This window comes from Eucalyptus grandis, chromosome 9, assembly GCF_016545825.1.
Source record: "Eucalyptus grandis isolate ANBG69807.140 chromosome 9, ASM1654582v1, whole genome shotgun sequence".
In the NCBI taxonomy this organism is placed as follows: Eukaryota; Viridiplantae; Streptophyta; class Magnoliopsida; order Myrtales; family Myrtaceae; genus Eucalyptus; species Eucalyptus grandis.
This window is the reverse complement of record NC_052620.1, coordinates 33908318-34030787: the sequence shown is the minus strand read 5'-3', so window position 1 is coordinate 34030787 and position 122470 is coordinate 33908318. Positions and strand designations below refer to the sequence as shown.

At 40.0% G+C, this 122470-nt stretch overlaps 12 protein-coding genes, 1 long non-coding RNA gene, 2 other non-coding genes and 1 pseudogene across 21 annotated transcripts; 7 read left to right on the top strand and 9 right to left on the bottom strand.

Annotated features, from left to right (window-relative positions):
* Nucleotides 1–11564: 11564 nt before the first annotated feature.
* Nucleotides 11565–22509, bottom strand: LOC104419478. The gene is given in 8 exon segments (XM_039301970.1): nucleotides 11565–12101; nucleotides 12142–12147; nucleotides 13001–13505; nucleotides 13508–13672; nucleotides 14920–15106; nucleotides 21797–21930; nucleotides 22042–22184; nucleotides 22479–22509. Coding segments are annotated over 8 exon segments (1374 nt in total). The 5' UTR covers nucleotides 22492–22509; the 3' UTR covers nucleotides 11565–11880.
* Nucleotides 22510–22972: 463 nt separating this feature from the next.
* On the bottom strand, nucleotides 22973–26790 carry LOC104419477 (protein FLX-like 2). 3 transcript variants are annotated; one of them, XM_010031154.3, is made up of 5 exons: nucleotides 26565–26790; nucleotides 24705–25292; nucleotides 24049–24194; nucleotides 23877–23974; nucleotides 22973–23770 (listed from the first exon to the last, which is right to left on the bottom strand). In XM_010031154.3, exons 2-5 carry the CDS (start codon nucleotides 25265–25267, stop codon nucleotides 23267–23269), a joined length of 1311 nt encoding a protein of 436 aa, XP_010029456.1. In that variant the 5' UTR covers nucleotides 25268–25292; nucleotides 26565–26790; the 3' UTR covers nucleotides 22973–23266. The 3 variants fall into 3 exon arrangements, with proteins under 3 accessions (XP_010029456.1, XP_010029455.1, XP_010029457.1); XM_010031153.2 differs by having other exon boundaries at nucleotides 26548–26787; XM_010031155.2 differs by having other exon boundaries at nucleotides 23877–23971; nucleotides 26548–26785.
* A 3097-nt stretch (nucleotides 26791–29887) lies between these two features.
* Nucleotides 29888–34894, bottom strand: LOC104419476 (probable inactive ATP-dependent zinc metalloprotease FTSHI 3, chloroplastic). The gene is given in 6 exon segments (XM_010031152.3): nucleotides 29888–30551; nucleotides 30810–31037; nucleotides 31312–31612; nucleotides 31957–32280; nucleotides 33484–33993; nucleotides 33996–34894. Coding segments are annotated over 5 exon segments (1935 nt in total). The 5' UTR covers nucleotides 34593–34894; the 3' UTR covers nucleotides 29888–30551; nucleotides 30810–30834.
* A 907-nt stretch (nucleotides 34895–35801) lies between these two features.
* LOC104419475 (EVI5-like protein) lies at nucleotides 35802–41494 on the top strand. The gene is made up of 9 exons (XM_010031151.3): nucleotides 35802–36045; nucleotides 36687–36914; nucleotides 37010–37205; nucleotides 37622–37792; nucleotides 37871–37987; nucleotides 39720–39917; nucleotides 40008–40067; nucleotides 40144–40242; nucleotides 40693–41494. Exons 2-9 carry the CDS (start codon nucleotides 36772–36774, stop codon nucleotides 40804–40806), a joined length of 1098 nt encoding a protein of 365 aa, XP_010029453.1. The 5' UTR covers nucleotides 35802–36045; nucleotides 36687–36771; the 3' UTR covers nucleotides 40807–41494.
* A 734-nt stretch (nucleotides 41495–42228) lies between these two features.
* LOC104419473 (pentatricopeptide repeat-containing protein At5g38730) lies at nucleotides 42229–45027 on the top strand. Of its 3 annotated transcripts, XM_039301954.1 has the most exons (3): nucleotides 42229–44162; nucleotides 44245–44346; nucleotides 44505–45027. In XM_039301954.1, exon 1 carries the CDS (start codon nucleotides 42290–42292, stop codon nucleotides 44069–44071), a length of 1782 nt encoding a protein of 593 aa, XP_039157888.1. In that variant the 5' UTR covers nucleotides 42229–42289; the 3' UTR covers nucleotides 44072–44162; nucleotides 44245–44346; nucleotides 44505–45027. The 3 variants fall into 3 exon arrangements, with proteins under 3 accessions (XP_039157888.1, XP_039157889.1, XP_010029448.2); XM_039301955.1 differs by lacking the exon at nucleotides 44245–44346; XM_010031146.3 differs by having other exon boundaries at nucleotides 42229–44346.
* Nucleotides 45028–45116: 89 nt separating this feature from the next.
* Nucleotides 45117–51972, bottom strand: LOC104419474 (WD repeat-containing protein 43). 3 transcript variants are annotated; one of them, XM_039301956.1, is made up of 9 exons: nucleotides 51741–51972; nucleotides 50872–50930; nucleotides 50117–50263; nucleotides 48927–49040; nucleotides 46911–47149; nucleotides 46710–46792; nucleotides 46072–46186; nucleotides 45785–45859; nucleotides 45117–45701 (listed from the first exon to the last, which is right to left on the bottom strand). In XM_039301956.1, exons 2-9 carry the CDS (start codon nucleotides 50924–50926, stop codon nucleotides 45522–45524), a joined length of 1008 nt encoding a protein of 335 aa, XP_039157890.1. In that variant the 5' UTR covers nucleotides 50927–50930; nucleotides 51741–51972; the 3' UTR covers nucleotides 45117–45521. The 3 variants fall into 3 exon arrangements, with proteins under 3 accessions (XP_039157890.1, XP_039157892.1, XP_039157891.1); XM_039301958.1 differs by having other exon boundaries at nucleotides 46072–46183; XM_039301957.1 differs by having other exon boundaries at nucleotides 46911–47146.
* A 1269-nt stretch (nucleotides 51973–53241) lies between these two features.
* LOC104420707 lies at nucleotides 53242–60118 on the bottom strand. Its single transcript, XM_010032500.2, has 9 exons — nucleotides 59932–60118; nucleotides 59118–59176; nucleotides 58280–58420; nucleotides 56582–56731; nucleotides 56165–56317; nucleotides 55669–55818; nucleotides 55379–55476; nucleotides 54604–54814; nucleotides 53242–53671 (listed from the first exon to the last, which is right to left on the bottom strand). Exons 2-9 carry the CDS (start codon nucleotides 59170–59172, stop codon nucleotides 53586–53588), a joined length of 1044 nt encoding a protein of 347 aa, XP_010030802.2. The 5' UTR covers nucleotides 59173–59176; nucleotides 59932–60118; the 3' UTR covers nucleotides 53242–53585.
* Nucleotides 60119–63146: 3028 nt separating this feature from the next.
* Nucleotides 63147–63889, top strand: LOC120288173 (stress-induced protein KIN2-like). The gene is made up of 3 exons (XM_039301656.1): nucleotides 63147–63206; nucleotides 63609–63677; nucleotides 63815–63889. The coding sequence occupies exons 1-3, from the start codon at nucleotides 63147–63149 to the stop codon at nucleotides 63887–63889; spliced, it is 204 nt and encodes a 67-aa protein (XP_039157590.1).
* Nucleotides 63890–67125: 3236 nt separating this feature from the next.
* On the top strand, nucleotides 67126–69363 carry LOC104419471 (zinc finger protein CONSTANS-LIKE 2). The gene is made up of 2 exons (XM_010031144.3): nucleotides 67126–67981; nucleotides 68770–69363. The coding sequence occupies exons 1-2, from the start codon at nucleotides 67178–67180 to the stop codon at nucleotides 69127–69129; spliced, it is 1164 nt and encodes a 387-aa protein (XP_010029446.1). The 5' UTR covers nucleotides 67126–67177; the 3' UTR covers nucleotides 69130–69363.
* Nucleotides 69364–75249: 5886 nt separating this feature from the next.
* LOC120288649 lies at nucleotides 75250–75334 on the top strand. The gene has a single exon (XR_005546751.1). It is a non-coding gene; the product is annotated as a small nucleolar RNA R12 (small nucleolar RNA).
* A 142-nt stretch (nucleotides 75335–75476) lies between these two features.
* LOC120288628 lies at nucleotides 75477–75569 on the top strand. The gene has a single exon (XR_005546731.1). It is a non-coding gene; the product is annotated as a small nucleolar RNA SNORD24 (small nucleolar RNA).
* A 1400-nt stretch (nucleotides 75570–76969) lies between these two features.
* On the bottom strand, nucleotides 76970–80216 carry LOC104419470 (6-phosphogluconate dehydrogenase, decarboxylating 1). Its single transcript, XM_010031143.3, has 2 exons — nucleotides 79948–80216; nucleotides 76970–78711 (listed from the first exon to the last, which is right to left on the bottom strand). Exon 2 carries the CDS (start codon nucleotides 78702–78704, stop codon nucleotides 77241–77243), a length of 1464 nt encoding a protein of 487 aa, XP_010029445.2. The 5' UTR covers nucleotides 78705–78711; nucleotides 79948–80216; the 3' UTR covers nucleotides 76970–77240.
* Nucleotides 80217–85550: 5334 nt separating this feature from the next.
* LOC104419469 (probable galacturonosyltransferase 9) lies at nucleotides 85551–88410 on the bottom strand. The gene is made up of 3 exons (XM_010031142.3): nucleotides 87992–88410; nucleotides 86386–87618; nucleotides 85551–86109 (listed from the first exon to the last, which is right to left on the bottom strand). The coding sequence occupies exons 1-3, from the start codon at nucleotides 88145–88147 to the stop codon at nucleotides 85834–85836; spliced, it is 1665 nt and encodes a 554-aa protein (XP_010029444.1). The 5' UTR covers nucleotides 88148–88410; the 3' UTR covers nucleotides 85551–85833.
* A 3389-nt stretch (nucleotides 88411–91799) lies between these two features.
* Nucleotides 91800–94032, bottom strand: LOC104420706 (annotated as a pseudogene).
* A 1732-nt stretch (nucleotides 94033–95764) lies between these two features.
* LOC120288295 lies at nucleotides 95765–97123 on the top strand. Its single transcript, XR_005546632.1, has 2 exons — nucleotides 95765–95840; nucleotides 96745–97123. It is a non-coding gene; the product is annotated as an uncharacterized LOC120288295 (long non-coding RNA).
* A 2586-nt stretch (nucleotides 97124–99709) lies between these two features.
* LOC104419468 (basic leucine zipper 43) lies at nucleotides 99710–100615 on the bottom strand. The gene has a single exon (XM_010031140.3). The coding sequence runs from the start codon at nucleotides 100461–100463 to the stop codon at nucleotides 99909–99911; it is 555 nt and encodes a 184-aa protein (XP_010029442.1). The 5' UTR covers nucleotides 100464–100615; the 3' UTR covers nucleotides 99710–99908.
* Between the last annotated feature and the right edge of the window lie 21855 nt (nucleotides 100616–122470).

The following is a 122470-nucleotide window of genomic DNA, read 5'->3' as shown; positions in this document are numbered from 1 at the left end:
TGATTAATAACGTATAGATCTTCCTTCTCTCAAGAATCCTATTACATATTCATGGATACTCACACCATCCTTCCTTGAATCTACTCCTTTAAATTTAAAATCACCAATGATGTGAAATTATCTATTAGACGGTGAATGGGTAAGAGCAAGAAAGTAGATCACCGGATGATTGATGAAAGTTCAAAAGGTACTTGTTCTCTTAGATTTTTTTATCTCATTTTGCAAAATGTGAACAACTTGAAAAATGTTTTCAATGGATAATGTCTTGTATTGCTTAAAATAATTGATTAATAACAAATATTTTCATAATCAGTAATAATTTATATATAAATATTTTTGTGAGTAAGTTTTATTTATTTTTCGCTAAATAAATGGAGCTTTACGGGGATATTAAGTAAGTATAACTTAGACCAGTACAACTGGGATGGGCAACTTGATTACGACTTCATTGACTTTATTCGTTTTTGTTAAATTATGTCTCGAGTTTAAGCGTTTGCAAAACGCTATTCTTTTGGATAAAATTTATATTATTTGATCGTGGGACTACACGAAGGATTACAAAAGAGGAAATAATAGAATAAAAAAGAAAAAAAAAGGTAAAGCCTCTATTACTTGCAGCGTTCATCTTTGAAGAATGAAGATGATCGTGGGGTCGAGTGGGCACACGTATAAGAAGATACGAATTTCTTCTTCGGAAGCTAGCCAAAGGTTGTTATCCTAGCGGGGCCCAAAAGTCAAGACCTTGACTTAGGTACCGATACTCGAACTGAACCACATAAATTTTTGATATCTTTATTTTTCTCGTTTATTTCTCTGGCGATTTCGCATTTACGTAAATTGCAAGATTTTGTCGTTTTCGCGTATTATATTCCAACAATTGGTATTAGAGCTTGGTTGGGATCAGATTTCTTGATTGTGATTTGAAGCTTTTGCTTATCTGATTATTATTTGGAAATTCTATTATTGCAATTATGTCTAAGAGGAAATATGAAATTGAGAAGTTTAACGAGAGCAACAACTTTGTGTTATGGAGTATCAAGATGCAGGCATTATTGACAACACAAGGTTTGGCCAAGGCACTGGATGGTGAAGATGAGTTGCTATCATAATGAAAGCCTCTGAGATGATAGAGCTAATGGAAAGAGCAAATAGCACAATCCTGTTAAATTTGTCAAATGAGGTCTTAATAGAGGTTGCTAAGGAGAATGATGCCGCAACATTATAGGCAAAACTTCAAGCACTCTATGTGAAGAAATGTTTGAACAATCTCTTGTACATGTTGAAGAAGATGTTTCAATTTAGATATGCTGAAGGTATGTCTATCATAACCCACTTGGATGAATTTAATAAACTCATGATGGATTTGAAGAACGTTGGTAAGATACTTGATGATAAAGAACATGGCATGATGTTATTAACCTATTTACCATAGTCATGGGAGCACTTTACCGATTCATCGTTGCAAGGGCGTACTACAATTACCTCAGAAGAGATAAAGTCCGCCTTATTCTCTAAGGAGTGGCAGAGAAAGTTGCGAGATGATGGTCCGACGCAAAAAGTAGCGCAAGCACTAACTCTTCGGGGTACAGAACAACATCGAGAGCCTAGTAGCAGCAGAGGTAAAAGCATATCAAAATCACGTCATAAAAAGTCCAAGGGATGCATGAAGTGCTTTGAGTGTCATGAGGAAGGGCACATCAAGAGAGATTGTCCAAAGCGGAAAAATAAAGCTGATAGGTATAATGCCACAAGCAGTGTGGCAAACATTGCCGAGAGGAGCACTAATGATGCAGAAGTTGTTTTATGTGTGACTATTCTTTCGTTAGGAGACGAATGGGTGCTAGATTCGAGATGTTCTTATCATATGACGTCTCATAAGAACTGATTTACTACTTACGAGACTGCAAATGGTTATAGGGTTATTTTGGGAAATAATGCAGTCGGTAAGACTGTGGGGATAGAGACAATTCGGATGCATGATGGGGTGGTGCACACATTGACAGATGTGAGGAATGTACTAGAGCTCAAGAAGAACTTTATTTCTCTGGAGACACTCGAAGACATCGGGTATAAGTACACCGCTGAAGGTGAAGTACTGAAAATCTCTCGAGGTGCCATGACAATGATGAAAGGGAAGAAAGTGAATACTCTATATCATCTATTGGGAGAGACCGTGACCGGAACTGCTGTAGTTTCATCGGGTGAGTCAAACTCTAACTTGACTCAATTATGACATATGCGTTTAGGGCACATGAACGAGGCAAGTATTACAATGATGAGTGAAACGAGGTTGTTGAAGATTCAAAAGACAGGGAAGCCGAACTTATTTGAGCACTGCATCTTTGGGAAGCAGCACCGAGTTAAGTTTACTACAGCTATTCATTCGACCAAACGACCAGTTGAATATATTCATTCAGACGTCTGGGGCCCATCTTCGGTTCCTTCAAAAGGAGGTGCTTGATATATATTGACAATTATCGACGATTATTTGAGAAAGGTATGTGTATACTTTCTGAAGCACAAATATGATGTGTTCAATCAGTTCAAGAAATTTAAGGTATTGATTAAGAAGCAGTCAGATAAACAGATCAAGTGCCTAAGATTCAATAATGGCATGGAGTTCTGTGGTAAAGATTTTACCAAATTCTGCGAGAAAGAATGTATTGTGAGACACCGCACAGTACCTAGGACACCACAGCAAAATGGCATGGCAGAACGGAAGAACATAACTTTACTTGAGCGAGCTTGATGCATGCTTTCGCATACAGGACTTGGCAATGAATTTTGGGCCGAAGCGGTAAACATGGCATGTTACCTAGTTAATCGATCTCCATCATCTGCTATCGAGTGGAAGACTCTTGAGGAGATATGGTCAGGGAAACCTGTTGATTATTATGGATTACGTATATTCGAATGTCTTGTTTATGCTCATACGAGTGATGGTAAACTTAACCCGAGGGCAAAGAAGTGCATATTTCTAGGTTATGCACATGGGGTGAAAGGTTATCGGCTGTGGTGCACCGATCCTAGATCACCTGGTTTTCTAATCAGCAGAGATGTGTGATCTTCGACGAGACCGCAATGCTTCAACAGAAGGGTTCTGAGACACAACCAACAGAAAAGACGGATCATGGTGTCATTAGTGAGGTGACGCTTTAAGTGGAAACTCCAAAGATCTTGAAGGTAACAGAAGTTGAGACTGTAGATGAAGCCGCAGTTCCTGAAGTCGGTGATAGTCAATATCCAACAAAGTCACAACATACTATAGCCGCAGATAGATAGAAAAGGCAAATTAAATCACCGATACATTATGGTTATACAGATATTGCTTATGCATTGACTGTAAGTGATGAGGTGGAGATAGATAAGCCTTCGTCTTACTCTGAGGCGATGGCTAGTTCAAAGTCATCACAATGGCTAGGGGCTATGAGTGAAGAGATGGAATCACTCCATCGAAATCAGGCATGAGAGCTGGTCAAAGTACCAAAGAGCCAAAAGATTATCGAAAGTAAATGGGTCTTTAAATAGAAAGAGGTCATTCCCGATATCGAGGCAGCGAGTTATAAGGTGAGACTTGTGGCGAAAGAATATACATAGCGTGAGGGCATTGACTACAATGAAGTATTCTCTCATGTGGTAAGACATATTTCTATACGTGTTTTACTTGCCATAGTTGCTTCGCAGGGTCTCAAGTTAGAGCAAATAGATGTAAAAACTGTGTTTCTTCACGGTAAGTTGGAGGAGAAAATTTACATGAGGCAACCAGAGAGATTTGCTATTTCGAGTAAGGAAGATCATGTTTTTTTGTTGAAAAAATCTTTGTACGGGCTGAAACAGTCTCCTAGGTAGTGGTATAAATGTTTTGATGCTTTCATGGCTAGTCAATACTACACAAAAAGTCAGATGGATAGCTATGTTTACTTTAGAAGATTAGAAAATGATTCTTTGATTTATCTACTTTTATATGTTGATAATATACTAATAGCAACTAATAATATGTTTGATATTGATATGCTAAAGAAGTGATTAAATGCTGAATTTGATATGAAAGATTTAGGTGCTTTAAAGAAAATATTGGGTATGGAGATTTTGCGTCATAGGATTGCAAGAATTTTATGTCTATCTCAGAAAAAATATATTGAGAAAATTGTGACACGTTTTAATATATATCGGCAAAATCTATAAGTACACTTTTGGCGAAGCACTTTAAACTTTCAAATAAATTATCATCTCAAACTGAGGAGGAGGAGAAGCATATGTCTCGTGTTCCTTATTCCAGTGATGTGGGTAGTATTATATATGTCATGGTGTGCACTAGGCATGATATTTCACAAGCTGTAAGTGTGATTAGTCGCTACATGAAGCATCTTGGTAAAGCTCATTAGGAAGCTGTAAAGTGGATCCTCAGATATTTAAATGGGACAACAGACGTGGTTATAATGTACCAGAGGGACAACAATGACAATGAAACCACTAGTTTTGTGGATTCGGATCACGCCGGTGACTTGGATGATTATAGGTCTTTAGCAAAGTACGTGTTTACACTAGCGGATGGTGCAGTTAGTTGGAAAGCATCCTTACAAGATCACATTGCATTGTCTTAGACTGAGGCATAGTACATGGCACTAACCTTTGTAGCGAAGGAGGCAGTATGGTTACAAAGTTTGCTCTTTGACTTTGGTTTAGAATAGAAAAGTGTGGATATACACTGTGATAACCAAGGTGCAATATATTTGGCGTATAATCCAATTTATCACAACTGAACGAAGCATATTAACATTAGGTACCACTTCAAGATGTCTCAGCTAAGGATAATGTTATTGTCAAAAAGATTGCTGCAACAGATAACCCAGCATACATGATGACTAAGTCTATCTCTTTGGCGAAGCTCAAGCTCTGCTTAAACTCTATTGGCGTCTGTGGAGAGTAAGCGCCCGTCGAGGCGTTGGGAAAGCAGCATGGATGATGAATACTATAAATTGGCTTCAAAACATCGAGCCAAGATAGATAAATATTAAATTATGTCTCGAGTTTGAACGTTTGCAAAACTCAATTCACTTAGATAAAAATTTTATTATTTGATTGTGGGACTGCATGAAGGATTACAAAAGAGGAAATGATAGAATAAGGAAAAAAAAAAGGTAAAGCCTTTGTTACTTGCAGCGTTCATCTTTAAAGAATGAAGCTGATCGTGGGGCCCAGTGGGCACACGTATAAGAAGATACTGTTGGAGAAATCTTCCTGGAGTATTTTAAAGCTGACAAAACGTTTCCATCAGTCTAGTCTGAAGATTTGCAAACTCTATTATTTAAAATCGAAGACCTCGGTTGCCAGGACTCAAGACTCAAAGTCTATTCTCATTGACGAGTTTTTAATCCGTCGAAGAAGGGCTATTGAACTGGATGTTTCGTTAAGGATTTGACATTATCGACTGGAGAAGATCTCTTGGCTAGATATGACATAACGGAATCCTTTATTGATTCAAAATTGAGGATCCGATGATTGGCGAAGTATACTTGAAATGTTCTACTTATGGAAACCGAGATCCTGATTGTATGGGCGAGCAGGATTGATGGGCTATCGACATGTTCCTTAAATAGCTCGAATGATCTTCTTAATTGATTTTGTCCAACGGGAAGATTGGAAGAATTCCTTTAGTAAGTGCCAGTGGGTATGATGGCATAAAGGAGTATATAAGGAAGACGTTCTAGTTGTTCAAGTGTGTGCGCAATAGAAGAATTCCAAAGTCTGAAGCTCTTTGTTCTTAGTCAATTCATTTTCTGAGTGAAATCTTGTACGTAAAAGAGAGTTTATATTATTGAGAAACCTTGAGGAAGTGTGGTAGAGTATCTACACTGTGGAATCAAGGGAGAGCCTTGCTGTAACATCTCTTTTGTTCATAGTGAAATCCAGCCGGTGGGCTGTCAGTGCGGAAGAGTGGACGTAGGCTTGGAATAAGTCGAACCACTATAATTTATGTGTTCATTTTCTCTTCCCTACTCTCTGCTTTACTTTGATCATAATTCGCCTTGTTAACGAAAAGAGAACTTCATTTCTATTGTCTGCTTAGTATTGCTCTCTTATCTCAAGAAAATATTTTTTACACCTATTCACCCCCCTCTAGGTGCTTATACTAGCTATCTCATATACAAATTTCTTCTTCGGAAACTTGCTGAAGGTTGTTATCCTGGCGGGGTCCAAAAGTCAACACACACAATATTAAAGCAAGTGTAGTTCTCTGCATGTAAAGCCAACGTTGGTGGGCCCAAGTCAAAGTTTTCACCTTTGGGCACACATATATATCAGAACACGTCCTCTTTCTCATGCGAGCGGCAGAAACCCTACGAGAAGATAGGAGCCGCACAACGTCAAGCTGAAGAGAGCCGTGTGCTTTTTTGTTTTGAGCTTGAATGCGCGGTAATTTTATACCGTAAGTTTATGTCCAAGTGATTTGTTTATTTATAAATACTTTGGGTTTGAGGTTAAATCTAAATGTGGGAAATACTGGAGCGTGTGAGTGATTGTAAACTCTAATTCTCTTATTATAGTGGATTATTTGCTGCTGGCTTTTCCCATGAACGTAGGTACTGATACTCGGACCGAACCACATAAATTTCTGATGTCCTTATTTTTCTCATTTATTTCTCTTGCGATTTCGCATTGACGTAAATTGCAAGATCATGTCGTTTCCACGTATTATATTCCAACAGTCTTCTTGCGCAAGACTCATGTCTCGATTCGAAGATAACGTGCATGAGCAGTTGAAAAGCCCGAGAGCCACATAATTTCCTAGGTTTCGAGAGGGGCCTCTCACCATCTGAGGGTGGCACCATTCACATCGAAATAAATTAAAGTTAGGTTTAGGATAATTAATACAATAGAATAGGAGGATAGGTTGTGTACTACAAGCCTACATTTTTGCCCTTCGGTATGAGGTCATAAAGGATGCTAAATCCTGAAATCATTCACGACTATCTCAATTAACATGATTGTATCTTTTTGCGAGAACGAAAGTTCGGGTGTATGCTCACGCGAGCAGGAAAAATTGTCCAATTAGTCTGAAACATATTATATGAATGTCAATTCAGTCCTACATAGAGGTAAGCAAGACGGATCATCCAAATTGAGAACTACTCGGACCAAATTAAACCGATCAATTTTTGGCAATTCTAGAGATACCGGTCCAATTTTGGATTCCAAGTTGGGAATCGCACCAACCAAACCGGACTGATTATACTTTTTTAATCTTTTCTTTAATTCTTAAAGTAAACAAACTATCTCTAATCAGCCTCCAGTCTTTCCCTCTCGTGATGCATTGCTCGTCACTCTAGTCTTTCCCTTATGCCTTGCTCTTCACTCTTCGGTGTCTCGATTCTCGCTCGTCTGGCAGCTTATTCCACTCTAGCGGTCTCGCTCTTCACTCTTCGGTAAAGCTCTAAATCACCCCTTGTCAAATGTTGCCAAAAGTTTAGTTGTTTAGCTGTAAGTGCGGCGACCATATGTTTGTTTGTACATATGAATATTATGTGTCAGATCTCTTATTCACATGTCCCTTCATTACTAGAGCTTCCTATCGCAAGCATTCCTTATTCTTTTTGCACCCTTGAGGAAGAGGAGCACCAACACCTGTCTCATTGTTTGGTCATCTGATCGTTGCTAAGGGGTTGTTTGGTAACGTGCCAAACAGTACCCGATTCTGATTTTTTATTCTCGGGAGTAGTTTTGGAATAAAATCGCGTTTGGTAAAATTTTTGTTCCCGGGAACAGATTTGGAATGGAATCAAGAATAATAATGAAAAAAAAAAGTTAATTCTTGTTTCGGGAACAAATTTGAAAATCAAAACCAACACTTCTTCTTCTTCCCTTCCGCCATCCCGCGATCTTCGTCCACCATCGCCCACCGTCGTCCGCCAGTTCGGCGAGCTCACCGGAGGCCTGCTAGCCCAAGGCGAGGTCCGGCGAGGCCAAGCCTCGCGACGCCCAACCCCGCCGGTGGCCAAGCGGGCCTTGCCCAGCCCTAGCAAGGCCAGCCTAGCCACCAGCGAGGCTCAGTCGATGAGGGCCATCGACACTCCGATGAGGTCGCCGGGCGACCGGCCACAAGAAGAAGAAAAAGAAGAATAGGAGAAAATGGAAAAAAAGAAAAAAAATTATTTAAAAATTAAAAGAAATTGATTTGGAACAGAATCAATGAGCACGGTATCAAACGCAATTTTATTCCAAAATCAGAAATTTAGACAGTTACCAAATAGCTTAAAATGCTTAAAATCTGTTTTCGAGAATAAAATAAAAAAGAATAATTTCTAATTAGAATATATTCCCGAGAACAGAATCATTACCAAATGCGTCCTAAAAGACCGGTGGTCCAAGAAATTGGGAATCAGTCTAGTTCACGGTTCCTGAGTGGAATCGAAATAAACTAAGAACCAAGCACCCTTAGTCTTAAGCTTTTCCATTTTGACAATTGAGCCCTCAATTTTTACGCCAAATTTCAATGTAGTTCTTTTGGTTAATTTTCGTAGTACTAGCCATCCTATGCAGTATACCACAATGTCGATGATTTCTAGCAACAATTGACTGGAATAATCACATTAAAATTTCACACAAAGATTAGGGACTAAATTGTCAAAATTGAAAAATTTAAAATCAAATCAACATTCATACAATAAATTTTAGACCAATTAATTGATTTTCATGGCGCATGTGTATGCATATCTACCTTACGAAGCATCGGCGTGCCAACCACCATCCTATTTCTTGTAGTTATCGCAAATCGATCAGAGTCCCGGGCACGTCATTTGAAACCAGTGTCACCAATACAAGAAGCGGAGGGGACAAAGTAAGTTTGATAGTCCTTTTTTTTTTTTTTTTTTTTGATGTCGTTGTCGAAAGGTTGGCTAATGATTGGTAGGACCGTCACCATAAAATCTACAATTTTCCCTGTGCACCATGGTCCCCCCTCCTATGTAAGCTCCACCGGACTTATCATTATCGAATCACGACGCGGTAGATAAGAGACCCCTTTTCAGATAAACTATGATACACGGCTCTAGGAGGGAAGAAGGGACCGTGCGTGTAAATGTTCGCGAGAATACTCGATAAGGACTTCACGGTTAGATGTGGTAACGTTCTTAGACGCGCGCTTAAATCGAGCGTGGAAAACGGAGATTATATTCATTTTCAGAAGAGCTCCTATCATTAAATTCAGTCTTTGTTCTACGAATTTAAATGGCTAAACTTGACGGGAGCCTCTTACTGGCCCAAAAGGAAAACTTGATGGGCCAAATTGGTACTGAAAGTTGTCAGGCCTAGCATTCGAATCCGGAGGCCGTGGGAGGCATTGATGATTGTCATCAATCATCCTTCAAGTTTACCTACTACAGTACCAGAGTGAATATGATCTCGACCAAACATACGTAAGCCTTTAGCTAATACCCTAAAGTGTATACCATGATTTTTCTGTCTATCAATAATTGCATGCATTGCATGATGGATGTGAAGAAGTAGATCATTATCTCGGCAATAATGAGCCAAGCTAGTATTTGCAATGAATCACCCCGTTAAGTAGTCATGCATTACAATAGGAACTCTCAATTCTCTAGCAAATACAGCCCTGTTGATCATTTCTTCGCATGTACCTACAGTAGCATCGCCCATTGGTTATATACCTGATTCATAACTCGAAAGTTTCTCTTGCCCTTTGCTAACCGGGGCTAAAATTCCAGAAATTAGAAATGCCAAAATAAGAATAACACTTGATATTATTAGAAATGCTCAGAAAATATCATATTCGTAAAGTAAAAACATAGATGAACTCCTATGAGTGTGAATAAACCCATGTTTGAATTGAAATTGAAATACTGACACAAGTTCTTCTCTTCTGAATCAGATAGATTTATATCTAAAAGATGTTGACAATAAGTTCTTTTCCTCCGTTAGATGTGTTCCAGAAATGTGTGGCCGTAGGTCCACATCTCACAAAATGCATCTGATGTCCCAAAGATTAAGGCTATAGTTGGTAATCAGATTAAAATTGGAATGTAATAATTCTCATCCTATCCTATTTTTGGTTGATGTCATAAGATCAAATATAAAATATTACCCAATCAATCTTAAATATATTGTATGGATATTAATTTAATTCTAGACTTTTTGATTTTGTCAAATTTTTTAATAGAACTTTTCGGGAAATTTTTAATGTAGTCGGTACAAGAGATTTAAGATTCAATTTCCCCTAGCCGAATTTAAGAAAGATTTAGTATGGATAAAAATATCCCATGGAGGTAGAATAAAGGTAAATAGAGATTCCCTTTCTGAAAAACTCTACCTTCTTGATATCCTTCTCCTCCATAGCTTTGATTCGCGTTGAAACCTCATAAACATGTTCGGAAAATTTTCAATGTAGAAGAGGTTTAAGATTGATTGAACAATTTCCCCTAGCCGAATTTAAGAAAGATATAGTATGGATAAAAATATCCCATGAGGGTAGAATAAAGGTGAATAGAGATTTCTATGTCTTTTTTTGAAAAACTCTACCCTCTTGATCTCCTTCTTCTCCATAACTCCAATTCGCGTTGAAAGTTCATAAACCTTTTCGGGAAATTGTTAATATGGTTCGTACGAGAGGTTTAAAATTGATTGAACAATTTCCCCTTACCAAATTTTAAAAAGATATATATGGATAAAAATATCCCATGGGGTAGAATAAATCTGAATAGAGATTTTTATGTCCTTTTGTGGAAAACTCTACCTCTTGATCTCCTTCTCCTCCATAGCTCTGATTTGCGTCGAAACTTCACAACTCCCCTGCAACTCTCTAGTTAACATCGAAGTTTCACATGAGGAGCAAGAGAGTCAAATCTCATTCTCCTCCATAAGTCTCAGAATCATGTTGAAGTATCACAAGAGAGTCTACTTTTCAAAATCACGAAGGTGAATAATTATACTTTCTCTTTTATACAAGACTTGGCATTCTTTAACTAATACATCTCATTTATACCATTTTAACCCATTAATTTATCGTTGTAGTCAATTCAGTAGGCTTTGGAATGCTGCAATGAGCTCCTTTGTTGTTTAAGGTTTTGATTGTACAATAATCATGAATTGATTATTGGAGGTTGTCTCCATTTGTGTTTCCAATTTTTTTTAGGGAAAACTATCAAAAAAAAATTAAATATATTGCACCTGTGCTAATTCAACCCTAAACATTTCAATCGTGCCAATCAGGTTCTAAATTTTTTTCACATTTTCACAACTGAGTCCATCCGACCAATTGTAGCTGGAAATCATTGATATAGATGCCAATCGTCTTACGTAGCATGACCTATACTGACATAGTCACAATTGAGTCCATCCAACCAATTGTGGCTGGAAATCACTAATTATTGGAGGTTGTCTCCATTTATGTTTATTTCCGTTGTAGTTTGTTAGAAAGGAAAAGAAAAGGAAACAGATGCTTCTTATTTCTTTGCCCTCCTTCCAGCATGCCCTTGGACAAAGATAGACGTATACTAAGGTACTGAAAGGTGCTCTGCCATTTCGGAACTTTGGCTCCTCAACTTAGTATCAGCAAATGGTATTAAACATTTCCAAAATTCAACAGCATTGTGTTCTAACGTTCCATGCATGCAACAGTAGTGTGACCTGATTTATTCTCCCGCATTAAACATCTACGAAAAAACTCATTCTCTAACCTCATATTCATTATTACTAATAGATAAGCCTTGACATACTAGCACCCATCCTTCATTTCCTTCTTTTTTCTTTTCCTTTTGGAGCAGCAAAAATATGTCCTGTAAAATGACCCCAAGGAACCGACGGTACTCTCATTACGGACCAAAAAATGTGAAACATGTACCTATGGAGGAGCGTCAATAACTGTCAAATGAATATGCAGAAACTGGACAAAGTAAGACAGTTAGAATGTACCTCAGCTCTGGAACTCATTCTCCCTTGATCAGTCACAACATAGACTTCGCTAGTTGATTGGTCATGCGGAATGGTCTGGGAGTATATTTTTTGCTGTGACCCAGAAGAATCTTCCACCTTTGTGATGCTAACAAAACTCGTCTTACACAGGGGACAAGTTGAAGTCTTTTTTCCTTGAAGACTGCAAACACGGTTTCGCTAAATTGTGATCACTTTCAACTCAAAACAAGGAGCACAGTGTTAGCAAAATAAGAGTCCAGAAAGTAGAATATGACACTTTCAAGATGCAGCTTAAGCAGCTTAAGCTAGTTCAAAACTTCCATCAGAAAAAGGGCAATATGGCTTGTTCCCGAGATAAGCAACAAATAGCTCGTTTTAGAAACTTCTATCGAAAGGTTCAGCTTGTTCTGTCACTCAAATATACAAAATTTAGATTTGCAAGTGACATTTGACTAGTTAATACCGTTGAGTAACAAACAAGTAGTTTAAGAGAGATGGAAAATATGATCAGTTGTACTTCGACAAGTATTGAAAGATAGAAGGCCAGGTGTAATGCAGCATCCTAGTGCCAACTGGTTGCAAATGTATTCTACCGAGCTTCACAGTCGACATAGAATTATTTCCAACCGATGCATGCTTATCCAATGACAGTACCTGGTAAAGAAAACTGAAGAGGTATCGAAACAACTGTTTTCCACCAAAGCTTACAGGGTACAAACTAGAAGGACCTGACATATATAACACTAAGTGCAAAGACATATATACAAACTCTTTCTTTACTAATTAATTCCAGAAGGAAAAGACGGTGAAAAGTTTCACACTTGCCATGTGAATGCTAATTATATAAAAAGATATCTATATAAACGATCTAGGCCTGTATTTAGAGTTTCCCTGGGGTTGGTAAGGCAAAATGGGGCCACCCCAGCCGAATGCGTGCTCTACCTCGGGCCAGCAACATGCGCATGTACTATCAGAAAGAACTTTGTCACACTAGCGGATGTTCAGGAGCCAATACAATTTTTAGGGCAATCACTATTTTGGGAAATGCACAAAAATGAAACCAAAAGAACACGTACCATATGGTCATACCAATTCCGAATGCACGAATAACAAAATCTATGTCCACATGGTAGTATCCCTCTGGTTGAGCTGTACTCCGTCCAACATATAACGCATGATAACTCCACTGATGATGATAAACTGTTAACATAATCAGTCTGCCCCACATCATCGATCTCAATACTTGACTTCTCTGCATTTGGTTCATCTTTTGAAACTCTTTCTAGGGAATCCGGTAAATCATTTCGAATTGAATCCTCAGGAGAAGGCTGGTGATCGTGATTACAATCTTCAATCTCATCAACATCTTCAATAATTCCATTTATTGCTCCCTCACGCCCATAGGGTCCATTTTGGGTCCCTCCCTTTCTGGTACTGACAAACTTACCATTCAACTGTTCAGATGGAGATGTTATGTCCCCGTATTTGTCATCACCACCAACCACATAGCATTCCTGGTCCGAATCTGAGGCATTTAACTTCAAAGTCTCTCTTTTAGCATTCCTTTTTACCATATTTCTACCCCTTTTAGAAGATTCAACATAAGAAGAATCTCCATGCCACTGAATGACTTCATTTCTCTTCTCCCAAAACACATAGATGGACTAAGATGTGACTCTTCATGCGGGGTAATGAGTCTTTTTCCTCTCCACAACCTTCTAGATGACCGATTCAGCTCTGGACACTTCACAACATAGAAGAGGTACAAGCTCATTAGTGGCAATCTGACTTCAGCAGAATAAGCATCTTTCATTATATCAAAGAGAAGAGTGAAAGAAAAATCTATGGAGAAAAACCATTAAGACTAACTTTAAAACCTGGCCCTGATTTCAGAAGACTTAGACAAAATTCATCTCATGCTGCTGAAATATTGCACCTTTGGAGTATGTAGTAGTATACAAGAAAAATCATTTTACTAGATGTGCCCAATGCTTAGTTTGATTTTGATGATTGGAAACAAAACAAACTGAAAAAGAGGACAAGTTAAAAAGAAATTATGCTCAAATACTTAACATAAGCTTTTTATACAAAAACAAAGCACTTATCTAAGTAAACCTTGGTAGTGAGAATTTTGCAATTCAGCGTGAAAACAATTAGGTATTTGTGTTTTGAAAATCCAAAAGGAAATGTTATCAAGGATGGGTTCCACTATGCTATGCTGTCTCCTAGATCTACTTGTGTCTTGAGGGAGAGACTTGTGGCTTCTTTGTACAAGATATAAAGCGTCTCCATCAATACAGTGAAACTTAATCTCCATAATTCTGACAACATGAAATTTTACTGCTTGGGTGTTTCTATTTGTACATTTCATGTGTGCGTCAATCGAAGTATTCAGAATGCAATACAAGGGATAGAACAAAAGTATACAAATCTAGTGAGTCATGAAAACAAGAATGGCCGCAAACAGATGAGTTTGATTTAAAATCATTACTTTTAAAGTATATTAGCTACTACAGATAACAATTAATTTGTCGCAGAACATCCTTTTCTCAACCAAGTGCAAAATTCATGAGCATCAGCATGTCCGTCTGAGTAGCCAAGTCTTATATGAGCATAAGTTATGACACCAGCATAACACAGACAGATCAGGATTCTGTGTACTGGCTATTAAAATGGTCACTGCAAGAGCCTTTTATACAGTACACATAGGATACATCACACATATATTATACAGATCATTGTCAAAGAAACTGAAAGCTAAAGCATAATGCTAAACAGGAGCAAAAGAGATGAAATCATCAGCCCCTTTATGACAGTCAATGAACAATACGAGTCAATCTGATGAACTAGGTGGTAAAGCACACGAAATGCAGAAACCAAGGGCAAAGCCAAGTCATTCACAACAGAATTATGGAAAAGTATATGAAAACTGCAGGACATGATGAACTGGAGAAGCAAAAGATGAGATTAAAAATGCAGCCTGGGCCATACCTCCTTCAACAAATGAGAGTCAGTCCAAATATCACTTCTATTATCTTTAAAAGCTGAATCAGCTATTTGTCTCGTTGATGCACTAGCAAAGTTCGACCGATCAGAAAGTACTTTATGCTTCTTCCTTGTGATGTATGGCTTAGAATTCACTGGGACTGGCAACAGCAATGATCCCACTTCCTCCCCACTGCATAAAATTCATCAGCATCATCACATTGTAATTTAACAACAATAACATGATTAGCAAATAGCATAGATGACGATTTTTCTGAAACAATTTGGAAGAAAACAATGACTTCTACAGACAATAAAACAAAGGTGCCAAGGAATACATTATTTCCATCACTACTAACTAACACGGAAAAAAAAAAAAAAAGAAACAGAATAGATGGATGGCAGAGCCACTATGACTATTTGAGCAAACTTGCAGAATTTCCTCTTTTTGTAAACATGGGGCAAACTCAAGCCAATAATTCTTTTACCACCTCATAAGCATTATACACAGAGAAATCAGTGTCAAATAGTCTCAAGTGAAATCAAATAGCTTCTATCGTGTTCAAGTTTCCATATCATGCAAAATAATTGATACAAGATATTAATTTTGCTGTCAGACCGTCATCTCATAACTATGCTTGTGAGTTTCACAGACAAGTTGCAACAAACACCAACACCTAGCTGAAACTGTTGTGTACGTAAGTGCGTTTCATGCATTTAAACCACTCCCTCTGTCCAGTCCAGATTCCATTGGGATACCTGGACCCAACATTGTTATGCCACATTATCTATAGCAGACTTGATTCTAAAAAGCAGACTTTTCCTGAATCAAGTACATGAAGAATGTCCTATATTAACTACCTGATGGAAAACTAGTCAAGAAAAAGAAGCAGCCAAACTAACCAAAAACTCCCTGAATGTTTTGGGAAAATAAAGTCCTCATTTGAAAAGGGCATAGTTCCATCTAGGGCATGTATTTTCCTTCAAGCAGAGGCCATGCTAGCCAGCAGCTAAAGCTTTCTTAAGGAGAAGCCCGAATTTTTCAATTAAGGAAATCTCCTTTTTTGTAATGTTCAGAAGAGGACACATTTAATGACCACGACAGCGTGCAACGAGGAATCTTTGAGCCTAATTGACTGTGACAGGATGGTTCTAAGGTAACATTCAGACCAATCTAATAACAAATCAAAATGAAAGGAAAATTCTAGACCGCATCCCAAATTCTCGTGTATACTGAAGAAGTTTATGCGCAAAGAAGAAATTGGGATGAAGAATCTGTAGAGAGATCTTGAGATGAAAGACTTCTTTTTTTATTCTGTTTTCATTGTATTACATTCAATCGAGAGTTAGCCTTTTATATACAAGGACTATCTCTGAAATCTGTTTTTACAGGTATTGAATCGTTGAAGAAAATTTAACTAACTCGAAGCAAAAACTGACTAACTTCCGTAAGCGAATTACACTAGACTAAGCGACGAGACTAGCCAAGACTTGCAGCACTATACGAGTGTTCGAAACAGGTTCTCTTCTCATTCTTCTCAAAGCAGCATGTACATACTCTACTTCCTCTTCTTCATATGTTTTCTCTTTATTGCTCTTGTATATCTTGCTTCCCCTGTTCTTTGCTTCCCCTGTTCTTCCTGGTATCAGTGATAGCATCAGTTGCGGAGCTTCTGTTCTTCTTGCTTTTCTTAACGGCCCCCCCAAATTGGGAATGGGTGAGAAACCGATTCCTAATTTGATTCGTAGCTGATAATGTGTAATACGAGATAGAGGTTTTGTGAATATATCAGTAAGTTGATAGTTACTTGGAGCATATTTCACTTGTAGGGACCCTGATGAGACTTTTTCCCTAACAAAATGAAAGTCTATCTCAATGTGTTTGGTGCGAGCATGAAGGATAGGATTGATAGTGAGAGAAATGGCTGATTTGTTGTCACAAAAGAGCTGTGTTGGACGAGTCAATGAGCATCCTATATCACGTAAGACAAAGTTGATCCAGGTAAGTTCAACCGATGTAGAAGCAAGAGCACGATACTCAGCTTCTGTAGAGGATCGACAGACTGTGGATTGTTTCTTTGCTGCCCAAGATATGAGATTGGAGCCAAGGTATGTACAAAAACCTGTTGTTGATCTTCTTGTTTCAACACATCCTGCCCAATTTGCATCTGAGAACCCATACAGATGGAGAGAGCTTCGAGAGTGAATAAAGACTCCAAGGCTTATAGTGCCTTTGACATATCTTAAAACTCTCTTGAGTTTATGTAAGTCTGCAACAGTGGGTTTCTGTAATTTCTGACACAGTTGATTTGTGGCATATGCAATGTCAGGTCTTGTTAAAGTCAGATACTGAAAGCCACCACTAAGCTTCGATACTCAGCAGGATTGGAGAGTGGAGCAGAGTCATTTATCAGAACAGTTGGTTTTAGTGCTATAGGAGTAGTAATTGGTTTGCACTCAAGCATATGAGCTCGAGTAAGAAGATCTCTAGCATATTTAGTCTGGCAAAGAAATAGATGATCATAAGTATTTTTGATTTCAATGCCAAGAAAGTAGTGTAGAGGACCAAGATCTTTCATATAGAATTGAAGACTTAGAGAATGGATGAGGTTGGAAAGTAAGTGAGAGGAGCTTCCAGTCAGGATAATGTCATCAACATATAGTAGTAGAAGAATAGTGTATGTATCATTATGATAGATGAACAAGGATGGGTCAGTTGAGCTGCAAAAGAACCCATATTCAAGCAGAAAGTTGCTGAACTTGTCAAACCAGGCTCGAGGAGCTTGTCGAAGTCCATAGAGAGACTTCCTGAGTAGACATACATGATGAGGTTTCTTGAGATCTTGAAAACCAGGAGGCTGCTCCATGTAAACTATCTCATTCAATGTACCATGTAAGAATGTATTTTTGACATCTAGTTGATGGATTGGCCAGTGTTTCGTCATGGCAACAGATAGAACTATACGAATTGTAGCATGTTTGATGACTGGACTAAATGTTTCTGTAAAGTCAATGCCCTCTTCTTGATGAAATCCTTTAGCAACCAGTCGAGCCTTAAGTCTATCAAGACTACCATCAGCTGCAAGCTTTGTTTTAAATACCCACTTACAGCCAATGACATTCATTTGATCAGTTCGAGGAATTAATTCCCAAGTTTTGTTCTGATAAAGTGCATCCATCTCTTATGTCATTGCCTTATACCAGCCTTTATGTGCTAAGGCTGATTTGATTGTTTTTGGTTCAATAGGTACTTCATATATAGCAAGACATGCATACCGAGGATTGGTCTTGATAATGCCAGACTTAGACCTAGTCTGCATAGGGTGAGTAGGTAATGTACCTTGTGAATCTGTCTGATTATTTGAAGTGTGTTGTTCCATATTTGGTTCATCTGATGTCTCAGTTATGGAAACAGGTACTTCAACTTGTTGTGGACTATCCTGAGTAGTGGTGGATACTTGATTCATAGTAATTTCAGCTGGTGAGACAGAAACTGCTTGCTCTGTGCATTCAGGTGAGATTACTCCATTTGTTTGATTAGCTGTGGCTTCTTGTTCCCAATCTGTATACTGAGGAGTTGAATGTTTTATGTGATTTGTAGTGGAGGAAGCTAGGAACTGCTCTTCTTCTGTCCACAATTTATACAAGTGTGTGTAGGAAGGATAAATTGTTGCTAATTTCTGAGAGAATGGGAAAAAATTTTCATCAAACACTACATGCCGACTAATGTAGACATGACCAGTAGTAGGGAGAAGGCATCGATATCCCTTATAGTGATCACTGTATCCAAGAAAGACACAAGTTGGTGACCGTGGATCAAGCTTATTCTGTGCATATGGTCGAAGACAGGGATAGCAAGCACAGCCAAAAGTTCTGAGATGGTCATATCTTGGTTTATGCTGATATAATTTGCTGAAGGGAGACTGCATATGTAATTTTTGAGTAGGAAGAATGTTAACAATATAGTTGGCTATTACAAATGCATCTACCCAAAATTTTAATGGAATTTTTGCATGATATAGTATAGCTAGACCAAGTTCAACTATATGTCGATGCTTCCTTTCAGGTATCCCATTCTGCTCAGGTGTATATGGATAGGAGATATGTTGTTGAATACCACAGTTCTGTAAGTGAGTTCTGAATTTTTGGCTAATAAACTTTCCTCCACCATCACACTGAAAGATCTTGATCTTACAGTTATGCCGATTTTCTACTAACTTTTGAAACATGAGAAAGATACTATAGAAATTTGACTTCAGCTCTAATGGGTATATCCAACTGAACCGAGAGAAATTGTCAACAAAAATGACATAGTACTTGAAACTCTGAAAAGATTTAACTGGAGAAGGTCCCCAGATATCACAGTGAATCTGTTCTAGAGGTTTTGTAGCTGTAGAACTTGATAATGGAAAATGTAGAGCAGTACTCTTAGCTATTTGGCAACTTCTACATACAGACTGTGGTTCTTTGTTATACTGAATCAAATTTTGATCCCTCAAATGCTTCAAGATATTCTGATTTGTATGAGCCAGTCGTTGATGCCAGATACTCTCTGCAACAATTCTCTGTCTTTGTGTGAAATAGACTTCTGCAGCATGAGGGTCTACTCTGTACAACCCTCTAACATTCCTTCCTAGCTTCATGGTTGTGTTGGTTGTGCTGTCCTTGAGGTACACACTAGTTTTGTCAAAAATAAAGGAACAGGGATAATCATCAGTGAATTTTGACACTGATAGAAGATTTTTCTTAATCTCAGGAACAATCAGCACATCATTTAGAGGCAAGGCAGTAATTGCAGTATTCAGTATTGCATTACCAATGTATTTGATAGGTAAACACAAACCATTGCCTATCATAACTGTATCAACATTGTTATTTTTAGAAAGATTATGAAGTATACCAGCATTAGAGGTAATATGGGTTGTTGCTCCAGTGTCTGGATACCATTCTTGATCATTTGCCTCCTCGATATGTAGTGCTACTAGTGCTGTTGGTATATCCTCGGCTTGATAGGAGTTATCAAACCGATACCAGCAATGTAAGGCATCATGACCAAGCCTCTTACAGATTTGACACTAAGTCGAGTGTGTTCTGCTGGTTTCTCCACTTGTACCTTTTTGTGAAGAGTTGAATTTGGTGCAGGATATGACCTAATATTAGAATACCTTTGTGCTGATACATTGTATGGTCTAAATCCTTGAATAGAACCCAAGCCAGAGGAGGTATTGATTTGTTTGAATTGCTGATTTTCTTGTTCATAGTTTGAGTTATTATTTCTGTAACTCATATTTCTTCCAAGATAACCAAAGTTCCTATATCTGTCATTATATGTTCTTCCTCTTCCATAATCTCTTCCTCCACGATTATTTACTCTTGATCCTCTAAGAATAGTATTTTGTTGTATATATTCTCCGTCAGCCTCTTCTTCGTGTATAGCTTCAGTTTTCCTCTGACCATAGTAAGCTAGGTTAGGTTTGAACTGATTTAAAGAATAATTCTGTAACCTGGCTTCGAATCTTTCTAAGTGTGAGATTACTTCATCATATTCTGGTTGGGGCTTCAAGCAATAGATTGTAGTTTTAAAACTTTCATACTTAGATCCCAGGCCTTCCAGAATTCCAAATAGTTTTGTGATTTCATCAACTGGTTTCCCTATGGCATTCAATTGATCACATATTGACTTGTACTCCCTGAGATATGCTAATAATGTTTGTTCACGTTTCTGGCAAACCTACAGTTTTCCTCTTAACTTGAACTCCTTAGCTACTGATTTTTGTGTGAACCGATTTAACAGAGTTTGCCAAACTTCATAAGCAGTGTTTAAACCAATTATCAAGCTGAGTATATTTTCTGATACTACACCACTAATCCAAGAAGATACAAGCTGATCTGTTTTTATCCAATCATTATAATCAGGATTAGGGATCTCAGAAATTTGACCTCCTTCTTCAACATGTACTGTCTTTGCAGGTGGTGAAATTTCCCCATTCACAAAACTGAATAGATCTTGGCTTCTTAAGAATCTATAGAATTGAGCTTGCCACAGGAGGAAATTATCCTCAGCTAATTTGATGGTAACGAAATTCGAGATATTAACATGAATAGGAAATGGATATCTTAAACTTCTTGCTGCCATTCTATTCTTCCTGATCTCTTATCAACTCTAGTTGCAGACACAAATTCTACTGATTTGTAGTATGCTGCAACAAGAATATTGCTGATGAAGATTTAGATGTGGATGAAAAATACCAACTCACAGATCTTGTTGGAAGATATAGATATCTTCAGAGATCAAAGAAGCTTCGAATCTAACTTCGATCTGGTGTAGATCTCACTATTTTGTACAGCATCAAGATGATTTCTTCAGGATGCAGCTGCTCTGATACCATGAAGAAGTTTATGCGCAAAGAAGAAATTGGGATGAAGAATCTGTAGAGAGATCTTGAGATGAAAGACTTTTTTTTTTATTCTTTTTTCATTGTATTACATTCAATCGAGAGTTAGCCTTTTATATACAAGGACTATATCTGAAATATGTTTTTACAGGTATTGAATCAGTTGAAGAAAATTTAACTAACTGAAGCAAAAACTGACTAACTTCCAGAACTGAATTACACTAGACTAACTGCCAAGACTAGCCAAGACTTGCAGCACTATACAGAGTGTTCGAAACAGGTTCTCTTCTCATTCTTCTCAGCAGCATGTACATACTCTACTTCCTCTTCTTCATATGTTTTCTCTTTATTGCTCTTGTATATCTTGCTTCCCCTGTTCTTTGCTTCCCCTGTTCTTCCTGGTATCAGTGATAGCATCAGTTGCGGAGCTTCTGTTCTTCTTGCTTTTCTTAACATATACATCAGCTAAATTGACTACGGATACACACCATTCCCATGTATAGGGATGTTCCGGAACACGCTTTCCTTGCTTTACGCACTCTTCCACCCACCGGTGATTGACCACATGCGTCTTAAACTTCCTGGCAAGATCATATTTTTGCCCTTCAAATCTTCTGCAAACCTGTATTTCAACACCCAGAGCAAACCACAAGACCAAATTATAAGTCAGTCCATGACTTCACGCCACGCTATCGCGACCGGAATTCCACCGCATCCAGCCACCAAAACTGACCAAATGCGTGGTCGAGCTCGACATGGCTCCGACATAGCTAGCTCCCAACGAAGGAATCAGCTTAATAAGATCGAAGCGCTCCGCACCATGGTACCCACTCACCGAAGCCACGACGGACTCCATGCCTCGGACCGGACCGGCAACTGAGACAAATCAAAGCGAGGAAAAACAACATCAATGGAAATGCTATAACACGGACAAGACGATTCAGGAGCATCGCAACTCCCCTCGAAGCCCTATCATTAGCATCTACCGAAGAACGACTCCATTCACACTCGATTCTACTCCCCACACGCGCTACCGAACGTCGCGAAATCGGATCCAAGACGCAGACGATCTAGAAGGAGACAGTTCTCGAGAACGAGAAAGCACGAGCGCAAAACCCTAGAAGCGAAGCGATCGACGGGAGGCACGCGTTAGGAACGAATCTGGAGAACCTTCGTGCGCCATGGGAAATATTAACCGTAATTTTTTATTAGGTTAGAAAATATAGTTACGCCTTATTTGATTGGCTTATAATGACAGCTTGTTAATTTCATTCCTATTGATATTCGAGCGATGCGCAATTACAAGGTCGTATGATCACTAGGACTCTTAGCCTTAGGACCCGACTCTTCCGATTGCTAATGAAGCACGGTCCAAGTTGTTCTTCCCATGAAAGCATTAGAACTCAAGACCTGCTCACCAGATTGATCTCGCCACGATAGTGACGATCGCATGAACAGCAACCCGTTTTGAAACACAGCGTACATTGGATGCAATGGTCTCGAAATGCCTAACGATCTCGTCACTGGCACGTGATGAAGGACCAGTATACTCCCAACCCTTGCGCATTGAAGGGCTCGGTTTGATCCACAGCGCGAATTAACGAGAGAAGCTATCCTTTTCGCTCGTATGAACATCTATGAAAGAGCTCCAAAAGAACACGAGCGAAACAAAATCGACATCTTCATTTTTCCCCTTGGATGCGAGTCGGACCGGGGACGTCGGTTTTCACAAAAGAACCTCTCGTTCCATAACCAGGAATACATCCTCCCATCCTGATGGGAACCAAATCGAATCTCTCTAGCCTAGGGTCTTTCGCAGGCTAACTAAAAGTAGTGCCCACTTCATTTCACTGACATGCTCTAGGAAGGAGATTCATATTCCAGGCAAGAGCCCTACACAAATTTTGATCCTATCACCAAGGTCATATAGGCCACCACCAGGTCGCAATGTTTCGAGCCTATTTCCAAGCCAGGTTTCCACCTCGAGGCAGTGCATCATAAGTACCGCCGCCAGGGCGAGATGGTGGGGTTGAGGATGCATAGGGGGGCACAGTGCTTGCCAGAGGGACTTGTCCGTGCTGCTGTCCAGCGGTGCCTCTGGATTGGACATCATATGGCAGTGGACCGTTGGATGCATCATAAGAAGGTCCGCTCTGCATCTCATGGCCGGGTGCCTTGTACAAATTATTGTAATTTCCTCTCTGCATATCGAAACCAGCTCCTCTCTGTGCATCATAACCGAGGCCACCTTTCTGTGGATCATAAATGGGGCCTCGATATGGATTGTAACTGGGTACCCTCTCAGCGCCATAACCAGCGGCAGTTGCATCATAGTTAAGCCTTGGAGGAGCGGGCCTAGGTGGAGCTCCAGGATATGCGGGAGCTCCAGCAGGCGGAATGGAAGTGGTAGGAGGATTAACCCCAGCATTACCACCCGCATTTGGAGGAGGAGGTCCACTGGCCTGTGTACAAAAGCAAAAAGGGAAGTGAACCAATGCAGTCAATTCAACATAAACAAGAATGTTGCAATCAAGGGAGATTTTGGAGGAGCAAATTGATGTATTTTACCTGAGGAACACCATGACCATCTCCATGTGCAGTTTGCGCAGAAGAGTTTCCAGTCACCTCACTTCCAGCATTTACAGTGGGGCCACCCTGTGGTCCTACTAAATCATGATCACACGTAAATATTTTACAAAACAATGGTAAAAGAAGTAATCAAGGTTGCCAAAGGTGATACCAGCTCTTCCTTCAACATTAGCAGCATTTGAAAGCTCAGCTCGTAGTTTTTCAACTTCAGCGGCCATGGTAACATAATTCTTCTCCATCACCTGAAGTTGCTGAAGGTGATCATCAAATAATCTCTTCTCATAATCATAAGTGACCCTGAAAAATCAAGACAAAAAGGGATGGCGAAAGGACCATCATAGATGAAGTCGATGAGCCAGAAAAATTAGAAGATCAAGCCAAATCATAGATCACCACAAGAAAGAATGGTCAATTTCACCTTTCCCAGAATGGTTTATTGAAGAAAACCTTATCCCAATCAGAACTTACATGGAGAAATCGTGAAACTAGGGGAAAATAAAACAATTTCATAACAGGCTATACTGAGTTTTCCGACCTAAAATTCAGGTTCACTTAAGAAAAGAATGGCTTTTTGTATTGCAGAACCCGCCAAATTAACAATAACTAGTCCTCGGTTACCCAAAAAAAAAAAAAAATTAACAATACCTCACCCAGCCACCTTCTATGATTCAGCTTAAGGGTGAAACACTAAAAAAAAGCACTCTCCAAGAAATAAAACTTGTAAACATATCAAATTTGTCAGTCTATAAACTAAACTTTATCTAGAATTGCACATGTATGAACCTAAAAAAAACCACTAGTAAGTACCTGCAATGATGGTAGTCCTTCCTGAGGCCCTCAAGTTCAGACATAAGAGAAGGAAGCTGTTGCACATCAGCATGGGCCCTTTGAAGATCTTGAGTCAACTGTTGCACTTTAGCAAAAAGTTCCTGCCTTGTGACAATCAACTTCTGAGCATCAGCTCGAGCCTTCTGCAATTCCAACTTAAGAGGTTCTGCTGCTTGGATATCAGCCTCCATCTTAGCAATCTTATCCATAAGGCTCTTCATCTGCTGTTCTCTCTCAGACTTCACAGCTCCAACTTGAGCATGTAAAATCTGCAACTCATGTTGCGCAGCAGCAAGTTCCTGTCTCAATGCCCCATGTGTATTAGCAAGCCTCTGGTTCTCTGTAGCAAGTCTCTGCATCTCCCCATGCTGTGCAGCAAGCTTTTGCTCCAAAACTTCTGGGGGGGGAGGCAACATATCTGCAGCAGAAAAGGAACCTGGTGGACGACGTAGTCCTGGCACAAATGACTCAGTGTGCAACAAGCCAGGGCCTGGCATAGGACGTCTTAAATGAGGAAGTGGAATGCGGCTTTTGCTTTCCATTTCTTGAACAGATTGTTATGATTCCCTGTAAAGAAAAGTATAGCACCGAGAAGATATAACAGGGGCACGTCATGTAAAAAGGCAGCTACGCTAATGAGAGACCAATAATCCCCTCCAGCTCTTATAAATTGGACAACTTAAGCAATATATGAAAAAAAGACTGAAGAATACCTCCTCACTTGAGGACCCACACGACACAATCTGAGCCAAGTGAAGCATTCAAAAGATGGACGAATAAGAAGAAAGGAAACTTAAGCATCCACAGAAACCACAGGAATGAAACAGGCACAGCAAGTATCGGAGAAAAAAAAAATTATGGCCCAAAAATGCACTTATAGGTTGGCAGTTCGAGCATAGGTACATTCAGAAAGCAATCAACACAGGAGTAATTTGCAGTTGTCGCAGATATATCTGTTTGCTGGTTGTTCGTAGAAAAACTATCTATCGCTCTTACATGAAAAATCTGATAACATATGCATAAAACTCCTTGGTTTGGAGATAACTAAATATATAATATAGATTGTCAAACAAGGGTCGCGACAAATAGAGCAACTTAAAGTATCAACTAAACAACGACAGAGAAACAATCTCACCATAGATTCTTAACTCTTGGAAGGATAAAACCAATGTTATAATTGTGGACATTATTCATTAAACGGAAATCTTGAATCCAAATCATACTAGAGATGTCAACACTCGGAAATGCATATAGATCCAGATTTATCCATTTGCTTGAACACTTCCCATCCTAAGTCAAGCCCACAAATTTTCCAGACTTCTCTCCCAGTTTCCATTACTCAAGCAGTTCTAATTACAAACAGAAATTACCCTGAGGCCTCAACTCATCGAAAGCAAGCTTACAACGACCAAACACCTACATGACACCAAATATAACACCTCAACGCCAAATTCCCATGAATCAAATCCCAGTAAGAACACAATCCAGCAAATGCTAAAGTTCTATTCCAATTACCCGCACCGCCCACCGCACCACAGCTTACTCATAATTTCCAGAAACTCGCCAAGATCATCACTCTGCGCAACCAGCGTGATTACCCAGTACAACAGAATCGAGCAATTAAAAGGGGTAAAAGGGAATTTGCCCATTCGTCGCGTGTGCATTCTAATCAAAGAAAAGATGAATAAATCAAGTCAATCACACAAAAGAACCCACAGAAACCGACGACCCACGACACACATCAAGACCATGTCCGAATTTCACGAGCGAAACACGATAAAGAAACGAACTTGGCATCTCGACCTCGTTAACTAGGCCTTACCAGAACGAAAGAGATACCTCGACAGGATCCGAAGGGAAAGTCTCTTGGACTGAGAAGGAGGGAACTACTGATGCTCAAGAAAAAAACGAAAATTGAAGAGGAAGAACCGTCTTCTCTCTCCTCTCTCTTCGCTTCGTTAAAAATGCGGTTTTTATTCCTACTCGCGGATGCCCCATTTCAAAGTCCGGTCTTTCTCCTCCTCCTTCTTCTTTTTCTCGAAATTATAGATACATTAAAAAGACTAATTTTACATAATTTGTGTATGTTTGTTTGGCTGAGGTGAAAAACATTTTCCTTGTTCTCCAAAAAATATGACTAACCCTCGGCACTTTAAGCCGAGACTCTAGAGCTAGGGCACAAGGATCTTAACACTTTTATGTTTGGAGACCCGGGCTTCTCGACGACTAAGCTCAAGTCCACAAAAGTTGGGCTCAAATGCTCATTAATTATGCCTAAGGGTGCGTTTGTTTACATTTTCGTTTAAAAATTGTTGCGAACGTAAATAAAAAAAGTGTTTCTGTTCGGGAACAATTTTTAAACAAAACAACGTGTTTGGTAAAACTTGTTAGAATAAAAAATAAACAGAAACATGTTTGGTAAATTTGGATAATTTTTTTATTTCTTTTATTTTTTCTATTTTTTCTTATTTTTCCTTTTTTTCTTTTTCATTTTTTTCTTCTTTTGGCCGGTCGCCGGCCAAGGCCTTGGCGGCCGGCCGAGGGAGCTCGCCGGCGAGGCCGAGCTCGCCCGCCGGCGCGGCGAGGTGCGGCCTCGCCGGCCACCGCCAGCTACGCCGACTCTCCCAGATCCGGCGAGGCCGAAGCTCGCCGGCGGCCGGGCGAGCTCGGCCTCGCCGGATCGGGCGAGATCGAGCTCGCCAGGCCGGCGCGAGCTCGGCCTCGCCTTGATCCGGCGAGGCGCGGCCTCACCGGCCACCGCGTGCGAGGCCGAGGCTCGCCGGCCGGGCAAGGTCGGCCTCCGGGGCCGGCGAGCCTTGCCGTGGCCGGGCGAGGCCGCCGCCCTCGTCGGCCGGTCGGGCCATGGCGAGGCGGCGACCGGCCAAAAGAAAAAGAACAAGAAAATAAGAGAAAAAAAGAAAAAAAATAAGTGTTTCTCAAAAGTGTTTGAAACAAGAAACACAAAATTTGTGTTTCTTGTTTGTTTGTTTCTTTTTTGTTCTCCCGGGAACAAAGAACAAAAAGGAACAGAAACACGTCCAAACGCGGACGCGTTTACATTCCTTTTTGTTTCCAAAAACAAAAAAACAGAAAAAGTGTTTAAAAACAAAAAAAGAAATACAACCAAACGCAGCCTAAATAAACTTGGATTTTTAATTTTTGTTTAGGAGTAAGGGACCAAACAACATTTTATTTATAAAGACATTCAACATTTAGAAAAATGTTGAAATGTCAATACTAATCTCTATCATAATTGAGGTTTAATCTTCTTGAAACTAGATTTCACCTCAAAGCCCTTAGAGAATGCTCGTCAAACATTTCAAATTTTCCTCAAGCTTTCGAAATAATTGATGTCAATTTTTTCCATTCGATTTTTTAGCTTAAAATTAAATTTTCTTTATTTATCTTAAACATTGCTGTCAATATTTATATTAAAAAGGTCATTGACATTTCTTTTTCAATTTTAAACCAATTAAAAATTTAAAAGCTCATATTAACACTCAAATGAACTTTTCCAAATGTATTTTTATCAAACATCTTTTTTCTTCTTAATGCAAAGTTTACCAAATAAGTTAAACCGTTTTGCATTTCCCAAAACAATCCTAAACCAAATCCATCTTAAGTTCTTGGTACCTATGCTTAAATTCCCATCAATTGGGCTTGAGAAACCTCAACTCTCGCGCTCGACACCCTGGTAGTCTTTAGCAATCGGGCTCAAGTATTGATAGACCAACTTTTGAGTGGAAAATTTCTTTTTAGTGCCGTGGGTTATTGCAATGCATTGAACTTAAAACCATAAACCAACTCTTGAGTAATGAGATTTCTCAACACAAATACTACAAATAATCTTATTGTATTCAAACTCCCTGTTGGTTCTAACCAATAAGCTCCCTTACCTGGATTTGGAAGCAAACAAATTTGATCAGAAAATTTATGCAAGTCCAGGGACTTGATTAAACAAATTAAAATTTCTAAGGACCATTAGAATAAATACACAAATAATTTAATATGCAAACATGTGTAGCTCTCATATCATGTGAATGGTGCATGTCTTTTCAGAAAAAAAAAATGCAAGTTTTCCTTTCCAAACGATGCAAAATTATTTCTAATCCATATACAGATTTCAACTAAATAGTAGAAACTATTGTCATTTTCCAGAAAAATAATTTCAAGAAATGGAGAAATTTTCACGAAATAAATGGAGCACAAATACGATATAATTTACATGTCACAGCAAATACTTGTTTTTTCCCTTATATATAACTCTAAAATCGTTAAACACTAAAATCCTTAACACCAGTTATAGATATTGATTTTATGCACAAATTTATACGGTATTCAAAACTTTCAACTTAATTAATCTCCAAAATGCACATAAATTCCTGCATTCACATGTATCCAATAATGCTCCATTCAATTTTAGCTTGAGCTAATCCAAAACACAACTCTATATGAGAGATCCAATGATGTGAACGTGGAATTTGTTGAAATAAATGAACTAAATGCCTTTTGCTTTTCGACTACTAACTCCGATATAATTTGTGCATCGGTTCCAAAAATCGCTCCATTTATCTATTGACAAATAAATTATATTTTTTCTGTAAAATACTAATCTTGCTTTTGGCCAAGTAAGGTCTCCTTTAGTTGACGGTAGGAGGAGCCAGTATGTTTTGAGGTGCATTTATTTCACTGAAAAAATTCATAATAAGCGAAAATGTTTCTCATAAATTTTTATGTCTAATGAAAATATTTAATTTTCCTCCTGGCTAAAAAGGGGAAGTCATTTTTCCCTGACCTAATTTATTGTTTTCAACCTATGAAAAATGTTTTCCTTTATCCAGAAAGTTTAAACATAATTTCCTAAAAATAGTTTTCCTTCTAATAAACTAACCATTAACGTTCATTCATTTTCAAGTTAGAAAGCGAACTCTAAAAGACTTTCCCGATCAATGAGGTTATTGAAAATTTTGAAGTGCTCTTGGGATCCGACATTCTGTTATTCTATTCAACTAAAAACAATATAGTACTTCAGAATTTGCAACGCTTGATATAAGATGATATGAACACATGTATCATGCTTCGAATTTTCCTGGAAATACGTTCCAAAGATTTCTGCATGATTAAAAAAAAAGAAACTCACGGGACGGAACACGTCCGAAACCTCCAGTTACAAAGCAAAGCATAATATCATGAAATTAAAGGGTGTTTCGAAGCTACAGGTTACAAAGCTACAACAAAGAGAAAAGGTTGTAAGATGGTTTTATGATTTTTTCAATGAAAATTGTGTCACAATGGGAGCGAAGTCCCAACTCTATCCAAACTGATGGAGGTGCCATATCATGAGCATGTCAAGTGCTCAACCAAACTCCAAAACTACTAACAAATTTGAGAAACACCCTGACCACTAAGGACCATTCCTCACGGAGTCCGTCCGATGCTATCCTCAGATATTGAAGGAAAGTTTGACATCACGTAAGTAAGTAGAGCTCGACAGCAGATGGATCTGGAGCACGTAATTTGTTGCACAAAGCTTTCATGATCAACATCATAGACCATTTTCTCACAATTGTGGTGTAAGACTAGCAGGAGATTTAACGCACATAAGATCATTCGAACAGCAGTTGGTGCACAATTGTAAGATGAATTCCCAACTGCCAGCGCTTAAGTTTGCATCCTCAGATCATCTTCATCAGTCCCTCTTGGAGGGGCGCATTTTCCCCCATGGAACAGCCTGCTTAGAGGAGGAAAGGGGTCATCTTTCTTGCAGTCTCTTCCTCCAATACATGATACTAGGGTCCAAGGAACTCAGTGCAATGGCTTCTGTGTCTGTTCACGATGGATGCAATAAAAGAGGATCACAACAGATTTCTGCACAATGAAACGGTAGTCGCAAGACAAAAAAGACATTCCATATTTGCAGGTGTGATCCAGGTAAAAGAAATTGTGGACAATAGTGTTTTTCTGATATTTATGTACAAGGTTCTGGACAAAAGTTGTAAGAGATTATGTATGCTGAATTAAGGAGAGAATCCCATTTACGCTACATACTAAATTACATAGACAAAAAAAAGAAAAAGAAAGTACCTAAATGGACCAAGGCTACCCATTTTTATCCGCTTAGAGTTTGATAACCCATGGGGCCTTGAAGTCCATCTTCTCTTGTGTCATTCCTTCCCATTATGGATGGAATCCAAGGAAACAATTTTCCTAGCTCCTTGCTGATTGTATTTGGCCTTAGTTGCTGATCATTGATACCATATTTAGCTCTTTCAACTGCTTCCATAATATCCTCCCTTAACACCGTTTCACCACCTGCAAATTTCCAGAAAGAACCATATATCCCTATTCATCAGCTCAGTGTTCTTACTTCATTAGAGGAGAGAAACCGCAATAGATGAAGAGAAAAAAAGGGATTTCAAATAGGTAAAAGCAGTTTTCATTAATGAAATCACATAATCAATATGCTGAGCCAAGTTACTCAACTTTCAATGTCCTTTCTTCAGTTTTTGTTTGCCAAAATGTTTTCAAAATGATTCTTCATCTGGTTATAAGCAATAGCAAGGCATAGCAATTTTTTTCAACGCACCTCTACGAGCAGCTAGCAGAGCTGCTTCATTCACAATATTTGCAAGATCAGCGCCCACAAATCCCGGGGTAAGAGAAGCTACTAGATCACATATAATCTCAATGTCTTCATCAAGAGGAACTCCTCTCAGATGTACACCCAAAATTCTTCTCCTTCCTTCCTCATCCGGCTCTCCCACAAGAACTTTTCTCGAGAAGCGACCAGGACGGCAGAGAGCGGGGTCTAATGCTTCAGGTCTGTTGGTTGCTGCAAGAACAATCACTTTTGTGTCCGACTCAAATCCATCCATTTCTGTCAGCAGCTACAGATATAAAAGATCTTTAGAATCCAGTTAAAACTAAGGAAGCAGTAAAACTAAATATACTTCTATGTATTGAATATTTGCACGATGAAAATTCTGCCATTCAATAGGCCAATGGAAGACTGATAATATTAAACAAGAGTAGCAAAAGTTCAGCACTACAGGGTCTCTTGTCATTTTCCAAAGTATTGCATGACTAATCACCTCCACCAGTGTAAGCTTGACTTTAGAAGTCAGCCTCATATAACTGACCAGACAGCATTATTACTACCCTTAACTTCTCCGGTGTTAATTGCAAATTTAGATAACTGAAGATAATCTGAAAAGTTCTATAGCTAAGTTACCTGGTTTAATGTTTGGTCGCGTTCATCATTGAAGCTTCTACCACGCTTTCCGCCAACAGCATCCAGTTCATCGATAAATATTATCGATGGGGAACATTTTCTCGCAGCAGTAAACAAGTCTCTGATGCGAGCTGCTCCTCTTCCAACAAACAACTCCACAAACTCACTCGCAGAAACAGTGAAAAAGGGTACTCCGGCTTCTCCCGCAACTGCACGGGCCAGCAATGTCTTCCCAGTTCCAGGAGGACCCACCAGCAGTACCCCTCCAGGCAACTTAGCCCCTAGCTTTTTATAGTTAATTGCTCCTTGAAGGCAGGAGACTATCTACATATTGGACAGATGAGACACAACATAAGTTTGATACAAACAAGATTCCACATGTAGCGAAAGACAGCCACATTTAAGTAGCGCATGCGAAAAGCAGTGAGACTGATATGTCTGGAAAGTTTAAGGTCTGACCAGCATTTCATATATAAAAGCTTCAAGTAAATGAGCTACTATACCACTTTGGGCAAAATGACAAAAGCTTTCCCAGAAGGTGTAGTAGTCAAACCAACATGGATTACCAGAAAAGACATGGAAAAGGACTAGCCTTCAATTCCATCCCTTTAAAAGACAACAAACCACACACAACATTAAGGCAACCAAACTTCTATGAGCTCCAAGCCCAACTCCGTTGAGAAAATCCAAGGAGCCAAAATGAGATCTATAGGTTCCATTTCATCATAACTTTAGAGTGCTCATTACCCAAAGACATGGCTTTGAGTTCCAAATGATGGTCAGTATGAATGATTATCAAGCTTCAAAGAGAAAGGAACCATAAGAAAGTCATTACATCTTTCACCGGTTTGAGATAGACCCCAAGTTACAAGCCTATGAGAATACAAACTTGGAGTAATGTCCATAATTATGGACATTATGGACATAAGTATGGCATAAGTTCCCCTCAATGAAATTGACCTCCCGCATTCTGGATCACAGTAATAAAGAGCACTCTGGATATATCAAGATTAACATAAGCTAGATACCCAAGTTGTGTAATTAAGCAAGTCTATGCTAACTTTCTGATCCCAGACATCAACAACGTATAGCTGAAGATGGACTGGTCAATCAAATTGTCATATTTTAATTGCCACTCATTAACTTAACATTAGCTACTTTTCTCAGGAACAAACTGTCGTGAAGTCCTTTAGAAGAGAGCCATCACGTCAATGGCTCTCCACCAATGCTATCCATTTGGGATAAGCCACTAAATCTTGTGTTTAGGAACATAATTAAATTAACTGAACATTTCTGAAGCGTACATTGTACAGTTGTAGAACAAATGAAACCTTGTGATTGTGTTTTCCTGTGCAATATATTGTGAAATGAAGGGTTTCTCACAGCCATCAAGGGCATTCTATTCTGTGATTGGTTTATGAGCAGGCGAAAACAATGACATGACGCCATAAGTAAGTTGGACAAATATCCAATTCTAAGCGAAATCAAAAATCAATAATACTACATGTCCTAGAGAGCACAGCTTACCTCCATAAGCTCAACCTTAGCAGCATCAACACCCTCGACATCATCAAAGTTGACTGTCTGACTATTAGGCTGCCTCTTTTTTGCAGGGCTATTAGCAGCAGAAAGTTGTCGATAGAGAAGCCACATCAATGGAGTCAAAGGAATCCACAATGATATTATAGTTATCAAGGTACTCCTGACGGACATCAACACTGACTGAGGGGCTGAGCTATAAATTGTTCCTTTTTCTCTCATCAAATTTAGAAGAAACTTTTCATCATGATCAATCTTCCGAGTGGCATATTGCCACTGTGGCATAGCAGCACGTGCTCTCAAAAATTTCTTAGGCATGCTTGCACTGATCATCCTTCCAGCTGGAACAACATCATTCTTTTCAGTTATATCAACTGCAGTTCCAATTGGAGAATTACTCTCCATCAACTTTTCCTCTGGAATTTTATCATTTACCTGACTTCCTGAGCTCGCGTTGTAATATATCCGACGAGACCCTTCTTCGAGCAAAACCTTAGTGTAACATTGCCATCTTGAAGGCTCATAATCAAGTCTGAGTAAGGAACAAGTTTTGGAGATGGCAAAGCTGTCACTTTCAGAAAAATATAACAAAGACCCAATGCTACAGAAACTGAAGCTGAAAGAGTCACTCTCTTCAAATTCTTTCTCAAGAACACCCCCAAATCATTCAACATGGACATAGCCGAGACCCTCTTAAATCTCGAGGCCAACAACCAAAATCTCGGGCGCAATCTCAGCGAGAATTTCCTCCTAATACCTCTTCTTCCTTTCCTCACATAACCCCGCTCAATATCACTAAATCCATCGCTCCCGGGCTCAATTCTACTTCTACAGGACAATCCAGGGGGCCACTTAGAACCGCCATGAAACCTTAAAGGCCGAATCCAATCATGTCTAGAGAGCTTTTGCATCGAGTTAGCATTACACGACGACCCACGTTCGAATTTGCGCAAAGTTTGGAACTTCACCAGAGGAAACAGAGCAAGGCCACCGCCAAGACTCCGATGCCCACAAGAACCGGCCTTTCCGACCCGAACGCCCAGGAGCTCTCGAGACTTGAAGAACCCATTATTGCAAATGACAGAAAGACAAGCCATGTCCGAGCGCGCTAAGAGCGTCTACCTACGCATCGCTTCCAATACTGCAAATTTACCAAAGCGGAAGAACAAGAACTGTGGCTTAAAAGATGGGTCCTTGAAAGTGGGAGATAATGGCGGGTGCTTTGGGGGATTGCCGAGAGGATCGAATCTTGAAATCACCTCGTTCGAGGGAAAATCAAGAACAAGCAAGGAGGCGCGGGACTTCCTCTCGTGCTGTGCGAGGCCGGCTCCGTGACTCGCCCGGGGGTAGCAAGAGGATAAGAAACGGCGGAGCGTTTTGCGGATGCATTGCGCGTGTGGCGGGGGTGGTAAATCCAAATGCATGCACCTTAAATGTATCTAAACTATTTAATCTATGTTTCAAAGAAAAACGCACGAATTTATTTTTGTGGGAGTAATTCAAATGCGAAATTATTTGCAATCAATAGCCTGCTAGATCAAACATGTCATGAGCTTAATCTAAGCACACAAATTTAATTTTTAAGTAGTCGGCCAATTTATTTGGACACACTTTTTCTCTTTATAAAATTAGGATGAGGAGAGATGATCTCATGTTAAAGCTTATAATATATAATAAGCAAATGTTAGAAATACTAATATTCTATGTATATACGTGTGCGGTGCCTATAAATCCCCATTATGATACTCTCTAGCTCAATCCCCAATTACTCTACTAATAGGGTTGTATGCCTATCGACTAATGTTAAATTAGAAAAGTAATTATTTGAGTTGTTGAACTCATTTGAATAATTCACAATAACTTATCAAGTCATTTAGTATATGAATTTCAATTTTATGGAACATCATCATTTCTTTATTGGAACAAGTAACTCATCTCATTGACATTATGTTCAAAAGAAATGGAAGATGGTCAAAAAGTAGGACTTGTGCACTCATTGCATCGCTTAGGGAGAAAGGTAGCACACATGTCCCGTGAATGATGTCGCCGATTCAAAATGCCATATTATCAATTTAAGACAACCTGTGAAATAGTAAGGCTAATTATATAGAAAGGACGATGCCAGGCATAGTAAGACATGTCTACTCATTACATTGCTGGAGAAGAATTAGTCCTTCATCAATTTGCTTAAAGGACTAAATTGGAAGATCACATGAAAATAAAGAGCCCAAAACGGAATAAGCCGCAAATAGCGCGCGGGAGAAATATATAAAAGAAGACCCCATTTCCGGGCCGAATTTGTTATAACGAGCCGATCGCCGTTTGTTGCATCTGCAAACAGAAACGAAAGCGAAAGCGAAAGCGGAAGCGGAGGAAGCTTACCATTTCGGAAGAAGCTGTCTTCGCGTGACACTGTTCGACGCTTCCTTAGCTGTTCATCCCCGTCTCGCCCTTCCTCAGACGATCCGACCCGGCACTGAGTTCGACGATCCGATTCGCCGACCGCAACTCGCGGCGCCTCTCGAGGGGCGGAGGATCTCCGGCACCCGGGTTTGTTTTTCCTCAAAAATCGTCGAGCTTTTTCGTGTTTGATTCGCTGATTCGCCTTTGATTTTTTGCGGGCGATGGTTTTGAGGTCTTGTTTTGAGTCTGATACGATGAAAGAGATCGTTTTTTTACTTGGGTTTTGTCTTTTTTTCTTCTGGGTTGTGATTGTTTTGTCTATGGCGGGTTTGTATTTGGGGTGACGATTGGCGGGTCGTTTGTGCTGGCATTGATACGCGCTTCTGTCTCTGTTATGGCGTGAACTGATGGGACTTTCTCTCTGAATATTGCTGTTGACTCTGGGTTTGTCTTGTCGGCCTGGACTCTGAGGACTTGCTGGTGTTCTTGACTCCGGCTTCTGTAAGTTGTGTTCGGTGTTAGTGGCGTTTTTGAGCTTTTGCAGCTACTGGTGATCTGCACCTAGTCCTCCATTTTTCACATTGCATTAGATGGGGTTCTGATGCTGTAATTAGTTTGATGCTTTGATGATGGTATCTTGGTTTGATGAGTCTGAAATTGGGGTCCACTTTTCTCGTCCAGTTTGTCGACTTGCAGGGCTGGGAGGCCCTTTTTCTATCTTTGTGATGATATGTTGGTCAATCTTTTGTCTTGCTTTACCCATAAGATTTTGCGTTTTTGGTTCCCAGGTCATGAGAGATGACCATGTCGGAGAAGCAGATTAGTCCAGGGCATGTCATTTAACACGCTGGAGCTTCGCTTTTAACATTTGAGATGGAAAAGAAACGCATAGACGATTATGAAGTGGGGCCACTACCTTCACCGAGACCGTTGGACAGATTTGGTTTTGTCAAGCAGGATGTGAATAGCTCTCCTGAAGGTGTAAACAGGGGGAAGTCAAGGGATGAGTTAGAAAGGTATGGTTTTCATTCCATTCAACTGGTTTGACAGATTATTTAATAAAAAGCAGTGTGATCACGAGAATTTGCCAAATGAATTTCTCTATTCTCAGGGAGGAAAGAAAGGTTAGGAAATGGAGGAAGATGATTGGGGTTGGAGGTAGCGATTGGAAACATTATGTTAGGAGGAAGCCTCATGTGGTTAAAAGACGTATAAGGAAAGGAATTCCAGACTGTTTGAGGGGTCTGGTCTGGCAGCTGATATCTGGAAGTCGTGATCTTTTGCTGATGAACCCTGGGGTTTATGAGGTGATCATTCTTCTGTACTTGTTTCTACTATAATAATACCCAAGGGTATATGTATTCTTTTATGGAACTCAAGCATTTTCATGCTAAATAAACCATGAGTCTGCTAAATTTCTGTTGAATTCTTAAGCATGTCATGGATTACTAAGCAATGCATCATTCCAAAATTTTAATGCATACATTGGGAAACAGAAGGAGGGAGGGAGGCCTAATGGAATTTTAATGACATACAGCAAGCCTGCAGTTTAAAGATATCAAGTTCCTGAAAAATGGCAAATATAGTCCTTTTCCAGAAGAAGTTCATTTTTTTTTTTTTTTTTTTAACTTGTGAATTTCTTATATTCATGACTAATTAATACAATCTCCACCCTACATCAAGCAAGGCTACTGTCATGCTGATGCAATCGTATATTTTGCAGCAATTGGTGATATATGAGACATCAGCTTCAGAGCTGGACATAATTCGCGATATTTCTAGAACCTTTCCTTCCCATGTTTTCTTTAAACAGAGACACGGACCAGGTCAGAGGTCCCTGTATAATGTTCTGAAGGCATATTCTGTCTATGATAGAGACGTTGGATATGTTCAGGTATGAATTTTTGTTGTATGAGTATATTGCTCGTTTTGTTTTGCTTTCAAGTGGTCAACATTATTAGTTGAAATGCAGGGCATGGGCTTTGTAGCTGGGCTGTTGCTTCTCTATATGAGTGAAGAAGATGCATTTTGGTTATTGGTGGCATTACTGAAAGGAGCCGTTCATTCTCCAATGGAAGGCTTGTATATGGTACTTCTTTGTTGCTTGAGATGCCCACTTTAGCATATTTATCATAGAATGTGCCAGCTTTCATTTTGTCTTACCGCTACTTTTTATCCTATTTAGAACTAAGCAGAATCTGAAAGCAGCTGTTGCCTATCTTAGACAATGAACCACAGCTATATGGTTGAAGCATAACCACTCTGTGTAGCTTTGTCTAGCTGTGTGATCATTTCCTTTCTCTGGACAAGTGCACCGAGGATCTACTTAATGATTAATGGTCACAATCCAAAAGCAACCCCTCCTTCCGCTCCTACTTTTGATTTTCCTTTCCTGTGCTTGTAATGTTTCAAATCACAGTCTCTCCTGTTCTCCTGCACAAGCCTGTGAGCTGGTATGTTGGCATTGTGCAAACAATAGGCATGCACTTTGCTCAAACATACAATAAGCATGCACTTGGCAAAGCGATACACAAGTTTGCCCCTTAAACACAAAAGGAAAGTTGGACAATTCAGTAACTTTAGTATTCCTGTCTCTCATATTATAAACTTTGGGTCCTACCTGCCTAGGAAGCAAGGACACTCTCTAGGGGCCTCCTTGTCAATGTCGGACGTGTGTCTGACACGCAATTGACACATGGTCAATAGGTCTTAGACATTCGACAGGTGGTTAGTGCTCCGGTGATGCCAGCAACACGCGAGTCCAGCATCCCTATACGCCATTTCAACATGCTCGGGGTCAATTTTAAATATTTTCAATAAATTATGGGTCAAAATGTAAATCTATCAAAAATATATATAGGTAAGTCATATACCCAGCCCCCTCAAACTTAATATACCCAGCCAGCCCCTAAAAAACCTAACCGTGAAGAAGAAACTCACTGCTAATATAAAAATATACATTTAATATACAACGTATCCCAACGTGTTGGAATTCTCTATTTTTTTGAGAATGATGTGTTGGCATGTCATGTCGTCTGTCGTGTGTTAGTGTCAGTGCTACTTAGCTACTTGCAAATTTAAGTAGCAGTTTTGAAGCCCATAAAATTACCCATAACTTCAACTAGGCCCTGCAAGGCTGGAATGCTATATGGAAGGCAACTCCTAAAATAAAGGAAACATCTATTTTTTTAAGTACAAAATAAACAAAAATGGTTAAGTCCAACCCTTCAACATGGATGTGGAGGTGGCTACATAGTATTTGTGTGGCATTATGCTCTATGTTGTAGGAAATTGAACACCTCATCCTTTGGTCAGCAATATATTCCTCTCTATTCTTTGTGTGGATTGTTGGTTTTTCTTAGCATATGCTTGCTTTCTTGTCTTTATTCTCATCAAACTAGTTTTCTTAGATAGGCTGTACCGCTGACTGTCAGAAGCAGTCAGAAGCAGCTGTAAGCAGCCGTCTCTTAGGGGACATGAGGTTGTCAATTGAGATTCTAAGAACAAATTATTAGGAGTTTTTTTCTCTGGCTTATTTCATCATTCTAATGTAAAGAAGGTAATATATTACTTCTGCATGGTTTAGATCTAATGCATTCCTCATTCATATCTTTAGTTTGCTGCTTCTTTCTAGTTTTGATAGAACATCACAAGGAGAATGTTTAATGACTAGTTAAATTGCCCATTCTCTTGTGGCCCCCGGAAAAAAGAAGAATTGCCTATTTTCCCATTGTTGGTCCAGGCTTTGATATCCTGACTAGGATGAAGAAAATTTCAGTACTCTCAGTCTCTGAGAACTACTCTTTTGATACCATTGCTAGGAGGGACTGCCATTGGTTCAACAGTATCTTTTTCAGTTTGATCAATTGGTGAAAGGACACTTGCCAAAGCTGGGAGAGCATTTTAGTGATGAAATGATAAATCCCAGTATGTATGCAAGTCAATGGTTCATCACAGTATTTGCATACTCTTTCCCATTTCACCTGGCTCTTCGAATTTGGGATGTATTTCTCTTTGAGGTTGGTAGTTGCCAGGATTAACATTATTTCCTCTTTGAAAGCACCATTATGTTGTTTGAATTCTTAGACAATTGTGTTTTTTTTTAACAGGGTGTCAAAATTGTCTTCAAAGTCGGTTTGGCTTTGTTAAAGTATTGTCATGACGAATTGGTCAGTATCTAAGCACATACCTCCCTCACTGCTGTTAGTTTCTGCATACTGATGAGGAAAATTTCTTGTTTGTCAGGTCAAATTACCATTCGAGAAACTCATTCATGCTTTGCGTAATTTCCCTGAGCATGCGATGGATCCAGATACATTATTACCGATGGCTTATTCAATCAAGGTTTTGACTTGCCAAAGCTCGTTGTTTTTTCTGGTCATGTCAACTTTTGCGGTCGCAAATTTCATTCAAAAAAAAAAAAAAAAAAAAAGATGCTTGTTACTAAGCAACACTGCAGGATCCTTTTGCTTCAGTAATCATCATTGCCTGACCATTTGGTCTTGTGCCTCTCTTATTAAGAGAGAGTTAAATCTGAGGGGCAAGATATCAAATTCTTTTAAATAAACGGTTCTTCAGTTTCGTTCTTAATGAAAATCTTAATCTTCAATATGACATGAAATGGAGATTATTGATCTTGTTTGCTTTTATGTTGACATGATCAAGTTCAAGACTTTTTCCCAATAAATGCTTCAAGAGTTGTATGGTTTTGTTGGCTGGGACCTCAAGTGCTACATAGATGTTTGTGATTACTCTTGTTCCGCCTCTTTTTTATAGATCTTTGTGGATGATCAGGTAGCAAAACGCTTGGAAGAACTGAAGGAGGAGCATGAGAAGAGGAATGGAAAAGCACTTAAATCTGCTGACAGTACTGCTAAACAGAACCACAGCGAAGGTGTCTCCTCATAGATAGACAAGGCAGAACTTGCTCATTCACGTGGAAGAGATTCTCTTTGTTCTACCTTTCCTGGGCAATGATGTCACAGGAATTCCAAATATGACCCAACCCTGCTGCTCGATGTACATAGTTCCATTCTTGGATCAAGGTGAAGTTTGGCATTGAAAATTGTGTCACATTCCCTCAATAAAAGCTCATTGCAAAGAAGCTTTCTTGGAGCGGGAACAAGACGGGTGTCATGCAGTTCAGATGTTTGCTGATGTTCTCCCAACTTTACACAAGAAGCTCTCACAGTGATTCACGTCACTTCATGCCCATCTCACGTCTCCTAGAGCTCGTGCTATGTTTGAGGCAATTGTAACCCAAGAGTTACAAAATTTTGTCAATCTTGTGGCTTAGGTTTCTTTTTTGGCCCTCAGCTTCAGCTTCAGTGTGATCTGCAAGGGGTACGACGGTTGCTTGCTCCTGTGTGCTCGTTGCTTGGTGTGGCTAGATGGTCTGTTATTCGCCGATATCATCTGAGGGATTTACTCGTCTGTGTGTATTTTCTTGCTTCTGTAGCTTGTCGTAACTGTGTGATTTCTTCTGGGATTGCTACTCTGTACACATTGGTGCTAGCAAAGATAGAGGGGTGTATTGACCACTGGTCTATCTCTTGACATCTTTGAAATATGTATATATTTTTCAGCACTACATGCCCATGGATGCAAGCATCCGATAAAATTATCTGGTAATTTGTTCATCATATGACGTGGCTCATGAAAACGTATTTAAGACTGGAAGTATGAGAAAGGTGTTTAACGTTTAATTAAAAAGAAAAAAAAAAAAAAAAGAAGAAGCAGGAAACGCAATTCGGTTGATTCGATTCAATTTCCGGGCTATTGGACAATTCGATTTGGTTGTAAGGTTCCAAAACAGAAGTTAATTAGTTTAGTTCGGTTTGACATCAAGGTGAAATTACGTCCATACTCTTAATAGGTAATCGCAACCTGTCCTCTTCACATAAATAAAAGGGAAATTGCATCTCTTTGATTTTAGACGGAATGTACATAGTGAAATTGCAGATTATGTTCTACCCCACATCTTGCCTGAATCAAGTTACATGAATTGCAGATTAACAAGACCTTAGGATAGACAAGGGAATACCAAAATCGATGGTTTTACATAAGTTTTTTCTTTAAAAAGCTTCTTTGTTCAATATAGTTCATGGATTTTTAGTATATTTTCAATATAATCCTTGAACTGAGTGAAAATGTTCAATGTTGACTTTTTATTAATTCAATATTAGGAGAACATTGAATATTTTTGTATAATTTAACAACTAAATCGAACATGTATCAAAAAGTCTAAAAACTATACTAAAACAGATTAAAATTTTAGGAAAAGATTTATTTAGGATAATCACATGATCGCTGCTGCTGCTGGCTTTTCGTTGCTGCGGCCAGCGGTCTCTCTCTCTCTCACTTTCTCTCTCTGATTCATCTTCCTGCAGAAATGGCGGGCTCAGTTTCTTTCAACTTGGAAACCCATCATCTCGCCCAAAGCATTTGCGGGCTCATAGTCAAAGGTCAATGGAACTATCCCTTCCACTCCAAGTTCTCTTCGGTCCTCACCTCCTCTGTCGTCCATCAAGTCCTCCTTAACTTCTCCCTCCGCGGTCCCAATCCTTCCCATCTCCTGGCGTTCTTCAAGAACGTGGAGTCGATGCCCAGGTACAAGCACTCCCTGCAGTCCTCGTGGACCATGATCCACATCCTCACCAGGCACGGGCACTTCAAGAGCGCCCAGGACCTGCTCGAGAAAATCGCTCTGAGAGACTTCTTGTCTTCCCCGTCGGTTTTGGGCGCTCTGGCGAGGGCCCACGATGACCCGGATGCGAATTCGCAGGTTTTCAGCTGGCTGGTGATATTTTACGCGAATTCCAGGATGACCCAGGATGCGGTCCAGGTGTTCGAGCACATGAGGGTGTGCGGGCTTAAGCCGCATTTGCCTGCCTGCACTGTGATGCTGAGTTCTTTGGCGAAGGAAAGGTTGACTGATATGGTGTGGAAATTATACAAGAAAATGGTTAGGCTCGGGGTCGTTCCGAATATTCATATATATAACGTGCTGATTCATGCTTGTTGCAAGTCTGCAGATGCGGAGAAGGCGGAAAATATATTGATTGAGATGGAGTCTAAATGTGTCCATCCTGACCTTTTCACGTTCAATACGTTGATAGCGTTGTACTGCAAGAAGGGCATGCATTATGAAGCTCTGTGTGTTCAAGATCGAATGGAAAGAGGAGGAGTTAGTCCTGATATTGTAACCTATAACTCTCTTATATATGGACTTTGTAGGGAAGGCAGGATGAGAGAGGCTGTAAGGCTTTTTAGGGAGATCAAAGGCGTTACGCCTAATCATGTGACGTATACCACCTTAATTGATGGGTATTGCAGAATAAATGACCTTGAAGAGGCTTTAAGGTTGCGAGAGGTGATGGTGGCCAAAGGTCTGTATCACGGCGTTGCAACGTACAATTCGATCCTGCGTAAGTTATGTGAAGAAGGTAGAATGAGGGATGCCAACAAGCTATTGAATGAGATGAGCGAGCAGAAAGTAGAACCTGATAATATTACGTGCAACACTTTGATTAATGCATACTGCAAGATAAGGGATACGAGGTCTGCACTGAAAGTGAGGAATAGGATGCTCGAGGCTGGACTGAAGTTGGACCAATTCACGTACAAGGCACTGATTCATGGTTTCTGCAAGGTTCAAGACATGCATAACGCAAAAGATTTCCTCATCAGCATGCTTAATGCTGGATTTTCTCCCAGCTACTGCACTTATTCCTGGCTCATAGATGGCTACTGCGACTTAAATGAGGAAGAGGTTATACTGGGCCTCCCAGATGAACTTGCTAAGAAAGGTCTTTGTATCGATGTTTCTCTGTACAGGGCGCTAATAAGGAGGTTCTGTAAAAGAGAGAGGATTGATTATGCTGAAAGAGTCTTTTCAATAATGAAAGAGAAGGGTATGTTGGGAGATAGTGTCATATATAGTAGTCTAGCCTATGCCTACATGAAAGCAGGGAACACCGCAGCCTCGTCGGCCATGTTGGATGACATGTATCAGAGGAGGTTAATGATAACTTTAAAAATCTATAGAAGCTTGAATGCTTCCTGTGTCGGTGATGAAAACATCTTAAGGTTCTTTTGGAACGAGGTGGTCAACAGAGGCCTAATGTCAAAAAGCAGTTTGAAGGATATTCAACATCCCGATTGGCATTCATGAAGGTGTTCAACAGAGGCCTAATGTCAAAAAGCAGTTTGAAGGATATTCAACATCCTGATTGGCATTCATGAAGTAAGAGCATTGACTCTTGGTAAGCTCATTATTTTTAGCTCCACAATATGAGTTACTCAACCCATTAGTGAGTTGTTTAATGAAGCTCCAAACCTCTATAGAAAAGAAAAGGTCCAGTGCAGGTTTTCTGTGAGCTGTCATTTTAGCTTTGAGGTTGCGTGAATGCCACAGCCCAGTCAAGTGCGCATTGCTGTCTCCTCAAGGTGTAGTATTTCTACTTGATGCTTTTCTGGCGCACTGGCTTTTGTTTTTCATTGCTTATAGCGAAGACTGCAGTTAGCAATACTATTTCATTACTTAGTTTTACTGCCAACCGTGAACTATATCAATTGAGTTGATTTAAAGCTATACATTGTTACAGTTACTCGCCACATACGAGCAGCACCAATGAGTTGGACATAGCTTGGGGCATCATCTTGACCCCCTAGGCACAGATCACTGCCACGCTAAGGTTCCTCGGGAGTTTTCTAAAGCCACGATGCTGGTGTCTTCGGGTCCTCTATTTCACAAGCAACCAAAGATAAGACCAATGAGACAAGGACCAGTCCGGCAGCTATCTCTTGGCAATGGCCAGTGCTGCCGTGCAGTAGGCCTTGCAGGCAGCAAAGCGTATGAAGAGAATGGCTCGTGGTGCTCAGGAAACTATGAAGCACGCTTGGAATTGCTGCCAATGCCAACTAGGATGATGTGAGAATGTTATAGCAAATGATCTGCATATAAATACTAAGGGCTGTATACGGTTGCTGCCAAGTCTGTCGTATTTTACTTTGAATGAGGTGTTTTTAGGTCCTAACATGGAAGTTTAAAATCATCTCTGGTACTTGCCAGAGGCGACATTCTACATGTATGCCTTAATTGATTTCAAAAGAAATACGATTCCTCCCTCTCTTTTCCACCCTAATTCCCCATGTTGCAGCAAACTAGAGAAAAGAAAGAGCTGGAGGATGGATCATACACGAGTGGAAAGAGTGAATTCATCTCGAACAACACTCGAAGCCTCTGTCAAGAGAAAATGAAGACATCAACTGGAAAAGGAAGGAAAAAACAGCTATCTCTGAGCATTTCTTGGTATAGAGTGCACATAGCAAAAAGACAACAAAAATGATCAGATCAAAACTTGAAGGAATAAGTCACTTGACATGCTGCGCTAATCTCTGCAGTATTCTAGTCGTCATAGCCTGAGTTCTCCAGCATTTTTGCCATGTCTAGATCCATGTTAGTAGCACATCTCCTGTGACATAACCACCTGCGTCTGAAGAAGAATTTCATCCTTGTGGCAATTGCACTCTGACTTGACCAGTATCAAATTCCATAGATGACATATACACTTCTTCTACCACATCCCTATGAACCTCATTCTTAGGGCTTGTCAGTCAACTTAGTCGCTCATTTCATCGGCATCACTATCTTCTTCGAATACTACGTCAGATGTCTCCTCCTCAGGGCTATCATGGTTGATGTCCATTATTGCATCTTCTGATTCCTCTTCTTCACTGTCATGGTCCTCATAAATCACTGGCTTCACTGGAGCATCTTCCTCCTCTTTCTCATCGATTACCTGCCAAAAGAAGCATAGACAGGGGGTCAGTTGACAATCCAAACTTTAGGACAAATCCTAACTCTGCATTTAGTTATACTTACTCCTGCGTAAAGGACATCCAGAGAGACAGATAGTTGAAGAGCTGGTCTGAAGGTCATCACTCTTGATTCAATGAGCTGCAAATGACCACAAGCAAATCAGAAATCCAAATAAAGGAAAGTCATGTCACGAAATTGGACAAATCTTCCAACAAAACCTTGAGATTTGGTAAAATTTATGCATAACAGTACTAGTAAAAGAGATATTGGAGGGAAAAACGTTCTGTTGAAGCTTATATACATTTGCACGTAGAAATTTCTTAACATGGTAACCAGTCACCATTTCAGACCTGATACAGAGAATTCAAGGCAACCAGCGAAGCTTCCTGTGACATTATTCCACTAGCGTGCTGAAGTAGTAGTCTTCTCAGCCATGGAAGAGCACATGCAAGCACAGCACCCCTGCTGCAACAAAGCAAAACAATATCCATGGAGCAGTATTTTCAACAGATTCTATTTTACAGCCAAGAGAAAGGCACCCATAGAACAGTATAGTGCTCTAAAATCATTCAAATTAGTGATGGCATAATCTGAAGCAGAACTTTAAAGTGGGATCGCATACAAAGGCTGCCCAGCATTTAGCTTGAGCTCAAAGAGATCATGCATTGAAATCACGTGAAACTCTGCAAGAGTATCTAGACATTTATGGGCCAATCCTACACACTATGACAATGGAGGACAAAAGATATCCTGCTATATAAGTTGAATATCCTCATTATAAAATATATATATTATATTATGTTTTACTGACAAAAAAACAATTGACATTAAGAAAGAGGAATAAGGTAGCTTTCGGCTGTAGAAGGTAATAACTGTAACATGTATAAACAGAAGGACAGTTCTTAACTTCAATGTTAGCAAGTATTTGAGCTCCCTTGGTCAACGGCTGTTTTCCTCAAATTAGAGAGAGAGAGAGAGAGAGAGTCACCTGGACTCAACTATGGATATGAGGAATTGCAGAAGCTTAAGAACATCAGAAGGGTTCAAAAGAGACATCGAATTAGCTATAACCTGCCAGTACAAATGAGTTTGACATGATTACCTTATGCATAAATGATCTATTATTACTTCTCCACAAAAGTATCAATTAAAATTATCCAGAAGCATGAAGATAAGGTTAGAAGAAAACCTTCTCGTCTTGTGTATATAAGCAATCTAAGAGGAGGGCACGATCATCAGCATGCAATGCTTGCTTGAGCAAAACATTAACAGAGTCAGCGCGAGGCTGGGCAAGAGGGGAGGGCTCTTGCTTTTCATGGCTCATGTTTATTCCACCATCTACCAAATTTAATTTTTCAAGCTTTTCCCCCATGGTTGGCTCGTTCAAATCATCCTCCACAACCCCATCACCAGTCTCACCATTACCTGCTAGGAAAGCCAAACTATGTTTTCATAATGATGTGGCGGTGCTGCTCTACACATTGTACATGCATTCTTCTCCATGCACTGGAAAGAACAGCATACACTCTGACAACAACCTTGAAAAGCATGGCCTAAAAAGGTACAACGCTGGGGCATAGTGATATAGACACACTGCTGCAGTACAAAGAAACCATAGACAACACGAACCAGAAACAATCTAGACATACAATCTACGCACATGAAAAAAAGTGACCCTTAAGCAATGCTATATATACTTCAGTTTACTGGAAGTAGAAGGAGGAGGAGAATGAGAAGAAGGATGCCATCCACACATGAACAAATTGACAGCGTCCTGCATCTCTCCTTTTTGGCAATTTGACTAGTGCACCTAATAGGAACATGAAAATTGCTACATGCATGCATCTCCTTTTTGTTGTTAAATTACTCTCAAGCATAAATATGTGATTTGCATGATGCAGATACAAAATAACAGCAACAAGAATATATGATGCGACTGAAAGCAGAAACATAATACAGTACAAAGGCAGGTGGAATGTAAATTGTAACCACCTTTCCTTGTGGTGGCCTTACGGCTTGATTTCATCCTCTACGAGAAATGCTAACTTTCACAGGACATAACAAAATGAAGAATTAACTAAACCATAAACTTTTATAATCGTTATCATTCTAGATGTTCTAATCTTACAATGATAATAGGTTTACCATCCTTCTTCGAACAAACCTTGTCTTGAATCTTGAACACTAGATTCCAACCTTTTCCTTATACCTAACTTTGAAATTGCTAAGGCAACCAACATATCTTCACTGTTGTAATCAATCTTGTATTCAACTATCATCCAGACAATTATAGTCTTTATCTCTTGAGACAAGGTTTGTCATAAAAGTTAATGCAGCTGAAATTAATGTTAAATCGTGTCAAGAGCGGTCCTTTCATGACCACTGGAACATAAAACATCTCGACAAGCATTCTCACAACTCAAAATTCAGTTGATCCTTCATCCTTAACCATTCTTAGGTGTAACAAAAAAGACTACTTTTTGCAAGTTTCTAGATTCTCTACAGTGTGAATACAAAAGAAGGGAGAGTTCTTAGCCTTTTGAAGTACCTGAATAGAAAATTCAGAAAAACATCTCATATTTTCAGTCTCATCCCAAGTCATAGATGGACATGACAATGCTTCATGCTTGGTTTATTAGGAAGAGCATGCAAAATTAATCATTTCCCTTATTGAAGAGAAGGTAGATATATGACTCAAAGCTCTCCAAACAAAATTTGGGATCAAACTTAAGGAACTATTATGCTTTTGCAGTAACACATTATTTATTGTATTTTCTTGGTGATGTTCTTCCTTGAACTTTTGAATGTTAGATTATTGTGATTTCTCCTTTCTATTAGAGAAGTTTATAAAATCCCATTTTGCCTTTACTTTGGTCGAGATGTTTCAATCATAACAAATGACAAGCCCTATGCCTTCCTCATAATAGTAGTTTCAATTTACTCCTTACAAAGATTCCTTAGTAGCAGTTCACTAATATATCACATAAATTTGATCCTTTCAACTAGGCCATGCGTGCATGACACAAATACACATGCATGCGCACATGCAACCACCCACCCACCCACCACACACAAAACAAATGCACACACAAACATCCATGCGAACACACCCTCCAACACGCACACACACAGGGACAGAAAACATGCATTGAAACTGAATAGTATGCAGCACTTAATTAGCATAAGTTATGATTCCATTTCTTACTCTTCATTGCCTCCTGATCAGTTTCATCATTCTTTCTCAATTGCTGATCGCCCTCTTCTGACAAGTTTTGGTTCCCTTTCTTCCTCTTCTTCTTGTTAGCCTTCTTAGGTGTGCCTGCGACATGTTAAGGCAAGTATCAAAGGGGTGATATTTATAAAATTTAAATCCCACTAGTGAGATCATATGTTACCAGTATCCGAACCAGCTCGTATTATATATTCTGCTATAAGGAGCAGCTCAAAAAATTGTAGGACCAGTCAGACCAGTAGACTTCACATAAGTCTCATGTCCTCTACCAAATTAAGTGTATTTCCCCATATATAGCAAGCCCATGAAGTGTCTTTTTTACGCTCAAATTTATTTTTAAACTAAAAAGGTATTTTCCTAGCATCAAAAGCCCAGTGTTCACCCCTACCACTGTTGAAGTAAACATGAGCAAGAATGATAAGCAATCATCATAGAGACCACAATCCATGCATGAAGCCATAATGAGAAGGACATCGAACACAACTCAACCATCAGAATTTGCACCATTGCCATCACCAACAACAACCATAGCATCAACTCAACAAACCCCAGCAAAACCTTACTCTAAAGATCTCAATTTTCATAACATTGTGCCAGCAATTTCCTGGAAAACATGCACATACTGTCCCCAGCACATGCATCTTATTTAGTCTCAAGTCAGTTGTTCAGAATTGCTTCAATTGGTTCTTTTTGCATAGAGGAGGCTTTCAGTATAGATTCAAGGTTCGTGATGATTATGTGTATTAATTGCAAGCAAAATGCAATCAATTTTACTTTGGTCTTCAACCCATGATGGTATATTCAGTCAAAAGTCTTTCACAGAGGTGTCAAAAAATACGCACAAGAGAGTTTTGCCATATTGCAGAACCAAAGTGACGAGTTTAACATCATAATTGGAAAACAATGCCAGCTTTTCTAGCTTAATTTAGCACTTAGCAGGAAACCAAGATCATAGATCTATGATGTGATCCACCATATAATCCTCCAAGACACTGCAATTCTAATTAAAACTCCAGCTTTTACAACTTCTGTTACAAGTCAACTTCCATTGCAGGCACCGACTAACACAGTATCAGAATCTTACAGTTATAAGATATATAACACCAAAATACACACACACATACACCAGCTAGTATTAGCTAACATAAGGTACAACTACATACTACTGATTCCTTGAGAATGGTCATCCACGGTAGAAGTATGATCAACCTCGCTTCTGTCAGGTGCACTGCTCGTTTCCAGTAATTGGTTTCCTTCATCCCTTGATTGGTGATCCTTCCGGTTTTTCTTGTCACGTCTCTTTGACTTCCCTACATTGTGGGAAATGCTACAAACAATGAGAACTTGGTAACAAGTAAAGTCAATAGCCAAAGTTCACTTCTACAGAGAGCGCATGCTTGTGAGTCCAGTACCAATAGGCTTTTGAATTTGCTAATGTGTATTCTATCTACAACTGAGTAAAATCATGACATTCGGTAAGAACAGTAAATTACTCACACAGAGAGGCAAAGCCAAATTCAAAAGAAAATTAAATACTAGGTAGCCAAGTGCAAGGCAGATAATTGCCGAAAGCATGGTGTACCCTTGATTAGTGCTTTCCCATTCTGACCCTCTAGACTTCCCATGGCAGTAACGAAACAGGAGGTAAGAATACCATATGCTTGCGAAAAGAATTCAGGCTATTGACGCAACAAATGGTTCACTAATACCATGCTCAGCCTCCCATTGAACCCACTATAGTTTTTGCCCACTACATCCTTTTCTCTATTTTTCCCTTCTTACCAGATGATCTGATTTTTTCCATTCATTCACTGCCCTAACCAACCTACTATCAGGGAAAGCAAGAGGAAGGAGGAAATAGACAAAACAATCATGCTACTCCTAAGCCATCTGACCTGCCATGATTGAAAAAATTTACCTTTCTTCTCTCCATGCTCTTCCATTATGCTTCCAACTTCCACTTGATCTGACATTGTTCTACAAGCATAAAAAACCGAAAAAAATTGAGTCCATCAGACAAATGCCACAAAGAATTCTATGCATGATATATCACTTGTAGCAACAGTTTCACATTTCATTGACATTAACATGTAAGGGGATGGCATGCACATGCTCAAAAACCAAGCTTATTGACCAGGTTTACCAAGCATGACTGCTAATTGGGAAAAGGACAAAGGATATGGCACTGAACTACGACAAAGCTTGGGTTAACAAGATCGGTCACTTAAATCAAATACGGGAAACGAGAACCCACAGTTTCAGGTCAAATCACTAGTCATATAACAAGATGAGGACCTCAAAAGCATTGCCAAAGGAACATTCTCATACACAAATTACATACTCCCAACCAAAATCAGCACCTGCAAATCTATTCTGATACGACGCATACTCACTAACTAATCCGAAGCATAATGAATTTAAAATGCTACTTGCGTATATCAAAAAATTGGTAACACGGGTTCGGAAGGTAAAAAGGAACAGGCCCCCTACAGAGCAAACTCCCCCGCTTGCAGTTCATCATATTGAGTGAACCAGGATCACTCATGCACTTGAGATTATCTAAAGTGGGATTCTCATGCTCAGGCATTTGCATCGCCTTCTCTTTTCCATTAAAGAACACAAATTTTTTGGCAAATGGGACAGCAAGAAGTGCTCGCGACAGAAGACTAAAGTAACGTAGGATGGTCAGATAATCACAAACAAAGTCCTCAGCATTCATCAATTGGTAGCAACTAAGATTACTAACCCCAGAGAGAGAGAGAGAGAGAGAGAGAGAGAGAGTCGAACCAGAGGCGCGAGTGGTTGCCAACGAACTTAGCCGCCGAGGGCGTGCGGCGTGCGGCGGAGAGCGAGCGGCGGCGTGGGTTGTTGCGGAGAGGAGAGGCGTGCGGGTGCGGTGGTCGAACCTCGAGGCTTGAAGGCGCGAGGCCGGCGGCGGCGGCGGCGGCGGCGGCGAGCCGGGTGGCGGAAGGGAGAGGAAGGGAGAGGGAGAGACGAGAGGCGGGGTGAGGGAACAAACAACCTTTTCTTTCCCTAGCCTCTCTATTTGTCCGACCAAAGTTCATTTATATTAAACTCTATTTTACTTTTACCTTCCTGAAAAACGCTCGTTTTAATTATTTTTAACGTTGGACTGAAAAATTTGGAGTAGAAACAGCTACAATATATTTTTAACGTTGGACTGAAAAATATCGAGCACTTGATTTAATTATTTATTTTAATATATTAAATGTGTTTTTAGAAATTATAAGATTTTTCTTACAAAACGAAAATTATAAATCTATTCATGAACCGATAGGCCCTTATAGCTACTTTTGAGCGTTTCTCCAATCTCATGACTATGGAAATTGGAAGGACAAAAGTCAGGTTCGGATCCAGATTGATTTCAATATTCTATTGTTGAATCTCGATCATCCGACTCTGAAAAATCTATATTTTTCAAAGCGTCCAAGAGTTTTCACTTGCTTTGGGTATAATTGAGTTTTCATTTCGAGAACTAGTTGAGTCCGTTTGGAACTGAGGTGTGCTAATGGGCCAGCACGGGCCGAGCATGGCAGGCCCGCCAAAATAGTGGGCCGTCCAAAGTACGGCCCGTTCGACCCAGCACCGGTCGCGTGCCATGCTGGCCTGTCTAAGCTGACGGGGTTGCTCTTGCTGGCACGGTCCGCTACAGATGGGTCGTGCCGGCACAGCTCGTAGCGACCCGGAGGAACCGTGCCGTGGCCCATTGCCACCCCTATCTGGAGCTGCTAGATAATCAGGTTCCCCTTGACGGCGCCGGAGTTTCTGGCCGCATGAATCACGCGTCCTGAGCCATGCTTTTCTCGGTTAACTACTCGCAAGGCCACTTCGAGGCTTTATCACGCGGCCCCGGAAGACAGTTCAGAGGCATGCTGGCAGAACTTTCAATTCTTTCCGAGTTGCCGACGTACCGAGAGCTTAGCAGAGGACTGAAGGATGGATCTAACCGCGCCTTCAACTGCCGATAGGTATGACAAAGCCCCATCAGGTCGCTCCATAAGGCCGAGGACTAGGTCGACACAGCAGGATCTGCAATACAATGCATTTCCTCGTTCACTCATCCTGTGAAGCTCCCCCAATGGGGACGTGAGAAGTTGGTAGTCCAACACTGGACATCACAGAGCATGCCATCTTTTTCGAGCCGAAATGGCGGGCGACGCGAAATGGCGCGGACCGTCGCCTACAGTTTACTTAAATGAGTTGCAGGAACCATGATGCATTGTTTATTGAACCGGCGTCCTCGACTTTTCAGAGAACCGACTTCTCGTTCACATAGTAATAATGCTGTTTTCTTGTTCCAATGCTCTACTGAAAGAAAATATACTGAATACATTTCATTTCAACGGGAGATTTCCACCCTTGGAAATCCTTCGATGAAGAACTCCAAGATCTATCCATGTAATTATGTATGCGAACGGTGAAATGGTCCTAAAAACAAATAAATAGACTGGAACAATGAGATTGGGGCTTCGGCCGCGGTGGGCCTTTTCTAATTTCTCTTCAAGAAGAGAACAAAAATTGTGGTGGCGACTTAAATTAGCCAATTGAAAGTTGCCAGGGTTTTTAAAGAGAGCAGTCGGGGTTTGCTAGGACACGAGTCCTCCAGCGGTTTCAGTAAGGTCGGAACTTCCTGGCAGCTCTCAACTGCTGTATACGCTTTCTATCTTGCTCAAATTTACTCCGCAACATCATTATCTCTGCACCAAAAGAAAATTACAAGAAATAGTTAACAATAACCTCATCACCAGGAAAATCCTAACATATTCAATGCACAGATTGCTCATTCAGCAGGAAACTGTAGGTCACAAATGGTCCCCATTAATTCTTGAGAGGTGATGATGCTTCGTCTATGCAAACTAAAACCAGTAGCCGAGTGTCAAATAAAAATAGACTGCATCGACATTTGTGTCCCAAATCAACATCAACCCAATCAGATCGTCAACGTGTTTACAGCAACATCAGAAAGAAATCTCTCTTTTTGTATGTGCTAAGCTATTTGCTGTTCTTCCTCCTCACAAAAGAAACCATCTACTGAACAATGAAATAAAGAAATGAACATGCTGGAAGAACATGGAAACTTTGTGAACGCCACCAAAGTAGACAATGGCAGTCAATGAAGGTTATACAGTCGTAAACATCATGAAGGCTTAAAACCAGGATAAGAGAAGCGCACACACTAGGGCAAACAGAAGAACAGACAGGCTATACAAGCTCAAATGCATGTCATGCATGATGCGCCTGAAGATAGCTACAGACAGAAAAGATATGCAAATAGACATGCATAGGCGCACATTTATATATGGCCCATGGTATGCAGCTCCATACAGCTAGGCAGATATTTCGAATCTTCAATAACACAACCAAAAAGTGGGTAGATTTCTGTTTGATGGGTCAGATCTGGGCAAAATATTGAAATGTCACACGCTCGATCATCCCAATTCAGAATTTAGCAGATAGTACTATCTCAGCAAGTTATTGCATCGTGAAAGGTATCCTCGGTGTACACTGTGTTCAGCATGATAGAAGTGTGGAGAAGGTCGTACTATTGTCTTAGCAACAAGTTTGACTCTTACCCAAGAAGTAGTCTCTAAAAAGAACGAGATAAAGCTACAAGAGAAATTTATCATACCATTCCTCTGTGCTTCTCTTCTCTGAAATCGGTAAAAATCTGACCCAACTTCCTTGCGCTTCTTCTTAGCCAGCTTGTCCTCCAAAGCAGCCTGGGAAACAGAGCCAACAACAATTCCGCTTTCACTATCTGTGGTTTTCTTCCTTCCTTTGTGATGGGTTACCACAGTCCATCCTCCCTCTGCAACACGGGCTTCTCTTTCTTTTCTTTCCTGTGGAGCAAGAAAGATAACTGTGAATACAAGTGGGCCTAACTATTTAAAACTGCCAACAAACTGAAAGAAATAAATTAAAAGCTCAAGCATAGGTGGATAGACAGTGATGATAATTCTTCATTTGGCTCAGTACAAACACCAACCAACATGTATTTGAAGCACATATCACTAATACAAGAATGAACGCAAAAACATTTAGCTCTTGCAAAACAGGGAAAACATCCACACTGAACCAGCAAAAACCAGTAAACTCACGTTGCTGACAAGAAGGCACTTGATCATTTCATTCACCCATGCCATGTCAAAACCGGCCCTTTAGGTTTAAACTATATTGAGATTACAAAATCAGTGAACCTAGTTATCCTGCTGGGCAAGCATATCTTTGAGATGACAGGGAGGAACTTAAATTGAGAACACAATTTAATTCATGAAACATCGCACCATAATAGGATATGCTGTCACTTTACAGAAATAGGTGCATGACCTTTATCAACGTCAGACAATACTTAAGGACACTCGAAAAACCAAATAATAAGTAAAGAATCAATAGATCTGTAATACCTGTTCCAGTTTCGTCTCGTGAGTGGTTATAAAATCATCAATTCTTTGTTGCAATATCTCTATTCCTGGTCTTTTCTGATAGTATTCCGCCAACCACTCTGCACGTCAAATTTCAATGAGGAAGGCCAAACAACGTGGCTCAATGCAATCGGTAAAATTTCACTATGATTGCTCCAAGAAGCCGACATTGATAAGATTAAAACAATTTCTCAACACATATAGCAAGACTCTCCAAATGCATCTTGGCAATGAAAGAAAATGGCTAGCAAAGCAAAAGTTAAATTTCATACTCTTCATTCCTTTGGATTCGTCCTCATCCCCAGAAGAAATTTGATGAACATCATCCAGATCAGGTTCAGAGTTCTTATCCACTACTTGGTCAATATCTCTTGGGGACTGTAGGGGCTTCCCTTTCTTTCTCCTAGCTTTCTTAGACTTACCTACAGCGTGGGAAGAACAATAAATCACTGCTCACAGAAAAAAGAGTTGTCGTCAACAACCACTATTGCATCTGTCAGGCAAAACAACTACTTTGCAAGCCTCTAGTTATACTCCCAAGGTAAAGAATAGGATTCAGCTACTACCAGAAAGCCTCAGAGCCATCACAATATCCTTTTCAAGAGCATCTTGACAATGACTCTTAGCCTTGAGTTATATTCCCAGGGTAAAAATAGGATTCAGCTACTACCAGATAACCTCAGAGCATCACAATATCTTTTTCAAGAGCATCTTGACAATGACTCTTACATACCCCTCATAACCATAGGCAAATGTCTAATTCCTTACTTTTTCTTACTTCAGAAGTATCTCCATTCCCTGAGGAGGAGCCAGGATAAACCTCCCCAGTATCAGGATTGTCATTCTTTTTTCTTAATAGGCCACGTTCTTCTGGAAAGTCGTGATCCTTCCTCTTCTTTCTCCTAACCTTCTGAGCCTTATCTGGTACAAAGGTGAAACAAGAAATACCAGTAAATGATATAATTTGATCCACAATTAACATTTATCTGCAAGCCATATCTATGTTAATTCACAATATGTGTGTCTGCTTCCAAGTAGAATCATCAGGTAACTCCTTTATTACGTACTATCATTTTTCCTATTACCAGATAGTCTCAAAGCCATGATGATATCTTGTTTCGCAGGACATGTTGAAATGAACTGTCTGTAGCACTAATAAGCATAAGCAAGCATCAAAGTTTTTACTTGTCATTCCTTCAGAAGCATCCTCAATCCCCAATGACATATGATGAACCTCTCCTTGATCAGGTTCATCATATTTTGTCGATAGGTGGTCATCTTCTGACAAGTCATGATTCTTCTTCTTCTTCTTCCTCTTGACCTTCTTCAAATTACCTGCATCATGGGTAAGCCGAATAACAATGAGAACAAATGCTTTTTAAAAGAAGTAAATGTGAAACTTCGCAACCTGCATGGCAAAGTGCCCTCAGAACATGATTATTCATAGTCATCAAACTTCAATCAACAGCAGTGAGATAATAGAATCTTAGGGTACATACCAACTGCATGACCCGGATAAAAAGAGGAGACAAATTGTGGAACCAATCAAATCATTAGACTTCCAATGAGTCTTTTACCCCTTTCCATATAAATATATTCATAGCCTCAAGCCCATCCCAATGGGTAAATCACTTTCTGGATCAAATTATAGAGAAAACAATGAACTATAAAGGAAAATTCTTTTTGCATTAAAAAAAAAATATTACTATAATCTAAAGATAGATCTAGCTGCTTGGAAGACCCTCAAACACAGCTCAACAATCAGAGTTCGTTGAATCATAAAGAATAACCACAGTACTGATCAAACTAAATCCTAGACTACCTCACTGCGCTCTCAATGTCTATTTTTTACTTATATGGGGAATGAATTCTTTCCGGAAGAGCACATGGAAATTGTGGGACCAGTCAGGTCATTAGACTTTGGATGAGTCTCTTGTCCTCTTCCAAATTAAGAATATTTTCCCATTTGGCAAGCCCAGGAGTATCACTTTCTCAATCAAATTTATGATAACTCTAAATGACATTTTCCTAGCATCAAAATTTCTGTATTAACCCCTACCCTTAAAGTAATTATGGGGCAAGATTGATAAGAAATCCATCATAGAGACCACCATCCACACACAAATCCATTATGTGAAGAACTATTACACAACTCAGCTATCGGAATTTGCACCATTATCCTCCTCAAGAATAACCACAGCTTTGACCCAACAAACAGCTCCAATAACTTAATGTACTCTCAATTCAACATCTTGTTTTGCAGAATGTTGGGCAATATTTCCAGGTGAGCATGCACTAAGCGCCTCCACTACTCTGGTTCTTCAACTTTCATGTATGTTATATGTTCGCCTCAATTTCAGGTGTTCAGCAATGCTTCATTTGGTTTGTTTCATTTAGGTGGCTTTCAGGATATGGATTTATGCTTCATGATCATGTATATTAATCACAAGCAAAATAAAGTCATGTTTATTTTCTTTTTCCAACCCGCTGGTCATATATTCAGTCAAAAGCGTTGTGTACATGAGTCAAAAAGCATGCACAAGTGAGGGTAGCCATATTGCAGATCCAGAAAATGATTTTTTATCCTAATAAAAATTATGCCACAATCCCAGTTTTTCTAGCTTAATTTAGCATTTAGCATGATCATAGATCTATGATGTGATCCACCATTTAATCCTCAGAGACACTGCAATTTAACTAAAAACTCCAGCCTCTACAACTTCTGTTACCAGTCAATTTCCATTGGAATCATCGACAAGCAAACAATATCAGACATTTATTGCCAATAACAAACTGTCTAACACCAGAATCTCATCTTGGAAAAATCTTGATGAAACATGAAAAATTAATATTGGCCAGTATTAACTATTTTAAGGTACATACTTCCTTCAGAATGGTCATCCACAATAGAAGTATGATGAAGCTCGTTACTGTCAGGTCCACCGTTTGTTTCCAGTATTTGGTTTCCTGTATCCCTTGAATTGCCATCCTTCCTTTTTTTCCTGATAGATCCCTTTGATTTACCTACATTGTCGGAGATGCAACAAATAATGAAAACTTGTAGCAAATAAGGTCAATAGCCAATGTTCACTTCCACAGAAAGCAGGTACTTGCAATTCTAGTAGCATTGTGCATTTCAATATGCTACTCAGATTTTTCATAAAAGTATCTCAATATGCCACTCTAGTTACAACTGAGCATAATCATAATGATCATTTAGCACAATAAGATACTCACACAAAGAGGCAAGGTCAAACTCAAGAGAAAAGTAAATGCCAGGTAGCCGAGTGCAAGGGAAATAATTGCTGAAAGCATCATGGCAGGTTTACCCTTCATTAGAGCTCTCTAATTCTAACCCCCTAGACTTTCCATTGCAGGAACAGAACAAGAGCCAAAAAAACACCATACACTCAGCGAAAAGAAATTCGAGGCTAATGAAGAAGGACATTAAACTGGAGTCTGATGAATCCAAATGCAAACTATTGAAGCAACGCTTGGTCCACGAATACCATGCTCAGCCTCCCATCGATCCCATTGAATTTTTTGCCCAGTAGATCATTTTTCTCTATCTTTTCCCTTCTTCCCAAACAATCCCATTCTTTCCATTCTTTTACCACCTTAACCAACCTAGTATCTGGGACAGCAAAGGCAAGGAGAAGAAAGACAAGATAATCATGCTAACTACTACACCATTCGACCTGCCAAGAATGAAAATCTTTACCTTTCTTCTCTCCTTGCTTTTTCAATATGCTTCCCACTTTCACTTGATCTGACATTGCTCTATGAACATCAAAAACCAAAAACATTGAGTCCATCAGACAATGCTATCAATACTCAATCATATGTGTAATACACCACTTGCAGCAATAGTTTCACATTTCGGGGACATTAGCACGTTGGGAGATGGCGTGCACATGCTTAAAAACCAAGGCATTTTGACCAGGTGCACCAAGCAGCATGGCCGAAAAGGGACAAAGGACAGAGAATATGTGACTGAACTACGACAAAGCTTGGTTTGATGAGGCAGGAGGAGTACTCAGGAAGGTGACAAGAGAACCGGCTGCTTCCAGGCAAATCACCAATGACTTCAAAAGCATTGCCAGAGGAGCATCCTCATACGCAAAATACACACTTCAAGCAAAACTAGCGCACATGAATTCGTTATGACCTTGTCTCTTCGTTTAAATAATCTGACGAAGAACGAATTTAACGTAATTCGCCCACATCAAAAATTGGCGACACAGTCTCAGCAAGAACTTCCTTCGACCACGAGGCAAGTTCTCTGCATAATTATCACTATAATGTCAACTAAACCAGGAACTCTCTGCAATGAACGTTAAGCGACGGAACCGCCGATAAAAGCAAACCGCTTCTCGAGCTTAGTTTAAGTTCGATTCTCATGCTCAGCAAAGAAAGGTGCTCTTCCAAGAATAGTCACAGCCCACGATCACGTACAAGTCCTCATCATCATTCAGTACTTGCAAGCCACGAAATTTACAGCTGAGAGAGAGAGAGAGAGAGAGAGAGCGACGAACCTGTAAGGCGCGAGTGGCTGCGGAGGGCCGTAGCAGCTGAGGAAGCGCGGTGGCGAGCGAACGGCGACGCGGGCGGCGGTTCCCGAGAGGAGGGGTATGGAAGATGCGGTGGAGGAGGAGGCGGCGGCGGCGGCGGCGGTGGTTGCAGAGAGAGAGAGCGGGGCGGGCCGAGCGAAAAGGAACGACCTTTAGGAACCCGTTTTCTTTCCCTAGTCCTGTGTAAATGTCCCGACAATAAAAAGAAAAAAAGAGAAAAAGTAAAATCGGGGGAGATTGTTCTCGTCATTTTATCCCAAAATGAGAATACAATGTCTACGGATCTATCCCGTCTATACTCGTAATCCCATGATTTTCAGTAAAATTTTCGTCTCGAGAAATTTTATAGACTTTCTTTTTTTTCAACAAGGCCGGCGTGAGAAAAAAAAAAGAATAAAAAATCCTTAAAAAATTTATCAAAAAATTTACAAAAATTGTCTACTTGGCGTCGGCCATGTCATGTAAGACGTCCGGCATCTATGTTAATGATTTCTAATCAAAGTTGGTTAGAATGACTTAATTGATGAATCATCTAAAAGTTTATGACTAAATTCGTATGATTGAAATTACATTAAGTTTAATATCTTGTTAAACAACTTCTCTATGTCTTTATAAGTCAATTCATCACAGCACGTGAGTATATCATATTGTATTCATATAACATTCTTCTGATTTCTAATAAAAGTAAATTATCAGAATGATATGTGTAAAAGGTGTTGCCCTTTAAATGGTCCCGGTTTATTGGCCAAAAAGAAAAATAATAGTCCTAGTTTCTTAACCAAGCTATTCTCAATTAACCTACTATACAAGTTATGTAAATTCATGACAACACCAATTTTGAATACCAATGACAACCAGAATGTCTAGCAACTCAGTTTGATATTTTTCCGAAACTAGACTTTGCATGCACACTATGCTTGTGCCCAACTATTACCAGGCTTATTTTATGTGAATTTTTTTCTATCATTCATTAATTTGAGTATCTTAACCTCAGTTTAACGTTAAGATGTTTTTAGTAAAAAAAAACCCAATTATCTATGCAATTATATTTTTCAAGCTTTTTTTTTTCTTTTTTTAATTTGCCCTTGGAACTAGAACGGCATAAACCAGGGGAGCACTAGCGTGGAGCCCACTCCCATGGCACTCCACTTTAGTCGCGCAATAGGGGCGTGGAGCGATAGGGGCGTGGGTTTCGAACCCCTCCTCTCCCGGATGAGGGGCAGGGCGTGAACCAGCGCATCGACCGTGGGTGGGTTTTCAAGCTTTTCTTTCTAAGTGATAAGAAAAAGACAATAAGAGGTGGAGATGATTCGGAGAGTTGACGAGGGGATGTTTTCATGACGCAGTCCATGGTGTGGCGTCAGTAGGTTCGATGAAAAAGATTTCTACATGTCTGAGACTCGATGTTTTTTCTTGCTTTTCTGATATGTCAGTATAGAACAGATAGATTCTTATATATGCATGTTGATTTTTGCTCTCTTTAGTGAAGACTTGTAAGTAGCAATGGTATCTTTGATCTCTTTTTATGGTATTGGAGTGGGACAGATGATTCATGGCTTGAGCCATTCTTGCTTTGTTAGGTGCTTGCAAGGCCAATAGCCAATCCCGAGCTTATCCGCCATGTCCAGAGGCATGCCAGCCACTCCGCCTCCCCCGCCTTTTCTTTCGTCAGGTTCGACAAATAGCAGATGTGAGCTTCGCTAATGAACTCTGCAGGGGACCGAACGATCTCTAATCGCGCCTTGAACTCTTGAAAGGTGCCGAGGACGCAGTGCATGACCGTGCCATCTTTCCAATGTTTCTCGTTTCAGTAGCTCGCATAGAATTAGCAAGGTCGCTTTCGTATCCTAATGCTTATGTAAGTGTACGGTACATGCAACTGAAAGATAAAGTATGATAGTCACATCCCACTTCAGCTGCAGAAGTTCCTTCTGATTTTCTGTATGCATTTTGATCAGCCTCAAGGACTTCTCTAGCATGTGCCATTTGAGATTCATTAGTAATCTTGGACGCACATTGAAATACAACAAACAGAAGCAAATGAGGGAGGAGGATAAAGCTGAAACAATGTACAATTTACAAAGTTCCTCATACCAAAGACAAGTTCTGTTCTTACCCAAGAATGGAACTAAGCTACGAGAGAAATTTAGCATCCCGTTCCTTTGCGCTTCTCTTCTCTGAACTCGGTATAAATTCCAACACATCTTCCTCTCACTTCTCTTTCTTTCCTTCCTGCGGAGCAAGAATAATACGAGCGGAGCTAACCAAAATCTGCCGACAAACTGAAAGAGATAGCTGAAAAGCTCAAGCTTAGGTGGATAGAGAGTGATGATAATTCTTCACTCATCTCGGGCCAAACCCCAAACCACACATACAAGAATGAATGCACAATCATATTCAAGTCCACAGCAGAAATGGACAACGTCCTCGCTGAACCAGCAAAAACCAGTAAAACATGGCGATAACCTCGTGTTGCTGACAAGAAGGCACATGATGATTTCGTTCACTAGTGCCATTTTAAACCTGGCTCCTGAGGTTTGGACTATGTTCGTTATTCATGAACCCAAATCAGAGAACCTAGTAATCCTCTTATACTGTGGATGCTCTTTAACTCACGAAACATTGTACTCCACAGGGACAGTTGCATGTCAATTATCTTCACTAATTAGATTAAGGGTTTGTCCATTTTGTTATATCTATCTATGACGTCGATAGATCTTAACATAATATAAACACGTTTCAAGGTATTTTTGGGGCAAAAGTTTGATGTTGATATTTTCATGGCTTGTGTTTTCCATGCGGTAGAGACTTTGGAATGAAGAGCTTTCATTGATAGCGAAATGCAAATTATGGCTACAAGCAGAGTGATTTGTATTGACAGGAGCTGAACAAATGCACAGATTCAACTGAATTTTCTCCTTCCAAAGCATGAGTTTCTGGTTCCTCGACAGGCCCGAGTCAAAAGGCAAACATGTTTCCTCATCACAAGCACGAGGCGCCATGTGGCGCTCCTAGGTGCGAGCTCTTGGCTCTTTGACCTGGTACTGCCATTTACACATGTCGAGATTTGAGACTAGATCCAAGAGCTATATAATGCTCAAGCAAAATGCAAAGAGTCACAAAAGTATCTTTCTAATCGTAACATTTCTCGTTTCAGTCTCGGTAAATCATCCAAAACAATGGCAGACAATTCTCACAACATGAGCTTCCAAGCTGGTGCGGCCAAGGGACAAACTCAGGTCTGGCCTTTTTTGCTTAATCAGTCATTCCTCTATAGTTTTGATCACCTCAGACATACTGATTCTTTGTTTAAGCAAGGTAATTATTCATGTGATTAGGGAATTAAGCATAAGGTTCAGAAAATTGGAGTGTCTATTCATCAACATAAGTTCTCTCCGAGACAGATCAAGAGTTATCATTCAAGCTAGATAGATCGCTCCTTGAAAATAAATTTTGATTTTGCACGTCAACTGTGCTACATTGAATAAACAGCACTGATGCTTGATGGAATCTCCTGACACTTATGATGCACATGCTGAGGGACATTACTCCTACGACCTTTGAAGAGTTTGCTGGCAAATTGATTGTCTTCTTTGATTAGTCATACCCCGACGTTGAGCTTAAATCTATCTGTAAATCAGGAAAAGGGCGGCCAAATGATGGACTCAGTCTCTAATGCTGCTCAATCTGCTAAGGACACGGTGCAACAGGTAATTATTTTTCCACTGATTTCTCACCGAATAAGAGAGCAAGCCTTAATCTCGGTCCCTGAAGATGTAGTTACTCTAATAGCTGATTTAGTCCCTATTTGAAGGATAATTTCTTGGACTCTCTTTAACATCTGCAGGCTGGTCAGACGGTGATGGCCAAGGCACAGGGTGCAGCAGATGCAGTCAAGAATGCAACAGGCATGAACAAATGAAGCTAAAAGGAAAATGGATTTTGTTTTTCCTGTTTCTTTTTTCCCCCCAATTTTGCATCTAGAATAAGAATTTGGCATTTTTCCAAGGAATTTCGGTCTTGTCCTTTCAAGAGCATTATCTTTACATGCTCCTTAGTCCTTGTTTAAGGGCTTAATTAGGGAGGGCTTTGTGTTTTTCGTTTTTTGTCTTCTTTGATATGGGGAAAGACTATGTTCATGGGGATTCCACCTCATGATATTCTAAATCAATGAAGGTTTTATCAGAGTATATGCCCATCTTCTGGAGATAAACATGCGAGTGGTTTCAGTCTTACTTTGTCCATTTTGAGCTAGCAGGCCCATAGAATCATTTCAACCACAATTGCCTCTACAGCCATGATGACAACCAATGTGTTCTTCTATTATAGAAAAACTTATAATTTGAAAAGATTGGCCTCTGCACCATTAAAAGGAGATTAAAGCCGCTTGTGGAAAATTTTCTTCCGCTACCTAGTGTCTTGATTTTCTTTCAAGGTTGTCCATGAGCCTAAAATATAGTTGAGGATCTTGAAGTTGTCTCTGATTGATGTAATTGACATTCTTCTAGACTTTGAGATTTGTCTGTTTTATTCAAGAGTTTGCCATAGCAGTGGAGACAAAGTAGTCAGCTGGTCCCATGCCTGTCTTACATTCTGGCAAATCGCCATTGGAGCCTAAACTCATCAACTTACACGTCAATGACCAAAACTTGACCAAGTAAAACTCTGAATTGATAAGATTGCACGATAGAATTCGAGCACAATCGAGGGTCGATCTTGCCTTTGGCCGCATTCTTGATATCCGATGTGCTAACTATCGGGATTACCTGTTATCATAGAGTAAATTATCGAAGACACAAGAGACTACGGTGATGGAGTTCTATATTTTATGTTTAAAAAATTGTGGTTCTTTATAATCTTTGGCCAGAAACAAGAGGGCCGTAGTGAGCATCTACGTTTATTCTCTCTTAACTTCAGCATCGGAAGGGCATAATTCTAATTCTCTTTCTCTAACTCATATATTTGGAGAGCAACGTACGACTGACTCGGAACAAAAGCAGATAAATCCTCAGCGAGAGCCTGCTGATTTTCTCTGTGAAACGGTAGCCACTACATGCTTATCCCGAAAAATGGCTCCTCATTGGCAACAAGAGAAAAGGACCGAAAAAGAAAATGCTTGTCTTAACTTCTGCATCAACCATGGTGGCATCTCGCAGCAGCAATCAATGTGATTTTAGTGGGCAAAGAGAGAGGGCGAGAAAATGACAAGGGTTGAAAAGAAACCCTAGTTTTTTCTTGGACCCCATGCAGCGTTTCATCCAATAATGACTCGTGGGTGGGGAATAATCAGCTCCGACAAAAGCCACTGTGATTATTGCAAGTTGAGAGGAGGGAGAGTGCTCTCTTGGTTAGGGCTAAAACACCACGGCACATCATCGACATGGCCCTTTCACAAGACCCAGAGGCCACCCAGCAGGAAGGGAGAGATCAGGTCCTCTTGCTCCTCAGTGTCGTCGAACTTGTGGTGGTGGTTCATCCTCATCTCTTTCCTCCTTCTGTCTAGGCGCTTTCCTATTGGAGGGACGGAATTGCCAACCCCCAACTGGGTGGGATCTCCCTTCCAACTCAGCTTTTCTTTCTTTTTGGTGGCCACAGCTGGTTCCACGTCAAGCACCTCCTGGAGTGACAAGGAAATGCCACCGGAAAATCAAGATTGCTGTTTTAGGTTCACTTTTTTCCTGAGCTAAGTGGGTCGCATTTCAAGAAACAGTAGAAGTTACGTTCTCCAGGGAAACTCGAAAGGATAAAAATTAAGAAACGGAAGCTCCATGAGAACGATGGGGGTCAGCATCACTCCTATTGTATTATGCTCTCATTATCTCTGGCCTACTTGAGAAGTGATCTGGGATTCGCTATTAGTGAAAACAATCGCAGGCTAACTAAGATCTTTTATGCTAATCATATGGAGAAATATCCCTCTTAAGGGAAGCATATGAGTTTTTTCTTAGGATGACTACGCTTATTCAAAACCTATCATACACGTCATGCCAATAATACCCACTTGTTGTTCCTTTACTCAGGATCCTCGATAGCCAATACTAATTGGCAAGAACCTTGAGTAACAAGCTGAGGTTATACATATGCCTATCATTCATTTACTAGACTCCATTGCAAGCACACATGATGCACATTTATATCAGCAATCAGCAATCATATTTCCGAAAATTGTCTCTCAGAGAAAAAGAGAGAGAGAGTACAATAGTATGTCATAGCCAAAAGAAAAATTAGCAACAAGATCTCGAGGTATTGTTGAAAGGTAGGGCAATAATTCAAGAATTCCATTGTAATTAATGTGTCTAGACAAACATCTAAGAAAAAAAAGTGAAAGAAAAGAGCTATATAGTTAATAATATTTATACATGTTGGAAGATAAACTTGAGTTAGAGGTTTATGACCTCCTAGATTGATTAAACAGACCAAATAGTAGCAATCAGGGCACTTCTTAAATCTACTAATATATTGTTCAAACATGACTTTTAACGTATTTTGATTAGAAATGAGTGTTCAAAGAAAACTAATCATGCATATATTTTGTTGCCCAATCACCATAGGGTGGAAAAAAGGCTAACTACTCAACAAATGCTAAAATTTACGGCTACACGTGGCCACAGTTGCAGTACAATTCATCTCAAGGAAGGACTAAAACTGCAAAGAGAAGAAGACTACATAGGAAAAAGGAAAACAAAGAAGCCTTGAAGTAAAGAGGAGCATAACTCACTCAACTGAGTGTGTTCGCCAATGTGGCAAAGAAAAAGCCTCTAAGATCCTCACAAATGGCCACGTGGACTCACACGGCACCCTATACAAGTACTACTACTACTACAGGACTATGCCAGAAGGAGAAGTGTTAGCGTGAGTACCACGTGCGCACGCAGAATCTAAGCCTAGCAAAAACTATGCTGAGTCAAGCAGCTCCCCCACCCATGAAGATAGTACTGTAATGTGACTCTTGACAGCGAAACCAAACAGTACTCCAAGAGAAAAGCCAAAGCAGCAAAAATGGGGCCCGCAGCAAGAACCTCTGACTCGACCTGGACCCACCAAGAACAACAGCCAGCCACAAAATAACGTAAAGACTTTTTGCGGCCACTAACTCCTCGACAAGTGGCACTGCTTGGATTCCCTTCATCTTGCCTTCACTTAACCCCCACCCTCCCTCACACTGCATTCACTTCAAACACTCCCCAGTTTCAGAGTTTCATTGAGAAATATGTTGAAGGAAGACACGAGTGGCAGCGGCGGCAGCAGCGGCAGCGGCAGCGGTGGTAATAGCTGGGCACGTGTGTGTGACACTTGCCGCTCGGCAGCATGCACCGTGTACTGCCGTGCCGACTTGGCTTACCTATGCTCCAGCTGTGACGCTCGTATTCACGCAGCCAACCGTGTGGCCTCGCGCCATGAGCGCGTGTGGGTGTGCGAAGCGTGCGAGCGCGCCCCGGCTGCCTTCCTCTGCAAGGCTGATGCAGCATCACTGTGCACCGCCTGCGATGCAGACATACACTCAGCCAACCCGCTTGCGCGCCGCCATCATCGGGTCCCCATCTTGCCAATCTCCGGGTGCCTTCATGGCCCCCTTGCCGGCAACGTTGGTGGGCCTGTGATGGGCCACGCAGCGGATACTGAGGAAGGCTTTTTAGCCCCGGAGGACGAAGAAGCCATTGATGAGGAGGACGACGATGAAGCAGCTTCATGGTTGCTGATAAATCCGGTCAAGAGCAACAACAGCCATACAAATGGATTCATCTTTGGTGGTGAGGTTGAGGACTACCTGGACCTTGTGGAGTACAATTCTGGCGCCGAGAATCAATACGTTGATCAGTATAACCAACATCAGCAGCAGCAGCAGCAGCAGCAGCAGCAGCAGCAACATTATGGTGTTTCTAGGAAGAATTATGGAGGTGATAGTGTTGTGCCCATTCAGCATAGTGACTGTCAACGACACAATTTTCAGTTGAATTTGGACTATGAACCCTCCAAAGCTGCCAACAGCTACACCAGATCGCTTAGCCACACTGTAAGCCTTTTCCTGCTAATTCATATCAAATGCACAGAAATAAGCATCATGAACCATCTCATCCATTACTGGGTCCTAGGAGCTTCACACAGCAGTTAATTAACACTATTCCTTATGTTAATTACTGGATTCTTGGCAATTCAATCCTAGTATCCTCATTTTATAAAGGATATACCCTTTCAAGTGGTATTCAACTAAAAGTTCTCTTTTTATTCCCTTTGTAAAGAGAAAAGAGCAGTAAAGTTCTGTTTTTTATTGCCTTTGTAAAGAGAAAAGAGCAAAAGAGCACGAAAAGTGTTCTTTTTATTCCCTTTGTAAAGAGAAAAGAGCACTAAAGTTCTTGTTTTATTGCCTTTGTAAAGAGAAAAGATCGAAGCTGCTATCCACAGAATCTGCACCTTCTACTACATGCACAAAAGTATGCATACCCATTAGACAGGCATGCGGAGGAATCACAAGTACGATAGAGGCACTAGTATCCTCGATACACGTAATAGCCTTTTATGAGTAGTGAATTCATTGAGACATTTTCACCTATTGAAGCTCGTGTATGTGTTCAACAAGACGAGAAAATCATTCAGAAATATCTCAACTAATTCACAAGTACAAGGAAAAATCTCAGCAGCAGACGTGATGCAACAATTCTAAGCCATGCTTTTCCATGCTTTTGTTCATATAGAATTCAACTTTTCAAGTTTAACAAAGTGTCATAGTTCATTTTTACATGATCATCTCCTTAAGTCATTCCACATATTACTGTATGTTAATTTCTGTGAGAATGCTTGTAGGTTTCTATTTCATCCATGGATGTGGGCATCGTACCGGAATCAACTCCAACTGACATCTCAATCTCCCATCCAAGGCCTCCAAAAGGAACAATTGACCTTTTCTCGGGACCTCCTATTCAGATGCCATCCCAACTTTCACCAATGGACAGGGAAGCTAGGGTCTTGAGGTACAGAGAAAAGAAGAAGACGAGGAAATTTGAGAAGACAATTAGGTATGCCTCAAGGAAGGCATATGCAGAAACCAGGCCTCGGATCAAGGGACGTTTTGCCAAGAGAACAGACGTTGATATCGAAGTCGACCAGATGTTCTCAGCAACACTAATGACAGAAAATGCATATGGCATCGTCCCATCATTCTAGATTCAGTGGGAAATGAGTATCAGACTATCAGATTGGAGTTGTAACAGCTAGTAGTGAAGATCTTTTGCTTATACTGTATCTTTCTTGATCTATTACGTATAATTGATATAAATGCTGGGTGATTCTGTTAATTCACTTGTAACAGTTTAATGTCTATATTATGCAACTCCATATTGTAAATGTGTTCTACGCTTATATTGTTCTAAAAATCCAAGTGCTTTCTTTGATCTCTAATTGAACTTTCTTCAATTAGCTGTAACCGTGGTTTTTTAACGACAAAATGCAACAACAAACAACATTCACATCCACAGATTGCAAGAGCAAGATGTTTAAAGTCAATAAAGATTACAGGGATGGAAATAATTATCTTACATAAAGGATGACTAGAGGAAATATATACGAGATAGAAGTTATAAATATCTCACATGCCTACTGAAGTATTGAGCCCCACAGACTCTTCTGTCTATGCAATAGCTTTATGGTATTCTCCTGCTTTATTCGAGTCTCTGTTGCAGCATCCTTTTTGTACCTACGAGAAGGATTCTCTCACTAGAGTGTGAACTCACTAGTAGCTGTCAAATATACACTTCTAGAATAGACTTCCAAGATACAACATGATGCTGCAAGAGCTGAGAGATAGTCAAGCCTGCAGGCGAAGGCAAATAACTATTTTCATCGTGTTCTAGGAGATGATCTTAAGCCCTACAAGAATATCACTGAAATGAGTATGAATTAGGTTAGTCCATTTAACAATCTTAAGCCATACAAGGATGAATGACCTTTGATTAAGTAAAAGCCATTTCCAAGACTTCTCTAAGAACCCTTGAAGCAGGGAGTGACAATGAGAAAAGCACACAACTCTTACTGCATCGACTCTAGGGTGTTCAGAACACCCCACCACCCAAAGGAGGAAGATTCTTAACATGTGATATTCATACCTAGAGGCAGAAATTTATTGCTGATTTGAGTAGATCAGAATCGTCAAATTAAGCTTCTCTAGAAGCTCCACCTTATGAAATGAGGAATCTTCACTCTGCTTTCCATACCAGCTGCAATGGTGTGAATATATCATTAATTCTGTAATTGGATGACAGAGGTTGTAGAATATCCCCCAGAAGAGAGCCTCTTTTAATGAAGTACAGATGTACAATCTTCATGTTAGAATATTTATACATTAAATTATGTCTTCATCTAACAATTTAAGTTTTTAGAATAGTTGGCAATGATCCCATAAAATCTCACATTCTGTCATTCCCTCTCATGCTTAGTTTGGTTCGTTTTTGTTAAAAAGTCCAATCCAAAAGCTTAAACTGATAGGTGGAGAGAGACCACATGAATATAAAAAGCATTTAGGACCCGTTATCAAGTGGGACAATACTTCAATTATTATTATTAGTTTTTTTTGCCTAGCATTGAACATGGAAATATTTCACTGGGAGTGGCAGTGAAATTTGACTAATGAGGGGTGGATGCACATTTACTAAAAGAGTAGTACTGACTTCGATACTATGTTAGAAAGTTTAATAAAGACGAAGATTAATATTTATATATTCTAATACCGCATCCTGCACACTAGCTCAAATGGATACCTCTGCATATTACGGTTTGTCGTTATGAAACTTCAATGTTCAAATTATCCTGCTTCAGTAGTGCTTTTGCTAGTCATTCTTCAGCATGTTCCTGTTTCTTGATTGACTGAAATGAGTAGGAATATCTTATAGGGACCAAAGGCTGCAGCTTAGAGTATAGCTTGCCACACTAGATTCGAAAGGTTAATCTTAGTATTGGTTCTACAATCTACATACAGCAAAGGCCAAAGATATCATTTCATCAGATATATCCTAGAAGTTGGAAGATGCAGACTAGAACATTTGACTATTGAATAGTTTTTCTACTAAGTGGGATGCTTATAAAAAATCATAGACGCTCATGGCACTGGAGATATTGGTAAATCATATGGACGCTCAAATCACCTACGTAACCTGAGGCTCATGCAAAATCTTTTCTTCGACTTGTGCCAAGAGAATTTTCTGCACTATCAAAAGCAGTATATTCTGATTCGAAGGGACTTAAGCTGAAAAAGGAGTGGCACTATTTCTCGTCATCGATGAAAATTGTGAACAAAAGAAAAGATAATGTCAGATTCAAAAGGAAGTAATGGTACAAAACTTTTCGGAGGCTACTACTTCACGGCTGTAACACTTGATGCCTTTTGTATGCTCTGAGTATCATCCATTTCTGCGCTTTTTCCCTTTGAAGATCTGGTTCTCAAAAGACCTTAGAAAATCCATATCTGCGTTTCCATTTGTCAGCTGCAGGTGGTGCATTTCTCTCCATTCAATAGATCTTGAAAATAAAGTTCCATATCAAGTTACAGGTTCAGCAGCGACCACAGCGCATACAACTTTAATGGAGAGTGCCAAAATGGTCCACAAAATTCCTCATCTCGGTGCACTTTTCATATGAAATGCCTACTTTCTGTTCAAAATCGTCCACCTGTCTAGATATGAAGTAAAACCTCGACCACAAGATGCTTTATACTCAGCATCACCTGTAAAGGTACTTCATCTTGGGTTATAACCGTAAAAACATCAGCAAAAGATGCTCTGTCATAATGGAAGAGGGAAGGTACCTATAAATCAAAACGCCTTTTGCATTACGAATTCCCAAAAGGTGGCACCGTATTTGAAGCTACAAACATGGATTGATTACAATTTCAGTCCTATGCAATAATATGAAAATAGCATTCGCAAACTACCAGACTGGCTTGTGGAGCAGGGTGCCTCTTGATAGCATCGGTGCTGTAAACTCCTTCGACAGAGTAGAACAGTGGAAAATGAGCTGAAGAGACTAAAAATCAGTAGGATAAAAGTGATAATGATCTCGCCAGTCAAAGGGCCAATGGACCCTTTTGCATCTTGTATAGGCAGTTTATAGCTTTATGGAGCTTTGCTGCTTTTATTGCAACAGTGCATCTATCTTTGCGCTATAATGAAAAAAAAAATGCTTTCCCACTGTATTATGGATTGACTAGGCCCACTTTATCCTGCATTAGTGTACAGATAGAGACTGAACAAAGCCCACGTCTGCCAGGGAAAGAAGAAAATTGAAGCGCAATACCGCTTTCTAACATAACAAAGGTACTTATCAGAATTATTAAGAGTTCGTAAAGCATCAATCTCCACAACAGTTATGAATTAACATTTCCACCATTTCCAAGAGCTTAACTCTAAGAAGAATCTGACCAAAAAAACAACTCTAAGAAGAAACTTATAAGACTTTAATATACACACTTCCAATCGAAGTTTTTCTGCACACAACTGTTCTATCAAGCATGATGGTCTGCTGTTTCTGGGCAATCACTATCCTGCCTCATGAAAGTAAAGATATCAGCCAACTGCTAATACATTTACCACTTCAGCCTAAAAAGGTGAATCCAATATCATCTAATTCTTTGTTCAGGTCACTCTGTAAAAACCATTGGTGTTCAAGGGTGCAGCCTTTAATACTGACTCAATATGCTCTTGGGACAGCTGCTTCCACAAATGGATTCGAATATAGCACAGATAAAGCGATATCGCATAATTGGCATCACATCATAAGTCGAGCTCCATCCAAAGCCTCTCCTTCTCCCTGTGTTAGGAACTGTCTCCACACCTTAAACATATAAGAGTGCTTGAAGTTTGTAGAAAAAGCACACTGCACTCTTGTCCATGTAAAATAGCAGGGACAAGAAAAGCTAGAAATTACATTTGCAAGCAAAGAAAGGCTGAGACTGCTTCAGAAGCTTTATTAGTGCCACCAGGACTTAGGAAGTTTTGAATCCCAGTCCTCAATTGCCTCGCCTGACAAAAAGAGGAAAAAGAAACAAAAACGTTAAAAGCTTCCCTCTCTAACGATCCATGAGCGTGTAAAATTTTTGAAGTTTCTTAGAACTAGTTTCTTTATTTCAGCCATGCCCTTCAACAGGTGAAAATAGCAGTGCGTGTTGATTCAGTAATTGTTGCACCATAGCTCCCATCCCATGCTTGATCAGAGAAGAGGCCATGAGCGAACTGTGATTAAGATTCACAAGTTCTGTCTCTGCAGGAGAAGAATAAAATATATGGAAGAATATGTAGATGCAAGCGATAAGATTTGCTCAGCCTAAGATCTGAGCACAGCAAAACTTGACACACAATAAAAGGAAAAATTGTTACGCTGGTAGTTTCTCCTAAAGATGTCGATTTTGTTGGTTGTTCTTAACATAATTTTGATGCTTTCAGAAACTTTGACAAAATATTGGCATCGCTGCATTACTATGCTTACAAATAGCTACTCTCTGTTTCACATACATCTTCAAATAAAAGTCTTCCCACAGTAGGCCAGATAATTCTCCTGAGACTTTTTGATGATATCCCGTAAGTTCTTTGGTTGTTCGTGAGACTGTATTCATTGATTTCCTTCAATATATTTTGACAAAAGTCGTTATAGCTTCATTGCCTATGCTTAGAACTAGTAGAGAACTGCTTCATAGTACATCTTCATGTCCAAACCTATGCAGAGTCTACCTAGTTTTATCCTGATTTTCCAGAATGTCGGGTCTCATGGTTAAGATGACTAATGATCGAAGCTGAAAGCAGTAGCAATCCACCGCTAGATCAGAAACCAGTTCTATGAGCTCTTTCAAATCATGGGTAAGCACGCTCCTTCACAAAGTTTTTACATTTTTAATGATTCACAAGGAAGGAAAGATTCCCCAGATCGGAAGAAAATTCCTTGGGGTGCTTATTAGTCGAATAACCAATTGCCTTAGGATTCTAATAGGAATGCATCCAGTCTCAAAACTTATGGGCCGGTGGACTCATTTGATGAGAACAAGATGCATGTACCTTTTCTCAACTCACATTCAACCAATACATTATCATCACCAGCATATAAACATACTCTTGCAAACTGTCATGGAACTCATAGCAAAGATTAAATACAGGTAGCTAGGGCATACAATTGTACAGCGATGCCCATCAAAGAAACCATGAAGAATCAATCCTACTCTAGCCAAGAGTTGGCTTTAGTGTTCAAACAGCACTAACCAAGACCAACTACTTGTTTGACAAGACAGCGCCACTTTCTAGCTAGCAACGGCATCATGACCATCGATCATGCGTGTACTAGTTAAATTGCAAAATGCCCCAAAATCGACACTCCTACCTAGTCTAATTCCAAGGTATGCTCTTCTCCATTGGGGCCAAAAAAAAACTACAAAACATGATAATCGACAGCGCAAGGCAATGGCCAGTAAAGTTCAGTCCAATCCAGTCTAATTACTCTAGCAACAAGCACAAGCCTAATTCAAAGTGCTCTTATGGAGAGAACACAATGAATCTCCACACACTAGAATCAAACTCTAGTCAATCAAATCAGCCTCTTCGTAGAGTGAGCATTCATAAATTTGACACAAATTCATACCCCAAATTTTTCTTTTCATCTTTAGAAACAGTCATTGCTAAAAAAACCCCAGAACTGCTCACGCGAAGGCCCACCTGACGAAGGCCGAACAATCGCGGGCCCATCAAGGTTCCGGATCGGGCCCTGATCGGATCCAGTCCGGCCCGGCGGCCGAAACCCTAGCCGGAACCTCCTCCTTCGTGCGCCCCCCTCTCCATTATAAAACCCCTCCACCACATATTTTCTCCCATCACAGTCACCATCTCCGTCGCCTTCGCCTCCGCCATCGGCACTGCTCGCTCTCGATTCTCTCTCTTCAGTCTCTCTCTCTCTCTCTCTCTTGCAAAGATCATCTCTTTTTCTTCTCTTTTCGTTTCTTCCGATTCGTTTGTCAATTGCCATCTCTCCGGAAAGCCTAATATTGCAATTCCTTGATCTCGGTTACACTGGTGGGTCAACGAATCTATCGTTAGGCGACAGTGACGCCACGAGATGCGTGTACACATTCCTTACACGCATCGTCTGCCTTTAGCTCCGATCATCTTCCGTCAAGATAGGATTTTTCGGTGACAAGGCAGATAAATTCCCTTCCGTTCCCATTGATTTTTGCATTGGGTTTTTGGTTTCTTTTTCCCCATCGAAAAACGTTTCTTTTCTTTTTTTCAACGAGGAGGTTCGGTCTCTTCCTGCGCGATGATGGATGATGATAAGAATCATTCGGATTCCCAATGATTTCTTGTTTAACATGATATCAAACAACCAGCTACTTCTGACACATCGTGCGATTTCGATCTCCTCCATGTTTCGTGTTCTTGTTCTTGTCCGTAGGTTTTTGCAGATCAATTTGCAGTTTTAAAAAAAAATCAATTTTTTTTTTCTTTTTTGGCGTTTGATTGAATTGGGTCTGATGAAAATGGAGCGGCTGGTGATGTGAGAAGGAAGATATTTGCTACTCTTGAATGGGTTTTCATGACCCGTCTGATGACTCCATATCCACCAAGATCTCTGAGGCCTCCATTTTCGAAATTTCGATAAATAATGAAAAAGAAGTTATATTTGATTTTATTTATACATTTTGATCTTTGTGTTTGATAAAAAGTTAGATTACTAGAGCAATAAATTTTGGAAATATACATTTTGATCTTTGTGTTTGATAAAAAGTTAGATTACTAGAGCAATAAATTTTGGAAAAATATAATAAAGGTTAATACTCCTGAAAAAGATTTTGTTGCTTCCAGAGCTCGTTCGGAAACCCATTTTTATTTTTTGTTCCTTTTTGGGTTCTGTAATTTTGATTATTATTAGGTTATGGAATTTCTTGGTTAACCGAAAAGAAAAAAAAAGTTAATAAAAAGAAACCCAATTTGAGTTCGAAAAATAGATTTCCAAATGCAACTTATTTTGGGTATAAGAAAACCTAAAATCACTATAAACCCGAAGTACTAATAATCACACCATTGAAAGATCATAAACTAGGTAAGAACGAATGGTTAATTTTTTCTCTCGGAGTCGAGCTTAGGGTTCCCTGACATTATATGGACCACATTCAGAATAAAGATTATTAAGCTGTTAACGATAGAAAGATCCAGATCCGGAATTCGGATAGGCGTCCCCCTAACCCAAAATTTGAGAATTCCCGATTGGGGTCCAATTGGATTAGAAACCCACTTTTTTTCGTCTATCATGGGTAATGAAATGTATCCCGTTCGATCATGGATGATAGGGATGATTAATTCCTCACAACCTAACCATACAGGTCGATTCCCACTTTGTGATACTAAGAACTGGGTAGCCCAGTACTGAAATTGGACCGGTGCGTTAGGTCGGTTCTGGGATAGGTCACGGATTCCTTCTATTCCCTACTGATGGGAGTCTTCATCATGAAAATAAAAAAAAAAATTGATTTTCTAATTAAGATTTGCTTTAGAAGAAAAAAAGAAAAAATTAAGAAATTTTGATCGGTTCGATTTCTAATATAGAATTGGGAACCGGACTGACTCCTTGGAGAAGCACCCAAAATTTATCAGTTTGAGAATCTCAGGTTGGGGACCAGGATGGACACCCTTAATGCTTGGGTTGGACGGCAACTGTGTTCTCGAGTTCCTTCTACTCTCGAGATAAGCTTTACTCCATAGTCTCGTACTTTTAAGGGTTGACCTCGGCAGTCAAGCAAATAATCATCAGCTCCATACTAGATCCCAGAATGATGAACACATTACTAGCTCCCCGAACTTGTTGGACCAAGGATACTGAGGTGCAAAACCTCCACAAATGACAGCTCTATTGCACACCTTATCAAGAACCTCAGTCTCTACAATGCTCTATTCCAAGGAAAAGAAGTGGAATTGCCAAGTAAAGGATAAAATTTCTTCAAAGAAACACCGTATCTTTGATATGCACGATTGGAAGATTATTCAAAAGATACAGTAGCAGTAAAAGAGTCCAATAATATAGGTAACATTGATTAATATCTCAATCGCAGAAGCAGCACTGTCCGAAAACAAAAATAAACAAAACATCCTATGCTTAATTTCGACAGTTGAAAGCAAGTTCAATCAATTTATTCAAGTATTACAGTGAAAAGACGATGGAAAATAAACGAGCCCTGAAAATAGCATATCCTCGGGAGCAGTTATTGGCAAAAGCAAGAGCGCCCGCATACACGGCGCAACGGAAAGGGAGGCTTATATCTTTGATTGCTTGGCAATTTTGAACCATTCTGTATGGAAAGATCCCTCCATGTCGACCCTTTCATATGTGTGAGCACCGAAATAATCACGTTGAGCCTGGACGAGATTGGCCGGCACTCTTGACCTCCTGTAAGTATCGAAGTAAGCAAGACTGGAGGACATGCCCGGGACGCTGATGCCTGAGTTGATAGCGAGGCAGACCACTCTGCGCCAAGCAGCTTGCCGATCGATGATCTCCTTAGCGAACTCTGGATCGACAAGAAGATTTGCAAGATCTGCGTTCCTGTCGTAGGCTTGCTTAATCCTGTCCAGGAAAATGGCTCGAATAATGCATCCCCCCTTCCAAATCCTAGCCAGCTCACCCAAAGTCAGGTCCCATCCCTTCTCGACACTCTTGGCGCGTATCAAATTCATTCCCTGGGCATAACTGCAAATCTTCGATGCATAGAGAGCCTGCCTCACATCGTCAATCAGTTTCTTCTTATCAACTTCTTGATCTGCCAGAATATCACCAAAACCGCCCGATTTGAATACTTCAGCAGCTTTGACCCTTTCCTCCTTTAACCCACTGAGGAACCGTGAATCTAATGAAGACGCAATTGTGGGAGCTGCGACTGACAAATCAGCAGCTTGTTGAACTGTCCATTTACCTGTTCCCTTCATGCCAGTCTTGTCCAAAACCTTATCAACCAAATATCCCTCACCCTTATCATCCTTAATTCCAAATATATCAGCAGTGATTTCAATCAAAAAGCTCAGAAGCTCCCCCTTGTTCCATTCTGAGAAGACATCTTTCAGCTCCTCGTTTGATAACTTCCCGACAGATCTCAGCACATCATATGCCTCCGAGATGAGCTGCATATCACCATACTCGATACCATTATGAACCATCTTGACGAAATTACCAGATCCACCTTTTCCGATATATGTCACACATGGTCCACTGTCTACTTGAGCTGCCACCTTGACGAGAATATCTTCAATGTACTTGTAGGCATCAAAAGATCCTCCGGGCATCAGAGAGGGTCCATTTCTGGCACCCTCTTCACCACCAGAAACTCCCATCCCAAGGTAGAGCAAACCCAACTCTGCCATAGCCTTCTCTCTCCTCTCAGTATTCTCATACCACTCGTTGCCACCATCAATTATGCAATCACCCTTCTCCATGTGTGCAGAAAGTGTCTTAATGGTTTGATCTACAGGTGCCCCAGCCTTAACAAGCATAATGATGACTCGAGGTTTTTGAACTGAGTTAACAAAAGATTTGGGATCATGGAAGCCATATACGGGGAGGTTTCCTTCCACCTTAGCTCTCTCAACTGTCTCATCAACCTTTGAGGTTGTGCGATTGTAGACAGAGATGGGAAAGCCTTTCTCAGCAATATTGAGAGCTAGGTTTTGGCCCATAACAGCAAGGCCAGCGAGGCCAATTCTGGTGGGTTGCGAAGGGGTGGCCATTTTTTTACTGCATAAAACAAAATAATGTAAGAAAATTTACAGTTAATCTCAAGAGAAAGCTAAGACATAATAACTCATTTCACCAGATCTGCTTCCTGCTCAGATTATAATGGATGAAAGTATAATAGGCCGTGCATGCAAGAAATCATTGGTTGCCATGATGAGAATGGCCACACAAGGGTTGTTTTATGCTTCCTGTATCACCAAGGTAACCAGTCGGTCTGTCATGCAGGTGGAAGTGAATACAAAATGGGATCACTAGCCTCTACTAATAATAAGTCCTTGAGTCCTCCATTAGAACCATTGTTCAAATGGTTCAAATTTAAAAAATGTGAAGAGAAAATCACATTTTAATCTATGCTAATAGAATAAGAAGCATCTTTTACATTTCATGTGGCAAAGCAAAGGTAGGAGTCCTATGATAAAATAAAAAAATAGAATTAGAATGTGTATGTGTATGTGAGTGTGCGTGGACCCAATCTATTGGATGAGTAGATGATTTCAAGAAGCTCTAGCCCGATTAGAACATGCGACTACTTCATGGCAGGTGTGGATGTCAAAGGACTAGGGGGAACTTATGGAGGTCCACCCTACCAGTGCCGAAAGACGAATGTCGTCTGTTGTCCCAGTAGGGTTTTCAAAAAATCAACGTCTTATTTAGACTACAAAGAATCTAGACTAGACATCTCTACCAATCGCAAGTGAAAACACTCATTCTCATCAGACAGGCCTAAAAATCAATGAAGCAAAGAAAGAATATGCGGAATGAAGCAAAGAAAGAGAAGGACGACATAGCAAATCATGAAAATTTTCCGCAGGACAAGAATCAGAAAATCCCCATATTCGTGGCAGAACAGAGAGAAATCAGAGGTACGGAAATCGACACACGCCTCAAATCACAAGCGACGGATCATCATCAAACTCTGTCTAAAAGCTGATCAAATCCCCATAACAGCCAAACCCAGATCACAAATCCTAAACCACGACAGACCTCCTCGGTCCAGCGGCCATCGTCGAAACCAGCTATCAAGAACCCAATTTTACCATCAAGACCGCCAGAATCGACCGACCCAGATAAACAAATCGCAGCACAAACGCCAATCACCCACACGGATCGCTACAAAACCCAAACTTCGAACCCATCAAACCCGAAGAACCAAGCTCGCCACGATCACCGATCTCCCTCTCCCTAAGATCGGATTATAGGGGGCGAAAGGAAAGGGAAGGGAAGAGAGGGCCGAACCTGAGAAATGCCGGTTCGTTCTTGGTCTCGGGGAATCGAGGAGCGGATCGGGGGAGCCGAGTGGACGCAGACCCGCGGGAAAGAAAAGGGGCAAGTCCGAGATCTGGGTTTGGAAGAGGAGGGAGGGGAGAAAGGTAGGAGTTGAAATTCGGGAGGGCAAGAAATGGTGGCGGCCAACAGCTCCCAACTACTCCCAACGCAATGACACGAACTGGGGACACGAACAGGAACGCGAGTACGAGCACGGAGGCGACCCTTTCGGCGGGGGCATAAAAGAAGACGATCGCGGATGCGGGCAAGTCAAATTTGGTCACCACCTTCCGGTAGGTACGCGCCTCCGCAGAAGAAAAAAAGGAGCAAATAGAATAGAATAAAAAATAAATTAAAGAGAGACCACCGCCTGCAGTGGCCGCGACGGCTAAGGCTTGGTACCCCATCCATAGGGAAAGGGTTCGAGACTCCGCATCCGCGTTACTTTCTGCAAAATGCGCGATTCACATGCATGGGGTGGGTTTGTGGTGATAGCAATCCATCGCGTTAAGCACAAAGGTTTCTTAGTCACCAAAAAAAAATAATAATAAATAAATAAAAAGGAGAGAGAGAGATTGGTGGTGGGATTTTTTTTTTTTTTTAACAGATGGTGGTGGGATTTGGGGATGGGATATTCTCGTGCTGAAAAACCACCAACCCGCCGTCGTAAAAATAATAATAAATGCACCGCGAAACGTGCGTGTAAAAGGTTAACAGGGGTCAACATATTTCCTAGGTAAATTTTGAGAATCGAATTGGTGAGAACGTTCACGCTCTCGAGATATATAGGATGAATTTCAAATTTTAAAACATGAAGAATATATTTTTTTTTTTTTTGAACAGATGGTCGCTCCTAAGATTTAAAGCAATTTCAAAATTAGAAATTGCTTTGATGGGATGGAATTTCAGTGTTGAGTAAATTGGAATTACTCCAATTTAAAAATTTAGTAGAATTTGCCTAGACAAGTAAAATGTGTTTTCTATTCTATTTTTAAAAATAATTTGATTATATATGGATCTTTTTTATTCTATTCCCGAAAATAATTTTTAGGCATTTTAAAGTATTTGGTAATTATTCATAATTTCTATTTTTGAAATAAAATTACGTTTAATATCATCCTCAAAATTTATAATTCAAACAATTTTCTTTTAATTTTTAAAATAAGTTTATTACTTTTTTTCTTCGTTTCTTTTTTCTTTTCTCTCTTTTTCTTTAAGCTTTGGTCAGTTGGTGGCCTTGGGATGATTGATGATTAGCTAGACGAGGGCCAACGACCTTGCCGACCCTCGACAAGTTTGCGCCTCGTCACCAAAGCCTCGCACGACCAAGTAAGGCTCACTAGTGGCCGGAGGAGGCCCAGGCAAGGCTCAGCAATGGAAGAAGAAGAGAGAAAAAGTGAAAAAAGAAATTTAGGTTGACTTAATTCTATAATTGTTTTCTTTTCGGGAACAAATAAGCATTTTTTTTAAATTTTTGATTCTATTCTAAATCTATCATCGGAAATAAAAAATTTACCAAATTGATTTTTATTCCAAATCTATTCCTAGAAATTAAAGAATAAAATCAACTACTATTTGGCAAGTTGTTAAACGCAGCAGCCATAACGAAAAATTTAGAAGGTATAGTTATGAGGTGACCTATACAATGAGGATGCTACTTTTGGTCAATTAAGATTATGATTATGGGATGACTATATGATGATATCATTGGTGATTTATATTCGTTTGACTCGACATTTATTTTTTCTCTTAGGTGTTGCCCTGCCCATACTATGTATGGTGGAGAAAGGAGGGTAGGTGAGACGCAGGCGCGGCCAAATATTTAAGACTTTCTTTCTCATTACTTTCCCATTGGCCGGATAATATAGACTTTCTGCATCCACCGTGACAATTTTCCCCTCCTTTTTTAGGTCAAATGGGATTTTTATAAATGAGATGCTGTTGAGACCAGCTCTTTTGCACATTTACTGTAAAGTCCAATTTATGAGAATTTTTAAAGGTATCGATAGGGGCACTCAACCCAAATAAAATGAGAAAAATAAATAATTATTTTATAAAAAAAAAAAAAAAAAAGAAGGACTTTGCTAACATAAGATTACCGCGAAAAACCTCAAAATAATTTTTAATTAATTATTTACTTTTCTGTGGCTCAAGTATTATTGTCACAATGAAATAATAGCATTTATTCAAAAAGAAAGGAACGGAGATGTTTTTCCAAATCGGGCTGCGAGGCGGGCGGGTCCCTGCCGATTAATTGGAGGTAGGTCCTCCCAAAGGTCAAAAGCCAAAGGAAAGTGCAATTTGCCCACGTAAGTGTGACGCCAATGCTTACGTGAGAGAGAACATGACAAGCTTTTGGAGCGGGGCTAAAATCAACGCCGAAGATAGCATGAAACGCACCGTTTTAAGTTGTCTGCACAGACCAAACTACCCTCATTCTCGGGTTTTCCCAGCTTGATGAGGAAAATGACACACGGTCTCTTAGACGTTGGCTCACTGTGCGATGCTCTCATTCTGCTACAGCGGCGTACATAAGTTATGGCAGCTTCCTCCAAGAAGATCGACCTCTTCCAACATCGACATATTGACGTTTGTTATCGCCTCGCTCGAAACTGTCCTGAATAACTGCTTTTGACTGAATTGAAGGAGTCCCTTTTCTTTTCAAGACTGTCGTTCCTACAAACGGTTAAGCCAACCACCTCTTAAAGGAATCTATCTTTGTTATTAGGCTCAGGTTCGAAACCAGGAACCATAGAAAGATGCGCTTACAAAGAGAATGACGTAGCACTCCGGCCCTGAGGCTATTTTGCTAAGTTCCTTAGGATGCGTATGGCAACGTTTTTATTCCGAAGAACTATTTCTTTTCAGGATTTTTTTTTTATTTCTACTCCGGAAACAATTTCTGAGTAAAACCCACCCCATTAGCGGTTGCGTGGTTTGCGCTCAATCCCTCTACCGAAAGGAAGTGAGTTCAAATCTCGGTGGTCGCTTGTGCGACTCATCCGTGGTTCGGGGGAGGTGCGTCTCCTTGGGTCACCCCGAGTTTACGCGCGCCACCTAGCATTTATATGAGCCGTTCCCGGGTCACAAAAAAATAAATAATAATTTCTGAGTAAAATAAGGTATTTGGTAATTATACAAAATTTTTATTCTTGGAATAGAAAAAGAATAGAAATGTGTTTGGTAAAAAATTAATTTTTTTTGTATTTATTTGTTTTTTCTTCTTACTCACGAATTGTTAATCGCCACCCGCTACCGCATGATCTCCGCATGATGGCTACATGACCGTCACACAACCATCAACCCGCCGACCATCGCCGCAGGATTGCCGCCCACAACCCACCAGCCACGAGAGGGGGTGGTGGCCGGTGAGCTATGGGTAGCAATCTTACGGCGGTGGTTGGCGGTGATGGTCGGCAATCATGCGATGGTAGGCAACGGTTGGCGATGACAGCTACTAACAAACGGTGGTAGTCGTTGGCCGGGTGGGCTATGAGCGCGGAACCGTCGTCGGCGGTTGATTGCCAACAATGGCCATGAGGGGCGAGGAGTTGTGGCCGATAGTTGGCGGGCGATCGGCGGTGACCACAATAAGGAAGAAGAACAAAAGAAAATTAGAAAAAAAAAAAACTTATTTCTATAAATTATTCCTAGGAATAAGAAGTTACTTTTTTTTTCTTATTTCTGTTCCAAATCTATTTGCCATACCCACTTTTCTATTTCTTAATAGAAAAATAAGTTGGCGTTACCAAATAATATATATTTTTTTTCGGGAAGCAAAAGAACAGAAATTGGGAGAAATAGAAACATTACCATACATGCCCTTAGAGTTCCTAGACCCTGCTACTGGTAAAGATTCCGCGAATTCCCTGTTGTGTACTGAGATAACTTATAATATGGTTCCAGTAAGTGTTGGAAGCCATGTACGTTTGTCTTCTCTTTCCATCAACAAAACTTGGTGAGGCTTGATTACTGAATTCTGAGTGGGCTGGGTCGTCCTGAAAGGTTGACTCAAGCCCAGATCTAAAAGTCGCCCACGGCCCGACTTTCAGGTAGAACAAATAAAGCAAATTGTCGATTATTATGATGAAACACGTTTCATATTATACTGCGCCAATAAATATTTTCATTCTTACCTTATTTTAATATTTCTTCACTAATCAATTAATAAGGAAAATTGTCGATTATTATTTAGCAAGGGAAAAATTCGATGACATCAACTTATAATAATTAATTAAACATATTGTTGTTTTTTTTGCTTTCTCATTCACAAACACGGGTGTGCAATTTAGATCATATGTCTCTACAGATTATCATTATATGCAAACTTTTCTTAATCACAATATGCTCGACCTGAAATTTATGGTGATATTATTTTCAGATTTCAAGACAATGACACCAAGCTTTTCATCACCTATTTTTTAGTTAAATGGGACCATGCACCTCCGTTCCCATCCCGCACCATGTAGTTTCTGGAGGGGCTAGCCATTGAACGAAAAGCACGAGTAAAGCTTACCGGGTCGACCGTAATTTTTACTACGTTTCCGCATGCTTGAACTTTTTGTACGAGTTTTCACAAAAATGTGTATGTGATTTCGATGGAATCTCGACGGCAAGAGTATCTTGGAGGACCACACGGAAACCATGCCTTCTGTGTCCGTATGGAAAGCCGGAGCACGTGATGTCCTTTTCTGCGTGATAGGACAAAGGCCTAAAATCGGAAGACCCTTTTGGATTGCGGGCCTCTGCTTTTAAGTAGCTTAGCCTTCAAGAGAATGTATTGCGATATAACCATGTTCACGAGACTCGCAAAGTACAGAGAATCAGTTTCATTTCCGAACGCATATCTTGGTCCCCCATGCTAAAGAGATCGAGCAATAATTGAAAACATATAGACCTGTCCACGACTCATCAGTCCTCCATCGTCACCAGTCATTCCACGGCCAAAAACTTCACATTCCAGGAAAAAGGACCCACCGAAAAACCAAAAAAACCGCAATGCAATCTTGCCGGCACACTTATTACCATATCCAACGGATGGCCTCTTACATTTTCATGTACGTGGGTACCGTGAAAGCAAGCACAAGAGTCGCTCGACTCCCCCAGATGCCTCGCAGCTTCGCAAAGCATGAATTTGAATCAATGTTTGCAGTAATTTCGCAAAAGAATGATGAACTTCCTTGAGAAAAAATGAGCTAAATGTATATATCTCCCTTGCGATATTCTGTTTTTAGGAATGGCTATTTTCAAGCTGAAATACTAAATATCCATGTCGAACGGTATGGAAAACCCTTAAAAAATTACTTACGAACAAAGAATAAAATGGCTCATAAGCCTTCTCTTTTCAGGTCCATTCTATAAAAAATTAGTGCTGATCGCAATGTTTGACAGGGCTACCTATCAAATTTCTTTTGACAAGCTTCGAATTAGTAACACCAGACATTATAAATGCAAAAGCATTTCTTGGTACATCAAAGCACAGTTCTCGTGTTTCCACGGATCCAACCATCCTAATGACAGGCTTCTCATCATAAAAAAAAAAAATGACAAATCAAACATAATGGTGTCCATGATGAAGCGAGAAACTGAGATCGAGTCAATATGTAAGAACGCCTTAATCAGATAAACAAGTTCAGCAGGTACATTGAGCAATCAAGCTGATTATACTTTGATGGAATTCCTGGGAAAAGAATTTAAAACAAATCTAAAAAAAAAGATTTGACTCCATGATTTAAAGAATGGATCATATCACTGAGCTTTGCTCACAGGGTTACAACTATTGGCTCCAAAACTTTTGAAATGGGCAAATCATAATGAACAAGTATTTTACCTCATGTGATAGGGCATAGTTCTTTCTCAAAGGCCAAAATTGCACATTTGGACGAACTCCATGTCATTGTCGACATACTTGGTCCAGAGGTTTTTATATTGGTTCAAAGCAACATCTAGCCAAGGTTTCATATTTCCACTGTAGTGTATAACTGCCGCATGGTTAATCTCATCCATGCTAATGCTTGGATTATACCCAAGCCCAAGAACATGCCAAGACTTGTCCAATGATTTTGTTGACGAGTAGAAGGTGATCAGGCCAGGTGGAAGGGTGCCTGATTTCCATAATGTCTGATCTCCATTCTGTCAAGAAACGTCATACCAAAACAGTCAATGAATGACTTTAGATGCCACCTTCTAGCATTGGTTAGTAAAAGTATAATGAGAGAGAGAGATTGTGAGCAAATAATTAGGTTCCAGCTTTTGAAAGGACCATGGGTCTTAGCACCACGAGATGATTATAATCTACTCTCAAACAGTGGTTAAACATGCATTCCAATTTTGAGTCACGACAGTGCGTATTAATCCAAAATATTTGGGAGTACACATGCATTGTAACCTGACTCAATTTACACTTACCAAGTTCTGCCAATAGTGGTACTCTTCTGTGCATTTCTCACGCCTCCAGGCATCAAGATCGAATAAGTTCATTCCGTAAGCCCAGGCACAGGCCTTCGGATTAAATCTTTCTTTGATGAGTGGGTGCGAGAAATTCAAGTACTGTGAATAGCGGTGAAAAGACCCAAAGCAGGTCTCGACAGCTCCATTCACCTTCCCCGCCATGTCAATATTCCACAGCCCGGTCAAGTCCTTCTGAACCACAACATCATCATCCAAATACAAAATCTTGTGCAGCTTAGGGTACATCTCCGGCAAATAAAACCGAAGATGGTTCAGCATGGACAACTCGCCAGGGTTCCTTGACTTGACACTGCTGATATCCTTATTAGCATTTTCAGCCTCGTTTGGAAGATCAGGTTTCTGGAGTTTAGCAGACTCCAACTGCCTCAACAACGGTACATACGACGAGTTCAAGAATGAGAAATCTTCCACTGCCTTCACCTCGACATGCGCACCCCCTTGGACAGGCCTCATCCTGAACCACACCTTCATCGCCGCAACAAGCATCCTATTTGTCACAATATGGAAAACATGCTTCCATGGCTCCTCTGCATTCTTCACAACCGAATTCACCACCACCGACACAGCAATCACATTATCAGAAGCTATTGCATAATGATACAAGCTTGGATCTTCAAACTCAGATTCTGGCTCTTCATCTCTGTACTTTTCTGGATGAGCGATCCTCTCCCCCACCAGCCTCATAGCCAAGCAGTGCAAACTCTTCGGTATCGACTTTGCTGCAATCGAACTTGCGATAACCCCATTCTTCTTGGCTTTGATAAGCAGGTCATGAACAGCAAAGATAGTATCCTTTAACTTCTGTATCTTCATCTGATTATCGTAATTCTCCTTCGCCTCTGCAATCATCAACCTTGCGAACTTCACTCTATCTTTAACCTCCTTCTCAAACTGCCTCAACACATCCTCATCCACCGCACCTTCCGGTTCAAACAGGGACGCCCGGTAATTCGGCTTCATCGGGAGATCAGAGAAGTTCTTGGCCAGATCATCAAACATCCTCAATTGCCTAGAAATCTCGAGCTTGAGCTTTCTAGCATACGCAGCATAAGCATTCACGAGCGTAACGTGGTCGTTGGCTTGCTTATAAATCAAATCTACCCTCGTCTTCAGCGGGTCAGAGTTCAGTGCTAAAATTGTGTGGTGTACATATCCTTTCTCGGTAGGCGTCTGCAGAGAAAATGGGACGATTCGCAATAATTTAGAGAACCAAAAAGAAATAAAGGCAAAAAAGAGGATCTTGATGAAGTCCGCTCTCTCGAAGCATGTTCATATCAAGCGTTCCGCTTACAGGATTCAAGAAATTGAGCAATGCACTAATTTAGCCAAATCAATAGAGAAATCAAGTCTTCACGCGGCGCATAAATGAACAAACCAAATCCTGATTCTGCCGATAACTACTAAGTCCCGATTCTCGAGACGCAATCTCTCGCTCCCGGCACCCCCCCCACATTTCCGGCGACGAACGCCAGAATCCGTCCAAATCCTAACCTTGTTCCTAGACATCTTCTGGGAGGCGAGGAGAAGAGGCAGAGAGACTTACGGAATCGTGACGCGAGGAGAAGAGGACGGAGACGGTGGCGAGGAAGAGGAGCGAGAACACGGCGGAGACGAAGATCCTGTAGGAGAAGCTGCTGCGGAGGCCGTTGGGACCCCCGAACGCCGATCCCCCTCGTCCTCCTCTCACCGGGACCGCCATGGGCCGCGAGCTCCCTCGGCTAGCTCCCTTTCTCCCCCGCACGAACAAACAACCGCGCGCCCGCACGCACTCCTTCCCTGTCCCTCTCTCTCTCTCTGTCTCAGCTTCCCTCCGGTTCGATTCGGGCTCCCTCGACCGCGTCGGATCTCGACAATGGCCGCCGGCCTTCAGCCGCTTCCGGCGGAGCTCCGATCGCAACTACTGGCGGAGAAGTGAAGTGAGGGGGAGAGAGAGAGAGAGAGGGGGGGGAGGGAGAGATCTGAGATTTGGGTCGATTGAGGGAGAAGGAAGGATCTGAGAGAGTGTATGGAGAGACCGTACCGCGTCGGTGACGTTATCTTCGGCTACGATGCAATCCTGCGATATCCTGAATTTAAAAAAAAATGAAAACAATAATAATAATAACAAAAGAATAACGGAAAATTCGGTTTTTTTATTTTGCTTAATGGTCGGTTGCGAATTTGCTCGGGCTCATTTTTCGATTTTTGTTGATTTTTTTTTGGCATCATATTGTAGAAATTATACAACCGAGTGCTTTTTCATGTTCTTGAATAAGTCAAAAAAGAGGAAAATGATAATTCCAAGTGATTTATTGTCATAATATGTCGAAATATTTTACTTTATAACTCATTCAGGATGGCTCGGTGCTGTAATTCTTGATTCAATTTCCTTGCCTGGATTGGACACTAACCTATAATGAATTCAAGGGAACTTGCTCTCCCGGATTTTGTTTGGCAGAATTCCTGCGCCAGGGCTGGCACTGGCTTTCGGCTAACATGACGAACCGGTGCGGAACCGGAAGCAAGGATCCCGGCTTGGCGGTCGGTGAAGTTCAAGAGCTGTCTCAGGATTCTCGAAGAAGACGGAGTGAAGCGGTTTTGGACGTGTTGGGATGCGCTGATGGAGAAGAGGAATGGCAACGCAAGATGACGGCGAACAAGAATAGGTTCCGATCTGCTGGGGAAGCCCAAGGGTTGAGGGGACGACGAGCCAGGGGAGGTCGAAGAAGGTCGAAGTCGATGCGCCGCGGATCAGGATCGGATCAAACCAGAACCAGAAGCAGACCAGTCTCTCAATAGGCGCGATTGATGATCGCAGGGCGTTGCCTGCTCGCGAATTATCGATTTTTGGGTGATGGAATGACGCTTATCCTGAAGTAGCATGAGTTTACATTGACGAAGAGAACAGCTAGAGAATACAAAGTGGTCGCTCTTCCTTCACTGAATGATTCGCTCACCTCCTAGGACCCCTCAAGTTCAATGGATAGGAGAAGGATGCTTCTGCTGGTTTAGGACCTGGGAATGTACTCTAATCCTCGCGCGATTGATCTATGCACAAGCCGTTCGTCTACTCGCTACGACATGTCTTTGACCGAGTAACTCGAGAGGCTTGCGAAATTTACACAAGTGTTTCCACCATATGTCATGAGTTCTTTTATTGATAAGGTGATTAGAGGATGCGTAATTGGAGAGTCCATCACCAAGATGTTACTCCTGATTAGGGGTGAGCATAGTTCGGATAAGTGATTCCCACATTAGAATCGAGAACTACTCACTAAAGATCGATTATGAGAAATTAAGGGCCCGTTTGGTAATGATTACTTCGGGAGTAGATTGACGATCGGGCGATTCTTTTTATTTTGTTCAGGAACTCGATTCTAAGCATTTTAAGCCATTTGGTAACTGTCTAAAATTTCTGATTCTGGAATAGAATTGCGTTTGGTACCATGCTCATTAATTATGTTCCAAATCAATTTATTTTAATTTTTAAATAAATTTTTTACTTTTTTCCTTTTCTTTTTCTTTTTTTTTTCTTTTTTTTTCCTTTTTCTTTTCTTTTTTTTCTTTTTCTCATCTTCTTCTTCTTCTTGTGGCCGGTTGCCGGACCGCGACCGCCAGACGAGGGGGCCTGGGCGACCTCACCGGAGCATCGTCGGCCCTCGAGGCCGACCCTTGTCGGCCAAGCCTCGCCGCGACTAGGTGAGGCTCGCCTAGCCTCGCCGAGGCTCGGCCTCGCTAGATCTAGCGAGGCGAGCCCCGTCGGTGGCCGTGCCAACCTCGCCGGGGCCGGCGAGGCTGCTAGGCCACCGGTGGGGCTAGGTGAGCCTCGCCGAGGTTGGGCAAGCCTCGCTTGGCCACCGGTGGGGTTGGGCGTCGCGAGGCTTGCCCAGCCGCCCGCCTCGGCGGGCGGGCTTGCCTCCGACGAGCTCGTCGGACCTCGCCCGGTCTAGTGAGCCTTCGGCGAGCTTGCCAGGACCGGCGGCCAGACGGCGAACGGTGGCGGGCGGTGGCGGACGGCGGTCGCGAGATGGCCGAAGGGAAGAAGAAGAATTCTTGATTTTGATTCTCAAATTCGTTATCGGAACAAGAATCAACTGTTTTTTTGTTCTTGATTCTATTCCCAATCTGTTCTCGGGAACAAATTTGTTTCCGAGAACAAATTTTTTACCAAAAGTGATTCTAGGCCCAAACTAATTCTAGGAACAAAGAATCGAATTTGGCCCTGTTTAGATGGTTACCAAATAGGGCCTAAATTTCTTGGGATGCACCTCAAAGATGGAACTTATTATCCCGGTCCTCTTATTGCTGAGCAATTGCAAAAGTTTCTTAATGAAAATCTCTCTTAGAAGTAGGTCTAGCAATTCCTTAGGTTGATTCAGAAGTATTTTGCTTGGCACAATCAAACAAAGCAATAGTTGATATACTTTGTCTGCCTTAGTCCCTCAAGTGGATCCGAGACCCGCTTGTTGGTTTTATGGATCCACCTGGAAATCGGACTGCTAGTTGGGTTCAGTTCTCGAGTGGGTCTATAGAACTAACCCCCAATCCTTACAAAGTTTGTTCAACCTTATATTCGAGTTGAATTACGAGCCATTTATTTTGATTAAAAATTGAAAACTATAAAACAAAATGAATAGATAACGCTTGTTAGCTAAAAACTTAGTTTATTTGAAAGTCATGGTGTGGTCTTCTTAAAGTTTCCCGACACCGGAAATAAGTGGAGAATTAGATTCCATGTTAAAAGTCCTAACCTCACAAAAATTCAAACATTAATTGCTTGGTTCATATTTTTTCAATGTTAACTTAATTTAATTATGGAATGACTAAGGAAAAACCTAATTTTACTCTTAAAATGAGCCATTGGCTCTTATGAACATCTCCAATTGGTTATCTCCTTCCTTTATGTTTATTTATTTTGTTTTGGTTGATTATTAGAATGAAAAGAAAAGTAAGGGGTTAATCCTATGACACACCCAAGATACAAAATTAGTCAATAATGTCTAATGACTACAAATACACATATATGTACATATATATTTGGTCGAAAACTACAGAATAATTAAGTAATTGAAATATAATTTCTTTTATATATATATATATACTGGTCCGATTCGGTCTAGCCCAGGTGGGTTGGCGGGTGATTTCACACCTAGAACCAAGAATAGGATTGGTACTTACCAGTTCCACTAAATTAGAACTGGGAACCAAATTGGCCCGCATGCAAACTACCAGTTTTGGCCCGATTTGGTTCTAGGCTATTTAGGCGGTTCTTAATTCTTTTGCACACCCCTACTCCTATCATATTCTAGGTCAAGGGATTGCAGCATTGTGCATGGTACGATTTACCGTTCAGGATATCGTTAACTGAACTCTCATAGGCTTCTTGATTGCGTTCTGTTCAAAGAGCGGCCATGCGTGGAGTCGTTTTCCATAATCTCGATAGGTAGGGTTCTGGCATGATGAAGCTCGATCACTCCCTTCACATTGTCTAATTTTGTCCCCGACTCATCACTCGTCTCTATCTTGGATTTGCGGTCTATTATTGCTAAAATGGAAGCAGTAACCCCTTTGGCTTTGGTGGAATCGGCAGTGAAGGAACTTGATTGTGAAATTGCACTGGCTGAAACGGTCAGAGCAAACAAAACCCGCCAAGAAAATGTCTCAGAGCCGTTAACAGAAATCAGTTTCAACAGCAATCGTCTGGCCAAATAGGGAAAAGGCAATCATAATTCTGAGAATTCCCAAGAAAGCACTATGTAGCATTCAAAGAAAATCCGTTGTACCCTGAGGACATCCGAAAATGTTGTTTTGCCATCCTGAACGAGTCGAGCTCCGGCATAGAAACTTGTTGCGTACAGACAGAACAGCAAGAAGATGGACATGCCGAGCCCAATTCTGCTGATCAGTCCTTGTCGAAATATGTCCTCATGGGGCCTTCACATTTCTTCTTGTAAAGCTGCATCATCTTCTCTTCAGCACAGAAACAAGCAACGGTCCTTGTACTTCCAACCGCATCAATAGCTACTTGGCTTGCTTCCTCGTATCATCTACAAACATATAGATTAATACGGTCACGGATAATTGAGATTATTTGCAAGATAACAGAAACCATTGCGGAACCTTTTTATGCCATTGAAGATTACATGGAATGTGAATCAGAAATTTCGAAGATGGCCTTTCTGTTTTTAATTCTTTGAACCTAGGACTCAAAATTATGAATTGGAAATATATAAAGACCTCTCGAACTATTTTATTTAGTGAGCAGTAAAAGCAATGGACACTGTAAAAATGTTTACCTTTGCATCTGCGCTGAATCTCTCATGAACTTCACTTTAGCATATCCATTGACGCCAACTAGAAGGATTAAGACAAGGATGATCAGCGCTAGCTGCCAGCTTGCAGCAAAAGCAATGACCAAATTAGCAACCGCAACGCAATGTTCTGAACAATCTGAACAAATGCATCTCCAACTGGGGCATGCACTAATGCAGCACCTGCTGAGAGCCTTCCCCCAATGGCAGCCCGCTTGAGTGATCAGGTTCATCAAAGCAGCCGACCTCCATGTGGACCAACTTTTTGAAAGACGTTAGTCTGATTCTCTCGATTAACTTACAACCAGCCATGGAGAATAAGTATGTCAGAGCCGAATATGCCACGAATGATGCGATGTCAAGGACCAGAAACAGCAGTGCGCAAAACTTAGAATCCTTTCTAAGTTCATGCGATGGTTCATAGAATGTCTTGATAACACTGGATATAAGTATGCTGAAAATCAGATATGTCATGCCATTAGCAATTGCAGCGACAGTTCCAAATAGCAAGACAGGAACTTTGGTTTGTTGAGATGAGCAAGATGGCGCAGTGAGACCTTTGGCGCTCTTTCTGAGCTTCCAGGAGAAGCAGGGGATTGTGGTCCGGCCACGGTCCCAAAGGAGACTAAGAGCAAGTGGCTGCTGCTATTTTCCCGAAGAATAGATCATTTGGACAACATCCTTTGACTATACTGTCGGTTATATTCAGTGATCTCTGACCTGTTTTGGTCATGTGCTATTTCCTGTAGGTGAACCCGACTAATGGATTGTTTGTACGAGATCCTCTGACTGGACTGTCCGTTATATTCAGTGATCTCTGAACTGTTTTGGGCATCTGGCCCTTGTTCAGATCCCCTGTTCACTTCCTGTGAGCGTAGTAGTTGAGAATATGCACTATTTGGATCTTTGAGCAGTTCAGACTTCAGAGTGTGAACCTGGACCGTTTTAGAGAGGCATCAATAGTCACGATATACTTGTACATACTAGGAATAATAGTTGCTTCGCCAGATTCACGGTTCCATTGTTTAATTCAAGTTGGACTGCGACCTACCTTTCCCCACCATTTTTCCACGATGAACAACGGCGACCATATCTGCATGTGGGCAACAATGCCAGTTGTGCGGTTGCCCATAATCCTGTCTAGGTCCTCTTGGACAATCCTCCTGGATTCCATGTCGAGTGCACTTGTGGCTTCATCCAGGAGCAAAATACGAGGATCTTTAAGAATCGCTCTTGCTATGGCTACTCCTTGCTTCTGCCCACCAAACAACTGAGTCCCATGTTCACCAATCATAGCGTGCAACCCCTAAATGTCAATAGTCCAAAATCATGAAGTGGTAAGATCGAGAAGGCGAGAAAAAGATTATTATAGTCTGGCCAGAGATAAGAAAAAGCTGATTCATCGATCTTGGAGTAGCATAATCTTTAAACCTGCGGCAACTCCGCTCGAACTGTTTTAAACCTGTGAGTCGGCTTCCCCATTGCAACATCTTGTAATAGGACTTTCCTAAAGGTGAGAGATAAAGAAAGTGCCTGCTGTCAGGAGCTCTTTCATTCTTGGACTTGAATCATGTCGTCGTGGTCGTCGTCAACACCATCATTTGCTGAATCAAAGGTTTTTTTTCAAACTTCTAATTTTTCCAAATTTGTCTTTAACCCCCGTGTAAGATATTTATCTCCATGACTTGTTAGATGTTAATTCAAAAATTATTTTTCATTTTTTCCTTTTTCTAGACTGCACATGAATGAACACAATGATATGAAATATTATGGAAAAGGATTCTCTTGGTTGATTGCTATTTTCAAATTATTGCTATGATATTGCGCTTTAGCCACTTGGAGGAGAGTCGTAAGACTTGTTAATCTATGATTCATTGAATTGTGCTTTGATTAAAGATCTGTTGTCTCAGAACTCGAGAGGACACACACATCTTCATTTTCTCAGCGCTTATATTTGGACCTATCCATGCCTCTCAATAGCTTACAGGCACAGTAAATATCAGAAGGTCTTTGTCGAATGGGATTTAACTAATCCCATCTAATCCCTGTCGAGGTCGGCGATTTTGAAGCACTATTGCTTGATTAAACAAATAGAGTCAATGCTTCATCATTCCAAGGACTAAGGTTCCAATTCTCCACTTGGCACTCTGTAGAGTTGAACATACTTTTTTATTTAATACGACAGTCACACCCACGATTAGATTACACGAAACTAAATGTCTCGCGCGTGAATTACTAAGAAAAATAGTAAAAACCACATTCATGCAAACTCAGAACACGCTTCAACAGCTGATTTCTCAACAGCATCTCATTGGAAATGATTCCCACTAGAAACTAACGTCCACATAAAGAACTCAAACGCCTTCAACACTCAGAACTCCCAATCTGGCAACCCAGGCTTCTTAGGAGGCATAACGCGGTGAATTGGGAACTGCATGCTCCTCTGCAACGTGGGGAGTTTGCTTGGGGGGTGTACCAAGTTCCCAATATTGCAACCCGGGCTTCTTTAAGGGGTGTAACGAGGTCTGAATTAGGAGGTGCAGGCTCCTCTGCTGGACCGCTAGGCTTCTTGGGGTGGAGAATCCAAATACCTCGACAGCATGACTTGTAGTCCACTCGGGGCTGAGAGAAGGTTGGACACTAGAAGGCTTTACTTCACCGGTATTGAGAGCTTCGGATGGGTTAGGCGATATGCAAAAAGGACGCTGACGATGACAACGTGGAGGGAATGGACAGAAACTTCCCACGTCTAAGAGGAAGGAAAAACTTCAGTCGCAATGTAAGAGATGGCACGGCAGTAACGAATCAAGAAAGAGAGCCAGCAAAATGAAGTGACTTGATACCTGTACCACCGATGGAGTACAAGGCGCTTGCTATGAAGATGATCGTGAAGTAATGGCTCACCATGATTATCAAAGGGCAACAAACAATAGAGATTCACAAGGTGCTTGTTGTGGGTAATTGAGAGCGACGATTTCGCTGCTTAAATAGAGGATTTCTCAATGCTCTAAGCAAAGATTTTTTGGCTTGCAACTAGAGAGTTCTTTACTAATGTACTTCTATTCTTCAGCAAGGAATCATAGGACCCGACACTTTCATTTGGTATGCATGTACATTTCAGTCTGTCTAGAATTCGGCAATGTTTTGGACTCACATTCTAATTAAGTAGGACAAATTCACATTCAAGTCATGCTTAATCTTCTTTTCTTGTATTCAAGGGCAAATAATGGTTGGATGAGTTTATCTCAATGGTGTCTATGTCTCATAAGAAAAAGAAACATGTGAAGAATAAGGTAATTTTGCACATAAACCAACTCACACATCCATATTCAGAATTCTTGATGAGGCTAGAGGTAACATGCATTTAGGAGTGTGACAAAAGTAGCCAAGCATTGCTTAATATTACAGATGATGATTGGTACATTTTGTAACATGTAGAATTAATCGAATGGAATTTTACGTCAAGGCAACTGGAACTCTCTACAGAAAATGGAGCCTAGCCATGTGATAAGTAATTTGTGTAGGGCATTCTACTGGAGAGGGCATTTGTTTTTCATGAAGAACACGGCAAAGCCAATTTGTGCTTGCCGTCATATGTATGCACTATGCAGAAGCAAGAACAAGAATAAATAGCAATAAAACTCGTGACCTGTTTACTTCCTTTTCTTCATTAAATCTAAAGTTGGAGAAGAAAACACGGGACGGGCATTGCTCGAAGACTGAATGGCAGCTTAAACTATTTATTAACCTTGGATGCAGTAGCAATAGACTAGCGTGCATCTAGTTAGTTTAATTCCGAGTCATCAATTGTATTGTTTGCTGAGATCAAAGAGATAAATTGCTCAAATCTCGGATTGCTACCAATATGTCACGGTCGGTAGGTGGTTGTCTGCAATTGTACCTATTGAGTTGATTCATATTTTTGGCGGTTATGCATATCATTTTGCGGGAGTGAGTTGGACGCTTTGTATTCATCTTTACATTCTATATCTGCCCGGCTACGAAGGTACACTCGACCAATACTGAAAGAGCATACATCGAGGAAGAAGTCTCTCATTCAAGACAACCAGATCTTTGGACTGAAATCCTCCCTCAAGAAACTTTCCCTTGTCAAAGCAACAACTCGAAGAAGGTCAAACTCGTCGAAGAAGCAATAAGCAGCAAGGAGAAGCAGTAGCGCTTGTTCTCTGCTAGAATTTCTTGGAAGCGTCCCAGTGACCCGCATGACAAGTCGAAATCTCGAAGGGAGAGATGCCTCTCATTTTGCTCTGTAAGTGTTTGCATGGCCTATGCCACAAGCCACTAGATAAGCGCAGTTAACTGTAGATGAATCTTTCATGAGATATGAAATTTATATTTTTAGCGAGGTCTAAGCATGACCCATCTATCTTTTGAGCAATTTGATTTTCCCTAATAGAACTAATCTAGACAATAGTGCCCGATGGAAAGCAATGATCATGCTCTTTCTCCTTTGCCCTGTTCCTTACTGCATTCTTCTCTGAACTTGCACTTTCCATTCAAATTGATTGTCCTTGGGATTTTGCAAATAAAGAAATCCCCCCAGGGCTTAAATGCTTGAACGATGCAGTCGACTAAGTGCGGCTGAATAAGTCATATTTGCTTCCCACATGTGCCAACATAAAAGCGGAAGCAGGATTTTTAGGGGCAAAATCCAGGCACTAACAAGGGTAGATAGATAAGACATCCATTACACTGCCAAAAAAAGAAAGAAGGGTCGATATTCATATTTGCTTGTGCTTCAAGAATCATTACCACAACTCTCTCTCTCTCTCCCGCCAACCCAACCCCCCCCTTCCCCGTGCCCCCTCTATGCATGTTTATTGTAAATAGTGGCAATTGCTCTCAGCGGCGAACCAGATCGAATAAATGAAATAATCTCAAGGGTTGCTTGCTATGTTACATCGTAAGTGACTTGATTTGTTATTGGATCCAACACATTGAATCCCCCTTGCATCTTCTATTCCACAACCACTAGCTTCGTCTATTTCGCATCCCGGACAGTTTTGCTCCCCATTATGTACATTGCCTGGGCGTGTCATGTTGACGAACATAGATGGGGTACGGCTTCTGCATCTGCATCGTCTGGAAGAAAACCAACTTATCTTCTTCTGCTGGCACCCAACTATCACAGCAACAGAGACGACTATGAAGCAGAGGGATATGAATGTCTGAAGCCAGTGATTTTTATGTGAGTTATTCAGATCATGTCACAGGAACGTGGTTACGTAGAGTTATGCCAAAGAAGCGAACCCTTTCGCTTATAAGAAACAGCAGGCAATCACAGGCGGCCCATATATGTTAAGCTGACATTCAACTCCAGGATCTTCTTGAGCAGTCAGTCTAAGACGGTCGGTGATCCATAAATCATGTTGGAATTTGGTCATGCAGGAATGAGTTAAAGTATTGTTTTAAAGCATGAAAAGGTCATTGAACCTCAGGTTGTAGCGTGGATCTACTGGTCCGAGGCTTTGATCTGTCAGGTGATCGAAGAGTTGAAAAAATGAAGTGCAGTTTCGCCCTAGCCACAAAAGGTTTTGTGTCCATCTCTCATTTTAGTACTCCGCATCTGCCTCTTGATCATCTCTCTGTAATTTTTCTTCTGGTATCATTTATGTCAAGTATATTTGTGGCAGTATGAGCAAGCTACAACTTATACCTTTGTTTTCCGGCTCCTTATATCTACCCCAATCGAATCCGAAGATACTCATGTGAAGGGAGCTATGTTGCTCACCAGATTTTGAGAGTTTACAATCACAATTGCATCTCTGGTCCTCTCTGTCTTAAGGAGGATGAACTCCTAGAGAATACAACAGTAGAAGATATATGCAATTTGATAGGAGAAATCCTTGCTTGAGCCTGACTGTTGAGCAATTTTAACGATTAGCTGGCTCAGATTTTAATGCTGTACCACGAATTATAACAACCAAAGCTTATTTATGCTGATTTGAACACAACAACATGATGGTTGATTGGGTCATGGAGACACGAGGATATAGCTTAATTTGCTTTAGGATGCTTTATAATTACAAGAAACTGCAGGTGCTCGTGGACTATGATAAGAGATAAGGCAGAATACAGCCATGATATGGAAGGATACGTATATACACTATCTGCTGAGGTAAATCCCCAAGGTATTGCAGATGTAGTATGGATTCCTGGAAAATAAAATATCAGGATGCCGGTGGTTCAGGAGCAGTTGCCAATAGCCTCGACAGTTTGTGTGTTACGGCACTTTGTGCAGGAACCACAACAAAAAACGCACTTAGGTGAAAACCCGTTATGAAGGTGGAGTCGGTCTCTTGAGGGGCCACAAAGAAGCCCCCCATGACGGGCGGAGGCGATTCTGGACCACATTTTGATGGAAAAGAAGGGATGAAATCAGCACGGCACCTGAATAAAGTTAAGGAATAGTTCTCTCTTTTGGGGAGAAGGAGATAGATAAATTAGTGGAGAGCACTTTCATATGTTTTTCTTTATATGGTCGCTGTTTGTTTTCTGTGTTGTGTGTGTGCGTGTGTATCAAACAAAGAATGACAATACCCACCCCCACCACCTCTTTGAGACCTCTCTATGTCATGTCCTAAGAAGCCCACTAATTTTTTTTTTTCCTCCCTCTGTTTCCTGTACGCACCCGACACCAATTACTTGGTCCCTCTCTTTTCTCTTTCAATAATGCATCTTGTCTTGTATGCATCAGACGATGTGAACATCGTTCGTTCATTCCTCCTTTTATCAAGCTTCCCGATCTAGGTTCCGGGTGACTCTCTGAGTACGGTATGATGCGCTAGGATTGTTTCTGGAAGAAGGGCTAAATCTCGAAGCCTCTTGTAGGGTTCCTTCCAGGAATTCTTGCAGTGACTATGTTATGGCTCTGAATGACATTTAGGAATCTGGTTTAGTTCAGACAACCCACCTAGGATCTAATAATGCTACTGCGGGATTGATAAGAATGGTCGACGAAATTCTCGGAACATGTTATTGACAATTAATTTAGTCTCATACATGCACTCAAAGATGGGGGGTAAAAGAGCTGGCCCACTTCCTAAAAACACCAGGGAAAATCCACTTGGGGGGTAGAAGAAAAAAAATGAAACGAGGCCATTTCCGGCTTTAAAACTAGCCTAAGGAATCCACAGAACTGGTGACAGTCTAGTCGGAGGATGGAGTTCCAAGATTGCAAGGAACATCTTCCAGGTCCCTCAGAGTCGAATAAGTGTTATTCAGTTGCATTTCAGTAATCGTTTGGCGAAGCCCGCAGGTCTCCTCCTTGAGCTGGGCATTCTCCTGAAGGACCTTGTCCTTGATCTCTGAGGCATGGTTCAGCTTGTCCATGAGCTGGTGGTTCTCGTTGCGCAGCCAGACAACCTGTGACCAGAGCTCGTCCAGGTGCCGCTGCTTCCTCATCCGGGACCGGCGGGCCGACTCCCGATTGGATATCATCCTCCTCTGCTTCCGCTCATTGATCAGCATCAGCTGCTGCTCATCCGCCTCATCGGACGTTGAGGGGTTGCTGCTGAAGGAAGGCGAGGGCGCTCCGAGCTCCTGGATCTGAGATGGGAATTGGCCATTGTAGAATGTAGGAGATGGGGTGTTGTAGTGATTGTACGTGTTGGGTTGATCATGGATCATGCTCAAATGAACTGGGAATTGGGATGCGTTTGAGGATATGATGTAATGGAGTCCTGAAACCTCACCAGGCTCCATTTTTTTTTGCACCAGTGAATTTGATTGCTTGCAAATTTTTGAGAGGAGGTGGAATAGTTTAGTTTGTGAGTTTCTCTGAGAGAGAGAGAGAGAGAGAGAGAAAGAGAGAGAGGGAGGGAGGGAGGGAGAGAGGGAGGGAGAGAGACGAGGAGAGTGAGTGAGGAGGAGGGTATGTGGAGGAGGAAGGGGGGGGGTTTTTATAGCCTGAGAAAAGGCTTCAACAGACCCCACTGCTTGTGAAAGAAACAAAATCAAGTTTGATTGTTGCAGAGGTTTAATGAACCCTAGGCCATTTGATTATGAAAAAGTTTACATTGATCTACCAATTTTGTGTTTGGCACATGAATTTTTCCTAAGGGGTTTCAGGTTGTGTCCATTCGAGTACCTTATTTTAGTTCGGGTTTAGTTCTTAACAAGGACCCTTTTGATCTGTGATCAGCACGAACGGCATCGAGTTCGTCTCGCACAGGATTCGTATCACTTCAAATAACAGTCTAGTGTGCATATATCAGGGAGTCCATGTATAGAAGAAGATATGCTTCTTCTCGAGGTCATGCCCTTGCATACAGATCACAATAATTATGAGATGGGGACAAGGCCATTGTGCGTTTGTGAATAATTATTTTTTTCGGACAAAATGTGCTTACATCAGAGAGAGAGAGAGAGAGAATGGCTTTCTGCGGAAATTAATCATGTTGTGCGTGGTGTTATTATCTGAATGGAGAAATATGACATGGCCAAAAGAGGGTAATAAATAGTGACAGCCATAATAATGATGATAATAAAAAGGAGAGGAATGGATTTTTGGAGAAGTCAATCTCAGAAAGAAGTGGATGGTTTTACTTAACCGTTCTTAAGCCAATAAAGCACTGTGACGTATGGAATAGGATGTGTAAAGAGGTTGAAAAGGTGACCGATTTTACTATATCTGCAGAAAGATTATGTGTTCTAATGACTCAATAAACCACTTCAGTTGATAACACATCATGAGTAGAGTAAATATAAGCAAGTGCAGGTGTTGTTCGTCCAAATCACGGCAAACACATGTCCTGAAATTTTCCTGTCAGATGAAAGTTGACACGAGTTTAACTGGTCAGGAATGACAGCGGCGACTGTAACTAACAAGAACTCAAGAAGCAAAAGGCTGAGCGCAGGAGAGTTGTGGTGTACTATTGAAACATTAATCACGGACCAAAATTTCAGATGGCCTGTAGAAATCATTGGATTTCAGAATTATGGGTGCTTTCTCTGATCAAGTTTTCTGCAGAAATAGCCAAATTAGATGACTCAGAAGTGCACTAGGTGCGATATACTTAGACTACGACCACTGAATCATAACATGTTACCAATAAACTAAAAGTTCTTAATCTGCAGGTACTGAATATGTCATTAGAAGCATAAACTATCTAGTTACTCTTTGAGTTCAGCAGAGTTTGGTTTTCTTGGGACTCTGGGTTTACTCTGTATCATTATTTTCTCATTCTGGTCAATTCCTCCCTGCCCATGAACATGGGTAAGGTTTTGCAGGACCACCTGATTTCGTGCTACTCCGTCCATTTGGCATGTCTATATTGCCGACACAAAAATCAGCCATTTCTAACCAGTATAATTACACTAGCAGAGTTGTGAAAATGGGCATATCTGTAATCTTTCTAGGCTTTCCATTTCTAGAATGTACTGGCAAATGCACCACCCCGCTTCATCAATATCAAGTAGCTTTTTCCTGCGATGGATAGGAGTTGCTTATCAATCTTGCAGAAACCCTAGACATATAATTGATATTGATGACCGAAGCAACCACTCTTTCAAGATACATATATCCATGGATGATGTAGAGAGAGAGAGAGAGAGAGAGAGAGAGAGAGAGAGAGAGAGAGAGTACCCAAATATAAACTAATCCTATAAAACCAGATCAGATATGAGAACTCAAAAGCAGATAAAAGGAGGGAGAAAAGCTGGCAATCAACTAGTGGGGGCTAAGATGGAGTGTCCAAGTTGCTGCATTTTGATTTTAATTTTACTTGTAAGGACAATGGTTTCTCTTGGCCACTCATTGCTTAGCATAAAAAGGTTACTGCATTTGTTTAAACCCAGAATGATGCCATGAATCGGCTGACCTCAATAGGACAAACCGAAGTACAAGCAGTGCAATTGAATTTGGCAGGAAAAGGATGAAGATGATGTGCTAAGCTTAATATAATGCTTCAACCAAAATACCCAAAAAGAAGCTACAGTTAATGGAAGATAGATAACCAGTTTGGCTGAGATCCATATGGATGCTCATTAACTGAAAAGCTTTTAGCTTGCGAATCTAACACGGCTCTAGAGTCCGATAATGCATCTTCTTTATAATGTTAGAAATATATTTGGCACATAGTTCCTGTTTGTCTTATTCTCCGTTCGCAATTTCTATGTGAAATTTTTTTGTCCAATGTGCACGTGAGATGGGATGTCAAATTGTTTTCCACATGGGGCTTACCCCGGTCATATGCACAATAGGAACTAAAACAGCCACATGCGCTGTTGATGCACCAACATATTGATCCTCCAGATGAATTTCTGAAAAGGAAGAATAGCATGGGGGCCCTAGAACTAAATATGAGGTGCCAAATATTTCTAACCAACCCCATTTCCCGTGGTGTGAGAATATGTGCTGTGAATTTGGGTCTGATGTCTGAGTGTAGCATGATCACTTACCTCTGGTCTAATTATTGCCTCGAACATGGAGAAGATTGATCTCCCGGTCTATTCATTTTGGATTTTGACTATTTGGGCACTTGATGCACTCAACAGTGAATGAGAAATCTAGTGAAATGGGGTGATGGATTGGGGTGGAAAATGGTGGTGTCAATGTACTTTGAAATGCAATCTTTCCATCACATGTGAAGTGAGTAGAACCACTCGTGTTGAATTTGCCAATATTGATTTAAAAAGTTAATATACCGAATAGTACGATAGACCATGAGTCAGTATTAAGAGAAATAGGTCATGTACAACGTCCCAATGAGCCAATTAATTGTGTGAATCAATCTTAAATACAATAAACGAGACATGGATTAGATAAAGAAAAATGCCGTGTAAATGTACTACGAAATGCAATCCTTCCACTGTGTGTAAAGCTATAAAATGTGTCAAATAAACAACGCATGTATAGGAAGATTTGTTTAAAATTTATTATATCAATTGATATGATTGAGACATGTGGATATTAAAGTAAGCGGATTTAGAAAGAACCAGCTACGTCACTTATTAGAGATTTGTACCGTAGTCTAAGTACACCTAATCTCTCTCTGGAAAACAATGCTTTAAAATACTCTCTCTCTCTCTCTCTCTCCCTTTCTCCCTTTGTGGAAGGAATATAGTCAACAAAATTATGAGACAGATGCAGACCAGGCTTTCATTTCTTGTCTACCGATTGCTCTCGCCCTTTGCTCCTCCCTTCTTTTTTCCCCCCCTTTTTTCTCTTGACTGGGAGCTATTCTTTTCCTTCTCGTCTCCGTTCGCTTTCTTCTTTCTTTCACCTTTGAATTCGCTTTGCTTTATCTGTCTTTTTGTGAAGGGGGCGTGGGATGTGGGATGACTCATACTTGCCTTTGTCAAAGGACATTTATGCTTAGCAAAGCGTAAACTATATAAACTGCTTGGATGGGATTAGATTGAAGTCCATATGGTCAAATCCCGGTCTATACAAATTTTTTTTTTTTTAAAAGTTGTGTTGGAACTTATATCAGCCATTCCATCGGTTCATGCCTTGTAACTATGCCACAGCTCCAATTTGGCCCTCTGTGGTATCACATCATCAGATATGTTTTCAGTGTTTGTAGTTCCAACCGCATCAGGTGAGTGCGTTTTAAGAGTGATGTTTCTTCTTGGACTTTTGCCCTCTTGCCTTCAAATCTGGATACTGATAAATTGCTCAAGAGGTTGGATGAAACTACAGTTTGCTGGTCTATAGGGCTAATGGGTGTTTGCTGCGTCTTAAATTTATTTACCAATGAGAAATTCTCATCATACAAATGAAGAAAAAGTAGTAAAGTTTGCTCTATGGGATGAGATTTTTTTCGCCCAGTTAGTGTCTTTCCATTCAAATTACTGATCTCTCTATGGGCGGACATGAAATTTATGTCTAATGCGTAATGATCCATTCCAACAAGGATGAGAATGATCATCGAGGCAAGAGTATTTGGAACAGGTATGGCTCCTAACAAGTCTCTAAAATGGAGAACTAGAGAAAAAAATCAAGTAACACACCAAAAAGGAGGAAAGCACTAGTGGATTACAAACGTAAAACCCAAATTAACTCACAAGAAATGTCTTCTGACAGAACGGCATCGTTTAGTATTAAAACACCATTGCTAGGCATGCTCAAGTGAACACCACAAATATTAGGGGTGATCGATTCTCAGTTCCCAAAAATGGGAACTAGGGACCGGATCGTTGGTCCTAGAATTGGGAACCAAATTGAATTATTGGTCAAGTCCGGTTCAATTAAACCGATCACTTTTTTTTTTTCTCACTACTCTTTTCCCATCACTTTTTTTCTCACTATTTGGAACTAGACCAAGATAGTGTTTAGTTCACATTTTACTAATTTTTTTTTTATGAAATAATAAAATAAAAAATGTGTATTTAGTCGATTTGATCTAATTCCCTCTTGGATCGAAAACCAGACCACTCGGACACTAGTTCCACTTTTAGGAATTAGGATTTAGACCAACACTTCGTGGAACTAGACCAAACTAGTCAATCCGATTTGGTCCGAACGGTTTCGATTCGGGCAATCTGTTTTGTACTCGCCTAACAAGAAGGGATAACCTTATGAGAAAGCACTTACCTCTACATTAAAGGACAAAATAATGACAGTGGGTTAATCCACATATGTCACTATATAATATCAGTGCATGACCCCCTCCATTAGGTGGCTAGTTCAAGATGAAACTTGCAAAGCTGGTGGGCCTATCACAACCCAATCCGACGAGGGTGTACAAATGATCATTGGGTGAAGAGCACTCAAATAAAGTGCGACTCTTAGCATACCTTTAGAACAATAAAAGGGGTAGAAAACACAATATATAAGAATAGGGGTAAAACTTCCCGAATTATATATGTGAAACCTAGAGGCACCTTTCGAAGTAACGATATCATTCAACATTGAAAATCCAATATTAAGCATACTAGGATGAGAGCATTACAAGTATGGATAATCTTCTACGAATGTGCTTACTTATTGCCAATTGATAAAACCATGAAACTCAATATGAAACGGTCCAAATGAAATTAGTAAATCCACGAGTCTCACATGATTATCACGGTCGAACTTTATTAAGACATCAATGGAGGCACCAACTAGGGTAGAGGGTCCACAGGTTGCTCTATGCTCACAACAAAATAAAATTTCAGCACAAATAAGTGGGAAGATTGTGAGATATCAAGATTAGATATCTCTCCATGAGTGAGTTACTACCGATTTGTTATGAATACTTAATCGGTACATATAATAGGCGAAGATATTAAATATCTTTTGAGAGCTACAATATACACTAAAGAGTCAGTTAGAGTCAGCAATTAGAATAACGATTGCAACAAAGAGGGGGAGAAAACAAGAATGCAGCAAGATCAATTAAGGGAAATTTAAACTTTTCTATTTCAATTATCATTACTTCGAAAGTTGTGATGGACATTTTCTCAAACATTATCACAAACTACCATTGAAGCGTGCATGATAATCTTCAAAGCCCTTCACATTGATGGGTAACTGTAAAGAGGAATATGCAAAGTCACGAGATTGGCCGATATCTTCATATATTACACATGACGGAGGGTGTTCTTTTTGCCTTTTCGATCATGCCCTTTCTTCTTCCAAATTATTCACCATCATGCGAAATAATTGAATGGAATGATTCAACTTTCAGCATGAGACACTGCCCAAGAAATCCGCAAGTGGCCATGGAGGGAAAGACTTTGATTTAACGGCTACGCCCTTTTCAGCACCGACCCAAGATTCTCTTTAACCCTAAAAAGACCGCATTCGAATCTCCCCCACGAAATCACCACCCCTCCCCAAAAACAGGGGATCCGATCCTACGCCTCCCCTATTATTGCGATCCTAGACTCGTAATAATGATGTATCTACCACAATTCAAAATGCACCCAGTTAGAATTCGACCTCGAGAAAAACCCGCTTCACGTTCTTGTGAAAACCTCAAAAAAAACTTGGAGATATCTTCGTTAAGATAAAAATTAAAGCGAAAGTCAAAATCAAAAGTCACCATGCACATGCTGACTAGTTTCTTTGATAATATCCAAGGAAAATTGTCTAGGCAGATTTGGATATTTCGAAGACGTCGCATCACGCTACTTGGTCGATTTTGTTCCAACCAAATTTGAGGGAAACCTACTTTATTTCCAAGTTCTACTCTAGGGATCAGAGTCGGCTTGAGGTCAATTCTTAGTTTGGTTCCAAGTTATGCTTCAGGAAACAAAATCGATCAGGATTTATTTGATTCCTCAGTATAAAGTCAAAGTGACCAGTCTCGAAGCTAATCAAGTTTGAGTAAGTTCTTTCGATCGATTTTCTCCTTATTTAAATTTGAACCTTAGGAAATGTTCTATGTTTAGAAGACAAAACTTCATATTAATGAGATTTTAAAATTTAACAAATAAAAAGAAGAATCCAGATGGGTCTCGACTCTGGGTCAAAATTTATTGTTATAATAAGTAAGTATATATTTATATATTTAATGTGATATCAACATTATATGAGGTAGGCTTGCACTACCTACTATGGAGGTCCTAGAAAGATTTACTGTCAAAAAAAAAAATACGCAACAATCATGAGAAAAGAAAAGTAGGTCAGAGAAGAGAAAAACGCGGGCGCATGATAGATGTCACGTGTGGGTCCCGTGCTAACAAGCGCGCGTGGGCGTCTGATGCACCATTCCTCTTCCTCATTGCTCAACCTGTCACCTCTATCTCCAAAAGCAAAATCTCTCTCTCTCTCTCTCATTTTTCAAAGTTTACCACAACCAGGAAGAAGTTTGCAAAATTTGGGGCAATGTCACTTGCACCAATCGTGCACCCCACTAAGGTGACCCATTGCAAAAGAAATTTTTCATCCATGTATCTTCAATTATGACCAATTAGGGCATAAATCAGTTTCTAATTATATTAGCTCACGAGGTTTAATTAACATGGATGGCGTGGATATCATTGATCTTGACTTAATGCCAAAAGCTAATAATAATAATTATAACTAGATAGGTTATGGTAGATGGTGTTGTTAGCAATCCCAAGAGGCCACTTGAGATTGAGAATAGTGGAGGTATAGTTGGCTGTTATTTGTGGGACAAGGAAGTTTGCACAGATGAGACAATTGTTTCAATTGTTTAAATGGGTCTGGAAGTTTGCGTCTAAGTGTTGACACATAGAGTACCAAAAGAAAGAGGCGGATGCTTGGATGTTGCAATTTCACACAATCATATGAATTTCATTAAGCGTATGTATTACCGTCCTTGATCGTCCTTAATTATTGTTCAATTACAACTTCCTTCGTGCATGATATCGATAATTGCCTATTCGATTTACCAAAAACATTATCACGATGAAAATAGGGCTAGAGTAATCGAGTCTCGCAAAAATTGATCCGAACACCACCCGATTGTCTATCCGAAAATAATGACAATTATCTCTCTTTCTCCCCCTACTTTCCCTCTTTTTCCTTTTTTTTCTTTATTGACCAACATCCCCATTTGCTTAGCATCGGTGTTTAAGCAGAATCCCACTTTTACCCCCAGCAGTGGCAATGCAACAAAGATAAAAATTAAAGCATGTATCATCACCTTAATGCACCAAGTGATGGGATGCGGAGGGAGCAATTTGATTGGATCGCTTGTGTCAAAATTGTCCAAGCTTCCCTCTTACCTAAAAGCCATTTGCACTCCCCTTTATGTCTAACTTTCCCATTAACATCAGCAAAGGCATGAAGACAATTGGCCAATAGTGGATAAGCCCATCACCAATCTTGTGGTCTCCAAGACCTTCATCGCATAGTCATTGTTTAATAATACTATATATTATAAAATTCGTTAAACGTTTTTCTTTCCTTAACATCCAAGGTGCAATGTATTTATATGGTCTTTTGGTCTACAAAAAGTCGGGTGCTTCATTTTAATCGAGGGTCATATTTTAATTTGCACGCTGAGTTAGAGATGCTTACGTTACTTGGAGCTTATGAGGAGGTCGCAATCCATTGAGATGAGTGGGCTAATTGTGTTTTTTTAAGGTTTAATTAATTGTTTTTGTGCTTTGGGTGATTAAGAGACCACAGTAGTTTGGTGATTGATGGTGTCTTGTCGTTATCGTTGTTGCTAATGCAGTTGGTATCGGATCATCTTGGATTATCCAAGAACCAGAAGAGAGAGACTGTTTAATAGTGTGATTTAGTTTTCTTGGGGACTAAAATAGAGGCCACTACTATATTTTCCATTTTGTGTTTTGATGAAATGCAACGGTCTATTACGGTATGGTTCAAGTTAGACATGGCCATTCGAAGTTTAGTTTTGGACATTTGAAATATCAGAGGGGCTCTAATTCCAACCGCTCTAACTCTCTCTTCTTGGTCATTTGAGCAGGCGTCGGATGCCTGAGCAAACCACACTGGATTCCTCAGTGAAACCATCATCGACTTGATTCTTAATAGTACTATCTTCATTTGGGAAAATTATCCAAAAAATCCTAAATTTATTGTATGGCGACGAATTCAGTTTTAAGCTTTTTAATTGTGCCAATTTTATTCTAAACCCTTTGATGATTTGTCAATTTAGTTTTTCCAACTGATTTTAAGTAGATTAATACCACAAAAAAACCCTAAACTATAACTACTGTGATACTAATATCCCAAACTTTTTTCGTGTCGCTAAAAATCCTAAACTTGCCTATGGTGACACAAATAGCCTAAACTTTTATTGGGGTTGTACAAAATCCTGAACTCACACCAGTATGACAAATATATCTTAGATAGAACTGAAATAGAGAGTACATATGTTTATACATGTATAAATTTGGATTTTTTGTGATACAAAAGAAAATTAGTATTTTATATAATTTTTGGTTACAGAAAAAAAAAAGAGCAAAGATATTTATGTTACGATAAGCATAGTTTTAGATTTGTTGTGATATCTATCCTTTTAAATATTCCCTTTTATCATTCGTATACAATTAGGCGAGAGACGATCATTTTCTCTCGAAAACTCGAGTCATGGTGATATCATGAGAAAAAGGGGCTTCAGGTATGGTATTGAAGAATGTCCCTTAGATAGGCAGGCCCTAGGTGTTGGATACCCTACTCCCAATGGCAAACAAGATTACAAAATTCCTAGCGGAAAATCCGGGGCAAGGCGTCACGTTATGATTTCGAAAATCCGTGGTGACAGCGAAAAATTTATTCATGGGTCATGCCATGCTCGAGGTGATGCAAAGATGCTGCGGCGTGCGTGCGTTTTGGAAGACAGAGTGTGCTCTAGTAGAGACTTGAAGAGGGCTCTCTACTGTGTTTGCTTCATGCCTCATCATGATAGAGATCGCGCTTTGTTTTCTGCCGATGTTCCTGTCCCCCTTTGGCGTTTCTCTTCCCCCGACCTCAGTTCTTGCCCTTTTCTGGTTCGGATATGCACGAGCCGTGATCATTTCTCTAGGCTATCTTTCGTTGACGAGCGTGCTCGGTCAACATGGTAATGAAAGCCTTCCTGGAAAGAACATGGTTCTAGGCACTGTTGCAGAGTTCGCTTGGGGGCGATTTCTATGTCAAGCACTAGAGATCGACTGTTAGAAAAAGACTCGGCGCCTTGTGTGAACTAGATGCACGGCACGCGTTCGACTCCCCCTGGCTATCGAAGGCAAACGGCTTGTTCGCACCACCCAATCGCTCTTGCCTTGCCTTGCCTTGGCCTAGTCGATTGGCACACTACACTTTATTCGTTACTAGCATATCCTTGAATATTTGTAACCAAATCTTTTTTTTCCCACCCAACCCTGGCCGCAAACCTTTTCTTATCCTCTCCCTCTCATCTCCACACAAATTTCTTCTTCAACTTTCACGCAGAGGAGAGTTTGAACTAGATCTCTCATTCCCTCCCTTTCTCTTTGACTGATTTAGTTCTGTTTTTTTTTTCCATACTTTCCTCACATTTGGGAGCTTTTCTCTTCTGATTTAATATAGATCTAGAAGCTTCCCTCTCCTGTTTCGGCGGGAATTCTACCCGATCTAGTCTAGATTTAGAAATTTTTGCATGCATAATTTTGGGGTTTCGCTTTTCTTGGATTTGGTTAATGTGCAAGTTCAAGTTTACAGGAGATCAGAGGAGTTTCATGAAAGTTTCACTCTCACAAATAGATTTGTGTTCAGTTGACTTTTTTACTCTGAATAGCGATAGTGTCAGAAACATTAAATCCAGACACACACTGTCGAAGGAAAAGTCATAGCAACAGATAGAGTTCTAGGTATGTGCTCATTACTGAAGAAGGATTTGATGATCTGCTACCGATTTTGGTTTGCTCTTTGAGCACATGACCCCTAGCTTTGTTATGATAATCTATCTTATAATCTAGAGCTTGTTTTGCTTTGAAATTATCTGGAATTTGTCTTGATTTGTAGTTGGATTGCGTTGTTTGTCTCTCTCTCTCTCTCTCTCTCTCTTTTTCCTTATGTAAATGAATGAAATGTTACTTTCGACAAAAAAGAAGAAGAAAGAAATAGAAAGTCAAGACCATCAATCCTAATCCCCAATCAGCATAGTCAATTCCAAAGTCATCCAAATGTATCCGCTCAACGTGTGTACGCATATATATACAATCGTCGTGAAATAATGTCAATTATTAGAAAGAAATGGCAGTGATTTATTGTGATTTCTTGTCTTGCATCCTAATTTTGTGCTCAGAAAAGGGGGGTAAGTGGGGGCAAGCTTCTGGGAGGTTCATGCCTTGCCTGCCATGGCTGGTGGGGCTTTGGATTGATGAACAGAAATGACAACAATGGAAAGAAACTAGGGAACATTGGCTAAGGGTAGAGCAAGAGACACACACCCAGCACACGGGGCAAAGGCCAAATCCATTATGTCAGCCCCCACACAGGCTTCAATAAATATCTTCCCGTATCTTGACAACCTCCTTTTCACGTGAATTTTATTTATTTGTTTATTTATTTATTTTGGGTCTTTTTTTTTCCTTTTTTCTTTTTTTTTCAAAAGCCAATCCAATTGCAAAGTTCCTCTAGACAGTCTCCCCCTTTTGAGTGCTCTTTGATTGATTGCTTCCGTGGGAACGCTACTGAGGGGAATTCAGGGCCACGGAAGTGCGAAAACGACCCGTTCGTTTGTTTTCTTTCTACCCTTATTTAATTCTTATTGGTGGTTGTTGCTCTGGCCTTCTTGCTGGCTCTGACTCTGATGCCTTATTTTGGTTCCTTCTGCATCACATTTTAAGAAAAAAAAAATTATGTAAATTTCGAAAAGTTTTCTGAAAAAGTAGATATGGTTAAATCGATATTTACATTGAATAAGAGTAGAAATTATTTATAAAAACTGTTTTCTGGCAAAAACCCATCTTTTACTTTCGAGAATGTATGAATGGATTTTACAATTAGGTTTTTTTGGGTTTATTATTGTGATAACATCGGTGAGATGGGATGCGGTCCTTTTTATTATTTGACTTCGAACAAAAATATTAGAAGATCGAATTGTAAATGCGCATATATATAGACGAACATCAGAGAAAAAGAGAGTGACAGCAAATCCACAACTATTACCAATAGGGCAGAAGGATACAAGTAGGACATGAGGAGTGACGTGCTGCAATTTAGCTCACACGAAACATTAGACTGCTTATCACATTTGAAAACAAAAAAATGCACATGAAGAGGTTCTCCCTGGACGTATCTGATTTGTCATCTTCTACTACGTTCGAGGAGTAACATGGATGAAAGGGACATCGCTCGACAATACAGTCATTTCGTCTCTCCCCGAACGATGCCATTGGTCTCAAAAGTCATACAGATTTCCTATCTTCGGTGAATCTTTTTTTGAGGAGTCGCAACACGGACTCTCCGGCCAGGTGAGATCATTTCGACCGGAGAAGAAACGGGCATCTATCTTGCTCTCTCATGGCAGTAAAAAACATCGGTCTTGCAGCATGCCGATGTGTAAACTAGGTGACACTGATGGGGAAGTGGGAGAGGCTGATGCAATGAACTAAAAACCAGAAAGATTATTAGTTGATATGGCAATGAAATTCTACGTGATCAATCAGGCTAGACAATTTCTCCAAAAGCATAGCGCCCTCTGGTTCAGCTACGTCGTCACAATGGCATACAAGAACAACCAAAGGTGCCATCACATGGCAACAGAAATGGAATCACTCAGCAGAGCCACTTAAAACTTTAAAGCGGGAAATTCCAGGTCCCAGATGCAAAAGCAACAAGAAGAACAGCACTTAAATCAGTCACTGTTCAGGTGAAACCTAAACTAAATTCAAAAGCACCAACACGAGCCCACGGCCGAACTGGGAAATCTCTCTCCAAATCGCCATTATGGATCACGTGGGAAAAGAAAAAATGTACCAACTGAAAGCAACTTAACTTCAGTCGTACTAGAAATCAGCTCCCATGTGCCTGCCTGAACCCCAGTATGCATCTTTTGCCAATGTCTATGGAGAAACATCCTGGAGAGTGCTTAAGCATACCATATCGATGCCCACCACGATGCTATCGCCAAAATCAGTTGGTGGTAATCTCTGGCATTCGAGAGAACACGTGGAGCATATCCGAGTTTTACTTTATTTGCCTCCAGAGTTTCTTAATCTAACAAACAATGCAGAAGGGTAGAAGCAGGTGCATGCAACATATCCAAGCCTTTTTTCCTAACAAAGAAAAGGAACATCATTTACCAAAAAGACCGTCTAAAACAACATTCGTGTGGCAGTTTATTTATGCAAACGACGCCTGGAAGTCACTTAAATTACAAAGATCACTTCATGAGACTAAACACTGGATTAGCTTAATAGGCCCGCCATAACATCACTTTCCATAAGCTCATCAGTTTCCAAATCTCTCAATTTCTAACAATGATTAAAAAGAAAAACAGATGTGATCTTTCAAAACTTCTGCAGATTTTGTTCAGCATTTAGAACACACTCAACACTTATATATGACCAATCACTGGATGAGTTGAATGTACCATCAAGCTACTACAATAAGCTCATCAGTTTCCAACTCTCTCATTTTCTAATAATCAAAGAAAACCGGAGCTGATCTTCCCAAGAAATGGGTTCATTCAGTAGCCGGAGAAGTTTACAATCACTCGCCCCAAAATAACAAGGAATATAAAACTATACAAAAGGATGATTCGAAGGTTAAAAACACTTAAAATTTCCTCAATGTGGATGACAAGAATTAAACTTTTAGATACTATCTCATAATCATTATGATGTATCTCCTCCAAGGATCTAAGCCGAATGGTTCTCCTGGGAATCATGTCGATATATTGCAGATTGGCTTCAAAATTAGAGAATCAAAAATAAGTATGCCAGGTACGTCTCATTTCATCCTCATCATCACCCAAGTAGGAAAAAAGGACGGGGGAGACGTCACATCTTTTCCATGTTCTAAAGTCGTATTTAATCAAACACTCACCAAAAGATCTGCTGCCAACAGTTCATACTCTCCTATAAACAATGAAGCAGACTATTCACTAGCAGTCTTTCCCTCGACATGTTCCCAATTGGAACAAGAAATTCACGAAATGGTACACCCAAAGTAAACTTCTCCTGCAACAGTCAAATAGGAACTAATGGCCAGACCATGGTTAGCTTCCTTGGTGGTAAATGCTTGATTAATTGTGCTAAAGTTCTCCTCATGACTATATGTAGTTGTTATGACAGATGCGGAAACTAAAACGAAATTGAAATTAAGAAGAATAAAAGAATACTGGATTTACGTGAAAAACCCTCGAGGGAAAAACCACGAAGAGAGTAGAAGCAAAATCCACTATAGAATTTCAAGGATTATAAAAGATGGCTCTCAAAAGATTAAGACTTTTCTATCTCGACTTCTTAACCTAATAACTTGAGAAAAACAATATTTATATTGCCTCCAAGCCCTAATGTTGGTCTAAGCCCATAAAAAAATTCAAGACATACTCAACACTAGTACCAAACATAAACTACTTTTTCTTGAGCCCACAGAGATGAAGAGCATTGTCTGATCCATTATTCTCGACATCTCCAAGAAAGCATGGAGGAAAGCATAAATATTCCTGATATCACACAAAATCAAGCGCAAACTTCACTAATATAACTAAAGCATTATCGTATCTTTCACATACAGAGTAGCAAGTCAAAAATTACAATAATGTTGATAAGCGACTGATTCTTGAAGAGCGTGAATCTTTCGCCAACTATACAATAAGACTATCTAACCTTATATTAACTGTTTCACCATGACAAGGTGACAGACCCAATGTGGCATATGTACATTTCCTGTATAAATCATTGTATGTACAAAAACAACATGGCCAAATGTGTCCATCATCGCAGGTAATTCAAACCATCTTACACATTGTAAGCCAAAGGTACACTACCTACATTGCACCATAGACGATCTCATGCAAACAGTTCGAAATCCTCATTTAGCTGCGAATTCCACATGACCTTTGTACTCATGCTTTGCATTTTTGAGAAAGGAAGAAGAGGATGATTATGTTTGGGTTTTTACTATGTTTAGCAACATATTGAGAGTTGATTGTCAACCTTCAGCTATCGTCACTGATAAAGAATTGACATTAAGGAATGCAATTCAATTCGTTTTTCCTAGAAATGTGAACTTGTTGTGTATGTGGCACATTGAGAAGAATATTGAGGTAAAATGTAAATTTCAGTTGGAAGAACTTCCTTTCTACGAGCTTTATGTGCCTGATTGGACAAACCTGCACGTGTATTTTGAGAGCTGCATTACTTCAAGAGTTGAAGAGGCACATTCGACATTGAAAGCATATCTACAAAGTTTGAACGTGGAATTTAGTTGAGGTTCAAAAGAAAAATTGGCTTGCAGTTGAGAATTGGACTCAAGAAATCAAAACCAAATTGTCAAGTGGAAAGGTAAAAGTTCCCCATCATCTTCATATTCCTTCTTTCAAGAACTTGATTACTTGGGTGTCAATATTTGCTTTAGATAATCTCTAGAAGCAATATGAGATTGCTATTAGCAAAATTGAGCCACTTGCTTGTACCAATGATAAGATTTAGGTTTTCGGATGGTTAACCTCAAGATATAATTTATCAACAATGAAGGCTTGATGTAAGGTCCTTTCTGGATTGCGATATTATGCAAAATAATTGAGAAGATTCATATCTGCAACTACTTCTTGAGTTGGAAATGAGGTATCAGGAATGACCACTTTTCATAAATGAAGTTTTTTGAAAGCAAATTCAGCAATTTGTATGAGCAAGTGATCCTTTCTTATGTGAGCCCCTAGCTACATCTCATAAAGGTCATTCTTCCAATTCAAAAACTAAAGTGAAAGCAACTTCAAAATGAATTGATCATTATGCATCTGATATTGTTGAAAAGGGGAAGAGACGTGGTACTTATAAGGTCAAAAGGCAAAGGTCTCGGATCAAACTCACATTCAAAGACTATTGGAATTCATTGTGGTGAAATATAGTTGGCACAGAGAACTCAAGCATGCAACAATTCAACTGGAAAGACGTATTTTAAGGGTAGAGTTTCTTACACTATGACATTAAAAATTATTCCTTGATATATATTTGTTTTAAATAAATAATTACTCTCTTATAAATGTAATTGAAAACTTTTATTGTATAATTCAAGTAAAAAAAAAAATCAAGAGAGTAGCCTTTTCGAGGGGAGCGAACCAGGAAATAGACGATTTCTTCTATTAAGTTGTATATATAACTTGTTATTATTGCAACACATTTGTACGTTAAGGATAATTTTCTGTTCATTGATGGTTCTATGAAAATTTTGATGCATTTAGAATTGACAAAATATATGTATTTGCAACTAGTTTGAATGGGTTATCTTATAATACTGTTACAATTGCCATAATTTCTTGTCAACGACTAAGTATACCTGCAATTAAGTAAAGATTGTATTCTATGTAATAATGTTTAGGAGCATTTCCTTTATATTTACTAGATAATGATGGATGTTTAGAATTTTTAAGTGCTTGACTTTATCATATATTTAATTTTTTTAAAGTATCTTTTAAAACAACGTGCAATGATGGCATGAAAAATAAATGGAAATTGGACTACTAGGGGTGCGCATGGTAACATTTACATTCCGGGTAACAATTTCGTTTGAGAAATATTTATTTTCTATTTCTACTCTTAGATTAATTTTTGAGTAAAATAAGATGTTTGGTAACTATATAAAATTTCTAGGGTTAATACCCTAAAAAATCCTAAACTAGTACACTTGTGACAAATTTACCCCAAACTATTTTTTCGACCATGAAAAACCCCAAACCGGGTACACTCGTGACAAATTTACCCCAAACTGGTACACTTATGACAAATTCACCATATGTTAATTTTCGTTAAATTTTACTATCAAATTATTAAGTTAAATGACACGTGACAGTTAATTAATATACCAATTTAGGATTTTAAGCTCCGTTTGTCACAATTTACAATTTTTGTATTTTTTTGTGGTATTAATCCAATCTATGAGAGGGTATGTTTGTCACAAATTTACCAGTTTGTGATTTTTTATTGTCGAATAAATTAGTTTGGGGTAAATTTGTCATAAATATACCAGTTTAGGGTTTTTAACAGTCAATCAGGGTGAATTTGTCAGAGGTGTACCAATTTAGGGTTTTTCATGGTCAAAAAAATAGTTTGGGGTAAATTTGTCGCAAGTGTACCAGTTTGGGATTTTTTAGGGTATTAACCCAAATTTCTATTATCGGAATAGAATAAGAATAGGAATGTGATTGGTACGATTCATAAATTTTTGTTTTTTTTTCATTTTCTTTTCTTGCTCATCGATCGATGAATGCCAATCGTCGGCCGCCACGGGCGATTGCCTGACCGTCGCCGACCAGTGGCCTGTGGCGGCCAACGGCAAGCGGGCATCGGTGCCGATTGGCGAGCGGCTTGTAACAACCGGTAGTCAACAGGTGGCAGATGTCGATGGTAAGGCGGCGACGGTCGGCTGACGAGCAATGGCCAGTGGGCAACGGACAACGTCCGGCGATGGTCGGGTAGCTGGCCATCAACGGTCGATGTAGGTGGTCGACTGGTCGCGGATGTCATTTAGCAAGTGACGGCTAGCAATAATTGAGCGGCCAGCGTCGCCGAGGGGCCGTTGATAGCGGCGATGGCCAGCAGGCAGCCGCAAATCCAAGGCCGACGGCCACAAAGAAGGAAGGAGAAAAAAGAAAATAAAAAGAAAATAAATTATTTATTTCTACAAATTGTTCTCGGGAACAAGAAGTTACTTTTTTCTACTTGTTTTTATTCCAAATCTATTCCCCACTACTTTTCTATTCAGGAAATAGAAAAATTAATCGACATTATCAAACGGATTTGCATTCTTTTTTGTTCGGGGAACAAAAGAACAAAAAAATAGGAGAATAAAAATGTTCCCATGCAGAGCCTAGATTGATTGAATAAAATGAAACATAAAGTAGAAAAAACACTCAAATTCCGACATAATGACATATTAAAGTTATAATTATACAAAATGTGTACTATTATGTAATGACACATATTAAAGTTAAAATTAAACGAAATGCATACAAAAAAATTGGTAAATGCTTCTTTGCACTTTTAGTTATTCTGAAGTTATCATTTGAATAATAGTTTCCTAATATGAAAAAAGAGAGAGAGAGAGAGAGAGAGAGAGAAATACTAACTCATTAACACAATAATTCATTAGCTATCTACCAAATAAAAGTTTTTTTTTTTTTTGAAAAAGAGGAACACCAATTTTGTTCCAAATGGAGGAAGAAAGGGAAAAAAATCAACAAAAGAAAAGAGGGCAAGAAATAATCTTAATTCAAGAATGGGCTAGAGCATGGGCTATTTCGTGTCTAGCAAAATTGAAATAAAAGAAAAAGAAGAAAAAATGGAGGAAATAATCTTAAATTAAGAGTGGAACCTGCGAGGGATAATATAGTTCAATCAATATGACGGGGGTGTTAGGAGTCGATAAATGGGGGGAAATAACGCAAGGCAAATGAAAATTGAAAAACTTTTGCAAACCTAAACCCCTTGACGTGTAGGGATAAAATACATCATGAATGGTACAACTATTTGTCAAGGTAAGAGCGAAACCTTTAAATAGCAAAAACCAACCCTCATGCTTCCTCGCTTCGATCCCCTCCTAATCTTATCTTAGAATCGCCTACATATAGCTTTGATATAATCCACCGTGTTAATTTAAGATAAGTGAGGGTGAAAACAAGCACAAGATAAGTTCTATTAGGAAATAATAATAAAGATAGAATGGTCAATAATTATTTTATATTAAGCAAGTTACCCATATATATAATTTATTCTTGTAATCCTTTTAATTAAAATAATACGATACGACATTTTATCTCATTCTACATGATATCAGAGCTAGTAAAAAAACCCTAATTTTCAACCCCACCACAACCACCCTCATCGCCACTGGAATCATCACCTCTACCCAACCACCACCATCACCACCCAGTCACTATCATCGCCACCTAGCCATGATCGTCGTCGTTGCCATCCAGCCACCATTGTTGCCATCAAAACCCAGCCACCATTGTTGCCATCGCAGTCTAGCCACCAAATCATGGAGCAACAACTCGACTATTCCCGGAACCAATCTCTGCAATAATTCAAAGTAAGAAATGTAAGAAAATAACATATTTACATAATTAAGCAAACAATTGACTAGATTTTTCAAAAAATAAGCATTACCTTTTGTTAGTCACTTATGAACGTCCACCCTTCCCCGTTTTTTTTATCTCTAACTCAGCCATTAGATTTTTCAAAAACCAAGACCAATTGTCATTGTTCTCAAACCTTACAACAGGGTGAGAACATTTGGTTATTCGCATATCTTCTAATCACGGCCAACAATTCCCTTTGCACAAGCCCTTCAAGAAACAGCCATCCAATCTTATAATCCGTCTACAACCAGCTAAAAATCCCCGTTTGCATGCATCGAAACACACATAGAACTTATTGAACTTGGTCTCACTATCAAGAAGTAACCTCTGCACCATCTCTACATATACTCTACTTGAAGGGTTTTACAGCCTATACTCCTAAGTATAATCCTACACATGCCCATTGTTGACACGTAAATTTTGACGGCCCGTTTAGTCATTTATCGCATTAAAAATTAGGGTTTAATTTTATCAAAATAAAAAATATATTAATTACATAGCATATAGATTTAGGTGCATTTCATTTTAATTTGCATTTTATTTATTAGACCGGCGCAGATGGGTTCAAGTTAGTTGGACTAAGCCTACGAAGCGAGCAAATTGGCCCAAGCCCATGTTTTTTATTGATTGAAAATTATCTCGTGGGAAAATAAAAATTTTAAAATTTTTCCAGGATATAAATATTTTGGATAGGGCATGTGTGTGAAAAAAATATTACGATTTATCTTTGCAAGATTTGGATTTCGAGGAAAATTTATCGTAATCTTGAATTCTTATCAATATGTGATAAGTTGGTGAAAAAGTATCGCGGATGTAGATTTGAAGGGGAAATCGAAAACCTATCTCCTACCCCCTATAAAAGTAACAATGTACGAGGAGAAAAGGGGGGGGGTTCTCTTCGTCAAAAGGAAAAAAGAAGGGAAAAGTAAAAAGAAAAGGCAGAGACAGAAGGGGAGGGATTTGACCCCTACTGTTCATCATCTCCCAAGCTCGATAACCACGCTGTGCTCCATCCCCAACGCCTATTGCTGCTCCATCCATGACCACCCGGTGCTCCTCCACTGCTGTTCCGCCAGTTTCACTACAGCATCCGGCCTCGCCGTCGACGCACGTAGCTCCCTTGCCAGTCCGTCTCCCTTGCACAACCGTTGCCCTAGATTCGTGCCGTGCCATGCCGCGCTCACCATTGATCCACTCTACCATTCGGATTTTGGGAAAAAATTCAAATCTAGGTAGAGATTTATTTTAATTTATTAGATAGATTTGTTTTATCTTTTCTTTTAGTTTTTGAGTATTTTATCTCTTTGTTTGAAGTATTTTCCAATGCATGATTGAAATTCCGTGATGTAGCATCCAATTTGCAACCGCACGAATTTTTAGTCTATCTATAAGGTTTTAGATGGAATAATTATTCACGCGAGAGTAAATTTGATATCTTGATCTTTAAAACTTAAGATCAATTTATTAATTTTATTAGCGAGATAATCAAGTTTGAATTTCAATTCGAATGGTGGATAACATTTTTTATGACGGTGGATGATTCGGTGTTTATCTTTTAATTGTTTTATTTATCCGAAAATACAAAAAAAAAAAAAAATGCATTTGCATTCCATGTAGATTGCATGATAGGTTAGTTTTTTTTTTTTTTTAAATGCATGTTTAGAAGGCATTTAGAATAGATAGCATTTAACTCTATTTTTCACTTTAGTTAGATTTTTTTGTCTTTAGTGATTTTAATTAGGAATTTTTCATTAAAAAAAAATACAAAAAAATCATGTGCACGTCATGTAGGATTAGGTTTATGAAATTTTCATCATCTTGGGATTATTGCTAGAGATCATTTAATTAGAAATTTTCGTCATTAGAATTAGGTCATTTTGGTTAATTTAGATTGCATATTTAATTATTGCATGTTCATTAAGAAATCACAAAATTGTTTTACTCATTCATATAGTTTAAGACTTATTGCCATGCCATATCATTTCATATTAGGTTAGAAGCATTGCATTGCATTGCATATGGGCTATATTCTCGTTAAAAAGCGAAAACAAAAATTGAGTGATTGCGTGTTAATTAGAATTCATATCTAGAACTGCTGGATGTGAATTCTAATCTAACACTGCAGATGCTTTCGATACCATGAGGTAAGTTTTGCAATTTATTCATTACTTTATCTAGTTGTTAAATTGGTTGTTTGCGTACTCATATGATCACATCATATGTTAGGGAAGTGAATTAAAATCAATTCAAGCTGCTTGCCAAACATTTTTCAAAATAAAAGAAAAGGTACCGAAAGGGCGTTAGAGAAATCTAACATAATCAAGTCCCCATACCCAAAATCTCTTGTTCGTAGAAGTGAAATAATTCTCCAATTATTTTACTTAGGTATCTAATCGACCTACCGAAAATAAATTAGTATCGACTCCTAATTGAAAATCATTTGCATGTTAAGAACTTGAACCTAAGTCGCGAATTGGTATGGGTTTGGGAGAGCCCGAGCTAAGTTTAGGCTTAGTAATCCATTAGCCAAACCCTAGGTGATACACTCAAAAATTTGGTTGTGACACCCATATTCCTTGCCATATTGACTAATAAGTATCTTCATCACTTTTTACTTTGATCTTTCGCACTGTTCCTAGATACATTGATGCCTACACACTCCTTCACCAGCATCCCAAAGTCAGTACTTTTCCTCTTGGGCATCGGCTTGATTAGATTGAAGAAGTGCTTGGACAACCATATACTTGTTACCCTTTTGTTTTGAAAATTAATGGAACAAGTATGTTCCTTTTGGTAGGCTTTAATCTGGAAAGACCCACTCCTACTAACAAACGCACTGTAAATCTTCCATGGATAATTTTGTTGTAAACACCTAGCACTTACAAAATTCTTAATGTTTCTAATGAAGTCAATATTTCTTTGTGCAGCAATAGAGTTCTTCAATATAGCTTCTCGAAATTGTTTTGCATCTTGAAATTTCATACCTACTGACAAAGTAGGAGAAATAACGGATGGATCATAGGAAGGAAACTTACTTTTCCTCCTTCTACGCACAGTTCATTGATTTTC

Bases quoted from the DNA above. Each gene is read 5' to 3' on its own strand.
- LOC104419474 (XM_039301956.1), bottom strand. From the start codon at position 50,926: ATGTCAGATCAAGTGGAAGTTGGAAGCATAATGGAAGAGCATGGAGAG. The intron at 45,860-46,071 runs GTCTGAAATGGT...GGTCATTTGCAG, and splicing joins CCTTGAATTCTCTGTATCAG to CTCATTGAATCAAGAGTGAT. The intron at 45,702-45,784 runs GTAAGTATAACT...TTCTTTTGGCAG, and splicing joins TGGATGTCCTTTACGCAGGA to GTAATCGATGAGAAAGAGGA.
- LOC104419469 (XM_010031142.3), bottom strand. From the start codon at position 88,147: ATGGCGGTCCCGGTGAGAGGAGGACGAGGGGGATCGGCGTTCGGGGGT. The intron at 87,619-87,991 runs GTAAGTCTCTCT...TTTTCTCTGCAG, and splicing joins TCTCCTCGCGTCACGATTCC to ACGCCTACCGAGAAAGGATA. The intron at 86,110-86,385 runs GTAAGTGTAAAT...GTTTCTTGACAG, and splicing joins ACCACTATTGGCAGAACTTG to AATGGAGATCAGACATTATG.
- LOC104419475 (XM_010031151.3), top strand. From the start codon at position 36,772: ATGGAAAAGAAACGCATAGACGATTATGAAGTGGGGCCACTACCTTCA. The intron at 37,793-37,870 runs GTATGAATTTTT...GTTGAAATGCAG, and splicing joins GAGACGTTGGATATGTTCAG to GGCATGGGCTTTGTAGCTGG. The intron at 40,068-40,143 runs GTCAGTATCTAA...CTTGTTTGTCAG, and splicing joins AGTATTGTCATGACGAATTG to GTCAAATTACCATTCGAGAA.
- LOC104419470 (XM_010031143.3), bottom strand. From the start codon at position 78,704: ATGGCCACCCCTTCGCAACCCACCAGAATTGGCCTCGCTGGCCTTGCT.
- LOC104419468 (XM_010031140.3), bottom strand. From the start codon at position 100,463: ATGGAGCCTGGTGAGGTTTCAGGACTCCATTACATCATATCCTCAAAC.
- LOC120288173 (XM_039301656.1), top strand. From the start codon at position 63,147: ATGGCAGACAATTCTCACAACATGAGCTTCCAAGCTGGTGCGGCCAAG. The intron at 63,207-63,608 runs GTCTGGCCTTTT...TCTGTAAATCAG, and splicing joins CGGCCAAGGGACAAACTCAG to GAAAAGGGCGGCCAAATGAT. The intron at 63,678-63,814 runs GTAATTATTTTT...TAACATCTGCAG, and splicing joins CTAAGGACACGGTGCAACAG to GCTGGTCAGACGGTGATGGC.
- LOC104419477 (XM_010031154.3), bottom strand. From the start codon at position 25,267: ATGGAAAGCAAAAGCCGCATTCCACTTCCTCATTTAAGACGTCCTATG. The intron at 24,195-24,704 runs GTACTTACTAGT...TTGATTTTTCAG, and splicing joins AAGGACTACCATCATTGCAG to GGTCACTTATGATTATGAGA. The intron at 23,975-24,048 runs GTATCACCTTTG...ATCATGATTTAG, and splicing joins TAATGTTGAAGGAAGAGCTG to TAGGACCACAGGGTGGCCCC.
- LOC104419471 (XM_010031144.3), top strand. From the start codon at position 67,178: ATGTTGAAGGAAGACACGAGTGGCAGCGGCGGCAGCAGCGGCAGCGGC. The intron at 67,982-68,769 runs GTAAGCCTTTTC...GAATGCTTGTAG, and splicing joins CCAGATCGCTTAGCCACACT to GTTTCTATTTCATCCATGGA.
- LOC104420707 (XM_010032500.2), bottom strand. From the start codon at position 59,172: ATGTCAGATCAAGTGAAAGTGGGAAGCATATTGAAAAAGCAAGGAGAG. The intron at 58,421-59,117 runs GTAAAGATTTTC...CCGACAATGTAG, and splicing joins AAAGCAAGGAGAGAAGAAAG to GTAAATCAAAGGGATCTATC. The intron at 54,815-55,378 runs GTATTACAGATC...CTTGCTCCACAG, and splicing joins ACGAGACGAAACTGGAACAG to GAAAGAAAAGAAAGAGAAGC.
- LOC104419473 (XM_039301955.1), top strand. From the start codon at position 42,290: ATGGCGGGCTCAGTTTCTTTCAACTTGGAAACCCATCATCTCGCCCAA.